The 144,179-nt window shown below is 47.1% G+C and overlaps 1 protein-coding gene, 1 non-coding gene and 1 pseudogene across 3 annotated transcripts; all 3 read left to right on the forward strand.

Annotated features, from left to right (window-relative positions):
• The window catches only part of LOC135537573 (striatin-like), a 20,515-nt pseudogene extending 5,076 nt beyond the window's left edge, over window positions 1-15,439 (forward strand).
• A 19,843-nt stretch (window positions 15,440-35,282) lies between these two features.
• trnah-gug (transfer RNA histidin (anticodon GUG)) lies at window positions 35,283-35,354 on the forward strand. Its single transcript has one exon. It is a non-coding gene; the product is annotated as a tRNA-His (tRNA).
• Window positions 35,355-36,160: 806 nt separating this feature from the next.
• Window positions 36,161-103,903, forward strand: LOC135537572 (protein MEMO1-like). 2 transcript variants are annotated; one of them, XM_064963704.1, is made up of 9 exons: window positions 36,161-36,643; window positions 42,315-42,396; window positions 69,837-69,905; window positions 70,300-70,412; window positions 75,726-75,837; window positions 77,341-77,480; window positions 92,384-92,460; window positions 102,470-102,574; window positions 103,549-103,903. In XM_064963704.1, the coding sequence occupies exons 1-9, from the start codon at window positions 36,583-36,585 to the stop codon at window positions 103,678-103,680; spliced, it is 891 nt and encodes a 296-aa protein (XP_064819776.1). In that variant the 5' UTR covers window positions 36,161-36,582; the 3' UTR covers window positions 103,681-103,903. The 2 variants fall into 2 exon arrangements, with proteins under 2 accessions (XP_064819776.1, XP_064819777.1); XM_064963705.1 differs by lacking the exon at window positions 69,837-69,905.
• Window positions 103,904-144,179: the final 40,276 nt, after the last annotated feature.

Raw genomic sequence — 144,179 nt, forward strand, 5'->3', positions numbered from 1 at the left:
TGTCTTCAACTCTCTTAATTCCATAACTCTGTCTTCAACTCTGTCTTCAACTCCCTTAATTCTGTATCTCTGTCTTCAACTCTCTATATTCTGACTCTTTGTGTAAACATTGTCTGTGTATCTGTTTAGTTATTCCTTCATTTCCTTCCATGCTCCATTCTGTTCTGTCTCTAGTTTAGATATCCATTTGTTCACTGCTAGCTACAGTGTATCATTCCCGATGTATATTACCATTGTCTGTCTTAATGCAGTCTATAGAACCTCTATTGGAGTTAGTCTGCAAGGAATCAAACCCTGACTGAATCATATTGCACTCAACATTCCCATCTTCTAGTAGAGTCGTATAGAAGACAAGGAATCAAACCCTGACTGAATCATATTGCACTCAACATTCCCATCTTCTAGTAGAGTCGTATAGAAGACAAGGAATCAAACCCTGACTGAATCATATTGCACTCAACATTCCCATCTTCTAGTAGAGTCTTATAGAAGACAAGGAATCAAATCCTGACTGAATCATATTGCACTCAACATACCCATCTTCTAGTTCGCACAAACCCTGACTGAATCATACACTCAACATACCCATCTTCTAGTAGAGTCTTATCGAAGACAAGGAATCAAACCCTGATTGAATCATATTGCAAACATTCCCATCTTCTAGTAGAGTCGTATAGAAGACAAGGAATCAAACCCTGACTGAATCATATTGCACTCAACATTTCCATCTTCTAGTAGAGTCGTATAGAAGACAAGGAATCAAACCCTGACTGAATCATATTGCACTCAACATTCCCATCTTCTAGTAGAGTCTTATAGAAGACAAGGAATCAAATCCTGACTGAATCATATTGCACTCAACATACCCATCTTCTAGTAGAGTCGTATAGAAGACAAGGAATCAAACCCTGACTGAATCATATTGCACTCAACATTCCCATCTTCTAGTAGAGTCTTATAGAAGACAAGGAATCAAATCCTGACTGAATCATATTGCACTCAACATACCCATCTTCTAGTAGAGTTGTATAGAAGACAAGGAATCAAACCCTGACTGAATCATATTGCACTCAACATACCCATCTTCTAGTAGAGTCTTATCGAAGACAAGGAATCAAACCCTGATTGAATCATATTGCACTCAACATTCCCATCTTCTAGTAGAGTCTATAGAAGACAAGGAATCAAACCCTGACTGAATCATATTGCACTCAACATTCCCATCTTCTAATAGAGTCGTATAGAAGACAAGGAATCAAACCCTGACTGAATCATATTGCACTCAACATTCCCATCTTCTAGTAGAGTCTTATAGAAGACAAGGAATCAAATCCTGACTGAATCATATTGCACTCAACATACCCATCTTCTAGTAGAGTCGTATAGAAGACAAGGAATCAAACCCTGACTGAATCATATTGCACTCAACATACCCATCTTCTAGTAGAGTCTCATAGAAGTGACAGTTGGGCATAAACAGCACTTAGAATCAACTCTGCAACCTTGAAAGACGAGACTATTTAAGTTGATATCATGATACAAAACAAGACCGATGCTCAGTCCCATTTTCCTACTGAAGTATCAGCCTCTATCCTCTCTCCATTTGACATGATTCTGTTCAGATTCATCCTCTGATCACTACAGCCTGTCGCCGTTCTTTTCTTCCCAAAATCTTTCTTGCACTTTTTTTCGTCATACTATTTTGTTCATTTTTTGATGTTGGGGTGGTGAGTATTCAGGAAGTGTGTTCGGGGGGAGGGGACAGGTAGCTGTACTACCTTTCCAAGCCAAGTTTTCTCTGTTTGCATCCCAAATGGCAGTGCTCTTCTTTTCACCAGGGCACATAGGGCTGCCATTTGGGACACAGCCTCTGATTGTATATGCTGTGCCGACATTATATTGTCCCCTGTCTGCCCTCACTCAGGACCTAACCGGTCTAAGCTCCAGGACATGTTGGCCAACTTGAGGGACCAGGAGGACATGAATCCCAGAGAACCCTGCTCTACTTCCCAGTCCCGCTCCAACGCAGCCAGGCTCAACGACCACCACCAGGACAACAACACTGATGAAGGTACTGACCCCGTCTCTGTCCCTATGTCTGTACTACCATATGTGACCGGCTCACATCAGTCTTATGTAGCAAAATTTGAAATGTTTTTTTACATTGGATAAAAGTAGAGACTCAGAGCTAGAAACTGTTATATCATACACTGTATTTGAGGAGCAATGGGAAAGTCATTCTGCTTTGAAAGTTGATCAACTTGAAACTTCACTTTTGAGAAAATGGCCCTTGAATGTTTTGGTACACCTCCTGGAGAGCTCCTCTTTATCTACACCCATTCAGCATTGTACACACCCTCTTGAGCTTTAGCCCCACTCATCTCTTTAAGGGTTGATCTAAATGTACTAACAGCAGCAGTCAACCACCTAAGCTAACTTGCTCGTTACTTCCAGACATCTAAGAGAGAGAGAACAGCTAACTGAACATTACTCGCCCTAGTAGAGCTGGTTAGGCTGTTATGTTATCCAGAGTGTTGGTGACTGTAACCGTGCTGTCAGATTGTCCATTCCAAGCTCAGAGCGTTTGCGTTGGATGCTCTGGCTGATGAGTTTACTGACGTTTACTGACACCGCCATATTCAACGGGTGTAGAGCGTTTTTAAATTCATCATTTATTCTGCTCTCTTTGGCACACTCAGACGAGAGTGCTCTGAAATGGGAATAGATGGCCAGACTGAATTTACAAACTCACCCATAATTGTTTACTTGCATGGTGGAGTCTTTTGTTACGACATGTAGCTAGCTAGCTAGGTAAACAATGAACCATAATCACAACTCATGATGTTACTACCCTGCAAGAATCTGCAGGTAGCTAACCAACCAGGTTCAATGTCAGCTAGCTAACATCAGGCTATAACTAGCTAAGCAAATGACTCTGCAATACGAATAATAAGGTCATACACGCAATGTTAGCTAGCTAGCTTGCTTGGTAAACAATGAACCATAATCACAGCTCATGATGTTACTGCCCTGCATGAATCTGCAGGTAGCTAACCAACCAGGTTCAATGTCAGCTAGTGTCGTGTCTTTAGTATCATTATCTCTGTTAGTATCATCATCTCAGTAATTATTATGTAATGTATGTAACTAGGAAGTTGGGGCACCAAGGAAAATATTCAGATGACATAGTTATAATTCTCCTAATATAACTTTTCAGATATTTTAATATCTGATCAATTAGTCTTCTATTAATTCATTAATTATTTTTACCTTCTTCAGTCTCATCTGAACGTCAGAAATTGTTGGTTATCTGCACGATCCCAGCCTTTACTATAAATCAGCCATACACCAATTGGCTCAATGATTTATTTCCTAACTAACTTAACAATTATATACAATACATAACATACATAACATTATACAGTAAATACCGTCCCTAGTGGACTCAACAAAAACAGTTGGGTTATAACACGATAGATTCAGAGAGAAGAGAAGGGGGTTTCGGGATGGAAGACTAAGGAACATGGGTCTCTATTGGACCTGGGAAGCTATTCTCACATAAATACATATGCCACTAACGATCGCTCATTCGGAAAAGCAATGCATTGTATTTACCTGAAGCTGGTGATGTGAGGCTCGAGTTTGTCCTGTCCATTGTGGACTGTTCCGGGTGGTCTGAGAGGTTCATCTCACTCTGGGGAGTCGTCTGAGAGGTCCATCTCACTCTGGGGAGTCGTCTGAGAGGTCCATCTCACTCTGGGGAGTCGTCTGAGGGGTCCATCTCACTCTGGGGAGTCGTCTGAGAGGTCCCTCTCACTCTGGGGAGTCGTCTCACTCTGGGGAGTCGTCTGAGAGGTCCATCTCACTCTGGGGAGTCGTCTGAGAGGTTCATCTCACTCTGGGGAGTCGTCTGAGGGGTTCATCTCACTCTGGGGAGTCGTCTGAGGGTTCATCTCACTCTGGGGAGTCGTCTGAGAGGTTCATCTCACTCTGGGGAGTCGTCTGAGAGGTTCATCACTCTGGGGAGTCGTCTGAGTGGTTCATCTCACTCTGGGGAGTCGTCTGAGGGGTTCATCTCACTCTGGGGAGTCGTCTGAGAGGTCCATCTCACTCTGGGGAGTCGTCTGAGAGGTTCATCTCACTCTGGGGAGTCGTCTGAGAGGTTCATCTCACTCTGGGGAGTCGTCTGAGAGGTTCATCTCACTCTGGGGAGTCGTCTGAGAGGTTCATCTCACTCTGGGGAGTCGTCTGAGGGGTCCATCTCACTCTGGGGAGTCGTCTGAGAGGTTCATCTCACTCTGGGGAGTCGTCTGAGAGGTCCATCTCACTCTGGGGAGTCGTCTGAGGGGTCCATCTCACTCTGGGGAGTCGTCTGAGAGGTCCATCTCACTCTGGGGAGTCGTCTGAGAGGTTCATCTCACTCTGGGGAGTCGTCTGAGAGGTTCATCACTCTGGGGAGTCGTCTGAGGGGTTCATCTCACTCTGGGGAGTCATCTGAGAGGTTCATCTCACTCTGGGGAGTCGTCTGAGAGGTTCATCTCACTCTGGGGAGTCGTCTGATAAGGGTCATCTCACTCTGGGGAGTCGTCTGAGAGGTCCATCTCACTCTGGGGAGTCGTCTGAGAGGTTCATCTCACTCTGGGGAGTCGTCTGAGAGGTTCATCTCACTCTGGGGAGTCGTCTGAGGGGTTCATCACTCTGGGGAGTCGTCTGAGAGGTTCATCTCACTCTGGGGAGTCGTCTGATAAGGGTCATCTCACTCTGGGGAGTCGTCTGAGAGGTTCATCTCACTCTGGGGAGTCGTCTGAGAGGTTCATCTCACTCTGGGGAGTCGTCTGAGGGGTTCATCTCACTCTGGGGAGTCGTCTGACGTTCATCTCACTCTGGGGTTTCCTGATTTGGTTCATCTCCAGCTCAGGGGAGTCATCTAGGGGTTCACACTCTGGGGAGTCAGTCTGAGAGGTTCATCTCACTCTGGGGACGTCTGAGATCTTCATCTCACTCTGGGGAGTCGTCTGAGGGGTTCATCTCACTCTGGGGAGTCGTCTGACCCCTTCATCTCACTCTGGGTGTGGTTGTCTTAGAATTAGTTCATCTCACTCTGGGGAGTCGTCTGTAGAGTTCATCTCACTCTGGGGAGTCAGCTCACGGGGTTCATCTCACTCTGGGAGTCGTCTGAGGGGTTCATCTCACTCTGGGGAGTCATTGAATGGTTCATCTCACTCTGGGGAATCGTCTGCAGGGGTTCATCTCACTCTGGGGAGTAAAACTGAGAGGTTCATCTCACTCTGGGGAGTATTGTCTGATGTAGTCCATCTCACTCTGGGGACAAAATGGACCGGGTCATCTCACTCTGGGAGTCGTCTGACACATTCATCTCACTCTGGGAATATTCTTCAGTTCATCTCACTCTGGATGGAGTAGTCTGGGGGGAGAATCTCACTCTGGGGAGTCTTCTGTGAAAATTCATCTCACTCTGGGGAGTCGTCTGAGAGGTTCATCTCACTCTGGGGGTTAGTGTCCCAGGGCTTCATCTCACTCTGGGGAGTCGTCTGGGGGGTTCATCTCACTCTGGGTGTTGTCTGAGGGGTTCATCTCACTCTGGGTGTCTGACCCAGGTCCATCTCACTCTGGGTCGTCTGGACCCAGGGGTTCATCTCACTCTGGGGAGTCGTCTGAGAGGTCCATCTCACTCTGGGTGTCTGGACCCAGGTCCATCTCACTCTGGGGAGTCGTCAGAGAGGTCCATCTCATTCTGGGGAGTCGTCCACGTCCGACAGTGTTGTTTACCAGATTTGCTACCTTTCCAACTGCAGCCTGTTAGGCTGTCATCTAGGACTCACTTCTTCTTGAGTCATCAGTTAGTTCAGAGTTCATAACATTTCACGTGTAGAGCTCTCTCTCTGTCCCGTTCTCTCTCTCGTTACACGGTGCATTCAGAAAGTATTGAGACCCATTGGCTCCCACGTTTCCTGGCCTGTGTGGTTGATATTAGAATTAGCCCTTTTAAACGTGAGCACTGTTGGACCCAGGCTTTTACACTATGTAGAGTGGCTATTCAACTAGGTGTTGGACCCAGCTCACGTCTAAACTTAGTCCGTGAATTGGTTCACCGGGGCTGTACTTTACTCTTTACTCATTAAATGCAAACCAAACAAATTAGATGCAAACCTCATTACTGAGCCACATGTATAAACAGACTTAGGGTATTGTGGCTGTATTGTCTTTCATGTAGTCACAAACATGAAACAAAATGGACCGGGTCATGGCTTCTCCACCGACCGTTTACACATTCTCCAAAATAGGAATATTTTTCAGTTCTCAAATTCTGAGATGGGTGTTGGACCCAGGATCTAGTCTTACTGGTGTTGGAAGGGCTCTCTCCATAGGTGTGGCCCAGGGCTAGTCTCTTTTGGACCCAGGAATTATAACTAGGTGTTGGACCCAGGGCTAGTCTACACTAGGTGTTGGACCCAGGACTAGTCTACACTAGGTGTTGGACCCAGGGCTAGTCTACACTAGGTGTTGGACCCAGGACTAGTCTACACTAGGTGTTGGACCCAGGGCTAGTCTAAACTAGGTGTTGGACCCAGGACTAGTCTAAACTAGGTGTTGGACCCAGGACTAGTCTACACTAGGTGTTGGACCCAGGACTAGTCTAAACTAGGTGTTGGACCCAGGACTAGTCTAAACTAGGTGTTGGACCCAGGGCTAGTCTAAACTAGGTGTTGGACCCAGGACTAGTCTAAACTAGGTGTTGGACCCAGGACTAGTCTACACTAGGTGTTGGACCCAGGGCTAGTCTAAACTAGGTGTTGGACCCAGGACTAGTCTACACTAGGTGTTGGACCCAGGGCTAGTCTACACTAGGTGTTGGACCCAGGACTAGTCTAAACTAGGTGTTGGACCCAGGACTAGTCTAAACTAGGTGTTGGACCCAGGACTAGTCTAAACTAGGTGTTGGACCCAGGACTAGTCTAAACTAGGTGTTGGACCCAGGACTAGTCTAAACTAGGTGTTGGACCCAGGACTAGTCTAAACTAGGTGTTGGACCCAGGACTAGTCTAAACTAGGTGTTGGACCCAGGGCTAGTCTAACTAGGTGTTGGACCCAGGACTAGTCTAAACTAGGTGTTGGACCCAGGACTAGTCTAAACTAGGTGTTGGACCCAGGACTAGTCTAAACTAGGTGTTGGACCCAGGACTAGTCTACACTAGGTGTTGGACCCAGGACTAGTCTACACTAGGTGTTGGACCCAGGACTAGTCTAAACTAGGTGTTGGACCCAGGACTAGTCTAAACTAGGTGTTGGACCCAGGACTAGTCTAAACTAGGTGTTGGACCCAGGACTAGTCTAAACTAGGTGTTGGACCCAGGACTAGTCTAAACTAGGTGTTGGACCCAGGACTAGGGCTGTTGGATGGTACCATGTATTTGCTCAGTGTTAACATCTTGAGTGTCCTGCAGGTTATTGGTTGATTGATTAATTGACTGTCTCCGTTTCTCTTCCAGTGGAGGTGTTGAAGGCCCCTCCTTCCTCTGGGATGGCCTTTATCCTGGGTCCTGATGTGAACATGGAGGCTGAACTGGGCCTGGGAGAGCTGGCTGGTCTTACTGTATCTAATGAGGCCGTTAGTCTGGCCTATAATGTAAGTATCCATATACCTCTATGGGAGGAGGAAGACAGCAGAGGGAGAACTGGCTGGATTCAGCATAGCTAATGAGGCTGTTAGTCTGGCCTACGACATGAGTCGAATATCTTAGGTACCCGGAATACAATCTGCACTCTCCACGAATATGATCTGTGTGCTTTACATGTCTGTCCTCTCAATACCTTCCTCAATTAATATGCTTTCAGGTTAGGGTTAGTATTATAGTGCTCTCACAGTACTGCTGCTGTCCTAGGGGATGTATAGCCCTGCTGCTATCCTGGGGGATGTATAGCCCTGCTGCTATCCTGGGGGATGTATAGCCCTGCTGCTGTCCTAGGGGATGTACAGCCCTGCTGCTGTCCTGGGGGATGTATAGCACTGCTGCTGTCCTGGGGGATGTACAGACATGCTGCTGTCTGGGGGATGTATAGTACTACAGCCCTGTTGCTGTCCTGGGGGATGTACAGCCCTGCTGCTGTCCTGGGGGACGTACAGCCCTGCTGCTGTCCTGGGGGATGTACAGCCCTGTTGCTGTCCTGGGGGATGTACAGCCCTGCTGTTGTCCTGGGGGATGTACAGCCCTGCTGCTGTCCTAGGGGATGTATAGTACTACAGCCCTGTTGCTGTCCTGGGGGATGTACAGCCCTGCTGCTGTCCTGGGGGATGTACAGTACTACAGCCCTGTTGCTGTCCTGGGGGATGTACAGCCCTGCTGCTGTCCTGGGGGATGTACAGCCCTGCTGCTGTCCTGGGGGATGTACAGTACTACAGCCCTGCTGCTGTCCTGGGGGATGTACAGCTCTGCTGCTGTCCTGGGGGATGTACAGACATGCTGCTGTCCTGGGGGATGTACAGCCCTGCTGCTGTCCAGGGGGATGTACAGCCCTGCTGCTGTCCAGGGGGATGTACAGCCCTGTTGCTGTCCTGGGGGATGTACAGCCCTGCTGCTGTCCAGGGGGATGTACAGCCCTGCTGCTGTCCTGGGGGATGTACAGCCCTGCTGCTGTCCTGGGGGATGTATAGTACTACAGCCCTGTTGCTGTCCTGGGGGATGTACAGCCCTGTTGCTGTCCTATGGGATGTACAGCCCTGCTGCTGTCCGGGGGGATGTACAGCCCTGTTGCTGTCCGGGGGGATGTACAGTACTACAGCCCTGCTGCTGTCCTAGGGGATGTACAGCCCTGCTGCTGTCCGGGGGGATGTACAGCCCTGTTGCTGTCCGGGGGGGATGTACAGCCCTGCTGCTGTCCTGGGGGATGTACAGCCCTGCTGCTGTCCTGGGGGATGTACAGCCCTGTTGCTGTCCTGGGGGATGTACGGCCCTGCTGCTGTCCTGGGGGATGTACGGCCCTGCTGCTGTCCTGGGGGATGTACAGCCCTGCTGCTGTCCTGGGGGATGTACAGCCCTGTTGCTGTCCTATGGGATGTACAGCCCTGCTGCTGTCCGGGGGGATGTACAGCCCTGTTGCTGTCCGGGGGGATGTACAGCCCTGCTGCTGTCCTGGGGGATGTACAGCCCTGCTGCTGTCCTGGGGGATGTACAGCCCTGCTGCTGTCCTGGGGGATGTACAGCCCTGCTGCTGTCCTGGGGGATGTACAGCCCTGCTGCTGTCCTGGGGGATGTACAGCCCTGCTGCTGTCCTGGGGGATGTACAGCCCTGCTGCTGTCCTGGGGGATGTACAGCCCTGCTGTTGTCCTGGGGGATGTACAGCCCTGCTGCTGTCCTGGGGGATGTACAGCCCTGTTGCTGTCCTGGGGGATGTACAGCCCTGCTGTTGTCCTGGGGGATGTACAGCCCTGTTGCTGTCCGGGGGGATGTACAGCCCTGCTGCTGTCCTGGGGGATGTACAGCCCTGCTGCTGTCCTGGGGGATGTACAGCCCTGCTGTTGTCCTGGGGGATGTACAGCCCTGTTGCTGTCCGGGGGGATGTACAGTACTACAGCCCTGTTGCTGTCCTGGGGGATGTACAGCCCTGTTGCTGTCCTGGGGGATGTACAGCCCTGCTGCTGTCCTGGGGGATGCAAAGTATTGCAGTTTACTTAGACTTTATCTACCCATAATCCATGATGTTTCCCCTCCTCAGATGTCCAACAACAAGGATGCCCTGAGGAGGACATGGAACCCTAAGTTTACCCTACGGAGCCACTTTGACGGGATCCGAGGTCTGGCGTTCCACCCCGTAGAAGCGGTTCTAGTCACTGCCTCAGAGGACCACACGCTGAAGATGTGGAACCTGCAGAAGACGTCCCCAACCAAGAAGTAAGACAGACCCTGCCTGTCTAATAGTACCATAATGTTAACCTGCCTGTCTAATAGTACCATAATGTTAACCTCCCTGTCTAATAGCACCATAATGTCAACCTCCCTGTCTAATAGTACCATAATGCTAACCCCCCTGTCTAATAGTACTATAATGTTAACCTCCCTGTCTAATAGCACCATAATGTTAACCTCCCTGTCTAATAGCACCATAATGTTAACCTCCCTGTCTAATAGCACCATAATGTTAACCTCCCTGTCTAATAGTACCATAATGTTACCCTCCCTGTCTAATAGTACCATAATGTTAACCTCCCTGTCTAATAGTACTATAATGTTAACCTCCCTGTCTAATAACACCATAATGTTAACCTCCCAGTCTAATAGTACCATAATGTTAACCTCCCTGTCTAATAGGACTATAATGTGAACCTCCCTGTCTAATAGCACCATAATGTTAACCTCCCTGTCTAATAGCACCATAATGTTAACCTCCCTGTCTAATAGTACTATAATGTTACCCTCCCTGTCTAATAGTACCATAATGTTAACCTCCCTGTCTAATAGTACCATAATGTTACCCTCCCTGTCTAATAGTACCATAATGTTAACCTCCCTGTCTAATAGTACTATAATGTTAACCTCCCTGTCTAATAACACCATAATGTTAACCTCCCAGTCTAATAGTACCATAATGTTAACCTCCCTGTCTAATAGGACTATAATGTGAACCTCCCTGTCTAATAGCACCATAATGTTAACCTCCCTGTCTAATAGCACCATAATGTGAACCTCCCTGTCTAATAGTACTATAATGTGAACCTCCAAACATGGTGAGACCAATGTCTCTCACAAGACATCTATGTTACCTTTTATACAGTCCAGATTGTGTAGAAAGTGTTTAAGTCTTTATCTCCAGGAATGCCTCTGTAGATGTGGAACCCATGCACACGTTCAGGGCCCACCAGGGTGCAGTGCTGTGTGTTGTGATGAGCAGTACAGGAGAGCAGTGTTTCAGTGGAGGGCTGGACGGCACCATTCAGAGCTGGAACACACCGAACCCTAACCTAGACCCATACGATTCATATGGTAAGAACAGAGGGCTGGCTGTGTCTGTTCTCTCTCTCTCTGTTATCTCTCTCTCTCTGTTCTCTCTCTCTGTTCTCTCTCTCTGTTCTCTCTCTCTGTTCTCTCTCTCTCTGTTCTCTCTCTCTCTCTGTTCTCTCTCTCTCTCTGTTCTCTCTCTGTTTTCTCTGTTATCTCTCTCTCTCTGTTCTCTCTCTCTGTTCTCTTTCTCTGTTATCTCTCTCTTTCTCTGTTCTCTCTTTCTCTGTTCTCTGTTCTCTCTCTTTTCTCTCTCTCTCTCTCTCTCTGTTCTCTCTCTCTGTTCTCTCTCTGTTTTCTCTGTTCTCTCTCTCTCTCTGTTCTCTCTCTCTGTTCTCTCTCTCTCTGTTCTCTCTCTCTGTTCTCTCTCTCTCTCTCTCTGTTCTCTCTCTCTCGTTCTGTTATCTCTCTCTGTACTCTCTCTCTCTGTTCTCTCTCTGTTTTCTCTCTCTCTCTCTCTCTGTTCTCTCTCTCTTTCTGTTATCTCTCTCTCTGTTCTGTCTCTCTCTCTCTCTGTTCTCTCTCTCTGTTCTGTCTCTCTCTGTTCTCTGTCTCTCTCTCTCTCTGTTCTCTCTCTCTCTCTGTTCTCTGTCTCTCTCTGTTCTCTGTCTCTCTCTGTTCTCTCTCTGTTCTCTCTCTCTCTCTGTTCTCTCTCTCTCTCTGTTCTCTCTCTTTCTGTTATCTCTCTCTCTGTTCTCTCTCTCTGTTCTCTGTCTCTCTCTCTCTCTCTGTTCTCTCTCTCTCTCTGTTCTCTGTCTCTCTCTGTTCTCTGTCTCTCTCTGTTCTCTCTCTCTCTGTTTTCTCTCTGTTCTCTCTCTCTGTTCTCTCTCGCCCTGTGTTCTCTCTCTGTTTTCTGTTCTCTCTCTCTCTCTCTCTGTTCTCTCTCTCTCTTTCTGTTGTCTCTCTCTCTGTTCTCTCTCTCTCTCTCTGTTCTCTCTAGCTGTGCCCTGGCTGTCTGTCTGTCTGTGTCTCTGTCTTTGTGTGTGTGTCTGTCTGTGTCTGTCTGTTCACACTGCCCCCTCTCTCGCTCTCCCTGTTTTTCCATCTGTCTGTCTGTCTGTCTGTCTGTCTGTCTGTCTGTCTGTCTGTCTGTCTGTGTGTGTGTCTGTGTATGTCTGTAACATGTCCTCCTCCCTGTGTGTAATAGAGCCGTCTGTCCTGCGAGGGGCGCTGTGTGGTCATACTGACTCGGTGTGGGGTCTGGTGTACAGTGGTGTTCATCAGAGACTCCTGTCTTGCTCTGGAGACGGCACCGTCAGGCTGTGGGACGCCTCCGATACCAAGCCTGCCCTGGTCACCTTCCACAGTAAAGGTACTCTTCATTCTCATTCATGTCAACAGAATCCTACGCTGATTCATTTGTGTTGTATGTTTATCATATTCAAATTCTGTGGTGAAATCAACAACTATGGTTCGCTGCTTCAGAGTTTGGCGTGCCCTCGTCAGTGGACGTGGTCTGCAGTGACCCCGCCCACATGGTGACATCTTTCACCAGCGGTCAGATCGGCCTGTTCAACATGGAGACACAGCAACTGGTGCTCAGCCTGGAGTCTGCTGCGGAGAAGGGTAGGTCTGGAGGGAGGGAGGGAGGGAGGGAGGGAGGGAGGGAGGGAGTTTGGAAAGCCTCCAGACCTTTTTGTTAAAAAGTAAAGGAAGCTATTTGAAGGCAGTTTTGGAAGCCTTGGTATATTATTAATGTACATGGTCCTTGGAGCCAGATAACAAGCTCTCTCTCCTCTCCTGGTCCTTGGAGCCAGATAACAAGCTCTCTCTCCTCTCCTGGTCCTTGGAGCCAGATAACAAGCTCTCTCTCCTCTCCTGGTCCTTGGAGCCAGATAACAAGCTCTCTCTCCTCTCCTGGTCCTTGGAGCCAGATAACAAGCTCTCTCTCCTCTCCTGGTCCTTGGAGCCAGATAACAAGCTCTCTCTCCTCCCCAGGTAGCCCCTGTCAGATCAACAAGGTGCTGAGTCACCCCACCCTCCCCATCACCATCACCGCTGAGGACGACAAACACATCAAGTTCTACGACAACAACACGGGTAACAGCCATTTTGCTGGTCTACATATAAACTTTTCACTCCAACAGTGTCTTCCTCACAGAACTAAATGTCTTCATGGTCCTCCATCAATCTGAAAGTATGTGGAATCTCGCGGTCCTCCAGGTTTTACCTCAACCTGACCTTTTGGTTTCTCATGGCAGTTTATTTTATAGATGTTTTTAAAAGCGGAATGAATTCACATTTTAATTTCAGCTCTCACAGAAAGCTTAACCTTCACACAGAAAGCTTATAACCTTCACACAGAAAGCTTAACCTTCACACAGAAAGCAGAAACATGAAATTAACTAATGTTGTCTATTTGAACTCTTCAGGGAAGATGGTCCACTCGATGGTGGCCCACCTGGATGCTGTTACCAGTCTAGCTGTCGACCCCAATGGTCTCTATCTGATGTCTGGCAGTAAGTAGCTAACTCTCCATAACAATGATTTCTAACATACTCAGCTAGATATATACCTTGTCATTCTGCATGTGATGATATGACAGACTTTATTAAACAGGAGAGGGCACAAAACTGAGCCCTGGGGGACACCAGAACAGGAGAGGGCCTAGACCTGAGCCCTGGGGGACACCAGAGCTGTATACTTTATATGAACTGCCTTGTCGCCCATCTACTGTTCACTTTCCTCTAACTTCTTCCTGCTCTCCTCCTCTTTGATAATTTTCCCCTCCCTAATCCCTTTCTCCTCTCCTCCCTCAAGTCATGACTGTTCTATTCGTCTGTGGAACCTGGAGACTAAGACGTGTATCCAGGAGTTTACAGCTCACCTTTCTCCTCTCCTCCCTCAGGTCATGACTGTTCTATTCGTCTGTGGAACCTGGAGACTAAGACGTGTATCCAAGGGGTTTACAGCTCACCTTTCTCCTCTCCTCCCTCAGGTCATGACTGTTCTATTCGTCTGTGGAACCTGGAGACTAAGACGTGTATCCAGGAGTTTACAGCTCACAGGAAGAAGAATGATGAGTCCATCCATGACGTGGCCTTCCACCCCTCTAAGGCCTACATCGCCTCCGCCGGGGCAGACGCTCTTGCCAAGGTGTTCGTATGACGAGGACCAATCACAGTCCACTGACACAGCTTCCTAGCTCCAGGGACCAATAGATGTGGGCGTGTGGGGTGCTACGCAGACCTTACCTCACACATATCCCCTCTCACGCTACTGGTTCCCTGTTTTGACTGGTGGATGGTGCAGCCAAATGGCTCTACAAAGCCCTAGACTAGGCCCTCCTCCAGAGGGAGAGGGTCAGGGCTGTGGTTGACTGGGAGGTCTGCTATTGGGCACAAGGCTTCCTCCTCCCTCTATAATCCAGGCAGGCCCCTGGGTGTGACCGGCCACAGAGACCCTCCTCCTGCATCCAATGAAAACCCACAAAGACTGACTATGGTTCAGACTAATCTTATGGTCTGTCTGCAGCTAGCGAGGGGTTGAAGACAGACTGACAGGTGTTTTATAGTGTAGACTCACTGGAGAAGTGGAGCACCATGCCCCCCCCCCTAAACCTACCCCATCCCCATGTCACCAAGCCCATTAACCAGAACCCCGGGCCTCTCCTTTCCCCAGAACCCCGGGCCTCTCCTTTCCCCAGAACCCCGGGCCTCTCCTTTCCCCAGAACCCCGGGCCTCTCCTTTCCCCAGAACCCCGGGCCTCTCATTTAACCAGAACCCCGGGCCTCTCATTTCCCCAGAACCCCGGGCCTCTCCTTTCCCCAGAACCCCGGGCCTCTCCTTTCTCCAGAACCCCGGGCCTCTCATTTCCACAGAACCCCGGGCCTCTCCTTTCCCCAGAACCCCGGGCCTCTCCTTTCCCCAGAACCCCGGGCCTCTCCTTTCTCCAGAACCCCGGGCCTCTCCTTTCCCCAGAACCCCGGGCCTCTCCTTTCTCCAGAACCCCGGGCCTCTCCTTACCCCAGAACCCCGGGCCTCTCCTTTCCCCAGAACCCCGGGCCTCTCCTTTCCCCAGAACCCCGGGCCTCTCCTTACCCCAGAACCCCGGGCCTCTCCTTTCCCCAGAACCCCGGGCCTCTCATTTCCCCAGAACCCCGGGCCTCTCCTTTCCCCAGAACCCCGGGCCTCTCCTTTCCCCAGAACCCCGGGCCTCTCCTTTCCCCAGAACCCCGGGTCTCTCCTTTCTCCAGAACCCCGGGCCTCTCCTTCCCCAGAACCCCGGGCCTCTCCTTTCCCCAGAACCCCGGGCCTCTCCTTTCCCCAGAACCCCGGGCCTCTCCTTACCCCAGAACCCCGGGCCTCTCCTTTCCCCAGAACCCCGGGCCTCTCCTTTCCCCAGAACCCCGGGCCTCTCCTTTCCCCAGAACCCCGGGCCTCTCCTTACCCCAGAACCCCGGGCCTCTCCTTTCCCCAGAACCCCGGGCCTCTCATTTCCCCAGAACCCCGGGCCTCTCCTTTCCCCAGAACCCCGGGCCTCTCCTTTCCCCAGAACCCCGGGCCTCTCATTTCCCCAGAACCCCGGGCCTCTCCTTTCCCCAGAACCCCGGGCCTCTCCTTTCCCCAGAACCCCGGGCCTCTCCTTTCCCCAGAACCCCGGGCCTCTCCTTACCCCAGAACCCCGGGCCTCTCCTTTCCCCAGAACCCCGGGCCTCTCCTTTCCCCAGAACCCCGGGCCTCTCCTTTCCCCAGAACCCCGGGCCTCTCCTTTCCCCAGAACCCCGGGCCTCTCCTTACCCCAGAACCCCGGGCCTCTCATTTCCCCAGAACCCCGGGCCTCTCCTTTCCCCAGAACCCCGGGCCTCTCCTTTCCCCAGAACCCCGGGCCTCTCCTTTCCCCAGAACCCCGGGCCTCTCCTTACCCCAGAACCCCGGGCCTCTCCTTTCCCCAGAACCCCGGGCCTCTCCTTTCCCCAGAACCCCGGGCCTCTCCTTTCCCCAGAACCCCGGGCCTCTCCTTACCCCAGAACCCCGGGCCTCTCCTTTCCCCCAGAACCCCGGGCCTCTCATTTAACCAGAACCCCGGGCCTCTCCTTTCTCCAGAACCCCGGGCCTCTCCTTTCTCCAGAACCCCGGGCCTCTCCTTACCCCAGAACCCCGGGCCTCTCCTTTCTCCAGAACCCCGGGCCTCTCCTTGCCCCAGAACCCCGGGCCTCTCCTTACCCCAGAACCCCGGGCCTCTCCTTTCTCCAGAACCCCGGGCCTCTCCTTTCTCCAGAACCCCAGGCCTCTCCTTACCCCAGAACCCCGGGCCTCTCCCTTTCTCCAGAACCCCGGGCCTCTCCTTTCCCCAGAACCCCGGGCCTCTCCTTTCCCCAGAACCCCGGGCCTCTCATTTCCCCAGAACCCCGGGCCTCTCCTTACCCCAGAACCCCGGGCCTCTCCTTTCCCCAGAACCCCGGGCCTCTCCTTTCCCCAGAACCCCGGGCCTCTCCTTACCCCAGAACCCCGGGCCTCTCCTTTCCCCAGAACCCCGGGCCTCTCCTTTCCCCAGAACCCCGGGCCTCTCCTTTCCCCAGAACCCCGGGCCTCTCCTTACCCCAGAACCCCGGGCCTCTCATTTCCCCAGAACCCCGGGCCTCTCCTTTCCCCAGAACCCCGGGCCTCTCCTTTCCCCAGAACCCCGGGCCTCTCCTTTCCCCAGAACCCCGGGCCTCTCCTTACCCCAGAACCCCGGGCCTCTCCTTTCCCCAGAACCCCGGGCCTCTCCTTTCCCCAGAACCCCGGGCCTCTCCTTTCCCCAGAACCCCGGGCCTCTCCTTACCCCAGAACCCCGGGCCTCTCCTTTCCCCAGAACCCCGGGCCTCTCATTTAACCAGAACCCCGGGCCTCTCCTTTCTCCAGAACCCCGGGCCTCTCCTTTCCCCAGAACCCCGGGCCTCTCCTTTCTCCAGAACCCCGGGCCTCTCCTTACCCCAGAACCCCGGGCCTCTCCTTTCTCCAGAACCCCGGGCCTCTCCTTACCCCCAGAACCCCGGGCCTCTCCTTACCCCAGAACCCCGGGCCTCTCCTTTCTCCAGAACCCCGGGCCTCTCCTTTCTCCAGAACCCCTGGCCTCTCCTTACCCCAGAACCCCGGGCCTCTCCTTTCTCCAGAACCCCGGGCCTCTCCTTTCCCCAGAACCCCGGGCCTCTCCTTTCCCCAGAACCCCGGGCCTCTCATTTCCCCAGAACCCCGGGCCTCTCCTTACCCCAGAACCCCGGGCCTCTCCTTTCCCCAGAACCCCGGGCCTCTCCTTTCCCCAGAACCCCGGGCCTCTCCTTACCCCCAGAACCCCGGGCCTCTCCTTTCTCCAGAACCCCGGGCCTCTCCTTTCCCCAGAACCCCGGGCCTCTCCTTTCCCCAGAACCCCGGGCCTCTCCTTTCCCCAGAACCCCGGGCCTCTCCTTACCCCAGAACCCCGGGCCTCTCCTTTCCCCAGAACCCCGGGCCTCTCCTTACCCCAGAACCCCGGGCCTCTCCTTTCCCCAGAACCCCGGGCCTCTCCTTACCCCAGAACCCCGGGCCTCTCCTTACCCCAGAACCCCGGGCCTCTCCTTTCTCCAGAACCCCGGGCCTCTCCTTTCTCCAGAACCCCAGGCCTCTCCTTACCCCAGAACCCCGGGCCTCTCCTTTCTCCAGAACCCCGGGCCTCTCCTTTCCCCAGAACCCCGGGCCTCTCCTTTCCCCAGAACCCCGGGCCTCTCATTTCCCCAGAACCCCGGGCCTCTCCTTACCCCAGAACCCCGGGCCTCTCCTTTCCCCAGAACCCCGGGCCTCTCCTTTCCCCAGAACCCCGGGCCTCTCCTTACCCCAGAACCCCGGGCCTCTCCTTTCTCCAGAACCCCGGGCCTCTCCTTTCCCCAGAACCCCGGGCCTCTCCTTTCCCCAGAACCCCGGGCCTCTCCTTACCCCAGAACCCCGGGCCTCTCATTTCCCCAGAACCCCGGGCCTCTCCTTTCCCCAGAACCCCGGGCCTCTCCTTTCTCCAGAACACCGGCCCCCCTTTTTCCCCAATCTCTAGGCTCAGGCTTCTCCCATTTAGACCCCTGTCTGCTCCCTGGTCCCTCCTCTCCTTCTCCTCCAAGTCAGGTTCAGAGCTGTGTTGTGATGGAGATGTGGGGTACTTACTGAAGACTGGCTGTGGCATCTATTCTTTTCTGCTTCTACTCTGCCTGCCTCCAGCCAGCCTTTCTCTCTCTCTGCTTTCCTTTTAAGAACACTTATTGACAAATGTGCCTTTGCTTTAAAAATGTCTTGAAACAGAAGTTATTTTACAGAACTGTTTTTTTGAGGGAGGTGGAGTTAATGAGGAAAGGTTTTCACGATGGTGTCCGTTTTTACAAAACATTGGGTGTAAAATTGCAAATACCTATAATAAATATATATTAAGTCTTAACTTACTGTGTTGATGTTTGAGTGTTAATTTTTGATAAATAGCACGAGTGGAAATGAGCCTTGTCCCAGATCTTTGTGCTGTTTTGCTATTGACTATATAGGAGCTGGTAAGGCAGCATAAACAGACCTGGGACCAGGCTAGAGGGAATCACTTCTTCAAAGCCAATCTGGCAGAGTGAAACAGACCAAGTAAATGTTTCCTGTTTGTTCGAAGAATTCCTAGATATAATGGTACACTGCAAAAAATGTACATGACTGTCATGTTTCCAAAGTAAATCCGGTTCTGCAACATGAGGTTCAGTCTACAGTAACAGGTCTGTGTTTACAATACAGCCTCTACAACATGAGGTTCAGTCTGCAGTAACAGGTCTGTGTTTACAATACAGCCTCTACAACATGAGGTTCAGTCTGCAGTAACAGGTCTGTGTTTACAATACAGCCTCTACAACATGAGGTTCAGTCTGCAGTAACAGGTCTGTGTTTACAATACAGCCTCTACAACATGAGGTTCAGTCTGCAGTAACAGGTCTGTGTTTACATTACAGCCTCTACAACATGAGGTTCAGTCTGCAGTAACAGGTCTGTGTTTACAATACAGCCTCTACAACATGAGGTTCAGTCTGCATTAACAGGTCTGTGTTTACAATACAGCCTCTACAACATGAGGTTCAGTCTGCAGTAACAGGTCTGTGTTTACAATACAGCCTCTACAACATGAGGTTCAGTCTGCTGTAACAGGTCTGTGTTTACAATACAGCCTCTACAACATGAGGTTCAGTCTGCTGTAACAGGTCTGTGTTTACAATACAGCCTCTACAACATGAGGTTCAGTCTGCAGTAACAGGTCTGTGTTTACAATACAGCCTCTACAACATGAGGTCCAGTCTGCTGTAACAGGTCTGTGTTTACAATACAGCCTCTACAACATGAGGTCCAGTCTGCTGTAACAGGTCTGTGTTTACAATACAGCCTCTACAACATGAGGTTCAGTCTGCAGTAACAGGTCTGTGTTTACAACATGAGGTTCAGTCTGCTGTAACAGGTCTGTGTTTACAATACAGTCTCTACAACATGAGGTTCAGTCTGCAGTAACAGGTCTGTGTTTACAATACAGCCTCTACAACATGAGGTTCAGTCTGCAGTAACAGGTCTGTGTTTACAATACAGCCTCTACAACATGAGGTTCAGTCTGCAGTAACAGGTCTGTGTTTACAATACAGCCTCTACAACATGAGGTCCAGTCTGCTGTAACAGGTCTGTGTTTACAATACAGCCTCTACAACATGAGGTCCAGTCTGCTGTAACAGGTCTGTGTTTACAATACAGCCTCTACAACATGAGGTTCAGTCTGCAGTAACAGGTCTGTGTTTACAACATGAGGTTCAGTCTGCTGTAACAGGTCTGTGTTTACAATACAGTCTCTACAACATGAGGTTCAGTCTGCAGTAACAGGTCTGTGTTTACAATACAGCCTCTACAACATGAGGTTCAGTCTGCAGTAACAGGTCTGTGTTTACAATACAGCCTCTACAACATGAGGTTCAGTCTGCAGTAACAGGTCTGTGTTTACAATACAGCCTCTACAACATGAGGTTCAGTCTGCAGTAACAGGTCTGTGTTTACAATACAGCCTCTACAACATGAGGTTCAGTCTGCTGTAACAGGTCTGTGTTTACAATACAGCCTCTACAACATGAGGTTCAGTCTGCAGGAACAGGTCTGTGTTTACAATACAGCCTCTACAACATGAGGTTCAGTCTGCAGGAACAGGTCTGTGTTTACAATACAGCCTCTACAACATGAGGTTCAGTCTGCATTAACAGGTCTGTGTTTACAATACAGCCTCTACAACATGAGGTTCAGTCTGCAGTAACAGGTCTGTGTTTACAATACAGCCTCTACAACATGAGGTTCAGTCTGCTGTAACAGGTCTGTGTTTACAATACAGCCTCTACAACATGAGGTTCAGTCTGCTGTAACAGGTCTGTGTTTACAATACAGCCTCTACAACATGAGGTTCAGTCTGCAGTAACAGGTCTGTGTTTACAATACAGCCTCTACAACATGAGGTCCAGTCTGCTGTAACAGGTCTGTGTTTACAATACAGCCTCTACAACATGAGGTCCAGTCTGCTGTAACAGGTCTGTGTTTACAATACAGCCTCTACAACATGAGGTTCAGTCTGCAGTAACAGGTCTGTGTTTACAACATGAGGTTCAGTCTGCTGTAACAGGTCTGTGTTTACAATACAGTCTCTACAACATGAGGTTCAGTCTGCAGTAACAGGTCTGTGTTTACAATACAGCCTCTACAACATGAGGTTCAGTCTGCAGTAACAGGTCTGTGTTTACAATACAGCCTCTACAACATGAGGTTCAGTCTGCAGTAACAGGTCTGTGTTTACAATACAGCCTCTACAACATGAGGTCCAGTCTGCTGTAACAGGTCTGTGTTTACAATACAGCCTCTACAACATGAGGTCCAGTCTGCTGTAACAGGTCTGTGTTTACAATACAGCCTCTACAACATGAGGTTCAGTCTGCAGTAACAGGTCTGTGTTTACAACATGAGGTTCAGTCTGCTGTAACAGGTCTGTGTTTACAATACAGTCTCTACAACATGAGGTTCAGTCTGCAGTAACAGGTCTGTGTTTACAATACAGCCTCTACAACATGAGGTTCAGTCTGCAGTAACAGGTCTGTGTTTACAATACAGTCTCTACAACATGAGGTTCAGTCTGCAGTAACAGGTCTGTGTTTACAATACAGCCTCTACAACATGAGGTTCAGTCTGCAGTAACAGGTCTGTGTTTACAATACAGCCTCTACAACATGAGGTTCAGTCTACAGTAACAGGTCTGTGTTTACAATACAGCCTCTACAACATGAGGTTCAGTCTGCTGTAACAGGTCTGTGTTTACAATACAGCCTCTACAACATGAGGTTCAGTCTGCAGTAACAGGTCTGTGTTTACAATACAGCCTCTACAACATGAGGTTCAGTCTGCAGTAACAGGTCTGTGTTTACAATACAGCCTCTACAACATGAGGTTCAGTCTGCAGTAACAGGTCTGTGTTTACAATACAGCCTCTACAACATGAGGTTCAGTCTGCAGTAACAGGTCTGTGTTTACAATACAGCCTCTACAACATGAGGTTCAGTCTGCAGTAACAGGTCTGTGTTTACAATACAGCCTCTACAACATGAGGTTCAGTCTGCAGTAACAGGTCTGTGTTTACAATACAGCCTCTACAACATGAGGTTCAGTCTGCTGTAACAGGTCTGTGTTTACAATACAGCCTCTACAACATGAGGTTCAGTCTGCAGTAACAGGTCTGTGTTTACAATACAGCCTCTACAACATGAGGTTCAGTCTGCTGTAACAGGTCTGTGTTTACAATACAGCCTCTACAACATGAGGTTCAGTCTGCAGTAACAGACTGTGTATTCATGCAGTGCAGACTGTGTGTGTTCATGCAGTGCAGACTGTGTTCATGCAGTGCAGACTGTGTATTCATGCAGTGCAGACTGTGTGTTCATGCAGTGCAGACTGTGTGTTCATGCAGTGCAGACTGTGTGTTCATGCAGTGCAGACTGTGTGTGTTCATGCAGTGCAGACTGTGTGTGTTCATGCAGTGCAGACTGTGTGTTCATGCAGTGCAGACTGTGTATTCATGCAGTGCAGACTGTGTATTCATGCAGTGCAGACTGTGTGTTCATGCAGTGCAGACTGTGTGTTCATGCAGTGCAGACTGTGTGTTCATGCAGTGCAGACTGTGTGTGTCATGCAGTGCAGACTGTGTGTTCATGCAGTGCAGACTGTGTGTGTTCATGCAGTGCAGACTGTGTATTCATGCAGTGCAGACTGTGTATTCATGCAGTGCAGACTGTGTGTTCATGCAGTGCAGACTGTGTGTTCATGCAGTGCAGACTGTGTGTTCATGTGCAGACTGTGTGTTCATGCAGTGCAGACTGTGTGTGTTCATGCAGTGCAGACTGTGTGTGTTCATGCAGTGCAGACTGTGTGTGTTCATGCAGTGCAGACTGTGTATTCATGCAGTGCAGACTGTGTGTTCATGCAGTGCAGACTGTGTGTTCATGCAGTGCAGACTGTGTGTTCATGCAGTGCAGACTGTGTGTATTCATGCAGTGCAGAATGTGTGTGTATTCATGCAGTGCAGACTGTGTGTGTTCATGCAGTGCAGACTGTGTTCATGCAGTGCAGACTGTGTGTGTGTACATGCAGTGCATACTGTGTGTGTGTTCATGCAGTGCAGACTGTGTGTGTTCATGCAGTGCAGACTGTGTGTGTGTACATGCAGTGCATACTGTGTGTGTATACATGCAGTGCAGACTGTATGTGTTCATGCAGTGCAGACTGTGTGTGTGTACATGCAGTGCAGACTGTGTGTATATTCATGCAGTGCAGACTGTGTGTGTTCATGCAGTGCAGACTGTGTGTGTTCATGCAGTGCAGACTGTGTGTGTTAATGCAGTGCAGACTGTGTGTGTTCATGCAGTGCAGACTGTGTGTGTTCATGCAGTGCAGACTCTGTGTGTGTACATGCAGTGCAGACTGTGTGTGTGTACATGCAGTGCAGACTGTGTGTTCATGCAGTGCAGACTGTGTGTGTGTGTACATGCAGTGCAGACTGTGTGTGTTAATGCAGTGCAGACTGTGTGTGTTAATGCAGTGCAGACTGTGTGTGTGTGTACATGCAGTGCAGACTGTGTGTGTGTACATGCAGTGCATTCGGAAAGTATTCAGAGCCCTTGACGTCTTACGCAGTGGACATAACAGCCTTATTGTTCCCCCAATGGTGGAACAAACTCCCTCACGACGCCAGGACAGCGGAGTCAATCACCACCTTCCGGAGACACCTGAAACCCCACCTCTTTAAGGAATACCTAGGATAGGATAAAGCAATCCTTCTCACCCCCCCCCCCTTAAATGATTTAGATGCACTATTGTAAAGTGGCTGTTCCACTGATGTCAGAAGGTGAATTCACCAATTTGTAAGTCGCTCTGGATAAGAGCGTCTGCTAAATGACTTAAATGTAAATGATGTAAATGTTATTATTAATTAAATCCTCATATATCAACACCATGTCCCTATAAGGCTATGTTTCTATAATAACACCATGTCCCTATAAGGCTATGTTTCTATAATAACACCATGTTCCCATAAGGCTATGTTTCTATAATAACACCATGTTCCCATAAGGCTATGTTTCTATAATAACACCATGTCCCTATAAGGCTGTGTTTCTATAATAACACCATGTCCCTATAAGGCTGTGTTTCTATAATAACACCATGTCCCCATAAGGCTATGTTTCTATAATAACACCATGTCCCCATAATAACACCATGTCCCCATAAGGCTGTGTTTCTATAATAACACCATGTCCCCATAAGGCTATGTTTCTATAATAACACCATGTCCCCATAAGGCTATGTTTCTATAATAACACAATGTCCCTATAAGGCTGTGTTTCTATAATAACACCATGTCCCTATAAGGCTGTGTTTCTATAATATAACCATGTCCCCATAATCCCCCCATAAGGCTATGTTTCTATAATAACACAATGTCCCTATAAGGCTATGTTTCTATAATAACAATGTCATAAGGCTGTCCTCATAAGGCTGTGTTTCTATAATAACACCATGTCCCTCATAAGGCTATGTTTCTATAATAACACCATGTCCCCATATAAGTCCCTATAAGGCTGTGTTTCTATAATAACACCATGTCCCCATAATAACACCATGTCCCTGTAAGGCTGTGTTTCTATAATAACACCATGTCCCCATAAGGCTATGTTTCTATAATAACACCATGTCCCCATAAATAACACCATGTCCTCATAAGGCTTTTTTCTATAATAACACAATGTCCCCATAAGGCTGTGTTTCTATAATAACACCATGTCCCTATAAGGCTGTGTTTCTATAATAACACCATGTCCCCATAATAACACCATGTCCCCATAAGGCTATGTTTCTATAATAACACCATGTCCCTATAAGGCTGTGTTTCTATAATAACACCATGTCCCCATAATAACACCATGTCCCCAAGGCTATGTTTCTATAATAACACAATGTCCCCATAAGGCTGTGTTTCTATAATAACACCATGTTCCCATAAGGCTGTGTTTCTATAATAACACCATGTTCCCATAAGGCTGTGTTTCTATAATAACACCATGTCCCTATAAGGCTGTGTTTCTATAATAACACCATGTCCCCATAAGTCCCCATAAGCTATGTTTCTATAATAACACCATGTCCCTATAAGGCTGTGTTTCTATAATAACACCATGTTCCCATAAGGCTATGTTTCTATAATAACACCATGTCCCTATAAGGCTGTGTTTCTATAATAACACCATGTCCCCATAAGGCTATGTTTCTATAATAACACCATGTCCCTATAAGGCTGTGTTTCTATAATAACACCATGTCCCTATAAGGCTGTGTTTCTATAATAACACCATGTCCCCATAAGGCTATGTTTCTATAATAACACAATGTCCCTATAAGGCTGTGTTTCTATAATAACACCATGTCCCCATAATAACACCATGTCCCTATAAGGCTGTGTTTCTATAATAACACCATGTCCCTATAAGGCTGTGTTTCTATAATAACACCATGTCCCCATAATAACACCATGTCCCCATAAGGCTGTGTTTCTATAATAACACCATGTTCCCATAAGGCTGTGTTTCTATAATAACACCATGTCCCCATAAGGCTGTGTTTCTATAATAACACCATGTCCCTATAAGGCTGTGTTTCTATAATAACACCATGTCCCTATAAGGCTGTGTTTCTATAATAACACCATGTCCCCATTATAACACCATGTCCCCATAAGGCTATGTTTCTATAATAACACCAAGGCTGTGTTTCTATAATAACACCATGTCCCCATAATAACACCATGTTCCCATAAGGCTATGTTTCTATAATAACACCATGTCCCTATAAGGCTATGTTTCTATAATAACACCATGTCCCCATAAGGCTATGTTTCTATAATAACACCATGTCCCCATAATAACACCATGTCCCTATAAGGCTGTGTTTCTATAATAACACCATGTCCCTATAAGGCTGTGTTTCTATAATAACACCATGTCCCCATAATAACACCATGTCCCATAAGGCTATGTTTCTATAATAACACCATGTCCCTATAAGGCTGTGTTTCTATAATAACACCATGTCCCTAATAAGGCCCCATGTGTTTCTATAATAACACCATGTCCCTATAAGGCTGTGTTTCTATAATAACACCATGTCCCCATAATAACACCATGTCCCCATAAGGCTATGTTTCTATAATAACACCATGTCCCTATAAGGCTATGTTTCTATAATAACACCATGTCCCCATAAGGCTATGTTTCTATAATAACACCATGTCCCTATAAGGCTGTGTTTCTATAATAACACCATGTCCCTATAAGGCTGTGTTTCTATAATAACACCATGTCCCCATAATAACACCATGTTCCCATAAGGCTATGTTTCTATAATAACACCATGTCCCTATAAGGCTATGTTTCTATAATAACACCATGTTCCCATAAGGCTGTGTTTCTATAACACCATGTCCCCATAAGGCTATGTTTCTATAATAACACCATGTCCCTATAAGGCTATGTTTCTATAATAACACCATGTTCCCATAAGGCTGTGTTTCTATAATAACACCATGTCCCTATAAGGTGTTTCTATAATAACACCATGTTTCTATAATAACACCATGTTCCCATAAGGCTGTGTTTCTATAATAACACCATGTCCCCATTATAACACCATGTCCTCATAAGCTATGTTTCTATAATAACACCATGTCCCCATAATTCACCTTCTGACATCAGTGGAACAGCCACTTTACAATAGTGCATCTAAATCATTTAAGGGGGTGAGAAGGATTGCTTTATCCTATCCTAGGTATTCCTTGAAGAGGTGGGGTTTCACTCCGGATGTCCCCATAAGGCTATGTTTTTATAATAACACCATGTCCCCATAAGGCTGTGTTTCTAATTATAACACCATGTCCCCATAAGGCTATGTTTCTATAATAACACCATGTCCCCATAAGGCTGTGTTTCTATAATAACACCATGTCCCCATAAGGCTATGTTTCTATAATAACACCATGTCCCCATTATAAGGTCCCCATAAGTATGTTTCTATAATAACACCATGTCCCCATAAGGCGATATAATAACACCATGTCCCCATAAGGCTGTGTTTCTATAATAACACCATGTCCCCATATAACACCATGTCCCCATAAGTATGTTTCTATAATAACACCATATAAGGCGATGTTTCTATAATAACACCATGTCCCCATTATAACACCATGTCCCCATAAGGCTATGTTTCTATAATAACACCATGTCCCCATAAGGCTATGTTTCTATAATAACACCATGTCCCCATAATAACACCATGTCCCCATAAGGCTGTTTCTATAATAACACCATGTTCCCATAAGGCTGTGTTTCTATAATAACACCATGTCCCCATTATAACACCATGTCCTCATAAGGCTATGTTTCTATAATAACACCATTTTACATTTACATTTAAGTCATTTAGCAGACGCTCTTATCCAGAGCGCTTACAAATTGGTGAATTCACCTTCTGACATCAGTGGAACAGCCATTTCAATAGTGCATCTAAATCATTTAAGGGGGGGGGGGTGAGAAGGATTGCTTTATCCTATCCTAGGTATTCCTTGAAGAGGTGGGGTTTCAGGTGTCTCCGGAAGGCATGTCCCCATAAGGCTATGTTTTTAAAATAACACCATGTCCCCATAAGGCGATGTTTCTATAATAACACCATGTCCCCATTATAACACCATGTCCCCATAAGGCTATGTTTCTATAATAACACCATGTCCCCATAAGGCGATGTTTAAATAATAACACCATGTCCCCATAAGGCGATGTTTCTATAATAACACCATGTCCCCATTATAACACCATGTCCCCATAAGGCTATGTTTCTATAATAACACCATGTCCCCATAAGGCGATGTTTCTATAATAACACCATGTCCCCATAAGGCGATGTTTCTATAATAACACCATGTCCCCATTATAACACCATGTCCCCATAAGGCTATGTTTCTATAATAACACCATGTCCCCATAAGGCGATGTTTCTATAATAACACCATGTCCCCATTATAACACCATGTCCCCATAAGGCTATGTTTCTATAATAACTCCATGTCCCCATAAGGCTATGTTTCTATAATAACACCATGTCCCCATAATAACACCATGTCCCCATAAGGCTACGTTTCTATAATAACACCATGTTCCCATAAGGCTGTGTTTCTATAATAACACCATGTCCCCATTATAACACCATGTCCTCATAAGGCTATGTTTCTATAATAACACCATTTTACATTTACATTTAAGTCATTTAGCCGCTATCCAAGGACTTACAAATTGTTTCACCTTCTGACATCAGTGGAACAGCCACTTTCCATCTAAATCATTTAAGGGGGGGTGAGAAGGATTGCTTTATCCTATCCTAGGTATTCCTTGAAGAGGTGGGGTTTCAGGTGTCTCCGGATGTCCCCATAAGGCTATGTTTTTAAAATAACACCATGTCCCCATAAGTGTTTCTATAATAACACCATGTCCCCATTATAACACCATGTCCCCATAAGGCTATGTTTCTATAATAACACCATGTCCCCATAAGGCGATGTTTAAATAATAACACCATGTCCCCATAAGGCGATGTTTCTATAATAATAACACCATGTCCCCATAAGGCTATGTTTCTATAATAACACCATGTCCCCATAAGGCGATGTTTCTATAATAACACCATGTCCCCATAAGGCGATGTTTCTATAATAACACCATGTCCTCATAAGGCTATGTTTCTATAATAACACCATGTCCCTATAAGGCTGTGTTTCTATAATAACACCATGTCCCTATAAGGCTGTGTTTCTATAATAACACCATGTCCCCATAAGGCTATGTTTCTATAATAACACCATGTCCCCATAATAACACCATGTCCCCATAAGGCTATGTTTCTATAATAACACCATGTCCCTATAAGGCTGTGTTTCTATAATAACACCATGTCCCCATAAGGCTGTGTTTCTATAATAACACAATGTCCCTATAAGGCTGTGTTTCTATAATAACACCATGTCCCTATAAGGCTGTGTTTCTATAATAACACCATGTCCCCATAATAACACCATGTTCCCATAAGGCTGTGTTTCTATAATAACACCATGTCCCCATAAGGCTATGTTTCTATAATAACACCATGTTCCCATAAGGCTGTGTTTCTATAGTAACACCATGTCCCCATAAGGCTATGTTTCTATAATAACACCATGTCCCTATAAGGCTGTGTTTCTATAATAACACCATGTTCCCATAAGGCTGTGTTTCTATAATAACACCATGTCCCTATAAGGCTGTGTTTCTATAATAACACCATGTCCCTATAAGGCTGTGTTTCTATAATAACACCATGTTCCCATAAGGCTGTGTTTCTATAATAACACCATGTCCCCATTATAACACCATGTCCTCATAAGGCTATGTTTCTATAATAACACCATTTTACATTTACATTTAAGTCATTTAGCAGACGCTCTTATCCAGAGCGACTTACAAATTGGTGAATTCACCTTCTGACATCAGTGGAACAGCCACTTTACAATAGTGCATCTAAATCATTTAAGGGGGGGGAGAGAAGGATTGCTTTATCCTATCCTAGGTATTCCTTGAAGAGGTGGGGTTTCAGGTGTCTCCGGAAGGCATGTCCCCATAAGGCTATGTTTTTAAAATAACACCATGTCCCCATAAGGCGATGTTTCTATAATAACACCATGTCCCCATTATAACACCATGTCCCCATAAGGCTATGTTTCTATAATAACACCATGTCCCCATAAGGCGATGTTTAAATAATAACACCATGTCCCCATAAGGCGATGTTTCTATAATAACACCATGTCCCCATTATAACACCATGTCCCCATAAGGCTATGTTTCTATAATAACACCATGTCCCCATAAGGCGATGTTTCTATAATAACACCATGTCCCCATAAGGCGATGTTTCTATAATAACACCATGTCCCCATTATAACACCATGTCCCCATAAGGCTATGTTTCTATAATAACACCATGTCCCCATAAGGCGATGTTTCTATAATAACACCATGTCCCCATATAACACCATGTCCCCATAAGGCTATGTTTCTATAATAACTCCATGTCCCCATAAGGCTATGTTTCTATAATAACACCATGTCCCCATAATAACACCATGTCCCCATAAGGCTACGTTTCTATAATAACACTATGTTCCCATAAGGCTGTGTTTCTATAATAACACCATGTCCCCATTATAACACCATGTCCTCATAAGGCTATGTTTCTATAATAACACCATGTCCCTATAAGGCTATGTTTCTATAATAACACAATGTCCCCATAAGGCTGTGTTTCTATAATAACACAATGTCCCTATAAGGCTGTGTTTCTATAATAACACCATGTCCCTATAAGGCTGTGTTTCTATAATAACACCATGTCCCCATAATAACACCATGTTCCCATAAGGCTGTGTTTCTATAATAACACCATGTCCCCATAAGGCTATGTTTCTATAATAACACCATGTTCCCATAAGGCTGTGTTTCTATAGTAACACCATGTCCCCATAAGGCTATGTTTCTATAATAACACCATGTCCCTATAAGGCTGTGTTTCTATAATAACACCATGTTCCCATAAGGCTGTGTTTCTATAATAACACCATGTCCCTATAAGGCTGTGTTTCTATAATAACACCATGTCCCTATAAGGCTGTGTTTCTATAATAACACCATGTTCCCATAAGGCTGTGTTTCTATAATAACACCATGTCCCCATTATAACACCATGTCCTCATAAGGCTATGTTTCTATAATAACACCATTTTACATTTACATTTAAGTCATTTAGCAGACGCTCTTATCCAGAGCGACTTACAAATTGGTGAATTCACCTTCTGACATCAGTGGAACAGCCACTTTACAATAGTGCATCTAAATCATTTAAGGGGGGTGAGAAGGATTGCTTTATCCTATCCTAGGTATTCCTTGAAGAGGTGGGGTTTCAGGTGTCTCCGGAAGGCATGTCCCCATAAGGCTATGTTTTTAAAATAACACCATGTCCCCATAAGGCGATGTTTCTATAATAACACCATGTCCCCATTATAACACCATGTCCCCATAAGGCTATGTTTCTATAATAACACCATGTCCCCATAAGGCGATGTTTAAATAATAACACCATGTCCCCATAAGGCGATGTTTCTATAATAACACCATGTCCCCATTATAACACCATGTCCCCATAAGGCTATGTTTCTATAATAACACCATGTCCCCATAAGGCGATGTTTCTATAATAACACCATGTCCCCATAAGGCGATGTTTCTATAATAACACCATGTCCCCATTATAACACCATGTCCCCATAAGGCTATGTTTCTATAATAACACCATGTCCCCATTATAACACCATGTCCCCATAAGGCTATGTTTCTATAATAACTCCATGTCCCCATAAGGCTATGTTTCTATAATAACACCATGTCCCCATAATAACACCATGTCCCCATAAGGCTACGTTTCTATAATAACACCATGTTCCCATAAGGCTGTGTTTCTATAATAACACCATGTCCCCATTATAACACCATGTCCTCATAAGGCTATATTTCTATAATAACACCATTTTACATTTACATTTAAGTCATTTAGCAGACGCTCTTATCCAGAGCGACTTACAAATTGGTGAATTCACCTTCTGACATCAGTGGAACAGCCACTTTACAATAGTGCATCTAAATCATTTAAGGGGGGGGGGGTGAGAAGGATTGCTTTATCCTATCCTAGGTATTCCTTGAAGAGGTGGGGTTTCAGGTGTCTCCGGAAGGCATGTCCCCATAAGGCTATGTTTTTAAAATAACACCATGTCCCCATAAGGCGATGTTTCTATAATAACACCATGTCCCCATTATAACACCATGTCCCCATAAGGCTATGTTTCTATAATAACACCATGTCCCCATAAGGCGATGTTTAAATAATAACACCATGTCCCCATAAGGCGATGTTTCTATAATAACACCATGTCCCAATTATAACACCATGTCCCCATAAGGCTATGTTTCTATAATAACACCATGTCCCCATAAGGCGATGTTTCTATAATAACACCATGTCCCCATAAGGCGATGTTTCTATAATAACACCATGTCCCCATTATAACACCATGTCCCCATAAGGCTATGTTTCTATAATAACACCATGTCCCCATAAGGCGATGTTTCTATAATAACACCATGTCCCCATTATAACACCATGTCCCCATAAGGCTATGTTTCTATAATAACTCCATGTCCCCATAAGGCTATGTTTCTATAATAACACCATGTCCCCATAATAACACCATGTCCCCATAAGGCTACGTTTCTATAATAACACCATGTCCCCATAAGGCTATGTTTCTATAATAACACCATGTCCCACAATATAAGGCTATGTTTCTATAATAACACAATGTCCCTATAAGGCTATGTTTCTATAATAACACCATGTCCCTATAAGGCTATGTTTCTATAATAACACAATGTCCCTATAAGGCTATGTTTCTATAATAACACCATGTCCCTATAAGGCTGTGTTTCTATAATAACACCATGTCCCCATAATAACACCATGTCCCCATAAGGCTATGTTTCTATAATAACACCATGTCCCCATAAGGCTATGTTTCTATAATAACACCATGTCCCTATAAGGCTATGTTTCTATAATAACACAATGTCCCTATAAGGCTATGTTTCTATAATAACACCATGTCCCTATAAGGCTGTGTTTCTATAATAACACCATGTCCCTATAAGGCTATGTTTCTATAATAACACAATGTCCCTATAAGGCTATGTTTCTATAATAACACCATGTCCCTATAAGGCTGTGTTTCTATAATAACACCATGTCCCTATAAGGCTGTGTTTCTATAATAACACCATGTCCCCATTATAACACCATGTCCCCATAAGGCTATGTTTCTATAATAACACCATGTCCCCATAAGGCTATGTTTCTATAATAACACCATGTCCCCATAATAACACCATGTCCCCATAAGGCTACGTTTCTATAATAACACCATGTCCCCATAAGGCTATGTTTCTATAATAACACCATGTCCCTATAAGGCTATGTTTCTATAATAACACAATGTCCCTATAAGGCTATGTTTCTATAATAACACCATGTCCCTATAAGGCTGTGTTTCTATAATAACACCATGTCCCCATAAGGCTATGTTTCTATAATAACACCATGTCCCTATAAGGCTGTGTTTCTATAATAACACCATGTCCCCATAAGGCTATGTTTCTATAATAACACCATGTCCCCATAAGGCTATGTTTCTATAATAACACCATGTCCCTATAAGGCTATGTTTTTTCTAAGGCACTGCATCTCCGTGCTAGAGGTGTCACAGCAGACCCTGGTTCGATCTTGGGCTTTATCACAACTGGCCGTGATTGGCCCAGCGTCATCTGGGTTAGCGGAGGCTGTAACTTAACAAAATGTGGGAAAAGTCAACAGGTCTGAATACTTTTAAGAATGCCATTATTGCATGAAACTTCGAACCATCTCATATTTCTCAAATTAACAGCAAACCTGGTTTCAAAAAACAGATATAGCAACACCTCAGGGCACAACTCTCCCCTACTTGACCGAGTTAGTTTGTGTGTATTTATTGATATGTAGGCTACGTGTGCCTTTAAAAAACATGTATGTAGTTCTGTTCTTGTCTATTAATGTTCTGTATTATGGTTAATGTTTTGTGTGGACCCCAGGAAGAGTAGCTGCTGCTTTTGCAACAGCTAATGGGGATCCTAATAAAATACCAAATAATACCAACAATGCACTAATCAATAACAATGTAATACTAAAAATAACAGGTTAGAACAAAAACATGAGCTATAAAAACAAGAACTAAGAAGAACACGATAAGGTAAGTAAGAATACTATATTGTGTGTGCGTGTGTGAGAGTGTTTTAGGGAAATATTAGCCTCTGCCACAGGCTTTCACCTCAACGTGAATGAAGCCTTGAGCCGAGGTTGGGGAACTATTCGCCCATATTATAGACATTGATGTTACTGTTATAATAACTACAAGTTACTAACTGTCTACATGATGGTGAACTTGTGGGGCTAGGGGAAATATAGGCTGACGTGCTTCTACATTACTCTTCCCCTCCAGAAGATGGAGGATACCGAGAGGTCCAACGCAGAGCTCTCTAAACAGAAGGTAGATCTTCAGTCTCTCCCAACACGGGCATATCTGGACCAGACTGTGGTGCTCTCTGTGCCAAAGAAAGGTGGGCTACAATATCAATCAAATCTATTTTATAAAGCCCTTTATATCAAAGTACTTTACAGAAACCCAGACAAAAATCCCCAAAGAGCAAGCTATGCAGAAGCACAGTGGCTGGGAAAAACTCCCTAGAAAGGCAGGAGCCTAAGAAGAAACCTAGAGAGGGACCAGGCTCCAATACATTTCCTTTCCCAGTCTCACATCAGCCTGTGTTGTGTTGTGAAGCTGGGCACTGAAATAAAGAATAGTTATTCCCACATTGATGAAATCCCTAATTGTTTTATTGGTCTCTGTGACAAATGTATTTATTTTATTTTACCTGTATTTAACTAGCGAAGTCAGTTCAGAACAAATTCTTATTTTATTTTTTACAAATAAAACAACACATTTCAGTTGTCTCTGTTTAGTGCACCAATAAATATAATTTATGCCATAAACGTTTTATTTGATGACTGATTTGTATTAATCCTAGCTTTTCTTCTTTCCCAGTCTCACATCAGCCTGTGTTGTGTTGTGAAGCTGGGCACTGAAATAAAGAATAGTTATTCCCACATTGATGAAATCCCTAATTGTTTTATTGGTTTTATTTGATGACTGATTTGTATTAATCCTAGCTTTTCTTCTTTTCCAGGACTCCTAATCCCATTGTGTTTCTAGCTGCACATCTCCTCCAAAACAAGTTTCAATATGAGGACCGCATCTAACACCTCTGCAGAAACTACACTGGTGGACGTATAATATACCACTATATATAGTGTAGGTGTACCAGCTGGTGTACTGATTCCCTGTTACTTCATATGATACATTTTTGTTGAAAAAAACATGTTTCTGTAATTGACTACATGTTATGGAGTGTTTCTTCAGCCATATAAACACATTAAACTTGACATGCCTTGTTTAAAAAGTCTGATATTTTGAGCGACATTCTGTATTCTTAAAAAAAAAACACGAATCACAAACATTATAATGAAAACTCCATTAAAGCAACTATCAGCTAAATCTTTGTTAGTGCGACAATACACTCGCATCATGTGCTATGTGATGCCTACGATACACCAAATACATGGTTTTATTTCCATTGTACAGTATTCATATTGTTTTGTTAAGTACGTTGTTGACAGTTGTGTGAATACCTGTCGGGTTCATGTTGTTATTGTTGCTAACTATGGTAACTTTACATAAACAGCCGCTGCAACCATAGTAACAGACTTTACCAGTCCTAAATACACTCTGTGGATTATTCCATGTGGCCTGGTTTCGTTTATTAGTCCAGAAGATTCCCCGTACGGTCTGCATTGGGCAAAATCAGCCCTGTACCATGTGTTAATATCAGCATGAGCAATGTCTTGATATTTGATTAACACTATTCGGGAAATATTGCCCAAGTAAGTTCAAGCCCTGGTAGCTCGCCGTGATCGTATAGTGGTTAGTACTCTGCGTTGTGGCCGCAGCAACCCCGGTTCGAATCCGGGTCACGGCATTGCGATACACAATGTCACGGCAAAAGGGTTATTTTTTGAGAAAATGTGTTCGAAACGTAAAAACAATGCTTTGTAATCATATCTATTCCAGTTTTTCATTGGGGAAATCAGGAAATATAGAATATATGCGTGAACTGAGTCAAACCGAGCATTACCAATAGACATCTATGGCACATCACCCACTCTTTCTACACGCCTACAAAACATTTTAACCAATCGTTTCTCTATATTCTCCTCGAGCAGCCAATCCACGCAGGTTTACGTCATTTTAAGAAATGTTTGCGACCATCGGGAATCAAGGAATCGATTCATAAACGCTTTTCGGAACTAAGAAACTCGGACATTTCCGACAGGCTATCTGGTTGTAACTCAACAAATCAGCAGGTCGAAAATTCCCGAGTTACTTAGTTCCGACTGGCGTGTTCAACGCAGTAGCTTTGACTTGCTCTGACTCTATGCAGAGATTGAAAATGTAATTTATATTTTAAGACAATGAAATACTCTGCCAACAAAAAAGCTGTTATAATTATAAATGTGTGTATGCCTCTTAAGGTCCTTGTTTAATGTGATATTGTACCCAATAGCCCAAATGTAATTAGCATATTATTTATATATACTTGTGTTTCCCATGTACTTTTGCATTGATTTGTTAATAAAAAAAAAATAATAATAGTTTGCTCGATTAATTTACTCGACTGCTCGATTTATACCCTCAATTTAAGATGTAATTCCGTGACAATTATCTCAGCAACCGGGTGACGCAGCATGACAACGTATAACTGCATTTAGTCGACGGTCTGCTTGGTGAGGTGATGCATCTTCTGCCCACTGGGATTAATATCTCTTATCAACTGGATCTCTGCTAAACCAGACATCTTAGTTTTAGTCTATTATGATGTACTGTTGCTACCATCGAGCCGATTTATGACAAACCAATAGTGCTATTTTGGCAAACAACAGACAAACTGCTTTTAGGGTTTTGTTCATCCGTAACTAAAAGCCTCGTTTTAAGATCTTATTTTGAAGTAATTAGCCTGCTATCAAACGCACACTTTTCTCAACATGTCAACTTCGCCATCTGGATAACTATTTTTGTATTCTTTCTTTGTCGAGCCAACTTTTTGTTTTTATTGGTGGTTTCTATTGAGGTAGTTGTTTTTCTCCGAGTTTTTAATTTATGTTTATTTCTACCGGACATTTTCCAAGATAGGCAGTTCGGGAGCTAAGATGTCGAACCGAACTGTTTGCAGAGAAGCAAGTCACGCCGGCAGTTGGTACACCGCCTCAGGTATAGAACTGGACCGGGGAACGGGTCAGAGACCAGGGTACAACGCCTCAGGTATAGAACTGGACCGGGGAACGGGTCAGAGACCAGGGTACACCGCCTCAGGTATAGAACTGGACCGGGGAACGGGTCAGAGACCAGGGTACAACGCCTCAGGTATAGAACTGGACCGGGAACGGGTCAGAGACCAGGGTACACCGCCTCAGGTATAGAACTGGACCGGGAACGGGTCAGAGACCAGGGTACACCGCCTCAGGTATAGAACTGGACTGGGGAACGGGTCAGAGACCAGGGTACACCGCCTCAGGTATAGAACTGGACCGGGAACCAGAGACCAGGGTACACCGCCTCAGGTATAGAACTGGACCGGGAACGGGTCAGAGACCAGGGTACAACGCCTCAGGTATAGAACTGGACTGGGGAACGGGTCAGAGACCAGGGTACACCGTCTCAGGTATAGAACTGGACTGGGGAACGGGTCAGAGACCAGGGTACACCGCCTCAGGTATAGAACTGGACCGGGGAACGGGTCAGAGACCAGGGTACACCGCCTCAGGTATAGAACTGGACCGGGAACGGGTCAGAGACCAGGGTACACCGCCTCAGGTATAGAACTGGACCGGGGAACGGGTCAGAGACCAGGGTACACCGCCTCAGGTATAGAACTGGACCGGGAACGGGTCAGAGACCAGGGTACACCGCCTCAGGTATAGAACTGGACCGGGGAACGGGTCAGAGACCAGGGTACACCGCCTCAGGTATAGAACTGGACCGGGGAACGGGTCAGAGACCAGGGTACACCGCCTCAGGTATAGAACTGGACCGGGGAACGGGTCAGAGACCAGGGTACACCGCCTCAGGTATAGAACTGGACCGGGAACGGGTCAGAGACCAGGGTACACCGCCTCAGGTATAGAACTGGACCGGGGAAAGGGTCAGAGACCAGGGTACACCGCCTCAGGTATAGAACTGGACCGGGAACGGGTCAGAGACCAGGGTACACCGCCTCAGGTATAGAACTGGACCGGGGAACGGGTCAGAGACCAGGGTACACCGCCTCAGGTATAGAACTGGACCGGGGAACGGGTCAGAGAGCAGGATACACCGCCTCAGGTATAGAACTGGACCGGGGAACGGGTCAGAGACCAGGGTACACCGCCTCAGGTATAGAACAAGTTCTCATTTACAGTTGCGACCTGGCCAGGATAAAGCAAAGCAGTTCGACACATACAACGACACAGAGTTACACATGGAGTAAAACAAACATACAGTCAATAATACAGTATAAACAAGTCTATATACGATGTGAGCAAATGAGGTGAGATATGGGAGGTAAAGGCAAAAAAGGCCATGGTGGCAAAGTAAATACAATATAGCAAGTAAAACACTGGAATGGTAGATTTGCAATGGAAGAATGTGCAAAGTAGAAATAAAAATAATGGGGTGCAAAGGAGCAAAATAAATTAATTAATTAAATACAGTAGGGAAAGAGGTAGTTGTTTAGGCTAAATTATAGGTGGGCTATGTACAGGTGCAGTAATCTGTGAGCTGCTCTGACAGTTGGTGCTTAAAGCTTGTGAGGGAGATAAGTGTTTCCAGTTTCAGAGATTTTTGTAGTTCGTTCCAGTCATTGGCAGCAGAGAACTGGAAGGAGAGGCGGCCAAAGAAAGAATTGGGGGTGACTAGAGAGATATGCCTGCTGGAGCGTGTGCTACAGGTGGGAGATGCTATGGTGACCAGTGAGCTGAGATAAGGGGGAACTTTACCTAGCAGGGTCTTGTAGATGACATGGAGCCAGTGGGTTTGGCGACGAGTATGAAGCGAGGGCCAGCCAACGAGAGCGTACAGGTCGCAATGGTGGGTAGTAGATGGGGCTTTGGTGACAAAACGGATTGCACTGTGATAGACTGCATCCAATTTGTTGAGTAGGGTATTGGAGGCTATTTTGTAAATGACATCGCCAAAGTCGAGGATTGGTAGGATGGTCAGTTTTACAAGGGTATGTTTGGCAGCATGAGTGAAGGATGCTTTGTTGCGAAATAGGAAGCCAATTCTAGATTTAACTTTGGATTGGAGATATTTGATATGGGTCTGGAAGGAGAGATTACAGTCTAACCAGACACCTAAGTATTTGTAGTTGTCCACGTATTCTAAGTCAGAGCCGTCCAGAGAGTAGTGATGTTGGACAGGCGGGCAGGTGCGGTAGCGATCGGTTGAAGAGCATGCATTTAGTTTGACTTGTATTTAAGAGCAATTGGAGGCCACGGAAGGATAAATATATAAATCCCTCTCGCCTGGAACAAAAGGACCACCTCCCTGTGTAGGTCTAGGCAGCAAATTGAGTGCTCATATTGGGACCAGCTAGCTAGTTTATCTCTCATCTCACACACCACTTTTCATGTAGTTTATTTAACAAGCTTGCTACTATGTACAATATTAGCCAACTGTAGCGACTAGTCTAGGGTTGTGGCTAGAAGGGATACGGCTTTTGTCAAATGATCATCAAAAGTAGATTTTTTTGTCCGGGGGGGGCATTTAAACTAACCCTAATCCAAGGGGTTTAGTGTATGTCACGTTACCTACATGTTTCTCTCACATTGCAATATACATGTGAAGGAATCTGTGAGTTAGGGTATTACTGTGTTCAAAATATCTTACCGTGAGGATGTAGCTGCTTCTTTCAGCTCAACTAAATGACATTACCCTTACCGGTAAATATCTTACCGTGAGGATGTAGCTGCTTCTTTCAGCTCAACTAAATGACATTACCCTTACCGGTAAATATCTTACCGTGAGGATGTAGCTGCTTCTTTCAGCTCAACTAAATGACATTACCCTTACCGGTAAATATCTTACCGTGAGGATGTAGCTGCTTCTTTCAGCTCAACTAAATGACATTACCCTTAGTGAATTATGGGCTTGATTAGTAACCTCAGCTCTATGCTTGGCAGTTTGCTTTACATACAGTAATAGTGAGGAGGACAAGCATGAGCTCCTGAATTGGGAAAATCTTGCCCAATACACCGACACGTCTTGTATTCAAGATCCTTAATGGCCTGGCTCCCCCTCCACTCAATATTTTTGTTAAACAGAAAACCCAAACATATGGCAGCAGATCCACAAGGTCTGCCATGAGAGGTGACTGTATAGTTCCCTTAAGGAAAAGCACCTTTAGTAAATCCGTTTTCTCTGTGAGAGCTTCCCATGTCTGGAATACACTGCCATCAGACACACATAACTGCACCACATATCACACTTTCACAAAATACATGAAGACATGGCTAAAGGTCAATCAGATTTGTGAACATGGTCCCTAGCTGTGTGTTGCAGCTTTCCATGTTGTCTGTTGTCTGTAGCTTGTGAGGTGTGGAAACACTTTGTTGCTTTTATGAATTTTGTCCTGCTGCTTTTTGTTCTATGTTGCTCTGTCTGTATGCTATGTCTTGCTTGTCCTATGTTGCTCTGTCTGTATGCTACGTCTTGCTTGTCCTATGTTGCTCTATCTGTATGCTACGTCTTGCTTGTCCTATGTTGCTCTGTCTGTATGCTATGTCTTGCTTGTCCTATGTTGCTCTGCGTGTATGCTACATCTTGCTTGTCCTATGTTGCTCTGCGTGTATGCTACATCTTGCTTGTCCTATGTTGCTCTGCGTGTGCTCACTGCTCAATGATTGTCTATATTGTAATTGTTTTTAATAACCTGCCCAGGGACTGCGGTTGAAAATTAGCCGGCTGGCTAAAACCGGCACTTTTACTGAAACGTTGATTCATGTGCACTGTCCCTGTAAAAATAAACTCAAACAAACAAACAGAAGTGTTTGTCTCCAATGGCACCCTATTCTCTGGCCCTATGGTCCCTGGCAATTAGTGCCCTATTCTATGGTCCCTGGCAATTAGTGCCCTATTCTATGGTCCCTGGTAATTAGTGCCCTATTCTATGGTCCCTGGTAATTAGTGCCCTATTCTATGGTCCCTGGTAATTAGTGCCCTATTCTATGGTCCCTGGCAATTAGTGCCCTATTCTATGGTCCCTGGCAATTAGTGCCCTATTCTATGGTCCCTGGCAATTAGTGCCCTATTCTATGGTCCCTGGTAATTAGTGCCCTATTCTATCGTCCCTGGTCAAATTAGTGCCCTATTCTATGGTCCCTGGTCAAATTAGTGCCCTATTCTATGGTCCCTGGTCAAAGTAGTGCCCTATAAAGGGAATGAGGTGCCACTTGGTATGTAAACACATTAAACAGACCTGTATCTCCCTGTTATCTCTCTGCTCCAGGCCAGTCAGTCACACATAACAAGGAAGTAGCTTCTATTAGCCTTGTCCCAGATCTTTCTGTGCTGTCAAACTCCTTACCATGCAGACAATGTTTAGCATCACAAGGACTTGCATTATTTCACATACAGACTCCAACCAAATGTGTTTAGTTGTATTAGTTGTTTGTACAGGACACACACGGTCTACACCATCCAGCCAGATGCTGACTGCAGATTCCTTCTGGAAACGATAAGAAATACTAAAAGATAAGAACACGAACATCAAGTTAATGTCTCAGTAGAATAGAATAAACCTTTCAGTGTATAATAAAGGAATGCACCATTTATAGTCCGTTATTTACACATGTTTTGAGAAGGGGGATTGTGGGACAAGTGTTTAAATTGTGCAGTGGTAGGTGGGAAGGGATTTGGGGAAGGGGGATAGGGGGACAAGTGTTTAAATTGTGCAGTGGTAGGTTTTGGGGAAGGGGGGATAGGGGGACAAGTGTTTAAATTGTGCAGTGGTAGGTTTTGGGGAAGGGGGATAGGGGGACAAGTGTTTAAATTGTGCAGTGGTAGGTTTTGGGGAAGGGGGATAGGGGGACAAGTGTTTAAATTGTGCAGTGGTAGGTTTTGGGGAAGGGGGATAGGGGGACAAGTGTTTAAATTGTGCAGTGGTAGGTTTTTGGGAAGGGGGATAGGGGGACAAGCGTTTAAATTATGCGGTGGTAGGTTTTGGGGAAGGGGGATGTGTGCTAAGGTGAGGTGCACCGATGCTGTCTGCTGGACGGTAAGGCAGTGAACAGCTGGTGTGTGGGGTCCTTCATGATGCTGCAGGCCTTCCTCAGCCACCGTTTTAGAGATGTGCTGGATGGGTGGGAGGACTGTCCTCTTACACATCTACTGGGCTGCCTTCACCACCCGCAGGAGGGCCTTGCGGTCGTGGACAGAGCAATTCCTGCACCAGTCTGTGATGCAACTGGTCACGATGCTCTCAACGGTGAAGCAGTCGTACTGAGAGAGGCCCCGCGGTAGCATGCCGAACCTCAGCCATGTCAAGTCCTCTGTGACGTGGATGCCAAGAAACTTAAAAACCGCTGACTCTCTCTATTGCAGTTAATAATGTCGACCTGAGTATGTTCCCCTGTGTATAAGAGGCATTGGGTTCAGCAGAAGAGTCGTTTATGTTCCCCTGTGTATAAGAGGCATTGGGTTCAGCAGAAGAGTCGTTTATGTTCCCCTGTGTATAAGAGGCATTGGGTTCAGCAGAAGAGTCGTTTATGTTCCCCTGTGTATAAGAGGCATTGGGTTCAGCAGAAGAGTCGTTTATGTTCCCCTGTGTATAAGAGGCATTGGGTTCAGCAGAAGAGTCGTTTATGTTTTGTATGGATTAATGAAGTGTTCTTCTCCCTCTCTGCAGGCTCCCAGCTGAATACACAACTAGAAGGTTGGCTGTCTCAAGCACAATCCACTGTCAGCCCTGCTAGAGCCATCATAGCACCGTAAGCTCCACTGCTAGTTGTTCTGATAAGTCGAGGAAAAGGCCTCATCTTGTCACCAAGTCATTCTGAATATTATTTGATCACAGCATATGAATGACTGAAATGTGAATGTAGTGATTGGGACGGTGGGGGTCATGTCTTCTATTGGTTGTAATGGTGTCTTGTTATGTGTTTTCATTCAGGCAGGTTGTAATGTGTTGTCAGCCAGGCAGGTTGTAATGTGTTGTCAGCCAGGCAGGTTGTAATGTGTTGTCAGGCAGGTTGTAATGTGTTGTCAGCCAGACAGGTTGTAATGTGTTGTCAGGCAGGTTGTAATGTGTTGTCAGGCAGGTTGTAATGTGTTGTCAGGCAGACAGGTTGTAATGTGTTGTCAGCCAGACAGGTTGTAATGTGTTGTCAGGCAGGTTGTAATGTGTTGTCAGCCAGACAGGTTGTAATGTGTTGTCAGCCAGACAGGTTGTAATGTGTTGTCAGGCAGGTTGTAATGTGTTGTCAGGCAGGTTGTAATGTGTTGTCAGGCAGACAGGTTGTAATGTGTTGTCAGGCAGACAGGTTGTAATGTGTTGTCAGCCAGACAGGTTGTAATGTGTTGTCAGGCAGGTTGTAATGTGTTGTCAGCCAGACAGGTTGTAATGTGTTGTCAGCCAGGCAGGTTGTAATGTGTTGCCAGCCAGACAGGTTGTAATGTGTTGTCAGGCAGGTTGTAATGTGTTGTCAGGCAGGTTGTAATGTGTTGTCAGCCAGGCAGGTTGTAATGTGTTTTCATTCAGGCAGGTTGTAATGTGTTGTCAGGCAGGCAGGTTGTAATGTGTTGTCAGGCAGGTTGTAATGTGTTGTCAGCCAGACAGGTTGTCATGTGTTGTCAGGCAGGTTGTAATGTGTTGTCAGCCAGACAGGTTGTAATGTGTTGTCAGCCAGGCAGGTTGTAATGTGTTGCCAGCCAGACAGGTTGTAATGTGTTGTCAGGCAGGTTGTAATGTGTTGTCAGGCAGGTTGTAATGTGTTGTCAGGCAGGCAGGTTGTAATGTGTTGTCAGGCAGGTTGTAATGTGTTGTCAGCCAGGCAGGTTGTAATGTGTTGTCAGCCAGGCAGGTTGTAATGTGTTGCCAGCCAGGCAGGTTGTAATGTGTTGTCAGCCAGGCAGGTTGTAATGTGTTGTCAGCCAGGCAGGTTGTAATGTGTTGTCAGCCAGGCAGGTTGTAATGTGTTGTCAGCCAGGCAGGTTGTAATGTGTTGTCAGCCAGGCAGGTTGTAATGTGTTGTCAGCCAGGCAGGTTGTAATGTGTTGTCAGCCAGGCAGGTTGTAATGTGTTGTCAGGCAGGTTGTAATGTGTTGCCAGCCAGGCAGGTTGTAATGTGTTGCCAGCCAGGCAGGTTGTAATGTGTTGTCAGCCAGGCAGGTTGTAATGTGTTGTCAGCCAGGCAGGTTGTAATGTGTTGTCAGCCAGGCAGGTTGTAATGTGTTGTCAGCCAGGCAGGTTGTAATGTGTTGTCAGCCAGGCAGGTTGTAATGTGTTGTCAGCCAGGCAGGTTGTAATGTGTTGGCAGGCAGGTTGTAATGTGTTGTCAGCCAGACAGGTTGTAATGTGTTGTCAGCCAGACAGGTTGTAATGTGTTGTCAGCCAGGCAGGTTGTAATGTGTTGTCAGGCAGACAGGTTGTAATGTGTTGTCAGGCAGGTTGTAATGTGTTGTCAGCCAGGCAGGTTGTAATGTGTTGTCAGCCAGGCAGGTTGTAATGTGTTGTCAGCCAGGCAGGTTGTAATGTGTTGTCAGGCAGGCAGGTTGTAATGTGTTGTCAGGCAGGCAGGTTGTAATGTGTTGTCAGCCAGGCAGGTTGTAATGTGTTGTCAGCCAGGAAGGTTGTAATGTGTTGTCAGCCTGACAGGTTGTAATGTGTTGTCAGCCAGACAGGTTGTAATGTGTTGTCAGCCAGGCAGGTTGTAATGTGTTGTCAGCCAGGCAGGTTGTAATGTGTTGTCAGGCAGGCAGGTTGTAATGTGTTGTCAGGCAGGCAGGTTGTAATGTGTTGTCAGCCAGGCAGGTTGTAATGTGTTGTCAGGCAGACAGGTTGTAATGTGTTGTCAGCCAGGCAGGTTGTAATGTGTTGTCAGGCAGGCAGGTTGTAATGTGTTGTCAGGCAGGTTGTAATGTGTTGTCAGGCAGACAGGTTGTAATGTGTTGTCAGCCAGGCAGGTTGTAATGTGTTGTCAGCCAGGCAGGTTGTAATGTGTTGTCAGACAGGTTGTAATGTGTTGTCAGGCAGGTTGTAATGTGTTGTCAGCCAGGCAGGTTGTAATGTGTTGTCAGCCAGGCAGGTTGTAATGTGTTGTCAGCCAGGCAGGTTGTAATGTGTTGTCAGCCAGGCAGGTTGTAATGTGTTGTCAGCCAGACAGGTTGTAATGTGTTGTCAGCCAGGCAGGTTGTAATGTGTTGTCAGCCAGACAGGTTGTAATGTGTTGTCAGGCAGGTTGTAATGTTTTGTCAGCCAGACAGGTTGTAATGTGTTGTCAGGCAGACAGGTTGTAATGTGTTTTCAGACAGGCAGGTTGTAATGTGTTGTCAGCCAGGCCGGTTGTAATGTGTTGTCAGCCAGACAGGTTGTAATGTGTTGTCAGCCAGGCAGGTTGTAATGTGTTGTCAGCCAGGCAGGTTGTAATGTGTTGTCAGCCAGGCAGGTTGTAATGTGTTGTCAGCCAGGCAGGTTGTAATGTGTTGTCAGCCAGGCAGGTTGTAATGTGTTGTCAGCCAGGCATGTTGTAATGTGTTGTCAGGCAGGTTGTAATGTGTTGTCAGCCAGGCAGGTTGTAATGTGTTGTCAGGCAGGTTGTAATGTGTTGTCAGCCAGGCAGGTTGTAATGTGTTGTCAGCCAGGCAGGTTGTAATGTGTTGTCAGCCAGACAGGTTGTAATGTGTTGTCAGCCTGGCAGGTTGTAATGTGTTGTCAGCCAGACAGGTTGTAATGTGTTGTCAGGCAGGTTGTAATGTGTTGTCTGCCAGACAGGTTGTAATGTGTTGTCAGCCAGGCAGGTTGTAATGTGTTGTCAGCCAGGCAGGTTGTAATGTGTTGTCAGGCAGGTTGTAATGTGTTGTCAGGCAGGTTGTAATGTGTTGTCAGCCAGGCAGGTTGTAATGTGTTGTCAGGCAGGTTGTAATGTGTTGTCAGCCAGACAGGTTGTAATGTGTTGTCAGCCAGACAGGTTGTAATGTGTTGTCAGCCAGGCAGGTTGTAATGTGTTGTCAGGCAGGCAGGTTGTAATGTGTTGTCAGCCAGACAGGTTGTAATGTGTTGTCAGGCAGGTTGTAATGTGTTGTCAGGCAGGTTGTAATGTGTTGTCAGCCAGGCAGGTTGTAATGTGTTGTCAGGCAGGTTGTAATGTGTTGTCAGGCAGGCAGGTTGTAATGTGTTGTCAGCCAGACAGGTTGTAATGTGTTGTCAGGCAGGTTGTAATGTGTTGTCAGCCAGGCAGGTTGTAATGTGTTGTCAGGCAGGTTGTAATGTGTTGTCAGCCAGGCAGGTTGTAATGTGTTGTCAGCCAGACAGGTTGTAATGTGTTGTCAGGCAGGTTGTAATGTGTTGTCAGCCAGGCAGGTTGTAATGTGTTGCCAGGCAGGTTGTAATGTGTTGCCAGCCAGACAGGTTGTAATGTGTTGTCAGGCAGGTTGTAATGTGTTGCCAGGCAGGTTGTAATGTGTTGTCAGCCAGGCAGGTTGTAATGTGTTTTCATTCAGGCAGGTTGTAATGTGTTGTCAGGCAGGCAGGTTGTAATGTGTTGTCAGGCAGGTTATAATGTGTTGTCAGGCAGACAGGTTGTAATGTGTTGTCAGCCAGACAGGTTGTCATGTGTTGTCAGGCAGGTTGTAATGTGTTGTCAGCCAGACAGGTTGTAATGTGTTGTCAGCCAGGCAGGTTGTAATGTGTTGCCAGCCAGACAGGTTGTAATGTGTTGTCAGGCAGGTTGTAATGTGTTGTCAGGCAGGTTGTAATGTGTTGTCAGGCAGGCAGGTTGTAATGTGTTGTCAGGCAGGTTGTAATGTGTTGTCAGCCAGGCAGGTTGTAATGTGTTGTCAGCCAGGCAGGTTGTAATGTGTTGCCAGCCAGGCAGGTTGTAATGTGTTGTCAGCCAGGCAGGTTGTAATGTGTTGTCAGCCAGGCAGGTTGTAATGTGTTGTCAGCCAGGCAGGTTGTAATGTGTTGTCAGCCAGGCAGGTTGTAATGTGTTGTCAGCCAGGCAGGTTGTAATGTGTTGTCAGCCAGGCAGGTTGTAATGTGTTGTCAGGCAGGTTGTAATGTGTTGCCAGCCAGGCAGGTTGTAATGTGTTGCCAGCCAGGCAGGTTGTAATGTGTTGTCAGCCAGGCAGGTTGTAATGTGTTGTCAGCCAGGCAGGTTGTAATGTGTTGTCAGCCAGGCAGGTTGTAATGTGTTGTCAGCCAGGCAGGTTGTAATGTGTTGTCAGCCAGGCAGGTTGTAATGTGTTGTCAGCCAGGCAGGTTGTAATGTGTTGTCAGCCAGGCAGGTTGTAATGTGTTGGCAGGCAGGTTTTAATGTGTTGTCAGCCAGACAGGTTGTAATGTGTTGTCAGCCAGACAGGTTGTAATGTGTTGTCAGCCAGGCAGGTTGTAATGTGTTGTCAGGCAGACAGGTTGTAATGTGTTGTCAGGCAGGTTGTAATGTGTTGTCAGCCAGGCAGGTTGTAATGTGTTGTCAGCCAGGCAGGTTGTAATGTGTTGTCAGCCAGGCAGGTTGTAATGTGTTGTCAGGCAGGCAGGTTGTAATGTGTTGTCAGGCAGGCAGGTTGTAATGTGTTGTCAGCCAGGCAGGTTGTAATGTGTTGTCAGCCAGGCAGGTTGTAATGTGTTGTCAGCCAGACAGGTTGTAATGTGTTGTCAGGCAGGTTGTAATGTGTTGTCAGCCAGGCAGGTTGTAATGTGTTGCCAGGCAGGTTGTAATGTGTTGCCAGCCAGACAGGTTGTAATGTGTTGTCAGGCAGGTTGTAATGTGTTGCCAGGCAGGTTGTAATGTGTTGTCAGCCAGGCAGGTTGTAATGTGTTTTCATTCAGGCAGGTTGTAATGTGTTGTCAGGCAGGCAGGTTGTAATGTGTTGTCAGGCAGGTTATAATGTGTTGTCAGGCAGACAGGTTGTCATGTGTTGTCAGGCAGGTTGTAATGTGTTGTCAGCCAGACAGGTTGTAATGTGTTGTCAGCCAGGCAGGTTGTAATGTGTTGCCAGCCAGACAGGTTGTAATGTGTTGTCAGGCAGGTTGTAATGTGTTGTCAGGCAGGTTGTAATGTGTTGTCAGGCAGGCAGGTTGTAATGTGTTGTCAGGCAGGTTGTAATGTGTTGTCAGCCAGGCAGGTTGTAATGTTTTGTCAGCCAGACAGGTTGTAATGTGTTTTCAGACAGGCAGGTTGTAATGTGTTGTCAGCCAGGCCGGTTGTAATGTGTTGTCAGCCAGACAGGTTGTAATGTGTTGTCAGCCAGGCAGGTTGTAATGTGTTGTCAGCCAGGCAGGTTGTAATGTGTTGTCAGCCAGGCAGGTTGTAATGTGTTGTCAGCCAGGCAGGTTGTAATGTGTTGTCAGCCAGGCAGGTTGTAATGTGTTGTCAGCCAGGCATGTTGTAATGTGTTGTCAGGCAGGTTGTAATGTGTTGTCAGCCAGGCAGGTTGTAATGTGTTGTCAGGCAGGTTGTAATGTGTTGTCAGCCAGGCAGGTTGTAATGTGTTGTCAGCCAGGCAGGTTGTAATGTGTTGTCAGCCAGACAGGTTGTAATGTGTTGTCAGCCTGGCAGGTTGTAATGTGTTGTCAGCCAGACAGGTTGTAATGTGTTGTCAGGCAGGTTGTAATGTGTTGTCTGCCAGACAGGTTGTAATGTGTTGTCAGCCAGGCAGGTTGTAATGTGTTGTCAGCCAGGCAGGTTGTAATGTGTTGTCAGGCAGGTTGTAATGTGTTGTCAGGCAGGTTGTAATGTGTTGTCAGCCAGGCAGGTTGTAATGTGTTGTCAGGCAGGTTGTAATGTGTTGTCAGCCAGACAGGTTGTAATGTGTTGTCAGCCAGACAGGTTGTAATGTGTTGTCAGCCAGGCAGGTTGTAATGTGTTGTCAGGCAGGCAGGTTGTAATGTGTTGTCAGCCAGACAGGTTGTAATGTGTTGTCAGGCAGGTTGTAATGTGTTGTCAGCCAGGCAGGTTGTAATGTGTTGTCAGGCAGGTTGTAATGTGTTGTCAGGCAGGCAGGTTGTAATGTGTTGTCAGCCAGACAGGTTGTAATGTGTTGTCAGGCAGGTTGTAATGTGTTGTCAGCCAGGCAGGTTGTAATGTGTTGTCAGGCAGGTTGTAATGTGTTGTCAGCCAGGCAGGTTGTAATGTGTTGTCAGCCAGGCAGGTTGTAATGTGTTGTCAGGCAGGTTGTAATGTGTTGTCAGCCAGGCAGGTTGTAATGTGTTGTCAGGCAGGTTGTAATGTGTTGTCAGCCAGGCAGGTTGTAATGTGTTGTCAGGCAGGTTGTAATGTGTTGTCAGCCAGGCAGGTTGTAATGTGTTGTCAGGCAGGTTGTAATGTGTTGTCAGCCAGGCAGGTTGTAATGTGTTGTCAGGCAGGTTGTAATGTGTTGTCAGCCAGGCAGGTTGTAATGTGTTGTCAGGCAGGCAGGTTGTAATGTGTTGTCAGCCAGGCAGGTTGTAATGTGTTGTCAGGCAGGTTGTAATGTGTTGTCAGCCAGGCAGGTTGTAATGTGTTGTCAGGCAGGTTGTAATGTGTTGTCAGCCAGGCAGGTTGTAATGTGTTGTCAGCCAGGCAGGTTGTAATGTGTTGTCAGGCAGGTTGTAATGTGTTGTCAGGCAGGTTGTAATGTGTTGTCAGCCAGACAGGTTGTAATGTGTTGCCAGGCAGGTTGTAATGTGTTGTCAGCCAGACAGGTTGTAATGTGTTGTCAGCCAGGCAGGTTGTAATGTGTTGTCAGCCAGGCAGGTTGTAATGTGTTGTCAGCCAGGCAGGTTGTAATGTGTTGTCAGCCAGGCAGGTTGTAATGTGTTGTCAGCCAGGCAGGTTGTAATGTGTTGTCAGCCAGGCAGGTTGTAATGTGTTGTCAGCCAGGCAGGTTGTAATGTGTTGTCAGCCAGGCAGGTTGTAATGTGTTGTCAGCCAGGCAGGTTGTAATGTGTTGTCAGCCAGGCAGGTTGTAATGTGTTGTCAGCCAGGCAGGTTGTAATGTGTTGTCAGGCAGGTTGTAATGTGTTGTCAGCCAGGCACGTTGTAATGTGTTGTCAGCCAGGCAGGTTGTAATGTGTTGTCAGGCAGGTTGTAATGTGTTGTCAGCCAGGCAGGTTGTAATGTGTTGTCAGCCAGGCAGGTTGTAATGTGTTGTCAGGCAGGCAGGTTGTAATGTGTTGTCAGCCAGGCAGGTTGTAATGTGTTGTCAGGCAGGTTGTAATGTGTTGTCAGCCAGGCAGGTTGTAATGTGTTGTCAGGCAGGTTGTAATGTGTTGTCAGCCAGGCAGGTTGTAATGTGTTGTCAGGCAGGTTGTAATGTGTTGTCAGGCAGGTTGTAATGTGTTGTCAGGCAGGTTGTAATGTGTTGTCAGCCAGGCAGGTTGTAATGTGTTGTCAGGCAGGTTGTAATGTGTTGTCAGGCAGGTTGTAATGTGTTGTCAGGCAGGTTGTAATGTGTTGTCAGGCAGGTTGTAATGTGTTGTCAGGCAGGTTGTAATGTGTTGCCAGACAGGTTGTAATGTGTTGTCAGGCAGGTTGTAATGTGTTGTCAGGCAGGTTGTAATGTGTTGCCAGACAGGTTGTAATGTGTTGTCAGGCAGGCAGGTTGTAATGTGTTGTCAGGCAGGTTGTAATGTGTTGTCAGCCAGGCAGGTTGTAATGTGTTGTCAGGCAGGTTGTAATGTGTTGTCAGGCAGGTTGTAATGTGTTGTCAGGCAGGTTGTAATGTGTTGTCAGCCAGGCAGGTTGTAATGTGTTGTCAGACAGGTTGTAATGTGTTGTCAGGCAGGTTGTAATGTGTTGTCAGCCAGACAGGTTGTAATGTGTTGTCAGCCAGGCAGGTTGTAATGTGTTGTCAGGCAGGTTGTAATGTGTTGTCAGCCAGGCAGGTTGTAATGTGTTGTCAGGCAGGTTGTAATGTGTTGTCAGGCAGGTTGTAATGTGTTGTCAGCCAGGCAGGTTGTAATGTGTTGTCAGGCAGGTTGTAATGTGTTGTCAGGCAGGTTGTAATGTGTTGTCAGGCAGGTTGTAATGTGTTGTCAGGCAGGTTGTAATGTGTTGTCAGGCAGGTTGTAATGTGTTGTCAGCCAGGCAGGTTGTAATGTGTTTTCATTCAGGCAGGTTGTAATGTGTTGTCAGGCAGGCAGGTTGTAATGTGTTGTCAGGCAGGTTGTAATGTGTTGTCAGCCAGACAGGTTGTCATGTGTTGTCAGGCAGGTTGTAATGTGTTGTCAGCCAGACAGGTTGTAATGTGTTGTCAGCCAGGCAGGTTGTAATGTGTTGCCAGCCAGACAGGTTGTAATGTGTTGTCAGGCAGGTTGTAATGTGTTGTCAGGCAGGTTGTAATGTGTTGTCAGGCAGGCAGGTTGTAATGTGTTGTCAGGCAGGTTGTAATGTGTTGTCAGCCAGGCAGGTTGTAATGTGTTGTCAGCCAGGCAGGTTGTAATGTGTTGCCAGCCAGGCAGGTTGTAATGTGTTGTCAGCCAGGCAGGTTGTAATGTGTTGTCAGCCAGGCAGGTTGTAATGTGTTGTCAGCCAGGCAGGTTGTAATGTGTTGTCAGCCAGGCAGGTTGTAATGTGTTGTCAGCCAGGCAGGTTGTAATGTGTTGTCAGCCAGGCAGGTTGTAATGTGTTGTCAGGCAGGTTGTAATGTGTTGCCAGCCAGGCAGGTTGTAATGTGTTGCCAGCCAGGCAGGTTGTAATGTGTTGTCAGCCAGGCAGGTTGTAATGTGTTGTCAGCCAGGCAGGTTGTAATGTGTTGTCAGCCAGGCAGGTTGTAATGTGTTGTCAGCCAGGCAGGTTGTAATGTGTTGTCAGCCAGGCAGGTTGTAATGTGTTGTCAGCCAGGCAGGTTGTAATGTGTTGGCAGGCAGGTTGTAATGTGTTGTCAGCCAGACAGGTTGTAATGTGTTGTCAGCCAGACAGGTTGTAATGTGTTGTCAGCCAGGCAGGTTGTAATGTGTTGTCAGGCAGACAGGTTGTAATGTGTTGTCAGGCAGGTTGTAATGTGTTGTCAGCCAGGCAGGTTGTAATGTGTTGTCAGCCAGGCAGGTTGTAATGTGTTGTCAGCCAGGCAGGTTGTAATGTGTTGTCAGGCAGGCAGGTTGTAATGTGTTGTCAGGCAGGCAGGTTGTAATGTGTTGTCAGCCAGGCAGGTTGTAATGTGTTGTCAGCCAGGAAGGTTGTAATGTGTTGTCAGCCTGACAGGTTGTAATGTGTTGTCAGCCAGACAGGTTGTAATGTGTTGTCAGCCAGGCAGGTTGTAATGTGTTGTCAGCCAGGCAGGTTGTAATGTGTTGTCAGGCAGGCAGGTTGTAATGTGTTGTCAGGCAGGCAGGTTGTAATGTGTTGTCAGCCAGGCAGGTTGTAATGTGTTGTCAGGCAGACAGGTTGTAATGTGTTGTCAGCCAGGCAGGTTGTAATGTGTTGTCAGGCAGGCAGGTTGTAATGTGTTGTCAGGCAGGTTGTAATGTGTTGTCAGGCAGACAGGTTGTAATGTGTTGTCAGCCAGGCAGGTTGTAATGTGTTGTCAGCCAGGCAGGTTGTAATGTGTTGTCAGACAGGTTGTAATGTGTTGTCAGGCAGGTTGTAATGTGTTGTCAGCCAGGCAGGTTGTAATGTGTTGTCAGCCAGGCAGGTTGTAATGTGTTGTCAGCCAGGCAGGTTGTAATGTGTTGTCAGCCAGGCAGGTTGTAATGTGTTGTCAGCCAGACAGGTTGTAATGTGTTGTCAGCCAGGCAGGTTGTAATGTGTTGTCAGCCAGACAGGTTGTAATGTGTTGTCAGGCAGGTTGTAATGTTTTGTCAGCCAGACAGGTTGTAATGTGTTGTCAGGCAGACAGGTTGTAATGTGTTTTCAGACAGGCAGGTTGTAATGTGTTGTCAGCCAGGCAGGTTGTAATGTGTTGTCAGCCAGGCAGGTTGTAATGTGTTGTCAGGCAGGTTGTAATGTGTTGTCAGGCAGGTTGTAATGTGTTGTCAGCCAGGCAGGTTGTAATGTGTTGTCAGGCAGGTTGTAATGTGTTGTCAGCCAGACAGGTTGTAATGTGTTGTCAGCCAGACAGGTTGTAATGTGTTGTCAGCCAGGCAGGTTGTAATGTGTTGTCAGGCAGGCAGGTTGTAATGTGTTGTCAGCCAGACAGGTTGTAATGTGTTGTCAGGCAGGTTGTAATGTGTTGTCAGCCAGGTTGTAATGTGTTGTCAGGCAGGTTGTAATGTGTTGTCAGCCAGGCAGGTTGTAATGTGTTGTCAGACAGGTTGTAATGTGTTGTCAGGCAGGTTGTAATGTGTTGTCAGCCAGACAGGTTGTAATGTGTTGTCAGCCAGGCAGGTTGTAATGTGTTGTCAGGCAGGTTGTAATGTGTTGTCAGCCAGGCAGGTTGTAATGTGTTGTCAGGCAGGTTGTAATGTGTTGTCAGGCAGGTTGTAATGTGTTGTCAGCCAGGCAGGTTGTAATGTGTTGTCAGGCAGGTTGTAATGTGTTGTCAGGCAGGTTGTAATGTGTTGTCAGGCAGGTTGTAATGTGTTGTCAGGCAGGTTGTAATGTGTTGTCAGGCAGGTTGTAATGTGTTGTCAGCCAGGCAGGTTGTAATGTGTTTTCATTCAGGCAGGTTGTAATGTGTTGTCAGGCAGGCAGGTTGTAATGTGTTGTCAGGCAGGTTGTAATGTGTTGTCAGCCAGACAGGTTGTCATGTGTTGTCAGGCAGGTTGTAATGTGTTGTCAGCCAGACAGGTTGTAATGTGTTGTCAGCCAGGCAGGTTGTAATGTGTTGCCAGCCAGACAGGTTGTAATGTGTTGTCAGGCAGGTTGTAATGTGTTGTCAGGCAGGTTGTAATGTGTTGTCAGGCAGGCAGGTTGTAATGTGTTGTCAGGCAGGTTGTAATGTGTTGTCAGCCAGGCAGGTTGTAATGTGTTGTCAGCCAGGCAGGTTGTAATGTGTTGCCAGCCAGGCAGGTTGTAATGTGTTGTCAGCCAGGCAGGTTGTAATGTGTTGTCAGCCAGGCAGGTTGTAATGTGTTGTCAGCCAGGCAGGTTGTAATGTGTTGTCAGCCAGGCAGGTTGTAATGTGTTGTCAGCCAGGCAGGTTGTAATGTGTTGTCAGCCAGGCAGGTTGTAATGTGTTGTCAGGCAGGTTGTAATGTGTTGCCAGCCAGGCAGGTTGTAATGTGTTGCCAGCCAGGCAGGTTGTAATGTGTTGTCAGCCAGGCAGGTTGTAATGTGTTGTCAGCCAGGCAGGTTGTAATGTGTTGTCAGCCAGGCAGGTTGTAATGTGTTGTCAGCCAGGCAGGTTGTAATGTGTTGTCAGCCAGGCAGGTTGTAATGTGTTGTCAGCCAGGCAGGTTGTAATGTGTTGGCAGGCAGGTTGTAATGTGTTGTCAGCCAGACAGGTTGTAATGTGTTGTCAGCCAGACAGGTTGTAATGTGTTGTCAGCCAGGCAGGTTGTAATGTGTTGTCAGGCAGACAGGTTGTAATGTGTTGTCAGGCAGGTTGTAATGTGTTGTCAGCCAGGCAGGTTGTAATGTGTTGTCAGCCAGGCAGGTTGTAATGTGTTGTCAGCCAGGCAGGTTGTAATGTGTTGTCAGGCAGGCAGGTTGTAATGTGTTGTCAGGCAGGTTGTAATGTGTTGTCAGGCAGGTTGTAATGTGTTGTCAGGCAGGTTGTAATGTGTTGTCAGGCAGGTTGTAATGTGTTGTCAGGCAGGTTGTAATGTGTTGTCAGGCAGGTTGTAATGTGTTGCCAGACAGGTTGTAATGTGTTGTCAGGCAGGTTGTAATGTGTTGTCAGGCAGGTTGTAATGTGTTGCCAGACAGGTTGTAATGTGTTGTCAGGCAGGCAGGTTGTAATGTGTTGTCAGGCAGGTTGTAATGTGTTGTCAGCCAGGCAGGTTGTAATGTGTTGTCAGGCAGGTTGTAATGTGTTGTCAGGCAGGTTGTAATGTGTTGTCAGGCAGGTTGTAATGTGTTGTCAGCCAGGCAGGTTGTAATGTGTTGTCAGACAGGTTGTAATGTGTTGTCAGGCAGGTTGTAATGTGTTGTCAGCCAGACAGGTTGTAATGTGTTGTCAGCCAGGCAGGTTGTAATGTGTTGTCAGGCAGGTTGTAATGTGTTGTCAGCCAGGCAGGTTGTAATGTGTTGTCAGGCAGGTTGTAATGTGTTGTCAGGCAGGTTGTAATGTGTTGTCAGGCAGGTTGTAATGTGTTGTCAGGCAGGTTGTAATGTGTTGTCAGGTGTTGTCAGGCAGGTTGTAATGTGTTGTCAGGCAGGTCTTAATGTGTTGTCAGGCAGGTTGTAATGTGTTGTCAGGCAGGTTGTAATGTGTTGTCAGCCAGGCAGGTTGTAATGTGTTTTCAGTCAGGCAGGTTGTAATGTGTTGTCAGGCAGGCAGGTTGTAATGTGTTGTCAGGCAGGTTGTAATGTGTTGTCAGCCAGACAGGTTGTCATGTGTTGTCAGGCAGGTTGTAATGTGTTGTCAGCCAGACAGGTTGTAATGTGTTGTCAGCCAGGCAGGTTGTAATGTGTTGCCAGCCAGACAGGTTGTAATGTGTTGTCAGGCAGGTTGTAATGTGTTGTCAGGCAGGTTGTAATGTGTTGTCAGGCAGGCAGGTTGTAATGTGTTGTCAGGCAGGTTGTAATGTGTTGTCAGCCAGGCAGGTTGTAATGTGTTGTCAGCCAGGCAGGTTGTAATGTGTTGCCAGCCAGGCAGGTTGTAATGTGTTGTCAGCCAGGCAGGTTGTAATGTGTTGTCAGCCAGGCAGGTTGTAATGTGTTGTCAGCCAGGCAGGTTGTAATGTGTTGTCAGCCAGGCAGGTTGTAATGTGTTGTCAGCCAGGCAGGTTGTAATGTGTTGTCAGCCAGGCAGGTTGTAATGTGTTGTCAGGCAGGTTGTAATGTGTTGCCAGCCAGGCAGGTTGTAATGTGTTGTCAGCCAGGCAGGTTGTAATGTGTTGTCAGCCAGGCAGGTTGTAATGTGTTGTCAGCCAGGCAGGTTGTAATGTGTTGTCAGCCAGGCAGGTTGTAATGTGTTGTCAGCCAGGCAGGTTGTAATGTGTTGTCAGCCAGGCAGGTTGTAATGTGTTGTCAGCCAGGCAGGTTGTAATGTGTTGGCAGGCAGGTTGTAATGTGTTGTCAGCCAGACAGGTTGTAATGTGTTGTCAGCCAGACAGGTTGTAATGTGTTGTCAGCCAGGCAGGTTGTAATGTGTTGTCAGCCAGGCAGGTTGTAATGTGTTGTCAGCCAGGCAGGTTGTAATGTGTTGTCAGCCAGGCAGGTTGTAATGTGTTGGCAGGCAGGTTGTAATGTGTTGTCAGCCAGACAGGTTGTAATGTGTTGTCAGCCAGACAGGTTGTAATGTGTTGTCAGCCAGGCAGGTTGTAATGTGTTGTCAGGCAGACAGGTTGTAATGTGTTGTCAGGCAGGTTGTAATGTGTTGTCAGCCAGGCAGGTTGTAATGTGTTGTCAGCCAGGCAGGTTGTAATGTGTTGTCAGCCAGGCAGGTTGTAATGTGTTGTCAGGCAGGCAGGTTGTAATGTGTTGTCAGGCAGGCAGGTTGTAATGTGTTGTCAGCCAGGCAGGTTGTAATGTGTTGTCAGCCAGGAAGGTTGTAATGTGTTGTCAGCCTGACAGGTTGTAATGTGTTGTCAGCCAGACAGGTTGTAATGTGTTGTCAGCCAGGCAGGTTGTAATGTGTTGTCAGCCAGGCAGGTTGTAATGTGTTGTCAGGCAGGCAGGTTGTAATGTGTTGTCAGGCAGGCAGGTTGTAATGTGTTGTCAGCCAGGCAGGTTGTAATGTGTTGTCAGGCAGACAGGTTGTAATGTGTTGTCAGCCAGGCAGGTTGTAATGTGTTGTCAGGCAGGCAGGTTGTAATGTGTTGTCAGGCAGGTTGTAATGTGTTGTCAGGCAGACAGGTTGTAATGTGTTGTCAGCCAGGCAGGTTGTAATGTGTTGTCAGCCAGGCAGGTTGTAATGTGTTGTCAGACAGGTTGTAATGTGTTGTCAGGCAGGTTGTAATGTGTTGTCAGCCAGGCAGGTTGTAATGTGTTGTCAGCCAGGCAGGTTGTAATGTGTTGTCAGCCAGGCAGGTTGTAATGTGTTGTCAGCCAGGCAGGTTGTAATGTGTTGTCAGCCAGACAGGTTGTAATGTGTTGTCAGCCAGGCAGGTTGTAATGTGTTGTCAGCCAGACAGGTTGTAATGTGTTGTCAGGCAGGTTGTAATGTTTTGTCAGCCAGACAGGTTGTAATGTGTTGTCAGGCAGACAGGTTGTATGTGTGTGTTTTCAGACAGGCAGGTTGTAATGTGTTGTCAGCCAGGCAGGTTGTAATGTGTTGTCAGCCAGGCAGGTTGTAATGTGTTGTCAGGCAGGTTGTAATGTGTTGTCAGGCAGGTTGTAATGTGTTGTCAGCCAGGCAGGTTGTAATGTGTTGTCAGGCAGGTTGTAATGTGTTGTCAGCCAGACAGGTTGTAATGTGTTGTCAGCCAGACAGGTTGTAATGTGTTGTCAGCCAGGCAGGTTGTAATGTGTTGTCAGGCAGGCAGGTTGTAATGTGTTGTCAGCCAGACAGGTTGTAATGTGTTGTCAGGCAGGTTGTAATGTGTTGTCAGCCAGGCAGGTTGTAATGTGTTGTCAGGCAGGTTGTAATGTGTTGTCAGGCAGGCAGGTTGTAATGTGTTGTCAGCCAGACAGGTTGTAATGTGTCAGTCAGGCAGGTTGTAATGTGTTGTCAGCCAGGCAGGTTGTAATGTGTTGTCAGGCAGGTTGTAATGTGTTGTCAGCCAGGCAGGTTGTAATGTGTTGTCAGCCAGGCAGGTTGTAATGTGTTGTCAGGCAGGTTGTAATGTGTTGTCAGCCAGGCAGGTTGTAATGTGTTGTCAGGCAGGTTGTAATGTGTTGTCAGCCAGGCAGGTTGTAATGTGTTGTCAGGCAGGTTGTAATGTGTTGTCAGCCAGGCAGGTTGTAATGTGTTGTCAGGCAGGTTGTAATGTGTTGTCAGCCAGGCAGGTTGTAATGTGTTGTCAGGCAGGTTGTAATGTGTTGTCAGCCAGGCAGGTTGTAATGTGTTGTCAGGCAGGCAGGTTGTAATGTGTTGTCAGCCAGGCAGGTTGTAATGTGTTGTCAGGCAGGTTGTAATGTGTTGTCAGCCAGGCAGGTTGTAATGTGTTGTCAGGCAGGTTGTAATGTGTTGTCAGCCAGGCAGGTTGTAATGTGTTGTCAGCCAGGCAGGTTGTAATGTGTTGTCAGGCAGGTTGTAATGTGTTGTCAGGCAGGTTGTAATGTGTTGTCAGCCAGACAGGTTGTAATGTGTTGCCAGGCAGGTTGTAATGTGTTGTCAGCCAGACAGGTTGTAATGTGTTGTCAGCCAGGCAGGTTGTAATGTGTTGTCAGCCAGGCAGGTTGTAATGTGTTGTCAGCCAGGCAGGTTGTAATGTGTTGTCAGCCAGGCAGGTTGTAATGTGTTGTCAGCCAGGCAGGTTGTAATGTGTTGTCAGCCAGGCAGGTTGTAATGTGTTGTCAGCCAGGCAGGTTGTAATGTGTTGTCAGCCAGGCAGGTTGTAATGTGTTGTCAGCCAGGCAGGTTGTAATGTGTTGTCAGCCAGGCAGGTTGTAATGTGTTGTCAGCCAGGCAGGTTGTAATGTGTTGTCAGCCAGGCAGGTTGTAATGTGTTGTCAGGCAGGTTGTAATGTGTTGTCAGCCAGGCACGTTGTAATGTGTTGTCAGCCAGGCAGGTTGTAATGTGTTGTCAGGCAGGTTGTAATGTGTTGTCAGCCAGGCAGGTTGTAATGTGTTGTCAGCCAGGCAGGTTGTAATGTGTTGTCAGGCAGGCAGGTTGTAATGTGTTGTCAGCCAGGCAGGTTGTAATGTGTTGTCAGGCAGGTTGTAATGTGTTGTCAGCCAGGCAGGTTGTAATGTGTTGTCAGGCAGGTTGTAATGTGTTGTCAGCCAGGCAGGTTGTAATGTGTTGTCAGGCAGGTTGTAATGTGTTGTCAGGCAGGTTGTAATGTGTTGTCAGGCAGGTTGTAATGTGTTGTCAGCCAGGCAGGTTGTAATGTGTTGTCAGGCAGGTTGTAATGTGTTGTCAGGCAGGTTGTAATGTGTTGTCAGGCAGGTTGTAATGTGTTGTCAGGCAGGTTGTAATGTGTTGTCAGGCAGGTTGTAATGTGTTGTCAGGCAGGTTGTAATGTGTTGCCAGACAGGTTGTAATGTGTTGTCAGGCAGGTTGTAATGTGTTGTCAGGCAGGTTGTAATGTGTTGCCAGACAGGTTGTAATGTGTTGTCAGGCAGGCAGGTTGTAATGTGTTGTCAGGCAGGTTGTAATGTGTTGTCAGCCAGGCAGGTTGTAATGTGTTGTCAGGCAGGTTGTAATGTGTTGTCAGGCAGGTTGTAATGTGTTGTCAGGCAGGTTGTAATGTGTTGTCAGCCAGGCAGGTTGTAATGTGTTGTCAGACAGGTTGTAATGTGTTGTCAGGCAGGTTGTAATGTGTTGTCAGCCAGACAGGTTGTAATGTGTTGTCAGCCAGGCAGGTTGTAATGTGTTGTCAGGCAGGTTGTAATGTGTTGTCAGCCAGGCAGGTTGTAATGTGTTGTCAGGCAGGTTGTAATGTGTTGTCAGGCAGGTTGTAATGTGTTGTCAGCCAGGCAGGTTGTAATGTGTTGTCAGGCAGGTTGTAATGTGTTGTCAGGCAGGTTGTAATGTGTTGTCAGGCAGGTTGTAATGTGTTGTCAGGCAGGTTGTAATGTGTTGTCAGGCAGGTTGTAATGTGTTGTCAGCCAGGCAGGTTGTAATGTGTTTTCATTCAGGCAGGTTGTAATGTGTTGTCAGGCAGGCAGGTTGTAATGTGTTGTCAGGCAGGTTGTAATGTGTTGTCAGCCAGACAGGTTGTCATGTGTTGTCAGGCAGGTTGTAATGTGTTGTCAGCCAGACAGGTTGTAATGTGTTGTCAGCCAGGCAGGTTGTAATGTGTTGTCAGCCAGACAGGTTGTAATGTGTTGTCAGGCAGGTTGTAATGTGTTGTCAGGCAGGTTGTAATGTGTTGTCAGGCAGGCAGGTTGTAATGTGTTGTCAGGCAGGTTGTAATGTGTTGTCAGCCAGGCAGGTTGTAATGTGTTGTCAGCCAGGCAGGTTGTAATGTGTTGTCAGCCAGGCAGGTTGTAATGTGTTGTCAGCCAGGCAGGTTGTAATGTGTTGTCAGCCAGGCAGGTTGTAATGTGTTGTCAGCCAGGCAGGTTGTAATGTGTTGTCAGCCAGGCAGGTTGTAATGTGTTGTCAGCCAGGCAGGTTGTAATGTGTTGTCAGCCAGGCAGGTTGTAATGTGTTGTCAGGCAGGTTGTAATGTGTTGTCAGCCAGGCAGGTTGTAATGTGTTGTCAGCCAGGCAGGTTGTAATGTGTTGTCAGCCAGGCAGGTTGTAATGTGTTGTCAGCCAGGCAGGTTGTAATGTGTTGTCAGCCAGGCAGGTTGTAATGTGTTGTCAGCCAGGCAGGTTGTAATGTGTTGTCAGCCAGGCAGGTTGTAATGTGTTGTCAGCCAGGCAGGTTGTAATGTGTTGTCAGACAGGCAGGTTGTAATGTGTTGTCAGCCAGACAGGTTGTAATGTGTTGTCAGCCAGACAGGTTGTAATGTGTTGTCAGCCAGGCAGGTTGTAATGTGTTGTCAGGCAGACAGGTTGTAATGTGTTGTCAGGCAGGTTGTAATGTGTTGTCAGCCAGGCAGGTTGTAATGTGTTGTCAGCCAGGCAGGTTGTAATGTGTTGTCAGCCAGGCAGGTTGTAATGTGTTGTCAGGCAGGCAGGTTGTAATGTGTTGTCAGGCAGGCAGGTTGTAATGTGTTGTCAGCCAGGCAGGTTGTAATGTGTTGTCAGCCAGGAAGGTTGTAATGTGTTGTCAGCCTGACAGGTTGTAATGTGTTGTCAGCCAGACAGGTTGTAATGTGTTGTCAGCCAGGCAGGTTGTAATGTGTTGTCAGCCAGGCAGGTTGTAATGTGTTGTCAGGCAGGCAGGTTGTAATGTGTTGTCAGGCAGGCAGGTTGTAATGTGTTGTCAGCCAGGCAGGTTGTAATGTGTTGTCAGGCAGACAGGTTGTAATGTGTTGTCAGCCAGGCAGGTTGTAATGTGTTGTCAGGCAGGCAGGTTGTAATGTGTTGTCAGGCAGGTTGTAATGTGTTGTCAGGCAGACAGGTTGTAATGTGTTGTCAGCCAGGCAGGTTGTAATGTGTTGTCAGCCAGGCAGGTTGTAATGTGTTGTCAGACAGGTTGTAATGTGTTGTCAGGCAGGTTGTAATGTGTTGTCAGCCAGGCAGGTTGTAATGTGTTGTCAGCCAGGCAGGTTGTAATGTGTTGTCAGCCAGGCAGGTTGTAATGTGTTGTCAGCCAGGCAGGTTGTAATGTGTTGTCAGCCAGACAGGTTGTAATGTGTTGTCAGCCAGGCAGGTTGTAATGTGTTGTCAGCCAGACAGGTTGTAATGTGTTGTCAGGCAGGTTGTAATGTTTTGTCAGCCAGACAGGTTGTAATGTGTTGTCAGGCAGACAGGTTGTAATGTGTTTTCAGACAGGCAGGTTGTAATGTGTTGTCAGCCAGGCCGGTTGTAATGTGTTGTCAGCCAGACAGGTTGTAATGTGTTGTCAGCCAGGCAGGTTGTAATGTGTTGTCAGCCAGGCAGGTTGTAATGTGTTGTCAGCCAGGCAGGTTGTAATGTGTTGTCAGCCAGGCAGGTTGTAATGTGTTGTCAGCCAGGCAGGTTGTAATGTGTTGTCAGCCAGGCATGTTGTAATGTGTTGTCAGGCAGGTTGTAATGTGTTGTCAGCCAGGCAGGTTGTAATGTGTTGTCAGGCAGGTTGTAATGTGTTGTCAGCCAGGCAGGTTGTAATGTGTTGTCAGCCAGGCAGGTTGTAATGTGTTGTCAGCCAGACAGGTTGTAATGTGTTGTCAGCCTGGCAGGTTGTAATGTGTTGTCAGCCAGACAGGTTGTAATGTGTTGTCAGGCAGGTTGTAATGTGTTGTCTGCCAGACAGGTTGTAATGTGTTGTCAGCCAGGCAGGTTGTAATGTGTTGTCAGCCAGGCAGGTTGTAATGTGTTGTCAGGCAGGTTGTAATGTGTTGTCAGGCAGGTTGTAATGTGTTGTCAGCCAGGCAGGTTGTAATGTGTTGTCAGGCAGGTTGTAATGTGTTGTCAGCCAGACAGGTTGTAATGTGTTGTCAGCCAGACAGGTTGTAATGTGTTGTCAGCCAGGCAGGTTGTAATGTGTTGTCAGGCAGGCAGGTTGTAATGTGTTGTCAGCCAGACAGGTTGTAATGTGTTGTCAGGCAGGTTGTAATGTGTTGTCAGGCAGGTTGTAATGTGTTGTCAGCCAGGCAGGTTGTAATGTGTTGTCAGGCAGGTTGTAATGTGTTGTCAGGCAGGCAGGTTGTAATGTGTTGTCAGCCAGACAGGTTGTAATGTGTTGTCAGGCAGGTTGTAATGTGTTGTCAGCCAGGCAGGTTGTAATGTGTTGTCAGGCAGGTTGTAATGTGTTGTCAGCCAGGCAGGTTGTAATGTGTTGTCAGCCAGACAGGTTGTAATGTGTTGTCAGGCAGGTTGTAATGTGTTGTCAGCCAGGCAGGTTGTAATGTGTTGCCAGGCAGGTTGTAATGTGTTGCCAGCCAGACAGGTTGTAATGTGTTGTCAGGCAGGTTGTAATGTGTTGCCAGGCAGGTTGTAATGTGTTGTCAGCCAGGCAGGTTGTAATGTGTTTTCATTCAGGCAGGTTGTAATGTGTTGTCAGGCAGGCAGGTTGTAATGTGTTGTCAGGCAGGTTATAATGTGTTGTCAGGCAGACAGGTTGTAATGTGTTGTCAGCCAGACAGGTTGTCATGTGTTGTCAGGCAGGTTGTAATGTGTTGTCAGCCAGACAGGTTGTAATGTGTTGTCAGCCAGGCAGGTTGTAATGTGTTGTCAGCCAGACAGGTTGTAATGTGTTGTCAGGCAGGTTGTAATGTGTTGTCAGGCAGGTTGTAATGTGTTGTCAGGCAGGCAGGTTGTAATGTGTTGTCAGGCAGGTTGTAATGTGTTGTCAGCCAGGCAGGTTGTAATGTGTTGTCAGCCAGGCAGGTTGTAATGTGTTGTCAGCCAGGCAGGTTGTAATGTGTTGTCAGCCAGGCAGGTTGTAATGTGTTGTCAGCCAGGCAGGTTGTAATGTGTTGTCAGCCAGGCAGGTTGTAATGTGTTGTCAGCCAGGCAGGTTGTAATGTGTTGTCAGCCAGGCAGGTTGTAATGTGTTGTCAGCCAGGCAGGTTGTAATGTGTTGTCAGGCAGGTTGTAATGTGTTGTCAGGCAGGCAGGTTGTAATGTGTTGTCAGGCAGGCAGGTTGTAATGTGTTGTCAGCCAGGCAGGTTGTAATGTGTTGTCAGCCAGGCAGGTTGTAATGTGTTGTCAGCCAGGCAGGTTGTAATGTGTTGTCAGCCAGGCAGGTTGTAATGTGTTGTCAGCCAGGCAGGTTGTAATGTGTTGTCAGCCAGGCAGGTTGTAATGTGTTGTCAGCCAGGCAGGTTGTAATGTGTTGTCAGCAGGCAGGTTTTAATGTGTTGTCAGCCAGACAGGTTGTAATGTGTTGTCAGCCAGACAGGTTGTAATGTGTTGTCAGCCAGGCAGGTTGTAATGTGTTGTCAGGCAGACAGGTTGTAATGTGTTGTCAGGCAGGTTGTAATGTGTTGTCAGCCAGGCAGGTTGTAATGTGTTGTCAGCCAGGCAGGTTGTAATGTGTTGTCAGCCAGGCAGGTTGTAATGTGTTGTCAGGCAGGCAGGTTGTAATGTGTTGTCAGGCAGGCAGGTTGTAATGTGTTGTCAGCCAGGCAGGTTGTAATGTGTTGTCAGCCAGGCAGGTTGTAATGTGTTGTCAGCCAGACAGGTTGTAATGTGTTGTCAGGCAGGTTGTAATGTGTTGTCAGCCAGGCAGGTTGTAATGTGTTGTCAGGCAGGTTGTAATGTGTTGTCAGCCAGACAGGTTGTAATGTGTTGTCAGGCAGGTTGTAATGTGTTGTCAGCCAGGCAGGTTGTAATGTGTTGTCAGCCAGGCAGGTTGTAATGTGTTTTCATTCAGGCAGGTTGTAATGTGTTGTCAGGCAGGCAGGTTGTAATGTGTTGTCAGGCAGGTTATAATGTGTTGTCAGGCAGACAGGTTGTAATGTGTTGTCAGCCAGACAGGTTGTCATGTGTTGTCAGGCAGGTTGTAATGTGTTGTCAGCCAGACAGGTTGTAATGTGTTGTCAGCCAGGCAGGTTGTAATGTGTTGTCAGCCAGACAGGTTGTAATGTGTTGTCAGGCAGGTTGTAATGTGTTGTCAGGCAGGTTGTAATGTGTTGTCAGGCAGGCAGGTTGTAATGTGTTGTCAGGCAGGTTGTAATGTGTTGTCAGCCAGGCAGGTTGTAATGTTTTGTCAGCCAGACAGGTTGTAATGTGTTTTCAGACAGGCAGGTTGTAATGTGTTGTCAGCCAGGCAGGTTGTAATGTGTTGTCAGCCAGACAGGTTGTAATGTGTTGTCAGCCAGGCAGGTTGTAATGTGTTGTCAGCCAGGCAGGTTGTAATGTGTTGTCAGCCAGGCAGGTTGTAATGTGTTGTCAGCCAGGCAGGTTGTAATGTGTTGTCAGCCAGGCAGGTTGTAATGTGTTGTCAGCCAGGCAGGTTGTAATGTGTTGTCAGGCAGGTTGTAATGTGTTGTCAGCCAGGCAGGTTGTAATGTGTTGTCAGGCAGGTTGTAATGTGTTGTCAGCCAGGCAGGTTGTAATGTGTTGTCAGCCAGGCAGGTTGTAATGTGTTGTCAGCCAGACAGGTTGTAATGTGTTGTCAGCCTGGCAGGTTGTAATGTGTTGTCAGCCAGACAGGTTGTAATGTGTTGTCAGGCAGGTTGTAATGTGTTGTCTGCCAGACAGGTTGTAATGTGTTGTCAGCCAGGCAGGTTGTAATGTGTTGTCAGCCAGGCAGGTTGTAATGTGTTGTCAGGCAGGTTGTAATGTGTTGTCAGGCAGGTTGTAATGTGTTGTCAGCCAGGCAGGTTGTAATGTGTTGTCAGGCAGGTTGTAATGTGTTGTCAGCCAGACAGGTTGTAATGTGTTGTCAGCCAGACAGGTTGTAATGTGTTGTCAGCCAGGCAGGTTGTAATGTGTTGTCAGGCAGGCAGGTTGTAATGTGTTGTCAGCCAGACAGGTTGTAATGTGTTGTCAGGCAGGTTGTAATGTGTTGTCAGCCAGGCAGGTTGTAATGTGTTGTCAGGCAGGTTGTAATGTGTTGTCAGGCAGGCAGGTTGTAATGTGTTGTCAGCCAGACAGGTTGTAATGTGTTGTCAGGCAGGTTGTAATGTGTTGTCAGCCAGGCAGGTTGTAATGTGTTGTCAGGCAGGTTGTAATGTGTTGTCAGCCAGGCAGGTTGTAATGTGTTGTCAGCCAGGCAGGTTGTAATGTGTTGTCAGGCAGGTTGTAATGTGTTGTCAGCCAGGCAGGTTGTAATGTGTTGTCAGGCAGGTTGTAATGTGTTGTCAGCCAGGCAGGTTGTAATGTGTTGTCAGGCAGGTTGTAATGTGTTGTCAGCCAGGCAGGTTGTAATGTGTTGTCAGGCAGGTTGTAATGTGTTGTCAGCCAGGCAGGTTGTAATGTGTTGTCAGGCAGGTTGTAATGTGTTGTCAGCCAGGCAGGTTGTAATGTGTTGTCAGGCAGGCAGGTTGTAATGTGTTGTCAGCCAGGCAGGTTGTAATGTGTTGTCAGCCAGGCAGGTTGTAATGTGTTGTCAGGCAGGTTGTAATGTGTTGTCAGCCAGGCAGGTTGTAATGTGTTGTCAGGCAGGTTGTAATGTGTTGTCAGCCAGGCAGGTTGTAATGTGTTGTCAGCCAGGCAGGTTGTAATGTGTTATCAGGCAGGTTGTAATGTGTTGTCAGGCAGGTTGTAATGTGTTGTCAGCCAGACAGGTTGTAATGTGTTGCCAGGCAGGTTGTAATGTGTTGTCAGCCAGACAGGTTGTAATGTGTTGTCAGCCAGGCAGGTTGTAATGTGTTGTCAGCCAGGCAGGTTGTAATGTGTTGTCAGCCAGGCAGGTTGTAATGTGTTGTCAGCCAGGCAGGTTGTAATGTGTTGTCAGCCAGGCAGGTTGTAATGTGTTGTCAGCCAGGCAGGTTGTAATGTGTTGTCAGCCAGGCAGGTTGTAATGTGTTGTCAGCCAGGCAGGTTGTAATGTGTTGTCAGCCAGGCAGGTTGTAATGTGTTGTCAGCCAGGCAGGTTGTAATGTGTTGTCAGCCAGGCAGGTTGTAATGTGTTGTCAGCCAGGCAGGTTGTAATGTGTTGTCAGGCAGGTTGTAATGTGTTGTCAGCCAGGCACGTTGTAATGTGTTGTCAGCCAGGCAGGTTGTAATGTGTTGTCAGGCAGGTTGTAATGTGTTGTCAGCCAGGCAGGTTGTAATGTGTTGTCAGCCAGGCAGGTTGTAATGTGTTGTCAGGCAGGCAGGTTGTAATGTGTTGTCAGCCAGGCAGGTTGTAATGTGTTGTCAGGCAGGTTGTAATGTGTTGTCAGCCAGGCAGGTTGTAATGTGTTGTCAGGCAGGTTGTAATGTGTTGTCAGCCAGGCAGGTTGTAATGTGTTGTCAGGCAGGTTGTAATGTGTTGTCAGGCAGGTTGTAATGTGTTGTCAGGCAGGTTGTAATGTGTTGTCAGCCAGGCAGGTTGTAATGTGTTGTCAGGCAGGTTGTAATGTGTTGTCAGGCAGGTTGTAATGTGTTGTCAGGCAGGTTGTAATGTGTTGTCAGGCAGGTTGTAATGTGTTGTCAGGCAGGTTGTAATGTGTTGTCAGGCAGGTTGTAATGTGTTGCCAGACAGGTTGTAATGTGTTGTCAGGCAGGTTGTAATGTGTTGTCAGGCAGGTTGTAATGTGTTGCCAGACAGGTTGTAATGTGTTGTCAGGCAGGCAGGTTGTAATGTGTTGTCAGGCAGGTTGTAATGTGTTGTCAGCCAGGCAGGTTGTAATGTGTTGTCAGGCAGGTTGTAATGTGTTGTCAGGCAGGTTGTAATGTGTTGTCAGGCAGGTTGTAATGTGTTGTCAGCCAGGCAGGTTGTAATGTGTTGTCAGACAGGTTGTAATGTGTTGTCAGGCAGGTTGTAATGTGTTGTCAGCCAGACAGGTTGTAATGTGTTGTCAGCCAGGCAGGTTGTAATGTGTTGTCAGGCAGGTTGTAATGTGTTGTCAGCCAGGCAGGTTGTAATGTGTTGTCAGGCAGGTTGTAATGTGTTGTCAGGCAGGTTGTAATGTGTTGTCAGCCAGGCAGGTTGTAATGTGTTGTCAGGCAGGTTGTAATGTGTTGTCAGGCAGGTTGTAATGTGTTGTCAGGCAGGTTGTAATGTGTTGTCAGGGCAGGTTGTAATGTGTTGTCAGGCAGGTTGTAATGTGTTGTCAGGCAGGTTGTAATGTGTTGCCAGACAGGTTGTAATGTGTTGTCAGTCAGGTTGTAATGTGTTGTCAGGCAGGTTGTAATGTGTTGCCAGACAGGTTGTAATGTGTTGTCAGGCAGGCAGGTTGTAATGTGTTGTCAGGCAGGTTGTAATGTGTTGTCAGCCAGGCAGGTTGTAATGTGTTGTCAGGCAGGTTGTAATGTGTTGTCAGGCAGGTTGTAATGTGTTGTCAGGCAGGTTGTAATGTGTTGTCAGCCAGGCAGGTTGTAATGTGTTGTCAGACAGGTTGTAATGTGTTGTCAGGCAGGTTGTAATGTGTTGTCAGCCAGACAGGTTGTAATGTGTTGTCAGCCAGGTTGTAATGTGTTGTCAGCCAGGCAGGTTGTAATGTGTTGTCAGGCAGGTTGTAATGTGTTGTCAGCCAGACAGGTTGTAATGTGTTGTCAGGCAGGTTGTAATGTGTTGTCAGCCAGACAGGTTGTAATGTGTTGTCAGGCAGGTTGTAATGTGTTGTCAGCCAGACAGGTTGTAATGTGTTGTCAGGCAGGTTGTAATGTGTTGTCAGCCAGACAGGTTGTAATGTGTTGTCAGGCAGGTTGTAATGTGTTGTCAGCCAGACAGGTTGTAATGTGTTGTCAGGCAGGTTGTAATGTGTTGTCAGCCAGACAGGTTGTAATGTGTTGTCAGGCAGGTTGTAATGTGTTGTCAGCCAGACAGGTTGTAATGTGTTGTCAGGCAGGTTGTAATGTGTTGTCAGCCAGACAGGTTGTAATGTGTTGTCAGGCAGGTTGTAATGTGTTGTCAGGCAGGTTGTAATGTGTTGTCAGGCAGGTTGTAATGTGTTGTCAGGCAGGTTGTAATGTGTTGTCAGGCAGGTTGTAATGTGTTGCCAGACAGGTTGTAATGTGTTGTCAGGCAGGTTGTAATGTGTTGTCAGGCAGGTTGTAATGTGTTGCCAGACAGGTTGTAATGTGTTGTCAGGCATGCAGGTTGTAATGTGTTGTCAGGCAGGTTGTAATGTGTTGTCAGCCAGGCAGGTTGTAATGTGTTGTCAGGCAGGTTGTAATGTGTTGTCAGGCAGGTTGTAATGTGTTGTCAGGCAGGTTGTAATGTGTTGTCAGCCAGGCAGGTTGTAATGTGTTGTCAGCCAGGCAGGTTGTAATGTGTTGTCAGGCAGGTTGTAATGTGTTGTCAGCCAGACAGGTTGTAATGTGTTGTCAGCCAGGTTGTAATGTGTTGTCAGCCAGGCAGGTTGTAATGTGTTGTCAGGCAGGTTGTAATGTGTTGTCAGCCAGACAGGTTGTAATGTGTTGTCAGGCAGGTTGTAATGTGTTGTCAGCCAGACAGGTTGTAATGTGTTGTCAGGCAGGTTGTAATGTGTTGTCAGCCAGACAGGTTGTAATGTGTTGTCAGGCAGGTTGTAATGTGTTGTCAGCCAGACAGGTTGTAATGTGTTGTCAGGCAGGTTGTAATGTGTTGTCAGCCAGACAGGTTGTAATGTGTTGTCAGGCAGGTTGTAATGTGTTGTCAGCCAGACAGGTTGTAATGTGTTGTCAGGCAGGTTGTAATGTGTTGTCAGCCAGGCAGGTTGTAATGTGTTGTCAGCCAGACAGGTTGTAATGTGTTGTCAGGCAGGTTGTAATGTGTTGTCAGCCAGACAGGTTGTAATGTGTTGTCAGGCAGGTTGTAATGTGTTGTCAGCCAGACAGGTTGTAATGTGTTGTCAGGCAGGTTGTAATGTGTTGTCAGGCAGGTTGTAATGTGTTGTCAGGCAGGTTGTAATGTGTTGTCAGGCAGGTTGTAATGTGTTGTCAGGCAGGTTGTAATGTGTTGTCAGCAGACAGGTTGTAATGTGTTGTCAGGCAGGTTGTAATGTGTTGTCAGGCAGGTTGTAATGTGTTGCCAGACAGGTTGTAATGTGTTGTCAGGCAGGCAGGTTGTAATGTGTTGTCAGGCAGGTTGTAATGTGTTGTCAGCCAGGCAGGTTGTAATGTGTTGTCAGGCAGGTTGTAATGTGTTGTCAGGCAGGTTGTAATGTGTTGTCAGGCAGGTTGTAATGTGTTGTCAGCCAGGCAGGTTGTAATGTGTTGTCAGACAGGTTGTAATGTGTTGTCAGGCAGGTTGTAATGTGTTGTCAGCCAGACAGGTTGTAATGTGTTGTCAGCCAGGTTGTAATGTGTTGTCAGCCAGGCAGGTTGTAATGTGTTGTCAGGCAGGTTGTAATGTGTTGTCAGCCAGACAGGTTGTAATGTGTTGTCAGGCAGGTTGTAATGTGTTGTCAGCCAGACAGGTTGTAATGTGTTGTCAGGCAGGTTGTAATGTGTTGTCAGCCAGACAGGTTGTAATGTGTTGTCAGGCAGGTTGTAATGTGTTGTCAGCCAGACAGGTTGTAATGTGTTGTCAGGCAGGTTGTAATGTGTTGTCAGCCAGACAGGTTGTAATGTGTTGTCAGGCAGGTTGTAATGTGTTGTCAGCCAGACAGGTTGTAATGTGTTGTCAGGCAGGTTGTAATGTGTTGTCAGCCAGACAGGTTGTAATGTGTTGTCAGGCAGGTTGTAATGTGTTGTCAGCCAGGCAGGTTGTAATGTGTTGTCAGCCAGACAGGTTGTAATGTGTTGTCAGGCAGGTTGTAATGTGTTGTCAGCCAGACAGGTTGTAATGTGTTGTCAGGCAGGTTGTAATGTGTTGTCAGCCAGACAGGTTGTAATGTGTTGTCAGGCAGGCAGGTTGTAATGTGTTGTCAGGCAGGTTGTAATGTGTTGTCAGGCAGGTTGTAATGTGTTGTCAGGCAGGTTGTAATGTGTTGTAATGGTGTCTTGTAATGTGTTTTCAGCCAGGCAGGATATTCCTACTGTGGTGCTTGTGCTGCACACGCCTACAAACAAATAGACCCTTCTGTTACGTAAGTCATTTATCATGTCTATTACTTATGTTCAGTGAGTTTTCTAAATTAAACAATTTTTTTCAGTAACAAAATACATTTTCATCGACATTTTAAGTATCATCAATTGGAAATGAGAGATTTTTTAATTTCTTTTTCCACATTGTCCCTCCTCCAAATCCTTCGCCTGCTCTGTTTCACCATGAAGGACCTATCGGCCTGTAGTTACCTCAGACAGACAGTGGGGAGCAGTATAGCCTCTATCACAGCCTCACCTTGGAACAACTTGAGCGAAGCCTGGTCGACCGACGCATCTGTGGCCTGATGACTGGTCCATGATGACTGGTCCACTGAGCTGCTGAACTGAGTCCTACTGAGGACAGTGTGTTGACTGAGTCCTCTCTTTCCCCTGTAGTCGCAGGGTGTTCATCTTGGGTCCGTCTCACCATGTTCCTCTGGCCCGCTGTGCCCTGTCCTCTGCTGAGGTTTATAAAACACCTCTCTACGACCTCAGGATTGACCAGAATGGTAGGTACACACACACACTGTGCCCTGTCCTCTGCGGAGGTTTATAAATCACCTCAGGATTGACCAGGAGGCTATGGATCATTTATAGTTGTCCCCGCCTCCCTCTAGTTGGCCCCCGCCTCCCTCTAGTTGGTCCCCGCCTCCCTCTAGTTGGTCCCCGCCTCCCTCTAGTTGGTCCCCGCCTCCCTCTAGTTGGTCCCCGCCTCCCTCTAGTTGTCCCCGCCTCCCTCTAGTTGTCCCCGCCTCCCTCTAGTTGTCCCCGCCTCCCTCTAGTTGTCCCCGCCTCCCTGCTATAATAGCGGGCCTCACATCCCTTTCCTCCATTCAGCACCACTCTTCAGTGAGCCCAAACTCTGCTGGTGGTTTGGTCCAACATATGTTCAGGGAACAGTAGTTATATTCATAACTATGGGTGTAACAGTTCACCAAACCCATGTTTCAGAATGTATTAGGGTTTCAGGGTTACGGTACAGAGGAGAAATTAAATTCAGATACTTACTGTAGTCCATTTTTGTTTATTTGGCAAAACAAACCACCCTATTCTAGTCCCCAAGTCCAGTTTCTGTGACATTGTTTACAATATTCCTTGCGTTGTCTGTTGTTGGGCCTCAAGTAGCGGTCTAAGAAGTTGAACCCATTCTGAAATGGACCTGGGGCTTTCCCACCCAAACAAATACGCATAAATACATTTTTCAGTATAGAGACTCTATCCAAACGGACCTGATGATGACCAGTTCCGTGTTGACGTGGTCAGATCCGAGTTAGGGAAGCAGCAGAAAAGTCCATTTGAAAGTAACTTTATTAACCAGAGCTGATGCAGGCAGAGGAGGGGCCTTGAGAGGGGGAGCAGGAGGAGGAGGGGCCTTGAGAGGGGGAGGAGGGGCCTTGAGAGGGGGAGCAGGCAGAGGAGGGGCCTTGAGAGGGGGAGCAGGTGCCTTGAGAGGGGGAGCAGGGGGAGGAGGAGCCTTGAGAGGGGGAGCAGGGGGAGGAGGAGCCTTGAGAGGGGGAGCAGGGGGAGGAGGAGCCTTGAGAGGGGGAGCAGGCCTCTTCATAGCTGGTCTGGGCCAAGGTCTCTTCATAGCTGGTCCAGGCCAAGGTCTCTTCATAGCTGGTCCGGGCCAAGGTCTCTTCATAGCTGGTCTGGGCCAAGGTCTCTTAACAGCTGGTCTGGGCCAAGGTCTCTTCATAGCTGGTCTGGGCCAAGGTCTCTTCATAGCTGGTCTGGGCCAAGGTCTCTTCATAGCTGGTCTGGGCCAAGGTCTCTTCAGCTGGTCTGGGCCAAGGTCTCTTCATAGCTGGTCTGGGCCAAGGCCTCTTCATAGCTGGTCTGGGCCAAGGCCTCTTCATAGCTGGTCTGGGCCAAGCCTCTTCATAGCTGGTCTGGGCCAAGGCCTCTTCATAACTGGTCTGGGCCAAGGTCTCTTCATAGCTGGTCTGGGCCAAGGCCTCTTCATAGCTGGTCTGGGCCAAGGCTCTTCATAGGGTCTGGGCCAAGGCCTCTTCATAGCTGGTCTGGGCCAAGGCCTCTTCATAGCTGGTCTGGGCCAAGGCCTCTTCATAGCTGGTCTGGGCCAAGGCCTCTTCATAGCTGGTCTGGGCCAAGGTCTCTTCATAGCTGGTCTGGGCCAAGGCCTCTTCATAGCTGGTCTGGGCCAAGGCCTCTTCATAGCTGGTCTGGGCCAAGGCCTCTTCATAGCTGGTCTGGGCCAAGGCCTCTTCATAGCTGGTCTGGGCCAAGGCCTCTTCATAACTGGTCTGGGCCAAGGTCTCTTCATAGCTGGTCTGGGCCAAGGCCTCTTCATAGCTGGTCTGGGCCAAGGCCTCTTCATAGCTGGTCTGGGCCAAGGCCTCTTCATAGCTGGTCTGGGCCAAGGCCTCTTCATAGCTGGTCTGGGCCAAGGCCTCTTCATAGCTGGTCTGGGCCAAGGTCTCTTCATAGCTGGTCTGGGCCAAGGCCTCTTCATAGCTGGTCTGGGCCAAGGCCTCTTCATAGCTGGTCTGGGCCAAGGCCTCTTCATAGCTGGTCTGGGCCAAGGCCTCTTCATAGCTGGTCTGGGCCAAGGCCTCTTCATAGCTGGTCTGGGCCAAGGCCTCTTCATAGCTGGTCTGGGCCAAGGCCTCTTCATAGCTGGTCTGGGCCAAGGTCTCTTCATAGCTGGTCTGGGCCAAGGTCTCTTCATAGCTGGTCTGGGCCAAGGTCTCTTCATAGCTGGTCTGGGCCAAGGCCTCTTCATAGCTGGTCTGGGCCAAGGTCTCTTCATAGCTGGTCTGGGCCAAGGCCTCTTCATAGCTGGTCTGGGCCAAGGCCTCTTCATAGCTGGTCTGGGCCAAGGCCTCTTCATAACTGGTCTGGGCCAAGGCCTCTTCATAACTGGTCTGGGCCAAGGCCTCTTCATAACTGGTCTGGGCCAAGGCCTCTTCATAGCTGGTCTGGGCCAAGGCCTCTTCATAGCTGGTCTGGGCCAAGGCCTCTTCATAGCTGGTCTGGGCCAAGGCCTCTTCATAGCTGGTCTGGGCCAAGGCCTCTTCATAGTGTGCCAAGGCCATTCATAGGGTGAGCATTTGCCTCCACTGATGTCGGTCACGACGCCAAAGTGCAGTCAGGCCAAGACTGGTGGGACGACAGGCACTCAAATAAGCTTCCCTGGGACAAGGTTTCTTCACAGTTTGTGCAGAAAATCTTAGTTTGTGCAAACCCAGTTTTATCAGTTGTCCGGGTGGCTGGTCTCAGACGATGCCTCAGGTGAAGAAGCCGACTGTGGAGGTCCTTCATAGCTGGTCTGTGGTAACCTTGGCTGGATATGGGCCAAGGTTGGACATAGCTGGTCTGGGCCAAGGTCTCTTCAAAACAACGTTGGAGGCGGCTTATGGTAGAGAAATTAACAAAATGATCTTGCAACAACTCTGGTGGACATTCCTGCAGTCAGCAGGCCAATTGCACTCTCCTCATCTTGAGACATCTTGGCATTGTGTTGTGACAAAACTGCACATTTTAGTGGCCTTTTATTGTCCCCGGCTCATAGGTGCACCTGTGTAATGATAATGCTGTTTAATCAGCCTCTTGATATGTTTACACCTCTCAGGGGGGCCATGGATTATCTTGGTCTGGGCCAAATTCTCACAAACAGGGATGTAAACAAATGGTTGTGCCAAGGCACATTTGAGCTGAAATCCAAGGCTTTTTGTGCGTATGGAACATATATTTTATTTCAGCTCATAGACCATAGGACCAACACTTTACATGTTGCATTTATTTTGGTTGACCGTCACAGCCTAATCCAGTGTTTATTGTGCCTTTTTTAAAGCTTGACAGAAAATCTTAAAACCTGAGTTGTCCTCAGGGTCCAATCATCTGACTGATACTGGAAAGAAGCGACTCACTGCCAAACACATATCAGTGCTGATACTTGACTCCAGTCAAATGCTAATACGAGCCTCTGTTCCTCCCCAGTAATAATGTGGATGTTGAATCAGCTCACCTCCCTCTATGCTGACCTCCTGTATATTGAACCCTGCACCTCCCTCTATGCTGACCTCCTGTATATTGAACCTCCCTCTCATCCCTCTATGCTGACCTCCTGTATATTGAATCCTCACCTCCCTCTAGTCTATGCTGACCTCCTGTATATTGAACCCTCACCTCCCTCTATGCTGACCTCCTGTATATTGAACCCTCACCTCCCTCTATGCTGACCTCCTGTATATTGAATCCTCACCTCCCTCTAGTCTATGCTGACCTCCTGTATATTGAACCCTCACCTCCCTCTAGTCTATGCTGACCTCCTGTATATTGAACCCTCACCTCCTCTATGCTGACCTCCTGTATATTGAACCCTCACCTCCTCTATGCTGACCTCCTGTATATTGAACCCTCACCTCCCTCTATGCTGACCTCCTGTATATTGAATCCTCACCTCCCTCTATGCTGACCTCCTGTATATTGAACCCTCACCTCCCTCTATGCTGACCTCCTGTATATTGAACCCTCACCTCCCTCTATGCTGACCTCCTGTATATTGAACCCTCACCTCCTCTATGCTGACCTCCTGTATATTGAACCCTCACCTCCCTCTATGCTGAGCTCCTGTATATTGAATCCTCACCTCCGTCTAGTCTATGCTGACCTCCTGTATATTGAATCCTCACCTCCCTCTAGTCTATGCTGACCTCCTGTATATTGAATCCTCACCTCCCTCTAGTCTATGCTGACCTCCTGTATATTGAATCCTCACCTCCCTCTAGTCTATGCTGACCTCCTGTATATTGAACCCTCACCTCCCTCTATGCTGACCTCCTGTATATTGAACCCTCACCTCCCTCTATGCTGAGCTCCTGTATATTGAATCCTCACCTCCCTCTAGTCTATGCTGACCTCCTGTATATTGAATCCTCACCTCCCTCTAGTCTATGCTGACCTCCTGTATATTGAACCCTCACCTCCCTCTATGCTGACCTCCTGTATATTGAACCCTCACCTCCCTCTATGCTGACCTCCTGTATATTGAATCCTCACCTCCCTCTAGTCTATGCTGACCTCCTGTATATTGAATCCTCACCTCCCTCTAGTCTATGCTGACCTCCTGTATATTGAACCCTCACCTCCCTCTATGCTGACCTCCTGTATATTGAATCCTCACCTCCCTTTATGCTGAGCTCCTGTATATTGAATCCTCACCTCCCTCTAGTCTATGCTGACCTCCTGTATATTGAATCCTCTAGTCTATGCTGACCTCCTGTATATTGAATCCTCTTGTCTATGCTGACCTCCTGTATATTGAATCCTCACCTCCCTCTAGTCTATGCTGACCTCCTGTATATTGAATCCTCGTCTCCCTCTAGTCTATGCTGACCTCCTGTATATTGAATCCTAACCTCCGTCTAGTCTATGCTGACCTCCTGTATATTGAATCCTCACCTCCCTCTAGTCTATGCTGACCTCCTGTAATTTGAATCATCATCTCCCTCTAGTCTATGCTGACCTCCTGTATATTGAATCCTCGTCTCCCTCTAGTCTATGCTGACCTCCTGTATATTGAATCCTCATCTCCCTCTAGTTTTATGCTGACCTCCTGTATATTGAATCCTCGTCTCCCTCTAGTCTATGCTGACCTCCTGTATATTGAATCCTCATCTCCCTCTAGTCTATGCTGACCTCCTGTATATTGAATCCTCACCTCCCTCTAGTCTATGCTGACCTCCTGTATATTGAATCCTCGTCTCCCTCTAGTCTATGCTGACCTCCTGTATATTGAATCCTCGTCTCCCTCTAGTCTATGCTGACCTCCTGTATATTGAATCCTCATCTCTCTCTAGTCTATGCTGACCTCTGGAAGACTGGGATGTTTGAGAGGATGAGTCTTCAGACAGACGAGGATGAGCACAGCATTGAAATGCACCTGCCTTACACTGCTAAAGCCATGGAGAGGTAAGACAGTCTACAGTCTGTCAGGACATGTTGTCTGCTTCATTCATCACAAGCCATCCATCAGTGGAGAGTACAGTGATTAAGAGACTAGAGGGCCACGATACAGACCTGACCTGTCTGTCAGGTTGTGGGAGCCAGCAGGGCCTCATGACTAATGGAGGAGAGCTGTGGGTCTAATGACTGGTTTGCCTTGACATTTTGTGGAGTTCTGTCATCCCCAAGCCCCATGATGTTTTGCTTCATTACTATGGTTTATGATTGGTTGTTTTACTAATTATTGGTTTACTAATGATTGGTTGTTTTCCCGACCCCAAGAAGACTGGTCTATGCTAATGGAGAGTCAGTATAAATCGAGAATCTAATCTTAAGTAAAGCCTGCATGCTCAATTAATGAACCCACTCAATAAGCATGCACACCTTTTAATCAGGTTGGGGTAATACCCACACCTTTGAATCAGGTTGGGTTAATACCCACACCTTCCTTTTAATCAGGTTGGGGTAATACCCACACCTTTTAATCAGGTTGGGGTAATACCCACACCTTTTAATCAGGTTGGGGTAATACCCACACCTTTTAATCAGGTTGGGGTAATTCCCACACCTTTTAATCAGGTTGGGGTAATACCCACACCTTCCTTTTAATCAGGTTGGGGGAATACCCACACCTTCCTTTGAATCAGGTTGGGGTAATTCCCACACCTTTTAATCAGGTTGGGGGAATACCCACACCTTTTAATCAGGTTGGGGTAATACCCACACATTTTAATCAGTTTGGGTTAATACCCACACCTTCCTTTGAATCAGGTTGGGTTTATACCAACACCTTCCTTTGAATCAGGTTGGGGTAATTCCCACACCTTCCTTTGAATCAGGTTGGGGGAATACCCACACCTTCCTTTTAATCAGGTTGGGGGAATACCCACACCTTCCTTTTAATCAGGTTGGGGTAATACCCACACCTTCCTTTTAATCAGGTTGGGGGAATACCAACACCTTCCTTTTAATCAGGTTGGGGGAATACCCACACCTTCCTTTTAATCAGGTTGGGGGAATATCCACACCTTCCTTTTAATCAGGTTGGGGGAATACCCACACCTTCCTTTGAATCAGGTTGGGGGAATACCCACACCTTCCTTTGAATCAGGTTGGGGGAATACCCACACCTTCCTTTGAATCAGGTTGGGGGAATACCCACACCTTCCTTTGAATCAGGTTGGGTTAATACCCACACCTTCCTTTGAATCAGGTTGGGGGAATACCCACACCTTCCTTTGAATCAGGTTGGGGGAATACCCACACCTTTTAATCAGGTTGGGGTAATACCCACACCTTTTAATCAGGTTGGGGTAATACCCACACCTTTTAATCAGGTAGGGGTAATAATTTAATCAGGTTGGGGAATACAGTCTCTGTAACAGCTTCTACCATCTCAGTCAGGTAACTGTCCCAGTGCACAACACCCATACAGGCTTGTAATGTGTTGTCTCCATTTCCCCACTGCAGTCATAAAGATGAGCTCAGCATTGTCCCGGTGCTGGTTGGAGCCCTCAGTGAGTCTAAAGAACAGGATTATGGAATACCCAGCAGGTATCTGGCTGATCCCTCCAACTTGTTCATCATCTCCTCGGACTTCTGCCACTGGGGTATACCAGGACTGATAGAGATCAATATATTATATCCTGTTCACACTACTGAGTTGAGCTAGTCTGGTTATACATCCATTCGCTTTTAATGAAAAGCCAGGTCGATGAAAAGGGTTCTATAAGGAAACAGTGGTTCTCTCCTTGGGGTTCTATAAGGAAACAGTGGTTCTGTCTCCTTGGGGTTCTATAAGGAAACAGTGGTTCTGTCTCCTTGGGGTTCTATAAGGAAACAGTTGTTCTGTCTCCTTGGGATTCTATAAGGAAACAGTGGTTCTGTCTCCTTGGGATTCTATAAGGAAACAGTGGTTCTGTCTTGTGGAAAAACCTCTCCTTCATCCTTAACTGTCACTCACCCCAAAAAATATCAAATTGTGTTTTTGAATACTTGTATTTAGCCTCAGTAAAGGCTATACATAATTGTTATTTGTATGACTTAAAATGTGATAGTGCATCGTAAACATCACAACCAGCCGAGTTGCTCAATTTAAGGTAAACTCATTTTGTGTTGGAGCCCCAATGAGTTCCTTCCTGTCAAGGCAGCAGCTACTCTTCCTAGGGTTTATTATGGATCCCCATTAGTTCCTGCCAAGCAGCAGCTACTCTTCCTGGGGTTTATTATGGATCCCTTAGTTCCTAAAGGCAGCAGCCACTCTTCCTGGGTTTATCATCTCCTCCAAGGCAGCAGCTACTGCTCCTGGGGTTTATTATGGATCCCCATTGGTTCCTGCCAAGGCAGCAGCTACTCTCCCTGTTCACAAGGCAGCAGCTACTACCTGGGGTTTATTATGGATTCCTGCCAAGGCAGCAGCTACTCTTCCTGGGGTTTATTATGGATCCCCATTAGTTCCTGCCAAGGAAGCAGCTACCCTTCCTGGGGTTTATTATGGATCCCCATTAGTTCCTGCCAAGGCAGCAGCTACTCTTCCTGGGCTTTATTATGGATCCCCATTAGTCAAGGCAGCAGCTACTCTTCCTGGGGGTTTATTATGATCCCCATTAGTTCCTGCCAAGGCAGCAGCTACTCTTCCTGGGGTTTATTATGGATCCCCATTAGTTCCTGCCGAGGCAGCAGCTACTCTTCCTGGGGTTTATTATGGATCCCCATTAGTTCCTGCCAAGGCAGCAGCTACTCTTCCTGGGGTTTATTATGGATCCCCATTAGTTCCTGCCAAGGCAGCAGCTACTCTTCCTGGGCTTTATTATGGATCCCCATTAGTCAAGGCAGCAGCTACTCTTCCTGGGGTTTATTATGGATCCCCATTAGTTCCTGCCGAGGCAGCAGCTACTCTTCCTGGGGTTTATTATGGATCCCCATTAGTTCCTGCCAAGGCAGCAGCTACTCTTCCTGGGGTTTATTATGGATCCCCATTAGTTCCTGCCAAGGCAGCAGCTACTCTTCCTGGGGTTTATTATGGATCCCCATTAGTTCCTGCAAAGACAGCAGCTACTATTCCTGGGGTTTATTATGGATCCCCATTAGTTCCTGCCAAGGCAGCAGCTACTCTTCCTAGGTTAAATAATACATTATTTACCATTCATTTCTATTGGGCACAAAATAATCTGAAACACAACCAAATCAACCAGCCAAAGCATCCAACGGGTTTGTCGAGTCACAATACTTTTTGGTCCCTTAAAAATGGGGGTGTTATGTACCCATGTACAATAAATGCTATAATTTGTAAATGTATCACCTGATATGGATGAAAATACCCATTAAAGATGACAGTCTGCATTGTAACCTCATGGTCATTGTATCATTTCCAATCTAAAGTGCTGGAGTACAAGGACAAAACAACAATATATTCTGTTTTGGAGCTCCTGAATATGAACATGAATGTTCAGTTTTAAATGCTGAAAGTAAAGTGGTTCTTGTGACCTCCTGTCTCAGACAGTCGATAGTAAAATGGAAATGCTGCAGTAAAGTTCCCATGTCTTAGCTTGGAAAATCATTCCTTCAATGGGCAACTTCCACCTGTCCAAGGCCCTAAAATTATATAACATTAGTAATTTCATGTTTTTGAGGGCATAACCCTGTAATTTAGCCATACACAATTAGTATGAAAATGTGTATTTAACGGTAATTGTTATCCTTTCCCACAGGCCAATATGACTTAAAATGTGATAGGCCATGAAATGTCTACCCCTCTTCCCCTCAACCTGGATATGTTTAATCCAGTTCCCACAACTATGTTGCCTTATTATTATTCCAACGGTTAATTGTGTTGTAATTTGGGTTAATAATCCCCCACATAGGTTAATATGTCTACCCTTCCCCACAGGTCAAGGTTAATGCAGCTACTCTTCCTGGGGTTTATTTTGGATCCGCAACTTTAATATCAGTTCCTGTCAAGGGTTAATATGTTTACAAACGGTTAATATGTTTACTCTTCCTGGGGTTTATTATGGATCCTCCTTCCCACAACGGTTAATATGTTTACCTGTTCCCACAGGCCAACGTACACGTTTACTCTTCCCTCAACGGTTAATGTTTATTTCCCCATTAGTTCCTGCCAAACAGCAATGTTTACCCTTCCTGGGGTTTATTATGGATCCCCAGCAGTTAGTTTACCTCCTTCCCACAGTCCTTGTTAATATGTTTACTCTTCCTGGGGTTTATGTATGGATCCTACAACGGTTAATATGTTCCTGCTTCCCACAACGGTTAATGCTACTCTTCCCACAACGGTTTTGTATGGATCCCCTTCCCACAACGGTTAATATGTTTCCTCCTTCCCACAACAGCTACTCCTTCCTGGGTTAATATGTTTAATTATGGATCCCCATTAATATGTTTACCTCCTTCCCACAGCAGTTAATATGTTTACTCTTCCTGGGGCTTAATATGGATCCCCATTAGTTCCTGCTTCCCAAGCGGCATGCTTACAGCTACTCTTCCTGGGGTTTATTATGAATCCCACAGGCCAACGGTAGTTTACCTGCTTCAAGGCATTATGTTTACTCCTTCCTGGGCTTTATTATGGATCCCCGTAGTCAAGGCAGCTACCTCCTTCCCCAACGGTTAATGTCTACCTCCTTCCCTAACGGTTAATGTTTACCTCCTTCCCACAACGGTTAATGTCTACCTCCTTCCCACAACGGTTCATGTTTACCTCCTTCCCACAGCGGTTAATATGTTTACCTCCTTCCCACAACGGTTGATATGTTTACCTCCTTCCCACAGCGGTTAATATGTTTACCTCCTTCCCACAGCGGTTCATGTATACCTCCTTCCCACAGGCCAACGGTTAATGTTTACCTCCTTCCCACAATGGTTCATGTCTACCTCCTTCCCACAACGGTTAATGTCTACCTCCTTCCCATAGCGGTTCATGTTTACCTCCTTCCCACAACGGTTCATGTTTACCTCCTTCCCACAACGGTTAATATGTTTACCTCCTTCCCACAACGGTTAATATGTTTACCTCCTTCCCTAGCGGTTCATGTTTACCTCCTTCCCACAACGGTTAATATGTTTACCTCCTTCCCACAACGGTTCATGTTTACCTCCTTCCCACAACGGTTAATGTCTACCTCCTTCCCACAACGAGTTAATATGTCTACCTCCTTCCCACAGGCACGGTTAATATGTCTACCTCCTTCCCACAACGGTTAATGTCTACCTCCTTCCCACAGCGTTAATGTCTACCTCCTTCCCACAACGGTTAATATGTTTACCTCCTTCCCACAACGGTTAATGTCTACCTCCTTCCCACAGCGGTTAATATGTTTACCTCCTTCCCACAACGGTTATATGTTTACCTCCTTCCCACAGCGGTTAATGTTTACCTCCTTCCCACAACGGTTAATGTCTACCTCCTTCCCATAGCGGTTAATGTTTACCTCCTTCCCACAACGGTTAATATGTTTACCTCCTTCCCACAGCGGTTAATGTTTACCTCCTTCCCACAACGGTTAATGTCTACCTCCTTCCCACAACGGTTAATGTCTACCTCCTTCCCACAACGGTTAATGTTTACCTCCTTCCCACAGGCCAGCAGTTAATATGTTTACCTCCTTCCCACAGCCAGCAGTTAATATGTTTACCTCCTTCCCACAACGGTTAATGTCTACCTCCTTCCCACAACGGTTAATGTTTACCTCCTTCCCACAACGGTTAATATGTTTACCTCCTTCCCACAGCAGTTAATATGTTTACCTCCTTCCCACAACGGTTAATATGTTTACCTCCTTCCCACAGGCCAACGGTTAATGTTTACCTCCTTCCCACAACGGTTAATGTTTACCTCCTTCCCACAACGGTTCATGTTTACCTCCTTCCCACAACGGTTCATGTTTACCTCCTTCCCACAAGGGTTTACCTCCTTCCCACAATGTTTAATGTTTACCTCCTTCCCACAACGGTTAATGTTTACCTCCTTCCCACAACGGTTCATGTTTACCTCCTTCCCACAACGGTTCATGTTTACCTCCTTCCCACAACGGTTCATGTTTACCTCCTTCCCACAACGGTTAATGTTTACCTCCTTCCCACAACGGTTCATGTTTACCTCCTTCCCACAACGGTTAATGTTTACCTCCTTCCCACAACGGTTAATGTTTACCTCCTTCCCACAACGGTTAATGTTTACCTCCTTCCTACAGGCCAACAGTTAATATGTTTACCTCCTTCCCACCGGCCAACAGTTAATATGTTTACCTCCTTCCCACAACGGTTAATGTCTACCTCCTTCCCACAACGGTTAATGTTTACCTCCTTCCCACAACGGTTAATATGTTTACCTCCTTCCCACAACGGTTGATATGTTTACCTCCTTCCCACAGCGGTTGATATGTCTACCTCCTTCCCACAACGGTTAATATGTTTACCTCCTTCCCACAACGGTTCATGTTTACCTCCTTCCCACAACGGTTAATGTTTACCTCCTTCCCACAACGGTTCATGTTTACCTCCTTCCACAACGGTTCATGTTTACCTCCTTCCCACAACGGTTAATATGTTTACCTCCTTCCCACAACGGTTCATGTTTACCTCCTTCCCACAACGGTTAATGTTTACCTCCTTCCCACAACGGTTCATGTTTACCTCCTTCCCACAACGGTTAATGTTTACCTCCTTCCCACAACGGTTATATGTTTACCTCCTTCCCACAACGGTTCATGTTTACCTCCTTCCCAACGGTTAATGTTTACCTCCTTCCCAACGGTTAATATGTTTACCTCCTTCCCACAACGGTTAATATGTTTACCTCCTTCCCAACGTTAATGTTTACCTCCTTCCAACGGTTAATGTTTACCTCCTTCCCACAACGGTTAATGTTTACCTCCTTCCCACAGGCAGGTTAATGTCTACCTCCTTCCACAACGGTTAATGTTTACCTCCTTCCCACAGCGGTTAATATGTTTACCTCCTTCCCACAACGGTTAATGTCTACCTCCTTCCCACAACGGTTAATGTCTACCTCCTTCCCACAACGGTTAATGTCTACCTCCTTCCCACAACGGTCTAAGCATGTTTACCTCCTTCCCACAACGGTTAGTATGTTTACCTCCTTCCCACAACGGTTAGTATGTTTACCTCCTTCCACAACGGTTAATATGTTTACCTCCTTCCCACAGCGGTTAATGTTTACCTCCTTCCCTAACGGTTAATGTCTACCTCCTTCCCACAACGGTTAATGTTTACCTCCTTCCCACAACGGTTCATGTTTACCTCCTTCCCACAACGGTTCATGTTTACCTCCTTCCCACAACGGTTAGTATGTTTACCTCCTTCCCACAACGGTTAATATGTTTACCTCCTTCCCACAGCGGTTAATATGTTTACCTCCTTCCCACAACGGTTATGTCTAACTCCTTCCCACAACGGTTAATGTCTACCTCCTTCCCACAACGGTTAATGTCTACCTCCTTCCCACAACGGTTAATGCTACCTCCTTCCCAACGGTTAATGTCTACCTCCTTCCCACAACGGTTAATGTTTACCTCCTTCCACAACGGTTAATGTCTACCTCCTTCCCACAACGGTTCATGTTTACCTCCTTCCCACAATGTCCATAGTAGCTTCCCGGTGTAAATATCATTCCTTTATAACGGTTAATGTCTACTCCTTCCACCTGCATATTTTTCAAGGCTTCTAAAATTATAAAATAACATTAGTAATTTCATCATTCCCAAATACTGTTTTTTAGAGGGCAACGTTTGTCAACCTTGTATGTTTACCTCCTTCCCATACACAATTAGTGTTGAAAATGTGTGAATGTCTACCTACCTCCTTCCCACAACGGTTATGTTTACCTCCTTCCCAGCAGTTAATGTCTACCTCCTTCCCACAGCGGTTTACCTCCTTCCCCAATATGTCTTCCTTCCCACAACGGTTAATGTCTACCTCCTTCCCACAGCGGTTAATATGTTTACCTCCTTCCCATAACGGTTAATGTCTACCTCCTTCCCACAGCGGTTAATATGTTTACCTCCTTCCCACAACGGTTAATATGTTTACCTCCTTCCCACAGCGGTTAATATGTTTACCTCCTTCCCACAACGGTTAATATGTTTACCTCCTTCCCACAACGGTTAATGTCTACCGGTTAATATGTTTACCTTCCCACAACGGTTAATGTCTACCTCCTTCCCTAACGGTTAATGTTTTACCTCCTTCCTATGGTTAATGTTTACCTCCTTCCCACAGCAGTTAATATGTTTACCTCCTTCCCACAGCGGTTAATATGTTTACCTCCTTCCCACAACGGTTAATGTTTACCTCCTTCCCACAGCAGTTAATATGTTTACCTCCTTCCCACAGCGGTTAATGTCTACCTCCTTCCCACAACGGTTAATATGTTTACCTCCTTCCCACAACGGTTAATATGTTTACCTCCTTCCCCTACGGTTCATGTTTACCTCCTTCCTAGCAGTTAATGTTTACCTCCTTCCCTAGCGGTTCATGTTTACCTCCTTCCCACAACGGTTCATGTTTACCTCCTTCCCACAACGGTTCATGTTTACCTCCTTCCCACAACGGTTCATGTTTACCTCCTTCCCACAACGGTTCATGTTTACCTCCTTCCCACAACGGTTCATGTTTACCTCCTTCCCACAACGGTTCATGTTTACCTCCTTCCCACAACGGTTAATGTTTACCTCCTTCCCACAACTGTTAATGTTTACCTCCTTCCCACAACGGTTAATGTTTACCTCCTTCCCACAACGGTTAATGTTTACCTCCTTCCCACAGGCCAACAGTTAATATGTTTACCTCCTTCCCACAACGGTTAATGTTTACCTCCTTCCCACAACGGTTAATATGTTTACCTCCTTCCCACAACTGTTAATATGTTTACCTCCTTCCCACAACGGTTAATGTCTACCTCCTTCCCACAACGGTTAATATGTTTTACCTCCTTCCCACAGGCCAACAGTTAATGTCTACCTCCTTCCCACAACAGCTGTTAATGTCTACCTCCTTCCCACAACGGTTAATGTCTACCTCCTTCCCACAACGGTTCATGTTTACCTCCTTCCCACAACGGTTCATGTTTACCTCCTTCCCACAACGGTTAATGTTTACCTCCTTCCCACAACGGTTCATGTTTACCTCCTTCCCACAACTGTTAATGTTTACCTCCTTCCCACAACAGTTAATGTTTACCTCCTTCCCCCACAACGGTTAATGTTTACCTCCTTCCCACAGGCCAACAGTTAATATGTTTACCTCCTTCCCACAACGGTTAATGTTTACCTCCTTCCCACAACGGTTAATATGTTTACCTCCTTCCCACAACTGTTAATATGTTTACCTCCTTCCCACAACGGTTAATGTCTACCTCCTTCCCACAACGGTTAATATGTTTACCTCCTTCCCACAGGCCAACGGTTAATGTCTACCTCCTTCCCACAACGGTTAATGTCTTCCTCCTTCCCCACAACGGTTAATATGTTTACCTCCTTCCCACAACGGTTAATGTTTACCTCCTTCCCACAACGGTTAATGTCTACCTCCTTCCCACAACGGTTAATGTTTACCTCCTTCCCACAGCGGTTAATGTCTACCTCCTTCCCACAACGGTTAATATGTTTACCTCCTTCCCATGTTTACCTCCTTCCCACAACGCGGTTAATATGTTTACCTCCTTCCCAGCGGTTAATGTTTACCTCCTTCCCACAACGGTTAATGTTTACCTCCTTCCCACAATGGTTAATGTTTACCTCCTTCCCACAACGTAAGTTAATGTTTACCTCCTTCCTACAGCGGTTAATGTTTACCTCCTTCCCACAACAGTTAATGTTTACCTCCTTCCCACAACGGTTAATATGTTTACCTCTTAATGTTTACCTCCTTCCCACAACGGTTAATGTCTACCTCCTTCCCACAACGGTTAATATGTTTACCTCCTTCCCACAACGGTTAATGTCTACCTCCTTCCCCTTAACAGCAGTTAATGTCTACCTCCTTCCCACAGCGGTTAATGTTTACCTCCTTCCCACAACGGTTAATGTTTACCTCCTTCCCACAACAGTTAATGTTTACCTCCTTCCTACAGCGGTTCATGTTTACCTCCTTCCCACAACGGTTAATGTCTACCTCCTTCCCACAACGCGGTTAATATGTTTACCTCCTTCCCACAACAGTTGTGCTACCTCCTTTCCCACAACGGTTAATATGTTTACCTCCTTCCCACAACGGTTAATATGTTTACCTCCTTCCCACAACGGTTAATGTTTACCTCCTTCCCACAACGGTTAATATGTTTACCTCCTTCCCACAACGGTTAATGTTTATGTTTACCTCCTTCCCACAACTGGTTAATGTTTACCTCCTTCCCACAACGGTTAATATGTTTACCTCCTTCCCACAACGGTTAATGTTTACCTCCTTCCCACAGCCAACGTTAATATGTTTACCTCCTTCCCACAACGGTTCATGTTTACCTCCTTCCCACAACGGTTAATATGTTTACCTCCTTCCCACAACGGTTAATGTTTACCTCCTTCCCACAACGGTTAATATGTTTACCTCCTTCCCACAACATATGTTTACCTCCTTCCCACAACGGTTCATGTTTACCTCCTTCCCACAACGGTTTAATGTTTACCTCCTTCCCACAACGGTTCATGTTTACCTCCTTCCTACAACTGTTAATGTTTACCTCCTTCCCACAATTAATGTTTACCTCCTTCCCACAACGGTTCATGTTTACCTCCTTCCCACAACGGTTCATGTTTACCTCCTTCCCACAACGGTTAATGTTTACCTCCTTCCCACCGGTTAATATGTTTACCTCCTTCCCACAACGGTTAATGTTTACCTCCTTCCCACAACGGTTCATGTTTACCTCCTTCCCACAACGGTTATGTTTACCTCCTTCCCACAACGGTTCATGTTTACCTCCTTCCCACAACGGTTAATGTTTACCTCCTTCCCACAACGGTTAATGTTTACCTCCTTCCCACAACGGTTAATGTTTACCTCCTTCCCACAACGGTTAATCCTTCCCATGTTTACCTCCTTCCCACAACGGTTAATGTTTACCTCCTTCCCACAACGGTTAATATGTTTACCTCCTTCCCACAGCGGTTAATATGTTTACCTCCTTCCCACAACGTTAATGTCTTACTCCTTCCCACTACCTCCTTCCCACAACGGTTAATATGTTTACCTCCTTCCCACAACGGTTAATGTCTACCTCCTTCCCACAACGGTTAATGTCACCTCCTTCCCACAACGGTTAATATGTTTACCTCCTTCCCACAACGGTTAATGTTTACCTCCTTCCCTGGCGGTTAATGTTTACCTCCTTCCCACAACGGTTAATATGTTTACCTCCTTCCCACAACGGTTAATATGTTTACCTCCTTCCCACAACGGTTAATGTTTACCTCCTTCCCAAGCGTTAATGTTTACCTCCTTCCCAGCAACGGTTAATGTTTACCTCCTTCCCACAATGGTTCATGTTTACCTCCTTCCCACAACGGTTCTACCTCCTTCCCACAACGGTTCATGTTTACCTCCTTCCCACAACGGTTAATGTTTACCTCCTTCCCACAACGTTTACCTCCTTCCCACAACGGTTAATGTTTACCTCCTTCCCACAACGGTTCATGTTTACCTCCTTCCCACAACGGTTAATGTTTACCTCCTTCCCACAACGGTTCATGTTTACCTCCTTCCCACAACGGTTAATGTTTACCTCCTTCCCACAACGGTTAATGTTTACCTCCTTCCCACAACGTTAATGTTTACCTCCTTCCCACAGGCGGTTAATATGTTTACCTCCTTCCCCCAACGGTTAATGTTTACCTCCTTAATGTTTACCTTCCCACAACGGTTAATATGTTTACCTCCTTCCCACAACGGTTAATGTCTACCTCCTTCCCACAACGGTTAATATGTTTACCTCCTTCCCACAACGTTAATATGTTTACCTCCTTCCCACAACGGTTAATGTTTACCTCCTTCCCACAACGGTTCATGTTTACCTCCTTCCCACAACGGTTATGTTTACCTCCTTCCCACAACGGTTAATATGTTTACCTCCTTCCCACAACGGTTAATGTCTACCTCCTTCCCACAACGGTTAATGTCTACCTCCTTCCCACAACGGTTAATGTCTACCTCCTTCCCACAACGGTTCATGTTTACCTCCTTCCCACAACGGTTCATGTTTACCTCCTTCCCACAACGGTTAATGTTTACCTCCTTCCCACAACGGTTAATGTTTACCTCCTTCCTACAACGGTTAATATGTTTACCTCCTTCCCACAACAGTTAATGTTTACCTCCTTCCCACAACGGTTAATGTTTACCTCCTTCCCACAACGGTTAATGTTTACCTCCTTCCCACAACGGTTAATATGTTTACCTCCTTCCCACAACGGTTAATGTTTACCTCCTTCCCACAACGGTTAATATGTTTACCTCCTTCCCACAACGGTTAATGTTTACCTCCTTCCCACAAATGTTTACCTCCTTCCTACAACGGTTAATGTTTACCTCCTTCCCAGGCCAACAGTTAATATGTTTACCTCCTTCCCACAACGGTTAATATGTTTACCTCCTTCCCACAACGGTTAATGTTAACAACGTTAATGTCTACCTCCTTCCCACAACGGTTAATGTTTACCTCCTTCCCACAGGTTAATGTCTACCTCCTTCCCACAACGGTTAATGTCTACCTCCTTCCCACAACGTCATGTTTACCTCCTTCCCACAACGGTTAATGTTTACCTCCTTCCCACAACGGTTAATGTCTACCTCCTTCCCACAACGGTTAATGTTTACCTCCTTCCCACAACGGTTAATGTTTACCTCCTTCCCACAACGGTTAATGTTTACCTCCTTCCCACAGCGGTTAATATGTTTACCTCCTTCCCACCGTTACCAACAGTTAATGTTTACCTCCTTCCCACAACGTTAATGTTTACCTCCTTCCCATGTTAATGTTTACCTCCTTCCCACAACGGTTAATATGTTTACCTCCTTCCCACAACGTTATGTTAATCCTTCCCTAGCAGCGGTTAATGTCTACCTCCTTCCCACAACGGTTAATATGTTTACCTCCTTCCCACAACGGTTCATGTTTACCTCCTTCCTACAACGGTTAATGTTTACCTCCTTCCCACAACGGTTAATGTTTACCTCCTTCCCACAACGGTTCATGTTTACCTCCTTCCCACAACGGTTAATGTTTACCTCCTTCCCACCTCCTTCCCACAACGGTTAATGTTTACCTCCTTCCCCACAACGGTTAATATGTTTACCTCCTTCCCCCCAACGGTTAATGTTTACCTCCTTCCCACAACGGTTATATGTTTACCTCCTTCCCACAACGGTTAATGTTTACCTCCTTCCCCCAACGGTTAATGTTTACCTCCTTCCCCCAACGGTTAATATGTTTACCTCCTTCCCCCAACGGTTAATATGTTTACCTCCTTCCCACAACGGTTGATATGTTTACCTCCTTCCCACAACGGTTAATGTTTACCTCCTTCCCACAACGGTTAATATGTTTACCTCCTTCCCACAACGGTTAATGTTTACCTCCTTCCCACAACGGTTAATATGTTTACCTCCTTCCCACAACGGTTAATGTTTACCTCCTTCCCACAACGGTTAATGTTTACCTCCTTCCCACAACGGTTAATGTTTACCTCCTTCCCACAACGGTTAATATGTTTACCTCCTTCCCACAGACCAACGGTTCATGTTTACCTCCTTCCCACAACGGTTAATGTCTTCCTCCTTCCCACAACGGTTAATATGTTTACCTCCTTCCCACAACGGTTAATGTTTACCTCCTTCCCACAACGGTTAATATGTTTACCTCCTTCCCACAGCAGTTACCTCCTTCCCACAATTTAATGTTTATCCTTCATGTTTACCTCCTTCCCACAGCGGTTAATGTTTACCTCCTTCCCACAACGGTTAATGTTTACCTCCTTCCCACAACGGTTAATGTTTACCTCCTTCCCACAACGGTTAATATGTTTACCTCCTTCCCACAACGGTTAATGTTTACCTCCTTCCCACAACGTTAATGTTTACCTCCTTCCCACAACGGTTAATGTTTACCTCCTTCCCACAACGGTTAATGTTTACCTCCTTCCCACAACGGTTAATGTTTACCTCCTTCCCACAAACGGTTAATGTTTACCTCCTTCCCACAGCGGTTAATGTTTACCTCCTTCCCACAACGGTTAATGTTTACCTCCTTCCCACAACGGTTAATATGTTTACCTCCTTCCCACAACGGTTCATATGTTTACCTCCTTCCCTGGCAGTTAATACAACGGTTAATATGTTTACCTCCTTCCCACAACGGTTAATGTTTACCTCCTTCCCACAACGGTTAATGTTTACCTCCTTCCCACAACGGTTAATGTTTACCTCCTTCCCACAAACGGTTAATGTTTACCTCCTTCCCACAACGGTTAATGTTTACCTCCTTCCCACAGTTTACCAACGTTAATATGTTTACCTCCTTCCCACCGGCCAACGGTTAATATGTTTACCTCCTTCCCACAACGGTTAATGTTTACCTCCTTCCCACAACGGTTAATGTTTACCTCCTTCCCACAATGTTTACGGTTAATATGTTTACCTCCTTCCCACAACGGTTGAATGTCTACCTCCTTCCTTCCCTCCTTCCCACAATATGTTTCGGTTAATGTTTACCTCCTTCCCACAACGGTTCATGTTTACGGTTCCCAATTCATGTTTACCTCCTTCCCACAGGTTAATGTTTACCTCCTTCCCACAACGGTTAATATGTTTACCTCCTTCCCACAACGGTTAATGTTTACCTCCTTCCCACAACGGTTAATGTTTACCTCCTTCCCACAACGGTTAATGTTTACCTCCTTCCCACATGTTTACCTCCTTCCCACAACGGTTCATGTTTACCTCCTTCCCACAACGGTTAATGTCTACCTCCTTCCCTTTAATATGTTTACCTCCTTCCCACAACGGTTAATATGTTTACCTCCTTCCCACAGGTTAATGTTTACCTCCTTCCCACAACGGTTAATGTTTACCTCCTTCCCACAACGGTTAATGTTTACCTCCTTCCCACAACGGTTAATGTTTACCTCCTTCCCACAACGGTTAATATGTTTACCTCCTTCCCACAATTAATGTTTACCTCCTTCCCAGGCAACGGTTAATGTTTACCTCCTTCCCACAACGGTTAATATGTTTACCTCCTTCCCACAACGGTTAATATGTTTACCTCCTTCCCACAGGCCAACGGTTAATGTTTACCTCCTTCCCACAACGGTTAATATGTTTACCTCCTTCCCACAACGGTTAATATGTTTACCTCCTTCCCACAGGCCAACGGTTAATGTTTACCTCCTTCCCACAACGGTTAATGTTTCCTCCTTCCCACAACGGTTAATATGTTTACAACCAGCGGTTAATCCTTTCCCACAACGGTTAATATGTTTACCTCCTTCCCACAACGGTTAATATGTTTACCTCCTTCCCACAGGCCAACGGTTAATGTTTACCTCCTTCCCACAGCGGTTAATGTTTACCTCCTTCCCACAACGGTTAATATGTTTACCTCCTTCCCACAACGGTTAATGTTTACCTCCTTCCCACAGCGGTTAATATGTTTACCTCCTTCCCACAACGGCCAATGTCTTCCTCCTTCCCACAACGTTAATGTTTACCTCCTTCCCACAATGGTTAATGTTTACCTCCTTCCCACAACGGTTCATGTTTACCTCCTTCCCACAGCGGTTAATATGTTTACCTCCTTCCCACAACGTTAATGTTTATCCTTCCCACAACGGTTAATGTCTACCTCCTTCCCACAACGGTTAATGTCTACCTCCTTCCCACAACGGTTAATGTTTACCTCCTTCCCACAACGGTTAATGTCTACTTCCTTCCCCTTAACGGTTAATGTCTACCTCCTTCCCACAACGGTTAATATGTTTACCTCCTTCCCACAGCTGTTAATATGTTTACCTCCTTCCCACAACGGTTAATGTTTACCTCCTTCCCACAACGGTTAATATGTTTTTACCTCCTTCCCACAACGGTTCATGTTTACCTCCTTCCCACAACGGTTAATCCTTCCCTGTTTGTTTACCTCCTTCCCACAGCGGTTAATGTCTACCTCCTTCCCACAACGGTTAATGTTTACCTCCTTCCCACAACGGTTAATATGTTTACCTCCTTCCCACAGCGGTTAATATGTTTACCTCCTTCCCACAGTTAATGTCTACCTCCTTCCCACAACGGTTAATGTCTACCTCCTTCCCACAACGGTTAATATGTTTACCTCCTTCCCACAACGGTTAATATGTTTACCTCCTTCCCACAACGGTTCATATGTTTACCTCCTTCCCACAACGGTTAATGTTTACCTCCTTCCCACAACGGTTAATATGTTTACCTCCTTCCCACAGCAGTTAATATGTTTACCTCCTTCCCACAGGCCAACGGTTCCGCTACACGTACTATGACGAGGCTCAAGGAGAGATCCACAGATCCATTGAACACCTTGATAAAATGGTAAACACAGTCTGATATTCAGGTATTTCTAGTAACATGAAATATGTCTGTACACACCATCATATCTGTGTTTATATATTCAGGACTCTGACATTGCTTGTTCTAATATTTCTATATTTCTTAATTCCGTTCTCTTTATTTTGGGGGATTTGCTTATTTTGTTAAGTATTACAGCACTGTTGAAGCTATGAACGTAAACATTTCGCTACACCTGCAATAACATATGTAAAATGCACTACTTGACCAAAAGTATGTGGACACCTGCTCGTCAAACATCTCATTCCAAAACCATGGGCATTAATATGGAGTTGATCCCCCCGTTTGCTGCGATAACAGCCATCCCTCTTCTGGGAAGGAGTTCCATTAGATGTTGGAACGTTGCTGCAGGAACTTGCTTCCGTTCAGCCACAAGAGTATTAGTGAGGTCGGGCACTGATGTTGGGTGATTAGGCCTGGCTCACAGTCTGTGTTTCAATTCCTCCCAAAGATGTTCGATGGGGTTGAGGTCAGGGCTCTGTGCAGGCCAGTCAAGTTCTTCCACACCGATCTCGACAAACAGTTTCTGTATGGACCTCTCTTTGTGCACCGGGGCATCGTCATGCTGAAGCAGGAAACGGTCTTCCCCAAGTTGGAAGAACAGAATCGTCTGGAATGTCATTGTTTGCTGTAGCATTAAGATTTCCCTTCACTGGAACTATGGGGCCCGAACCATGAAAAACATCCCTTGGCCATTAACCCTCCTCCACAGGTGGTGTTCGCCTGGTATCCAAACCCAGATTAGTCCGTTGGACTGCCAGATGGTGAAGCGTGATTCATCACTCCAGAGAAGATGTTTCCACTCCTCCAGAGTCCAATGGTGGCGAGCTTTATACCGCTTCAGCCGCCGCTTGGCATTGCGCATGGTGATCTTAGGCTTGTGTGCGGCTGGTCGGCCATGGAAACCCATTTCATGAAGCTCCAGACTAACAGTTATTGTGCTTACGTTGCTCTATAGTGAGTGTTGAAACTGAGGATAGACGGTTTTTATGCGCTTCTGCACTTGGCGGCCCTGGTTCTGTGAGCTTCTGTGGCCTAACCACTTTGCGGCTGAGCCATTGTTGCTCCAAGATGTTTCCACTTCATATTTCTGATACTTCAAAATGGCCGCCCTTTGCCATGACAGCTTTGTACACGCTTGGCATTCTCTCAACCAGCTTCAGCTGAAATGCTTTTCCAACAGTCTTGAAGGACTTCCCACATATGCTGAGCACTTGTTGGCTGCTTTTCCTTCCCTCTGCGGTCCAACTCATCCCAAACCATCTCAATTGGGTTGAGGTCGGGTGATTGTGGAGGCCAGGTCATCTGATGCAGCACTCCATCACTCTCCTTCTTGGTCATATAGCCCTTACACAGCCTGGAGGTGTGTTGGGTCATTGTCCTGTTGAAAAACAAATGATAGTCCAAACCAGATGGGATGGCGTATCGCTGCAGAATGTTGTGGTAGCCATGCTGGTTAAGTGTGTCTTGAATTCTAAATAAATCATTGACAGTGTCACCAGCAAAGCACCATCACGCCTCCTCCTCCATGCTTCACGGTGGGAACCACACATGCGGGGATCATCCATTCACCGACTCGGCGTCTCACTATGACACGGTGGTTGGAGCCAAAAATCTCACATTTGGACTCATCAGACCAAAGGACAGATTTCCACCGGTCTAATGTACATTGCTCCTGGTTCTTGGCCCAAGCAAGTCTCTTCTTCTTATTGGTGTCCTTTAGTTGTGGTTTCTTTACAGCAATTTGACCACGAAGGCCTGATTCACGCAGTCTCCTTTGAACAGTTGATGTTGAGATGTGTCTGTTACTTAAACTCTGTGAAGCATTTATTTGGGCTGCAATTTTGAGGCTGGTAACTCTAATGAACTTATCCTCTGCAGCAGAGGTAACTCTGGGTCTTCCTTTCCTGCGGCGGTCCTCATGAGATCCAGTTTCATCAAAGCCCTTGATGGTGTTTGTGAATGCACTTGAAGAAACGAAAGTTCTTGAAGTTTTCCGTTTTGACTGACCTTCATGTCTTAAAATAATGGACTGTCGTTTCTCTTTGCTTATTTGAGCTGTTCTTACAATAATATGGACTTGGTCTTTTACCAAATAGGGCCATATTCTGTATACCAACCCCACCTTGTCACAACACAACAGATTGGCTCAAATGCATTAAGATGGAGAGAAAGGCACACCTGTGAATTGAAATGCATTCCAGGTGACTACCTCATGAAGCTGGTTGAGAGAATGCAAAGAGTATGCAAAGCTGTCATCAAGGCAAAGAAAGGGTGGCAAATTTGAAGAATCTCAAAACATTTTATTTGTTTAACACTTTTTTGGTTACTACATGATTCCATATGTGTTATTTCATAGGTTTGATGTCTTCACTATTTTTCTACAATGTAGACAATAGTAAAAATCAAGAAAACCCCTATAATGAATAGGTGTCAACTTTTGACTGGTACTGTAGCTAACTGTTAGGGGTACTGTTTCTAAACCCTCTCTTTGTCTCTCCAGGGTTATATAGTAAATCATATCAGACTGTTCTAAACCCCTCTCCCTTGTCTCTCCAGGGTTAGGGTTATATAGTTAACTATCAGACTGGGTTCTAAACCCCTCTCTCTGGTCTCTCCAGGGTTATATAGTTAACAGACTGGGTTCTAAACCCCTCTCCCTTGTCTCTCCAGGGTTATTATATAGTTAACCATATCAGACTGGGTTCTAAACCCCTCTCTCTGGTCTCTCCAGGGTTATATAGTTAACCATATCAGACTGGGTTCTAAACCCCTCTCTTGTCTCTCCATGGGTTATATAGTTAACTGTATCAGACTGGGTTCTAAACCCCTCTCTCTGGTCTCTCCAGGGTTATATAGTTATGTATCAGTTAACCCCTCTGTCTCTCCAGGGTTATATAGTTAACATATCAGACTGGGTTCTAAACCCCTCTGTCTGGTCTCTCCAGGGTTAGGGTTATATAGTTAACCATATCAGACTGGGTTCTAAACCCCTCTCTCTTGTCTCTCCAGGGTTAGGGTTATATAGTTAACCATATCAGACTGGGTTCTAAACCCCTCTGTCTCTCCAGGGTTATATAGTTAACCATATCAGACTGGGTTCTAAACCCCTCTGTCTCTCCAGGGTTAGGGTTATATAGTTAACCATATCAGACTGGGTTCTAAACCCCTCTCTCTGGTCTCTCCAGGGTTATATAGTTAACTGTTAGGGGTATCAGACTGGGTTCTAAACCCCTCTCCCTTGTCTCTCCAGGGTTAGGGTTATATAGTTAACCATATCAGACTGGGTCAAACCCCCTGGTCTCTCCAGGGTTATATAGATAACTGTATCAGACTGGGTTCTAAACCCCTCTCTCTGGTCTCTCCAGGGTTAGGGTTATATAGTTAACCATATCAGACTGGGTTCTAAACCCCTCTGTCTCTCCAGGGTTATATAGTTAACCATATCAGACTGGGTTCTAAACCCCTCTGTCTCTCCAGGGTTAGGGTTATATAGTTAACTGTATCAGACTGGGTTCTAAACCCCTCTCTCTGGTCTCTCCAGGGTTATATAGTTAACTGTATCAGACTGGGTTCTAAACCCCTCTCTCTGGTCTCTCCAGGGTTATATAGTTAACCATATCAGACTGGGTTCTAAACCCCTCTCTCTGGTCTCTCCAGGGTTAGGGTTATATAGTTAACCATATCAGACTGGGTTCTAAACCCCCTCTCTGGTCTCTCCAGGGTTAGGGTTATATAGTTAACCATATCAGACTGGGTCTCCCCAGGGTCTCTCCAGGGTTATATAGTTAACTGTATCAGACTGGGTTCTAAACCCCTCTGTCTCTCCAGGGTTAGGGTTATATAGTTAACCATATCAGACTGGGTTCTAAACCCCTCTCTCTGGTCTCTCCAGGGTTAGGGTTATATAGTTAACCATATAACTGTATCTCTCTGGTCTCTCCAGGGTTATATAGTTAACCATATCAGACTGGGTTCTAAACCCCTCTGTCTCTCCAGGGTTAGGGTTATATAGTTAACCATATCAGACTGGGTTCTAAACCCCTCTCTCTGGTCTCTCCAGGGTTAGGGTTATATAGTTAACCATATCAGACTGGGTTCTAAACCCCTCTCTCTGGTCTCTCCAGGGTTAGGGTTATATAGTTAACCATATCAGACTGGGTTCTAAACCCCTCTCTCTGGTCTCTCCAGGGTTAGGGTTATATAGTTAACTGTATCAGACTGGGTTCTAAACCCCTCTCTCTTGTCTCTCCAGGGTTATATAGTTAACCATATCAGACTGGGTTCTAAACCCCTCTCTCTGGTCTCTCCAGGGTTAGGGTTATATAGTTAACCATATCAGACTGGGTTCTAAACCCCTCTCCCTTGTCTCTCCAGGGTTAGGGTTATATAGTTAACTGTATCAGACTGGGTTCTAAACCCCTCTCCCTGGTCTCTCCAGGGTTATATAGTAAATCATATCAGACTGGGTTCTAAACCCCTCTCCCTTGTCTCTCCAGGGTTAGGGTTATATAGTTAACCATATCAGACTGGGTTCTAAACCCCTCTCTCTGGTCTCTCCAGGGTTATATAGTTAACTGTATCAGACTGGGTTCTAAACCCCTCTCTCTGGTCTCTCCAGGGTTATATAGTTTACTGTATCAGACTGGGTTCTAAACCCCTCTCCCTTGTCTCTCCAGGGTTATATAGTTAACTGTATCAGACTGGGTTCTAAAACCCCTCTCTCTGGTCTCTCCAGGGTTATATAGTTTACTGTATCAGACTGGGTTCTAAACCCCTCTCCCTTGTCTCTCCAGGGTTATATAGTTAACTGTATCAGACTGGGTTCTAAACCCCTCTCCCTTGTCTCTCCAGGGTTATATAGTAAATCATATCAGACTGGGTTCTAAACCCCTCTCCCTTGTCTCTCCAGGGTTATATAGTAAATCATATCAGACTGGGTTCTAAACCCCTCTCTCTGGTCTCTCCAGGGTTAGGGTTATATAGTTAACTGTATCAGACTGGGTTCTAAACCCCTCTCTCTAGTCTCTCCAGGGTTAGGGTTATATAGTTAACTGTATCAGACTGGGTTCTAAACCCATCTCTCTGGTCTCTCCAGGGTTATATAGTTAACCATATCAGACTGGGTTCTAAACCCCTCTCTCTTGTCTCTCCAGGGTTATATAGTTAACTGTTAGGGGTATCAGACTGGGTTCTAAACCCCTCTCCCTTGTCTCTCCAGGGTTATATAGTTAACTGTTAGGGGTATCAGACTGGGTTCTAAACCCCTCTCTCTTGTCTCTCCATGGTTATATAGATAACTGTATCAGACTGGGTTCTAAACCCCTCTCTCTTGTCTCTCCATGGTTATATAGATAACCATATCAGACTGGGTTCTAAACCCCACTCTCTGGTCTCTCCAGGGTTATATAGTTAACTGTTAGGGGTATCAGACTGGGTTCTAAACCCCTCTCCCTTGTCTCTCCAGGGTTATATAGTTAACTGTTATATCAGACTGGGTAAACCCCTGTCTCTCCATGGTTATATAGATAACTGTATCAGACTGGGTTCTAAACCCCTCTCCCTTGTCTCTCCAAAGTTATATAGTTAACCATATCAGACTGGGGGTCTCTCCAGGGTTATATAGTTAACCATATCAGACTGGGTTCTAAACCCCTCTCTCTGGTCTCTCCAGGGTTATATAGATAACTGTATCAGACTGGGTTCTAAACCCCTCTCTCTGGTCTCTCCAGGGTTGGGGTTATATAGTTAACCATATCAGACTGGGTTCTAAACCCCTCTCTCTTGTCTCTCCAGGGTTATATAGTTAACTGTTAGGGGTATCAGACTGGGTTCTAAACCCCTCTCTCTTGTCTCTCCAGGGTTATATAGTTAACCATATCAGACTGGGTTCTAAACCCCTCTCTCTGGTCTCTCCAGGGTTAGGGTTATATAGTTAACTGTATCAGACTGGGTTGTAAACCCCTCTGTCTCTCCAGGGTTAGGGTTATATAGTTAACTGTATCAGACTGGGTTGTAAACCCCTCTGTCTCTCCAGGGTTATATAGTTAACTGTATCAGACTGGGTTCTAAACCCCTCTCCCTTGTCTCTCCAGGGTTAGGGTTATATAGTTAACCATATCAGACTGGGTTCTAAACCCCTCTCTCTTGTCTCTCCAGGGTTATATAGATAACTGTATCAGACTGGGTTCTAAACCCCTCTCTCTGGTCTCTCCAGGGTTAGGGTTATATAGTTAACCATATCAGACTGGGTTCTAAACCCCCCTCTCTTGTCTCTCCAGGGTTATATAGTTAACCATATCAGACTGGGTTCTAAACCCCTCTCTCTGGTCTCTCCAGGGTTATATAGTTAACCATATCAGACTGGGTTCTAAACCCCTCTCTCTGGTCTCTCCAGGGTTAGGGTTATATAGTTAACTGTATCAGACTGGGTTCTAAACCCCTCTCTCTGGTCTCTCCAGGGTTAGGGTTATATAGTTAACCATATCAGACTGGGTCTCTCCAATATAGTTAACTGTATCAGACTGGGTTGTAAACCCCTCTGTCTCTCCAGGGTTAGGGTTATATAGTTAACTGTATCAGACTGGGTTGTAAACCCCTCTGTCTCTCCAGGGTTAGGGTTATATAGTTAACCATATCAGACTGGGTTCTAAACCCCTCTCTCTTGTCTCTCCAGGGTTATATAGATAACTGTATCAGACTGGGTTCTAAACCCCTCTCTCTGGTCTCTCCAGGGTTAGGGTTATATAGTTAACCATATCAGACTGGGTTCTAAACCCCCCTCTCTTGTCTCTCCAGGGTTAGGGTTATATAGTTAACTGTATCAGACTGGGTTCTAAACCCCTCTGTCTCTCCAGGGTTATATAGTTAACCATTTCAGACTGGGTTCTAAACCCCTCTGTCTCTCCAGGGTTAGGGTTATATAGTTAACTGTATCAGACTGGGTTCTAAACCCCTCTCTCTGGTCTCTCCAGGGTTATATAGTTAACTGTATCAGACTTAACCCCTCTCTCTGGTCTCTCCATCAGACTGGGTTCTAAACCCCTCTGGTCTCTCCAGGGTTATATAGTTAACCATATCAGACTGGGTTCTAAACCCCTCTCTCTGGTCTCTCCAGGGTTATATAGATAACTGTATCAGACTGGGTTCCTAAACCCCTCTCTCTGGTCTCTCCAGGGTTGGGGTTATATAGTTAACCATATCAGACTGGGTTCTAAACCCCTCTCTGTCTCTCCAGGGTTATATAGTTAACTGTTAGGGGTATCAGTTAACCCCTCTCTCTTGTCTCTCCAGGGTCCATATCAGACTGGGTTCTAAACCCCTCTCTCTGGTCTCTCCAGGGTTAGGGTTATATAGTTAACTGTATCAGACTGGGTTCTAAACCCCTCTGTCTCTCCAGGGTTAGGGTTATATAGTTAACTGTATCAGACTGGGTTCTAAACCCCTCTGTCTCTCCAGGGTTAGGGTTATATAGTTAACCATATCAGACTGGGTAAACCCTCTCTTGTCTCTCCAGGGTTATATAGATAACTGTATCAGACTGTTCTAAACCCCTCTGGTCTCTCCAGGGTTAGGGTTATATAGTTAACTGTATCAGACTGGGTTCTAAACCCCTCTCTCTGTCTCTCCAGGGTTATATAGTTAGGGTTATATAGTTAACTGTATCAGACTGGGTTCTAAACCCCTCTCTCTGGTCTCTCCAGGGTTAGGGTTATATAGTTAACTGTATCAGACTGGGTTCTAAACCCCTCTGTCTCTCCAGGGTTAGGGTTATATAGTTAACCATATCAGACTGGGTTCTAAACCCCTCTCTCTGGTCTCTCCAGGGTTAGGGTTATATAGTTAACTGTATCAGACTGGGTTGTAAACCCCTCTGTCTCTCCAGGGTTAGGGTTATATAGTTAACTGTATCAGACTGGGTTGTAAACCCCTCTGTCTCTCCAGGGTTAGGGTTATATAGTTAACCATATCAGACTGGGTTCTAAACCCCTCTCTCTTGTCTCTCCAGGGTTATATAGATAACTGTATCAGACTGGGTTCTAAACCCCTCTCTCTGGTCTCTCAGGGTTAGGGTTATATAGTTAACTGTATCAGACTGGGTTCTAAACCCCTCTGTCTCTCTGTTAACTCAGACTCCAGGGTTAGGGTTATATAGTTAACTGTATCAGACTGGGTTCTAAACCCCTCTGTCTCTCCAGGGTTAGGGTTATATAGTTAACCATATCAGACTGGGTTCTAAACCCCTCTCTGTCTCTCCAGGGTTATATAGATAACTGTATCAGACTGGGTTCTAAACCCCTCTGGTCTCTCCAGGGTTAGGGTTATATAGTTAACCATATCAGACTGGGTTCTAAACCCCCTCTCTTGTCTCTCCAGGGTTAGGGTTATATAGTTAACTGTATCAGACTGGGTTCTAAACCCCTCTGTCTCTCCAGGGTTATATAGTTAACCATATCAGACTGGGTTCTAAACCCCTCTGTCTCTCCAGGGTTAGGGTTATATAGTTAACCATATCAGACTGGGTTCTAAACCCCTCTCTCTGGTCTCTCCAGGGTTATATAGATTGTAGACTGGGTTAAACCCCTAGGGTTGGGGTTATATAGTTAACCATATCAGACTGGGTTCTAAACCCCTCTGTCTCTCCAGGGTTATATAGTTAACTGTTAGGGGTATATAAACCCCTAGGGTTAACTGTATCAGACTGGGTTCTAAACCCCTCTCTGGTCTCTCCAGGGTTAGGGTTATATAGTTAACTGTATCAGACTGGGTTCTAAACCCCTCTGTCTCTCCAGGGTTAGGGTTATATAGTTAACTGTATCAGACTGGGTTCTAAACCCCTCTGTCTCTCCAGGGTTAGGGTTATATAGTTAACCATATCAGACTGGGTTCTAAACCCCTCTCTCTTGTCTCTCCAGGGTTATATAGATAACTGTATCAGACTGGGTTCTAAACCCCTCTCTCTGGTCTCTCCAGGGTTAGGGTTATATAGTTAACCATATCAGACTGGGTTCTAATATAGTTAACCAGACTGGGTTGTAAACCCCTCTGTCTCTCCAGGGTTAGGGTTATATAGTTAACTGTATCAGACTGGGTTGTAAACCCCTCTGTCTCTTAGGGTTATATAGTTAACCATATCAGACTGGTTCTAAACCCCTCTCTCTTGTCTCTCCAGGGTTATATAGTTAACTGTATCAGACTGGGTTCTAAACCCCTCTCTCTGGTCTCTCCAGGGTTAGGGTTATATAGTTAACCATATCAGACTGGGTTCTAAACCCCCCTCTCTTGTCTCTCCAGGGTTAGGGTTATATAGTTAACTGTATCAGACTGGGTTCTAAACCCCTCTGTCTCTCCAGGGTTATATAGTTAACCATATCAGACTGGGTTCTAAACCCCTCTGTCTCTCCAGGGTTAGGGTTATATAGTTAACTGTATCAGACTGGGTTCTAAACCCCTCTCTCTGGTCTCTCCAGGGTTATATAGTTAACTAAACCCCTCTCTCTGGTCTCTCCAGGGTTATATAGTTAACTGTATCAGACTGGGTTCTAAACCCCTCTGGTCTCTCCCATATCAGACTGGGTTCTAAACCCCTCTCTCTGGTCTCTCCAGGGTTAGGGTTATATAGTTAACCATATCAGACTGGGTTCTAAACCCCTCTCTGGTCTCTCCAGGGTTATATAGTTAACTGTATCAGACTGGGTTCTAAACCCCTCTCTCTTGTCTCTCCAGGGTTAGGGTTATATAGTTAACCATATCAGACTGGGTTCTAAACCCCTCTCTCTGGTCTCTCCAGGGTTATATAGTTAACTGTATCAGACTGGGTTCTAAACCCCTCTCTCTTGTCTCTCCAGGGTTAGGGTTATATAGTTAACCATATCAGACTGGGTTCTAAACCCCTCTGTCTCTCCAGGGTTAGGGTTATATAGTTAACCATATCAGACTGGGTTCTAAACCCCTCTGTCTCTCGTCTCTCCAGGGTATGGGCATTATAGAAACACTGGACCCCATGTCCTTCACCAACTACTTGAAGAAATACCACAACACCATCTGTGGCCGTCATCCTATTGGAGTGCTGCTAAACGTGAGTCATAACAAGTACAACAACAACCATGTTATAATCTGACATCTACAGTGCACCTTTGTTAGTTATACATCACATGACACACCCCTGTGTGCCAGAAGATCTGTGTATCTGACTGTTCCTGTGTCATGTGATGTACACTACAAACATTTGGGGTCACTTAAAAATGTCCTTGTAATGTCCTTTTTGTCCATTTAAAATAACATCAAATTGATCAAAAATACATTGTAGACATTGTTAATGTTGTAAATGAATATTGTAGCTGGAAACGGATGGAATATCTACATAGGAGTAGAGAGGCCCATTATCAGCAACCATCACTCCTGTGTTCCAGCGGCACGTTGTGTTAGCTAATCCAAGTTTATACTTTTAAAAGGCTAATTGAGCAATAGAAAACCCTTTTGCAGTTATGTTAGCACAGCTGAAAACTGTTCTAATTTAAAGAAGCAATAGCACTGGCCTTCAGACTAATTGAGTATCTGGAGCGTCAGCATTTGTGGTTTTGATTACAGGCTGAAAATGGCCAGAAACAAAGACCTTTCTTCTGAAACTCGTCAGTCTATTCTTGTTCTGAGAAATGAAGGCTATTCCATGTAAGAAATTGTCAAGAAACTGAAGATCTCATACAACGCTGTGTACTACTCCTTCCACAGAACAGGGCAAACTGGCCCGAACCAGAATAGAAAGAGGAGTGGGAGGCCCCGGTGCACAACTGAGCAAGAGGACAAGTACATTAGTGTCTCTGGACGCCTATGTAGATATTCCATAAAAAATCTGCCATTTCCAGCTAGAATAGTCATTTGCAACATTAACAATGTCGACACTGTATTTCTGATCAATTTGATGTTATTTTAATGGACAAAAAAATATATTTTCTTTCAAAAACAAGGACAAAGTGACACTAAACCTTTGAACGGTAGTGTACATCTGACTGTTTCTTGCTTTCTTCCCACTTGATTGATTGTGTTTTCCAGGCCGTGTCTGAGCTGAGGAAGAGTGGATCAGAGATGAACTTCTCCTTCCTGAACTATGCCCAGTTGTCCCAGTGCAGGGACTGGCAGGACAGCTCTGTTAGCTACGCAGCCGGGGCCCTCCTTGTACATTGATGTGGTTCACCTCGGACATTCCCAAATGGCACCCTCTTCCCCATATAGTACTTTTTGACCAGTGCCGATAGTAGCCTTGTCCAAGCCAGAAAGGCTCCCCTCTCCTCACCCTCCTCCTCACCCTCCTCCTCTCCTCACCATCCTCCTCTCCTCACCATCCTCCTCTCCTCACCATCCTCCTCACCACCCTCCTCCTCTCCTCACCCTCCTCCTCTCCTCACCCTCCCCCCCTCATCCCTCCCCCTCTCCTCACCCTCCTCCTCTCCTCACCCTCCCCTCCCCTCACCCTCCTCCCCCTCCCCTCTCCTCCCTCACCATCCCCTCCTCACCCTCCTCCTCTCCTCACCATCCTCCTCTCCTCACCTCCTCTCCTCACCATCCTCCTCTCCCTCACCATCCTCCTCTCCCCCCTCCTCCCCCCCTCACCCTCCTCTCCTCACCATCCTCCTCTCCTCACCATCCTCCTCTCCTCACCATCCCCCTCTCACCTCCCCTCTCTCCTCACCCTCCTCCCTCCTCACCCTCCTCCTCTCCTCACCATCCCCCTCTCCTCACCATCCCCCTCTCCTCACCCTCCCCCTCTCCTCACCCTCCCCCTCCCCTCCCCCTATCCTCTCCTCACCCTCTCCTCTCCTCACCCTCCCCCTACTCCTCACCCTCCCTCCCCTCTCACCCTCCTCCTCTCCCCTCACCCTCCCCCTCTCCTCCCTCCCCCTCTCCTCACCCTCCTCCCTCACCCTCCTCCTCTCCTCACCCTCCTCTCCCCCATCCTCCTCTCCTCACCCCTCCCCTCTCCTCACCCTCCTCCTCCCTCCCATCCTCCCTCTCCTCACCCTCCCCTCTCCTCTCCTCCTCCCCTCACCCTCCTCCTCCTCACCCTCCCCCTCCCCCCCCTCCCTCTCCTCACCCTCCTCCTCCTCACCCCCCCTCCTCCCCTCTCCTCACCCCCTCCTCTCCTCACCCTCACCCTACTCCTCGCCTCCCCCTCTGCTCACCCTCCTCCTCCTCTCCCCTATCCTTTCCTCACCCCCCTCCCCCCCTACTCTCCCTCACCCTCCCCCTACTCCTCACCCTCATCCTCCCCTCTCCCTCACCCTCACCCTCCTCCCCTACTCCCTCCTCCTCCTCCCTCACCCTCCCCTCTCCTCCTCTCCCCCTCCTCCTCCCTCCCTCACCTCCTCCTCACCCCCTCCTCTCCTCACCCTCCCCTCTCCTCACCCCCCCCTCTGCTCACCCTCCTCCTCCCTCACCTCCCCCCCTCCTCACCCTCCTCACCCTATTCCTCGCCTCCCCCTCTGCTCACCCTCCTCCTCCTCTCCTCCTTCTCTCCTCACCCTCCTCCACTTGAAGTGTGGTTGCATTGTTATTTATTTTTTAGATTTTTTTGGATTGGAAGGGAAGGGGTGTTTTTGGTTATTTTCATCTGGGATGGAGGACAGTAATGGGGTTGTATTTGGGGTTCGTTTAGGGACTCGACTTGTTCCTTATGACCCTGTTGTTTTCCTGAACAAGACTTTTAAAATGAATATTAAAACTTTCAAATAAGGTATAAGCATTAAGTCATCTTTACATGTGCACTCTTTGCAGACCTCATGTGATCTCACTAAAGGAATAATAAAAACTGCAGGTGTAAATGGAATGCATATTTTACTGAAATGATGACAATGAAATGACTTTTGACTGACTGCTTTACAAGCTTGGATAATGTCCTGGTAGTAAAACCCTGGCCCAAATGGCACTACTTTGGACCCGAGCCTGTAGGGTGCCTTTTGGGCCTCTGAGAATAGAATCCTAGGTAGCTACTAGCTAACACCGTTAACGTCTTAAAGCCACTGAGAATAGCATCCTAGGTAGCTACTAGCTAACACCGTAACATCTTAAAGCCACTGAGAATAGCATCCTAGGTAGCTACTAGCTAACACTGTCTTAAAGCCACTTAGCATCCTAGGTAGCTACTAGCTCTTTCTTAAAGCCACTGAGAATAGCATCCTAGGTAGCTACTAGCTAACACCGTTAAATGTCTTAAAGCCACTGAGAATAGCATCCTAGGTAGCTACTAGCTAACACTGTTAACGTCTTAAAGCCACTGAGAAATAGCATCCTAGGTAGCTACTACTAGCTAACACCTTTGTTAACTTCATGGAGCCTACTGTTGTAGTTGCTAACAAAGCCTGCATCCTAAATTGCACCTTATTCCCTATATAGTGCACTATCCTATTAGCCTTGTTCAACAGTCCTGATGTTTAACATGACATTAGAGGTGTTTAACATGGATGTTTACCATGACATTATAGAGGTGCAGGATGTTTACCATGACATTATAGGTGCAGAATGTTTACCATGTCATTAGAGGTGCAGGATGTTTACCATGACATTATAGGTGCAGAATGTTTAACGTGACATTAGAGGTGCAGGATGTTTACCATGACATGACATTAGAGGTGCAGGATGTTTAACATGACATTAGAGGTGCAGGATGTTTACCATGACATTAGAGGTGCAGGATGTTTACCATGACATTAGAGGTGCAGGATGTTTAACATGACATTAGAGGTGCAGGATGTTTAACATGACATTAGAGGTGCAGGATGTTTAATGACATGACATTAGAGGTGCAGGATGTTTACCATGACATTAGAGGTGCAGGATGTTTACCGTGACATTAGAGGTGCAGGATGTTTACCATGACATTAGAGGTGCAGGATGTTTACCATGACATGACATTAGACATTAGAGGTGCAGGATGTTTACCATGACATGACATGTTTAACATGACATTAGGGTGCAGGATGTTTACCATGACATTAGAGGTGCAGGATGTTTAACATGACATTAGAGGTGCAGGATGTTTACCATGACATTAGAGGTGCAGGATGTTTAACGTGACATTAGAGACATTAGAGGTGCAGGATGTTTACCATGACATTAGAGGTGCAGGATGTTTACCATGACATTAGAGGTGCAGGATGTTTACCATGACATTAGAGGTGCAGGATGTTTACCATGACATTAGAGGTGCAGGATGTTTAACATGACATTAGAGGTGCAGGATGTTTACCATGACATTAGAGGTGCAGGATGTTTAACGTGACATTAGAGGTGCAGGATGTTTACCATGACATTAGAGGTGCAGGATGTTTACCATGACATTAGAGGTGCAGGATGTTTACCATGACATTAGAGGTGCAGGATGTTTACATTAGAGGTGACATTAGAGGTGCATTAGAGGTGCAGGATGTTTACCATGACATTAGAGGTGCAGGATGTTTAACATGACATTAGAGGTGCAGGATGTTTACCATGACATTAGAGGTGCAGGATGTTTACCATGACATTAGAGGTGCAGGATGTTTACCATGACATTAGAGGTGCAGGATGTTTACCATGACATTAGAGGTGCAGGATGTTTACCATGACATTAGAGGTGCAGGATGTTTACCATGACATTAGAGGTGCAGGATGTTTAACATGACATTAGAGGTGCAGGATGTTTACCATGACATTAGAGGTGCAGGATGTTTACCATGACATTAGAGGTGCAGGATGTTTACCATGACATTAGAGGTGCAGGATGTTTACCATGACATTAGAGGTGCAGGATGTTTAACATGACATTAGAGGTGCAGGATGTTTAACATGACATTAGAGGTGCAGGATGTTTAACATGACATTAGAGGTGCAGGATGTTTAACATGACATTAGAGGTGCAGGATGTTTAACATGACATTAGAGGTGCAGGATGTTTACCATGACATTAGAGGTGCAGGATGTTTACCATGACATTAGAGGTGCAGGATGTTTAACGTGACATTAGAGGTGCAGGATGTTAGAGTGGAGTTACAGATTACAGGGAAGGTTGGACTGCTAACCTGGACACTTATAAGAAATCCTGCAATGCCCTCCAATGAACCATCAAACAGGCAAAGTATCAATGCAGGACTAAGATTGAATCGTACTCCGACGCTGGTCTGATGTGGCAGGGCTAACAAACTGTTAGACTACAAAGGGAAGCACAGCCGAGAGTTGCCCATTGGCACGAGCCTACCAGAAGTGCTAATTTACTTCTATGCTCGCATCGAGGCAAGTAACACTAAAACATGCATGAGAGCATCAGGTGTTCCGGATTACTCTAATCACGCTCTCCGTAGCCAATGTTAGTAAGACCTGTAAACAGGTCAACATTCACAAGGCCGCAGGGCCAGACGGATTTCCAGGATTTGTACTCCGAGCATGCGCTCACTAACTGGCAAGTGTCTTCACGAACATTTTCAACCTCTACCTGTCCAAGTCTGTGGACAACATGTTTCAAGCAGACCACCATAGTCCCTGTGCCCAAGAACATAAAGCCCACCAGCCTAAATGACTACCGACCCGTAGCACTCATGTCTGTAGCCATGAAGTGCTTTGAAAGGCTGTTCATGGCTCACATCAACACCATTATCCCAGAAACGGTAGACCCACTCTAATTTGCATACCGTCCTAACAGATCCAAATATGATGCAATCTCTATTGCACTCCACACTGCCCTTTCACACCTGGACAAAAGGAGCACTTGTGTTGAGAATGCTTTTCATTTACCACAGCTCAGCGTTCAACACCATAGTGCCCTCAAAGCTCATCACTAAGCTAAGGACCCTGGGACTAAACACCTCCCTCTGCAACTGGATCCTGGACTTCCTGACTGGCTGTCCCCAGGTGGTAAGGGTAGGTAACAACTCACCTGCCATGCTGATCCTCAATACGGGGGCCCCTCAGGGTGCGTGCTTGGTCCCCTCCTGTACTCCCTGTTCACTCATGACTGCACGGCCAGGCACAACTCCAACACCATCATGAAGTTTGCCAATGACACAACAGTGGTAGGCCTGATCACCAACAATGACGAGCCTATAGGGAGCAGGTCACAGACCTGGCCGTGTGGTGCCATGACAACAACCTTTTCCTCAACGTGATCAAGACAAAGGAGATGATTGTGGACTACAGGAAAAGGAGGACCGAGAATGCCCATTCTCATCGACGGGCTGTAGTGCAGCAGGTTGAGAGCTTCAACTTCCTTGGCGTCCATATCACCAACAAACTAACATGGTCCAAACACACCAGGTCAGTCGTGAAGAGGGCACGACAAAACCTATTCCCCCTGTCATGAGAATTATGTTCTCAAGGTTCATAACCCAATTTAATTATACTACTCAGTCTGCAACCTAGAATTTGTGAGATACTGGTTGAATGAAACAGACGGAGGCCCAGCTAAAATAGTCAAAAAAGTTCATTCATGAGAGCGCTGGTCTGTTGTACAAAACCATTCATTTAATACTGGCTTCTTACGCACACACTTCCACACACAAACATTAGGTATCCTACGCACACACTGTCCTGCTACCCAGCCGACAAAGATTAGGGGAGTCCATGAGAATCACTCCCCTCAAGACAGGGAGACCCTGGGAAGTACTCTACCCCTGCCTGTTCGGGCGGCGGTCGTCGTCGCCGATCTACTAGCCACCACTGATCCCCTTTTCTGTTTGTTTGGTCTTATTGGTTGCACCTGTCTCTTATTTTGGTTTTTGATTCATGTCTATTTAAGTATGTTAGGCCCGCCTATTTTTATGCGGGATTGTTTTTCTGTTAGTCAGGTTGTGCGTGCTGTGTTCCTGTCCGGTTGTGCGTGCTGTGTTCCTGTCCGGTTGTGCGTGCTGTGTTCCTGTCCGGTTGTGCGTGCTGTGTTCCTGTCCGGTTGTGCCCTGTGTTGGGTTGGACTATTTTCTGTCGATTTTCGCCTGTTGTTTTGGGTGTTGGTTTTGGGAATCCTAATAAAGTCGGTTTCCTCTGCTCTCTGCATCTGATTCTGCTCCCACCACTCCAGGCGTTTGTGACAGAATCCTGCTCCTCTGAACCCCTCAATGGAGTCAGCAGGAGCAGCTGCACCTTCTCTCCCATCCATGGAGGAGCGAGTCCTCCATCATATGGCCATTCTCCACTGTACCGGGTTGGCAATGGACCAGATGATGGAGAGGATGGACCGATGGGAGAGGAGTGGCCTCCCTACCTCAACCCCAGCTCCTCTTCCACCAGCACCACCTACCCATCCTACAGCATCCGGATCCAGTGCTCTGCGTCTGGCGCTCCCCAGGGAGTACGATGGAACGGCGGCTGGGGGCCAGGGGTTCTTACTACCGCTGGAGCTGTACCTGGCTACCGTTCGTCCGACTCCCTCGGGGGAGGAGAGCGTGAGTGTCCTCGTCTCCTGTCTAGCAGGTCAAGCCCTGGAGTGGGCCAACGCAGTGTGGGATGGCCCAGACTCGGCAAGGGATCAATACCCCAAGTTGTACGGCTGTTTCACCTGCGACAGGAGATGAGGAGCGCGCAGGACTTTGCGCTGGAGTTCCGGACCTTGGCCGCTGTGGCGGGGTGGAACAACAGGGCCCTGATGGACCACTATCGCCGTAGCCTCCGGGAGTACGGATGCTGTCAGGACGCCACCCTCTCCCTCGATGAACTCATTGACATGTCAATCTGACTAGACAACCTGCTGGCTGCCCCCGGGCGTCCAGAATGGGCCCTGTTGGTTCCACCTCCAGGCACTCCCGCTCCAATCCCCAGGGAGTTAGGGGGGGGGGGGCTGCATCGAGGGGGACCGGGGGAGGAGGCTCCTCCTCACACTGCCGATCGGTGCTGGAGGAGCTCGTCTGGGAGTCGGGATGGCAGGCAGAGCACTCCTCGTTCACCCCAGGTGAGTCAGCACCAGACTCACCCAGAGCTCCCTGTTGGTCATATGTTCTTACTAGTTTCTGTCTCTGAGTTTTTCTCCCTCTCTACAGCATAAGGCGCTAGTCGATTCAGGCTCAGCTGGGAACTTTATGGATCGTGGGCTCGCGTTAAGGTTTGGATTAGTTACCCACTACCTCTCATCGCCACGGCGGTGGAATCATTTCACGGGGCGGGTTTTTTCACAAAACTGGACCTTAGGAGTGCTTTAGAAGGCAGGGTAGAGGTGGCTGCTCCCTGTTGTACTTTAGAAGACAGGGTAGAGGTGGCTGCTCCCTGTTGTACTTTAGAAGACAGGGTAGAGGTGGCTGCTCCCTGTTGTGCTTTAGAAGGCAGGGTAGAGGTGGCTGCTCCCTGATATACTTTAGAAGACAGGGTAGAGGTGGCTGCTCCCTGTTGTGCTTTAGAAGGCAGGGTAGAGGTGGCTGCTCCCTGTTGTACTTTAGAAGGCAGGGTAGAGGTGGCTGCTCCCTGTTGTACTTTAGAAGGCAGGGTAGAGGTGGCTGCTCCCTGATATACTTTAGAAAACAGGGTAGAGGTGGCTGCTCCCTGATATACTTTAGAAGACAGACTAGAGGTGGCTGCTCCCTGTTGTGCTTTAGAAGGCAGGGTAGAGGTGGCTGCTCCCTGTTGTGCTTTAGAAAACAGGGTAGAGGTGGCTGCTCCCTGATATACTTTAGAAAACAGGGTAGAGGTGGCTGCTCCCTGATATACTTTAGAAGGCAGGGTAGAGGTGGCTGCTCCCTGTTGTACTTTAGAAGACAGGGTAGAGGTGGCTGCTCCCTGTTGTACTTTAGAAGGCAGGGTAGAGGTGGCTGCTCCCTGATATACTTTAGAAAACAGGGTAGAGGTGGCTGCTCCCTGATATACTTTAGAAGGCAGGGTAGAGGTGGCTGCTCCCTGATATACTTTAGAAAACAGGGTAGAGGTGGCTGCTCCCTGATATACTTTAGAAGACAGACTAGAGGTGGCTGCTCCCTGTTGTGCTTTAGAAGGCAGGGTAGAGGTGGCTGCTCCCTGTTGTGCTTTAGAAAACAGGGTAGAGGTGGCTGCTCCCTGATATACTTTAGAAGGCAGGGTAGAGGTGGCTGCTCCCTGTTGTGCTTTAGAAGGCAGGGTAGAGGTGGCTGCTCCCTGTTGTACTTTAGAAGACAGGGTAGAGGTGGCTGCTCCCTGTTGTACTTTAGAAGACAGGGTAGAGGTGGCTGCTCCCTGTTGTGCTTTAGAAGGCAGGGTAGAGGTGGCTGCTCCCTGATATACTTTAGAAGACAGGGTAGAGGTGGCTGCTCCCTGTTGTACTTTAGAAGACAGGGTAGAGGTGGCTGCTCCCTGTTGTACTTTAGAAGACAGACTAGAGGTGGCTGCTCCCTGTTGTACTTTAGAAGACAGACTAGAGGTGGCTGCTCCCTGTTGTACTTTAGAAGGCAGGCTAGAGGTGGCTGCTTCCTGTTGTACCTTAGAAGGCAGGCTAGAGGTGGCTGCTCCCTGTTGTACCTTAGAAGGCAGGCTAGAGGTGGCTGCTCCCTGTTGTACTTTAGAAGACAGACTAGAGGTGGCTGCTCCTGTTGTACTTTAGAAGACAGACTAGAGGTGGCTGCTCCCTGTTGTACTTTAGAAGACAGGGTAGAGGTGGCTGCTCCCTGTTGTACTTTAGAAGACAGGGTAGAGGTGGCTGCTCCCTGTTGTGCTTTAGAAGGCAGGGTAGAGGTGGCTGCTCCCTGATATACTTTAGAAGACAGGGTAGAGGTGGCTGCTCCCTGTTGTACTTTAGAAGACAGGGTAGAGGTGGCTGCTCCCTGTTGTACTTTAGAAGACAGACTAGAGGTGGCTGCTCCCTGTTGTACTTTAGAAGACAGACTAGAGGTGGCTGCTCCCTGTTGTACTTTAGAAGGCAGGCTAGAGGTGGCTGCTTCCTGTTGTACCTTAGAAGGCAGGCTAGAGGTGGCTGCTCCCTGTTGTACCTTAGAAGGCAGGCTAGAGGTGGCTGCTCCCTGTTGTACTTTAGAAGACAGACTAGAGGTGGCTGCTCCCTGTTGTACTTTAGAAGACAGACTAGAGGTGGCTGCTCCCTGTTGTACTTTAGAAGACAGGGTAGAGGTGGCTGCTCCCTGTTGTACTTTAGAAGACAGGGTAGAGGTGGCTGCTCCCTGTTGTACTTTAGAAGACAGGGTAGAGGTGGCTGCTCCCTGTTGTACTTTAGAAGACAGACTAGAGGTGGCTGCTCCCTGTTGTACTTTAGAAGACAGACTAGAGGTGGCTGCTCCCTGTTGTACTTTAGAAGACAGGGTAGAGGTGGCTGCTCCCTGTTGTACTTTAGGTCTTGTTTTGTTCTGCAAACTATAAAGAGGATAGATGCATGATGATCAAATCACAGTAATTGTATAATCAATCCTAATGTTGTCTATTGGAAGCCAACGTATGTGTTAATCCAATCTGTGAGATGATGATGTACTGCGTAGTTTTGGTGGCTGTCAGTCTTGTAGGATACCTGCTTTGCATTTGCCAGGTTGTGTGATTTTGACAGCTTCTTTTCCAGGAGCTGTGTTCTCTTAAAAAAAAATGAAACATCTGTATGAGATTATCTTTGTGATATTTTTGTTTCAATATGTTTGCAATCAATCACAGGTGTGTTATTATTATACTATAGACCTCCTTCTCTTGGTTGATGGACTCCTGCATGACATGGTCAGTCCTGTATAGTCTCATAACATGGTTATAACTATAATGTTGATGAGACTATACAGGAAGACCATCCATGATATCAACATTATAGTTATAACCATGTTATGAGACTATACAGGACTGACCATCCATCAACATTATAGTTATAACCATGTTATGAGGGTATACAGGACTGACCATCCATGATATCAACATTATAGTTATAACCATGTTATGAGACTATACAGGACTGACCCTCCATGATATCAACATTATAGTTATAACCATGTTATGAGGGTATACAGGACTGACCATCCATCAACATTATAGTTATAACCATGTTATGACTATACAGGACTGACCATCCATGATATCAACATTATAGTTATAACCATGTTATGAGACTATACAGGACTGACCATCCATCAACATTATAGTTATAACCATGTTATGAGGCTATACAGGACTGACCATTCATCAACATTATAGTTATAACCATGTTATGAGGCTACACAGGACTGACCATCCATGATATCAACATTATAGTTATAACCATGTTATGAGGCTATACAGGACTGACCATCCATCAACATTATAGTTATAACCATGTTATGAGACTATACAGGACTGACCATCCATCAACATTATAGTTATAACCATGTTATGAGACTATACAGGACTGACCATCCATGATATCAACATTATAGTTATAACCATGTTATGAGACTATACAGGACTGACCATTCATCAACATTATAGTTATAACCATGTTATGAGACTATACAGGACTGACCATCCATGATATCAACATTATAGTTATAACCATGTTATGAGGCTACACAGGACTGACCCTCCATGATATCAACATTATAGTTATAACCATGTTATGAGGCTATACAGGACTGACCATCCATGATATCAACATTATAGTTATAACCATGTTATGAGGCTATACAGGACTGACCATCCATGATATCAACATTATAGTTATAACCATGTTATGAGGCTATACAGGACTGACCATCCATCAACATTATAGTTATAACCATGTTATGAGGCTACACAGGACTGACCCTCCATGATATCAACATTATAGTTATAACCATGTTATGAGGCTATACAGGACTGACCATCCATGATATCAACATTATAGTTATAACCATGTTATGAGGCTATACAGGACTGACCATCCATGATATCAACATTATAGTTATAACCATGTTATGAGGCTATACAGGACTGACCATCCATGATATCAACATTATAGTTATAACCATGTTATGAGACTATACAGGACTGACCATCCATGATACCAACATTATAGTTATAACCATGTTATGAGGGTATACAGTGTTTGTTTACATTTACAATGTTTACAAACATGTAGTAAAACAAGTTGATATTTTGGTTTCTGATGGAGTGTAACAGTTGAACTAAACTCATGAGGCATTTATAAGTTCTATTCTTCAACAATCAATGGCGATATACTACCGGTCAATAGTTTGGACAACCTTCTCATTCCAGGGTTTTGCTGTATTTTGACTATTTTCTACATTGTAGAATAATAGTGAAGACATCAAACTATGAAATAACACATATGGAATCATATAGTAACCAAAAAAGTGTTAAACAAAATCATCAAACCATATGTGTTAGATGATTCAAATAGCCTTGATGACAGCTTTGCCTGGAATGCATTTCAATTAACAGCTGTGCCTTGTTAAAAGTGAACAGCACTCTATTCACCAGTGCACACGTCTGACCAGGGCCTAGAGGCTCTGTCCCCGTTCAGCTCTTGCTCTGTGCTTTACGGGGCTGAGACTGGGGCTGAGTCTGAGACTGAGACTGGGACTGGGGCTGAGTCTGAGACTGAGACTGGGACTGGGGCTGAGACTGGGACTGGGGCTGAGACTGAGACTGAGACTGGGGCTGAGGCTGAGACTGGGGCTGAGACTGGGGCTGAGACTGGGACTGAGACTGAGACTGAGACTGAGACTGGGACTGGGGCTGAGGCTGGGACTGAGGCTGGGACTGAGACTGGGACTGGGGCTGAGACTGAGACTGGGACTGGGGCTGAGACTGAGACTGGGGCTGAGACTGGGGCTGAGGCTGGGGCTGAGACTGGGGCTGAGGCTGGGGCTGAGACTGGGGCTGAGGCTGGGACTGAGGCTGGGACTGAGACTGGGACTGGGGCTGAGACTGAGACTGGGACTGGGGCTGAGACTGAGACTGAGACTGGGGCTGAGACTGGGGCTGAGACTGGGGCTGAGACTGGGGCTGAGACTGGGGCTGAGACTGAGACTGAGACTGGGGCTGAGACTGGGGCTGAGACTGGGGCTGAGACTGAGGCTGAGACTGAGACTGGGGCTGAGACTGAGACTGAGACTGGGGCTGAGACTGAGACTGAGACTGGGGCTGAGACTGGGGCTGAGACTGGGGCTGAGACTGGGGCTGAGACTGGGGCTGAGGCTGGGACTGAGGCTGGGACTGAGACTGGGGCTGAGGCTGGGGCTGAGACTGGGACTGGGGCTGAGACTGAGACTGAGACTGGGGCTGAGACTGAGGCTGAGACTGGGGCTGAGACTGGGACTGAGGCTGGGACTGAGACTGGGGCTGAGACTGGGGCTGAGTCTGGGGCTGAGACTGGGGCTGAGACTGAGGCTGAGACTGGGGCTGAGACTGGGACTGAGGCTGGGACTGAGACTGAGGCTGGGACTGGGGCTGAGACTGGGGCTGAGACTGGGGCTGAGACTGGGGCTGAGACTGGGGCTGAGACTGAGACTGGGGCTGAGACTGGGACTGAGTCTGGGACTGAGACTGGGACTGAGACTGGGACTGGGGCTGAGACTGAGACTGGGGCTGAGACTGGGGCTGAGACTGGGGCTGAGACTGGGGCTGAGACTGGGGCTGAGACTGGGGCTGAGACTGGGGCTGAGACTTTGACTGAGACTGGGGCTGAGGCTGGGACTGAGGCTGGGACTGAGATTGGGGCTGAGACTGGGGCTGAGACTGGGGCTGAGACTGGGGCTGAGACTGGGGCTGAGACTGGGGCTGAGACTGGGACTGAGTCTGGGGCTGAGACTGGGGCTGAGACTGAGGCTGAGACTGGGGCTGAGACTGGGACTGAGGCTGGGGCTGAGACTGGGGCTGAGACTGAGACTGGGGCTGAGACTGGGACTGAGTCTGGGACTGAGACTGGGACTGAGACTGGGACTGGGGCTGAGACTGAGACTGGGGCTGAGACTGGGGCTGAGACTGGGGCTGAGACTGGGGCTGAGACTGGGGCTGAGGCTGGGACTGAGGCTGGGACTGAGATTGGGGCTGAGACTGGGGCTGAGGCTGGGGCTGAGACTGGGGCTGAGGCTGAGACTGGGACTGGGGCTGAGACTGGGACTGAGACTGAGACTGGGGCTGAGGCTGGGACTGGGGCTGAGTCTGGGGCTGAGGCTGGGACTGAGGCTGAGACTGAGACTGGGGCTGAGACTGGGACTGAGACTGAGACTGGGGCTGAGGCTGGGACTGGGGCTGAGTCTGGGGCTGAGGCTGGGACTGAGGCTGAGACTGAGGCTGGGGCTGAGACTGAGACTGAGACTGGGGCTGAGGCTGGGACTGGGGCTGAGACTGGGGCTGAGGCTGAGACTGGGACTGGGGCTGAGGCTGAGACTGGGACTGGGGCTGAGACTGGGACTGAGACTGGGGCTGAGGCTGGGACTGGGGCTGAGTCTGGGGCTGAGTCTGGGGCTGAGACTGGGGCTGAGACTGGGACTGAGACTGGGGCTGAGGCTGGGACTGAGACTGGGGCTGAGGCTGAGGCTGAGACTGGGGCTGAGACTGGGGCTGAGGCTGAGGCTGAGACTGAGACTGAGACTGGGGCTGAGGCTGGGACTGGGGCTGAGACTGGGGCTGAGGCTGAGACTGGGACTGGGGCTGAGGCTGAGACTGAGACTGGGGCTGAGGCTGGGACTGGGGCTGAGACTGGGGCTGAGACTGGGGCTGAGACTGAGACTGAGACTGGGGCTGAGGCTGGGACTGGGGCTGAGACTGGGGCTGAGGCTGAGACTGGGACTGGGGCTGAGGCTGAGACTGGGACTGGGGCTGAGACTGGGACTGAGACTGGGGCTGAGGCTGGGACTGGGGCTGAGTCTGGGGCTGAGTCTGGGGCTGAGACTGAGGCTGAGACTGGGGCTGAGACTGGGACTGAGACTGGGGCTGAGGCTGGGACTGGGGCTGAGTCTGGGGCTGAGTCTGGGGCTGAGTCTGGGGCTGAGACTGGGGCTGAGACTGGGGCTGAGACTGGGGCTGAGACTGGGGCTGAGACTGGGGCTGAGTCTGGGACTGAGACTGGGGCTGAGTCTGGGGCTGAGACTGGGGCTGAGACTGGGGCTGAGACTGGGGCTGAGACTGGGGCTGAGACTGGGGCTGAGACTGGGGCTGAGGCTGGGGCTGAGGCTGAGACTGAGACTGGGGCTGAGGCTGGGACTGGGGCTGAGACTGGGGCTGAGGCTGGGACTGAGACTGGGGCTGAGACTGGGGCTGAGACTGGGGCTGAGACTGGGGCTGAGACTGAGACTGGGGCTGGGACTGGGGCTGAGACTGGGGCTGAGACTGGGGCTGAGGCTGGGACTGAGACTGGGGCTGAGGCTGAGACTGGGACTGGGGCTGAGACTGGGACTGAGACTGGGGCTGAGGCTGGGACTGGGGCTGAGTCTGGGGCTGAGTCTGGGGCTGAGACTGGGGCTGAGACTGGGGCTGAGACTGGGGCTGAGGCTGGGGCTGAGGCTGGGACTGAGACTGGGGCTGAGGCTGAGGCTGAGACTGGGGCTGAGACTGGGGCTGAGACTGGGGCTGAGGCTGGGGCTGAGACTGGGGCTGAGACTGAGACTGAGACTGGGGCTGAGGCTGGGACTGGGGCTGAGACTGGGGCTGAGGCTGAGACTGGGACTGGGGCTGAGGCTGAGACTGGGACTGGGGCTGAGACTGGGACTGAGACTGGGGCTGAGGCTGGGACTGAGACTGGGGCTGAGACTGGGGCTGAGACTGGGGCTGAGACTGGGGCTGAGGCTGGGACTGGGGCTGAGGCTGGGACTGAGGCTGGGACTGGGGCTGAGACTGAGACTGAGACTGGGGCTGAGACTGGGACTGGGGCTGGGGCTGAGGCTGGGGCTGAGACTGGGGCTGAGACTGGGGCTGAGACTGGGGCTGAGTCTGGGGCTGAGTCTGGGGCTGAGACTGGGGCTGAGACTGGGGCTGAGACTGGGGCTGAGACTGGGGCTGAGACTGGGGCTGAGACTGAGACTGAGACTGGGGCTGAGACTGGGGCTGAGACTGGGGCTGAGACTTTGACTGGGACTGGGGCTGAGACTGGGACTGAGACTGGGGCTGAGACTGGGGCTGAGACTGGGGCTGAGACTTTGACTGAGACTGGGGCTGAGACTGGGACTGAGACTGGGGCTGAGACTGGGGCTGAGACTGGGGCTGAGACTTTGACTGGGACTGGGGCTGAGACTGGGGCTGAGACTGGGGCTGAGACTTTGACTGAGACTGGGGCTGAGACTGGGACTGAGACTGGGGCTGAGACTGAGACTGGGACTTTGACTGGGACTGGGGCTGAGTCTGGGGCTGAGACTGGGACTGGGACTGGGGCTGAGACTGGGACTGAGACTGGGGCTGAGACTGGGGCTGAGACTGGGACTGAGACTGGGGCTGAGACTGGGGCTGAGACTGGGGCTGAGACTGAGACTGGGACTGAGTCTGGGACTGGGGCTGAGACTGGGGCTGAGACTGGGACTGAGACTGGGGCTGAGACTGAGACTGGGACTGAGTCTGGGACTGGGGCTGAGACTGGGGCTGAGACTGGGGCTGAGACTGGGGCTGAGACTGGGGCTGAGACTGGGGCTGAGACTGGGGCTGGGACTGGGGCTGAGACTGGGGCTGAGACTGGGGCTGGGGCTGAGACTGGGACTGGGACTTTGACTGGGACTGGGGCTGAGTCTGGGGCTGAGACTGGGGCTGAGACTGGGGCTGGGACTGGGGCTGAGACTGGGACTGAGTCTGGGGCTGGGACTGAGTCTGGGGCTGAGACTGGGGCTGAGACTGGGGCTGGGACTGAGACTGGGGCTGAGACTGGGGCTGGGGCTGAGGCTGGGGCTGAGACTGGGGCTGAGACTGGGGCTGGGGCTGAGACTGGGACTGGGGCTGAGACTGGGACTGGGACTTTGACTGGGACTGGGGCTGAGTCTGGGGCTGAGACTGGGACTGGGGCTGAGTCTGGGGCTGAGACTGGGGCTGAGACTGGGGCTGAGACTGAGACTGAGACTGGGGCTGAGACTGAGACTGAGACTGGGACTGAGTCTGGGACTGGGGCTGAGTCTGGGGCTGAGACTGGGGCTGAGACTGGGGCTGAGACTGGGGCTGAGACTGGGGCTGAGACTGGGGCTGAGACTGGGGCTGGGGCTGAGTCTGGGGCTGAGACTGGGGCTGAGACTGGGGCTGAGACTGGGGCTGAGACTGGGGCTGAGACTGAGACTGAGACTGGGACTGAGACTGGGGCTGAGACTGGGACTGAGACTGGGGCTGAGACTGAGACTGAGACTGGGGCTGAGACTGGGGCTGAGACTGGGGCTGAGACTGGGGCTGAGACTGGGGCTGAGACTGGGGCTGGGACTGAGTCTGGGGCTGAGACTGGGGCTGAGACTGGGGCTGAGTCTGAGGCTGGGACTGGGGCTGAGTCTGGGGCTGAGTCTGGGGCTGAGTCTGGGGCTGAGACTGGGGCTGAGACTGAGACTGGGGCTGAGACTTTGACTGAGACTGGGGCTGAGACTGGGACTGAGACTGGGGCTGAGACTGAGACTGGGACTGAGTCTGGGACTGGGGCTGAGACTGGGGCTGAGACTGGGGCTGAGACTGGGGCTGAGACTGGGGCTGGGACTGGGGCTGAGACTGGGGCTGAGACTGGGGCTGGGGCTGAGACTGGGACTGGGACTTTGACTGGGACTGGGGCTGAGTCTGGGGCTGAGACTGGGGCTGAGACTGGGGCTGGGACTGGGGCTGAGACTGGGACTGAGTCTGGGGCTGGGACTGAGTCTGGGGCTGAGACTGGGGCTGAGACTGGGGCTGGGGCTGAGACTGGGACTGGGGCTGAGACTGGGACTGGGACTTTGACTGGGACTGGGGCTGAGTCTGGGGCTGAGACTGGGGCTGAGACTGGGGCTGGGGCTGAGGCTGGGGCTGAGACTGGGGCTGAGACTGGGGCTGGGGCTGAGACTGGGACTGGGGCTGAGACTGGGACTGGGACTTTGACTGGGACTGGGGCTGAGTCTGGGGCTGAGACTGGGGCTGAGACTGGGGCTGAGACTGAGACTGAGACTGGGGCTGAGACTGAGACTGAGACTGGGACTGAGTCTGGGACTGGGGCTGAGTCTGGGGCTGAGACTGGGGCTGAGACTGGGGCTGAGACTGGGGCTGAGACTGGGGCTGAGACTGGGGCTGAGACTGGGGCTGAGACTGGGGCTGGGACTGGGGCTGAGACTGGGGCTGAGACTGGGGCTGGGGCTGAGACTGGGACTGGGACTTTGACTGGGACTGGGGCTGAGTCTGGGGCTGAGACTGGGGCTGGGACTGGGGCTGGGACTGGGGCTGAGACTGGGACTGGGGCTGAGTCTGGGGCTGAGACTGGGACTGAGTCTGGGGCTGGGACTGAGTCTGGGGCTGAGACTGGGGCTGGGGCTGAGGCTGGGGCTGAGACTGGGGCTGAGACTGGGGCTGGGGCTGAGACTGGGACTGGGGCTGAGACTGGGACTGGGACTTTGACTGGGACTGGGGCTGAGTCTGGGGCTGAGACTGGGGCTGAGACTGGGGCTGAGACTGAGACTGAGACTGGGGCTGAGACTGAGACTGAGACTGGGACTGAGTCTGGGACTGGGGCTGAGTCTGGGGCTGAGACTGGGGCTGAGACTGGGGCTGAGACTGGGGCTGAGACTGGGGCTGAGACTGGGGCTGAGACTGGGGCTGGGGCTGAGTCTGGGGCTGAGACTGGGGCTGAGACTGGGGCTGAGACTGGGGCTGAGACTGGGGCTGAGACTGGGGCTGAGGCTGGGACTGAGGCTGGGACTGGGGCTGAGACTGAGACTGAGACTGGGGCTGAGACTGGGACTGGGGCTGGGGCTGAGGCTGGGGCTGAGACTGGGGCTGAGACTGGGGCTGAGACTGGGGCTGAGTCTGGGGCTGAGACTGGGGCTGAGACTGAGACTGAGACTGGGGCTGAGACTGGGGCTGAGACTGAGGCTGGGACTGGGGCTGAGACTGAGGCTGGGGCTGAGACTGGGGCTGAGTCTGGGGCTGAGTCTGGGGCTGAGTCTGGGGCTGAGACTGGGGCTGAGACTGGGGCTGAGACTGAGACTGGGGCTGAGACTGGGACTGAGACTGGGGCTGAGACTGGGGCTGAGACTGAGGCTGGGGCTGAGACTGGGGCTGAGACTGGGGCTGAGACTGAGGCTGAGACTGGGGCTGAGACTGGGGCTGAGACTGGGGCTGGGGCTGAGACTGGGGCTGGGGCTGAGACTGGGGCTGAGACTGAGGCTGGGGCTGAGACTGGGGCTGGGGCTGAGACTGGGGCTGAGACTGGGGCTGAGACTGAGGCTGAGACTGGGGCTGAGACTGGGGCTGAGACTGGGGCTGAGACTGGGGCTGAGACTGGGGCTGAGACTGGGGCTGAGACTGAGGCTGAGACTGGGACTGCACAGTGTACCTGGGAACCTGTCCCTGGTCTTGCTCTGTCCAATGCCCTCTCCCTTGGCTATTAATGATCATTCATTTGTGGAGCCTGGGAACATGCCTCTTTCTCATTTACATTCAAAGGGCTTTATTGGCATGGCAAACATGTGTTAACATTGACAAAGAAAGTGAAATAGATAATACATTAAATGGAAATAAACAATAAAAAGGAACAGTAAACATTACACTCACGAAAGTTCCAAAAGAATAAAGACATTACAAATGTCAAATTATGTCTATATACAGTGTTGTAACGATGTGCAAATCATTAATGTACAAAAGGGACAATAAATAAACGTTAACATTGGTGTATTTACAATGGTCTCTTCCTTCTCTCCAGCGTGTCTGTTGCCTCATGGCAGAGCCAAGATGTTTGGTGTGAAAAGTTTCTTTTGTCCAGCCTTCTCAATAACAGAGATGAATCCCATGGATATGAGGCTATGAGCTAATGGTGAATTCTCAAGTAGTTTGATGGAGGAAAAAGAGACTAGAAAGGAGGAGGAACTGGAAAATGGGCCCTGCAGCTGAGAAAGAAGCTGAGATCCTGAGATCTGGAATGTTCCATAGGGCTCTGGTCTAAAGTAGTGTACTATATAGGGCTCTGGTCTAAAGTAGTGTACTATATAGGGCTCTGGTCTAAAGTAGTGTACTATATAGGGCTCTGGTCTAAAGTAGTGTACTATATAGGGCTCTGGTCTAAAGTAGTGTACTATATAGGGCTCTGGTCTAAAGTAGTGTACTATATAGGGCTCTTGTCTAAAGTAGTGTACTATATAGGCCTCTGGTCTAAATTAGTGCACTATATAGGGCTCTGGTCTAATGTAGTGTACTATATAGGGCTCTGGTCTAAATTAGTGCACTATATAGGGCTCTGGTCTAAAGTAGTGTACTATATAGGGCACTGGTCTAAATTAGTGCACTATATAGGGCTCTGGTCTAAATTAGTGCACTATACAGGGCTCTGGTCTAAAGTAGTGCACTATATAGGGCTCTGGTCTAATGTAGTGCACTATATAGGGCTCTGGTCTAATGTAGTGCACTATATAGGGCTCTGGTCTAATGTAGTGCACTATATAGGGCTCTGGTCTAATGTAGTGCACTACATAGGGAACAGGGTACCATAGGGGAAGCACCCATGGTTGGTGTTTATGTTGGCAAAAGACATCGCCCTGTCTGACACGTTCACTGGGTGCTAGACACACACACACACACACACACACACACACACACACACACACACACACACACACACACACACACACACACACACACACACACACACACACACACACACACACACACACACACACACACACACACACACACAGGCGGGTCTGGGGAAAGTTTGAAGCTGTTGATGGCTCATTTGACGTGCCAACAGCTGAGGGTGTTATGCTGTTCCTACCCCGGCCAGCTAGTGGAAGGCTCTGTTGTTCCACACTGGCATTAGTGTCGGTCTGAAGCTTGGCACCAGCAGAAACACCGCCAGGTCTGCCTGCCTACAAACTACCCTTGATAGCCTATAGCGGCAGCACCAGGCCCGGACTGAGACTTCTCCCCCATATAACCACGCTCAATCCCACCACTCTACTATTCCCAGACACTATGCTACCACTCTACTATTCCCAGACACTATGTTACCACTCTACTATTCCTGGCCTAGACACTATGTTACCACTCTACTATTCCTGGCCCACCCAGACACTATGTTACCACTCTACTATTCCCAGACACTATGCTACCACTCTACTATTCCTGGCCCACCCAGACACTATGCTACCACTCTACTATTCCCAGACACTATGCTACCACTCTACTATTCCTGGCGAACCCAGACACTATGTTACCACTCTACTATTCCTGGCCCAGACACTATGCCACCACTCTACTATTCCTGGCCCACCCAGACACTATGTTACCACTCTACTATTCCCAGACACTATGCTACCACTCTACTATTCCTGGCCCACCCAGACACTATGTTACCACTCTACTATTCCCAGACACTATGCTACCACTCTACTATTCCTGGCCCACCCAGACACTATGTTACCACTCTACTATTCCCAGACACTATGCTACCACTCTACTATTCCTGGCCCACCCAGACACTATGCTACCACTCTACTATTCCTGGCCCACACAAACACTATGCTACCACTCTACTATTCCTGGCCCAGACACTGTGCTACCACTCTACTATTCCTGGCCCAGACACTATGCTACCACTCTACTATTCCTGGCCCAGACACTATGTTACCACTCTACTATTCCCAGACACTATGCTACCATTCTACTATTCCTGGCCCAGACACTATGTTACCTCTCTACTATTCCTGACCCACCCAGACACTATGTTACCACTTACTATTCCTGGCCCAGACACTATGCCACCACTCTACTATTCCTGGCCCACCCAGACACTATGTTACCACTCTACTATTCCCAGACACTATGCTACCACTCTACTATTCCTGGCCCACCCAGACACTATGTTACCACTCTACTATTCCCAGACACTATGCTACCACTCTACTATTCCTGGCCCACCCAGACACTATGTTACCACTCTACTATTCCCAGACACTATGCTACCACTCTACTATTCCTGGCCCACCCAGACACTATGCTACCACTCTACTATTCCCAGACACTATGCTACCACTCTACTATTCCTGGCCCACCCAGACACTATGCTACCACTCTACTATTCCTGGCCCACACAAACACTATACTACCACTCTACTATTCCTGGCCCAGACACTGTGCTACCACTCTACTATTCCTGGCCCAGACACTATGCTACCACTCTACTATTCCTGGCCCAGACACTATGTTACCACTCTACTATTCCCAGACACTATGCTACCATTCTACTATTCCTGGCCCAGACACTATGTTACCTCTCTACTATTCCTGACCCACCCAGACACTATGTTACCACTCTACTATTCCCAGACACTATGCTACCACTCTACTATTCCTGGCCCAGACACTATGCCACCACTCTACTATTCCTGGCCCACCCAGACACTATGTTACCACTCTACTATTCCCAGACACTATGCTACCACTCTACTATTCCCAGACACTATGCTACCACTCTACTATTCCTGGCGAACCCAGACACTATGCTACCACTCTACTATTCCCAGACACTATGTTTACCACTCTACTATGCCTGACCCAGACACTATGTTTCCACTCCACTATTCCCAGACACTATGCTACCACTCTACTATTCCTGGCCCACCCAGACACTATGTTACCACTCTACTTTTCCCAGACACTATGCTACCACTCTACTATTCCTGGCCCACCCAGACACTATGCTACCACTCTACTATTCCTGGCCCACACAAACACTATGCTACCACTCTACTATTCCTGGCCCAGACACTATGCTACCACTCTACTATTCCTGGCCCAGACACTGTGCTACCACTCTACTATTCCTGGCCCAGACACTATGCTACCACTCTACTATTCCTGGCCCAGACACTATGTTACCACTCTACTATTCCCAGACACTATGCTACCATTCTACTATTCCTGGCCCAGACACTATGTTACCTCTCTACTATTCCTGACCCAGACACTATGTTACCACTTACTATTCCTGGCCCAGACACTATGCCACCACTCTACTATTCCTGGCCCACCCAGACACTATGTTACCACTCTACTATTCCCAGACACTATGCTACCACTCTACTATTCCTGGCCCACCCAGACACTATGTTACCACTCTACTATTCCCAGACACTATGCTACCACTCTACTATTCCTGGCCCACCCAGACACTATGTTACCACTCTACTATTCCCAGACACTATGTTACCACTTTACTATTCCTGGCCCACCCAGACACTATGTTACCACTCTACTATTCCCAGACACTATGTTTACAACTCTACTATTCCTGGCCCACCCAGACACTATGCTACCACTCTACTATTCCTGGCCCACACAAACACTATGCTACCACTCTACTATTCCTGGCCCAGACACTATGCTACCACTCTACTATTCCTGGCCCAGACACTATGCTACCACTCTACTATTCCCAGACACTATAATACCATTCTACTATTCCTGGCCCACCCAGACACTATGTTACCACTCTACTATTCCCAGACACTATGTTTACCACTCTACTATGCCTGACCCAGACACTATGTTACCACTCTACTATTCCCAGACACTATGCTACCACTCTACTATTCCTGGCCCAGACACTATGCTGCCACTCTACTATTCCCAGACACTATGCTACCACTCTACTATTCCTGGCCCACCCAGACACTATGCTACCACTCTACTATTCCTGGCCCACACAAACACTATGCTACCACTCTACTATTCCTGGCCCAGACACTATGCTACCACTCTACTATTCCTGGCCCAGACACTATGCTAACACTCTACTAATCCTGGCCCAGACACTATGTTACCACTCTACTATTCCTGGCCCAGACACTATGTTACCACTCTACTATTCCCAGACACTATGCTACCATTCTACTATTCCTGGCCCAGACACTATGTTACCTCTCTACTATTCCTGACCCAGACACTATGTTACCACTCTACTATTCCTGACCCAGACACTATGTTACCACTCTACTATTCTTGACCCAGACACTATGTTACCACTCTACTATTCCTGTCCCAGACACTATGCTACCACTCTATTATTCCTGACCCAGACACTATGCCACCACTCTACTATTCCCAGACACTATGTTACCACTCTACTATTCCTGACCCAGACACTATGTTACCACTCTACTATTCCTGACCCAGACACTATGTTACCACTCTACTATTCCCAGACACTATGTTACCACTCTACTATTCCTGACCCAGCCAATATGTTACCACTCTACTATTCCTGGCCCAGACACTATGCTACCACTCTACTATTCCTGATCCAGGCACTATGTTACCACTCTACTATTCCCGATCCAGACACTATGTTACCACTCTACTATTCCTGGCCCAGACACTATGTTACCACTCTACTATTCCCAGGCACTATGTTACCACTCTACTATTCCCGATCCAGACACTATGTTACCATTCTACTATTCCCAGACACTATGTTACCACTCTACTATTCCCAGACACTATGTTACCACTCTACAATTCCCAGACACTATGCTACCACTCCACTATTCCTGACCCAGACACTATGTTACCACTCTACTATTCCTGACCCAGACACTATGTTTCAACTCTACTATTCCTCACCCAGACACTGTTACCACTCTACTATTCCTGACTCAGACACTGTTACCACTCTACTTTTCCTGACCCAGACACTATGTTACCACTCTACTATTCCTGACCCAGACACTGTGTTACCACTCTACTATTCCCAGACACTATGTTACCACTCTACTATTCCTGACCCAGACACTGTGTTACCACTCTACTATTCCCAGACACTATGTTACCACTCTACTATTCCTGACCCAGACACTATGTTACCACTCTACTATTCCCAGACACTATGCTACCACTCTATTATTCCTGACCCAGACACTATGCCACCACTCTACTATTCCCAGACACTATGTTACCACTCTACTATTCCTGACCCAGACACTATGTTACCACTCTACTATTCCCAGACACTATGCTACCACTCTACTATTCCTGACCCAGACACTATGTTACCACTCTACTATTCCTGACCCAGACACTATGTTTCAACTCTTCTATTCCTCACCCAGACACTGTTACCACTCAACTATTCCTGACCCAGACACTGTTACCACTCTACTATTCCTGACCCAGACACTATGTTACCACTCTACTATTCCTGACCCAGACACTATGTTTCAACTCTTCTATTCCTCACCCAGACACTATGTTACCACTCTACTATTCCTGACCCAGACACTATGTTACCACTCTACTATTCCCAGACACTATGTTACCACTCTACTATTCCTGACCCAGCCAATATGTTACCACTCTACTCTTCCTGGCCCAGACACTATGCTACCACTCTACTATTCCTGACCCAGACACTATGCCACCACTCTACTATTCCCAGACACTATGTTACCACTCTACTATTCCTGACCCAGACACTATGTTACCACTCTACTATTCCTGGCCCAGACACTATGCTACCACTCTACTATTCCTGACCCAGCCAATATGTTACCACTCTACTATTCCTGGCCCAGACACTATGCTACCACTCTACTATTCCTGACCCAGACACTATGTTACCACTCTATTATTCCTGACCCAGACACTATGTTACCACTCTACTATTCCCAGACACTATGTTACCACTCTACTATTCCCAGACACTATGTTACCACTCTACTATTCCTGACCCAGCCAATATGTTACCACTCTACTATTCCTGGCCCAGACACTATGTTTCAACTCTACTATTCCTCACCCAGACACTGTTACCACTCTACTATTCCTGACTCAGACACTGTTACCACTCTACTATTCCTGACCCAGACACTATGTTACCACTCTACTATTCCTGACCCAGACACTATGTTTCAACTCTTCTATTCCTCACCCAGACACTGTTACCACTCAACTATTCCTGACCCAGACACTGTTACCACTCTACTATTTCTGACCCAGACACTATGTTACCACTCTACTATTCCTGACCCAGACACTGTGTTACCACTCTACTATTCCCAGACACTATGTTACCACTCTACTATTCCTGACCCAGACACAAAGCTACCACTCTACTATTCCTGACTCAGACACTATGTTACCACTCTACTATTCCTGTCCCAGACACTATGCTACCACTCTACTATTCCTGACCCAGACACTGTGTTACCACTCTACTATTCCCAGACACTATGTTACCACTCTACTATTCCTGACTCAGACACTATGTTACCACTCTACTATTCCTGTCCCAGACACTATGCTACCACTCTACTATTCCTGACCCAGACACCCTGTTACCACTCTACTATTCCTGACCCAGACACTATGTTACCACTCTACTATTCCCAGACAATATGTTACCACTCTACTATTCCCAGACACTATGTTACCACTCTACTATTCCTGACCCAGCCAATATGTTACCACTCTACTATTCCTGGCCCAGACACTATGCTACCACTCTACTATTCCTGGCCCAGACACTATGTTACCACTCTACTATTCCTGATCCAGGCACTATTTTACCACTCTACTATTCCCGATCCAGACACTATGTTACCACTCTACTATTCCTGGCCCAGACACTATGTTACCACTCTACTATTCCCAGGCACTATGTTACCACTCTACTATTCCCGATCCAGACACTATGTTACCACTCTACTATTCCCAGACACTATGTTACTACTCTACTATTCCCAGACACTATGTTACCACTCTACAATTCCCAGACACTATGCTACCACTCCACTATTCCTGACCCAGACACTATGTTACCACTCTACTATTCCTGACCCAGACACTATGTTTCAACTCTACTATTCCTCACCCAGACACTGTTACCACTCTACTATTCCTGACCCAGACACTGTTACCACTCTACTATTCCTGACCCAGACACTATGTTACCACTCTACTATTCCTGACCCAGACGCTGTGTTACCACTCTACTATTCCCAGACACTATGTTACCACTCTACTATTCCTGACCCAGACACTGTGTTACCACTCTACTATTCCCAGACACTATGTTACCACTCTACTATTCCTGACCCAGACAATATGTTACCACTCTACTATTCCTGACCCAGACGCTGTGTTACCACTCTACTATTCCCAGACACTATGTTACCACTCTACTATTCCTGACCCAGACACTATGCCACCACTCTACTATTCCCAGACACTATGTTACCACTCTACTATTCCTGACCCAGACACTATGTTACCACTCTACTATTCCTGACCCAGACACTATGTTACCACTCTACTATTCCTGATCCAGGCACTATGTTACCACTCTACTATTCCCGATCCAGACACTATGTTACCACTCTACTATTCCTTGCCCAGACACTATGTTACCACTCTACTATTCCCAGGCACTATGTTACCACTCTACTATTCCCGATCCAGACACTATGTTACCACTCTACTATTCCCAGACACTATGTTACCACTCTACTATTTCCAGACACTATGTTACCACTCTACAATTCCCAGACACTATGCTACCACTCCACTATTCCTGACCCAGACACTATGTTACCACTCTACTATTCCTGACCCAGACACTATGTTACCACTCTACTATTCCTGACCCAGACACTATGTTTCAACTCTTCTATTCCTCACCCAGACACTATGTTACCACTCTACTATTCCTGACCCAGACACTGTTACCACTCTACTATTCCCAGACACTATGTTACCACTTTACTATTCCTGGCCCACCCAGACACTATGTTACCACTCTACTATTCCCAGACACTATGTTTACAACTCTACTATTCCTGGCCCACCCAGACACTATGCTACCACTCTACTATTCCTGGCCCACACAAACACTATGCTACCACTCTACTATTCCTGGCCCAGACACTATGCTACCACTCTACTATTCCTGGCCCAGACACTATGCTACCACTCTACTATTCCCAGACACTATAATACCATTCTACTATTCCTGGCCCACCCAGACACTATGTTACCACTCTACTATTCCCAGACACTATGTTTACCACTCTACTATGCCTGACCCAGACACTATGTTACCACTCTACTATTCCCAGACACTATGCTACCACTCTACTATTCCTGGCCCAGACACTATGCTGCCACTCTACTATTCCCAGACACTATGCTACCACTCTACTATTCCTGGCCCACCCAGACACTATGCTACCACTCTACTATTCCTGGCCCACACAAACACTATGCTACCACTCTACTATTCCTGGCCCAGACACTATGCTACCACTCTACTATTCCTGGCCCAGACACTATGCTACCACTCTACTATTCCTGGCCCAGACACTATGTTACCACTCTACTATTCCTGGCCCAGACACTATGTTACCACTCTACTATTCCCAGACACTATGCTACCATTCTACTATTCCTGGCCCAGACACTATGTTACCTCTCTACTATTCCTGACCCAGACACTATGTTACCACTCTACTATTCCTGACCCAGACACTATGTTACCACTCTACTATTCTTGACCCAGACACTATGTTACCACTCTACTATTCCTGTCCCAGACACTATGCTACCACTCTATTATTCCTGACCCAGACACTATGCCACCACTCTACTATTCCCAGACACTATGTTACCACTCTACTATTCCTGACCCAGACACTATGTTACCACTCTACTATTCCTGACCCAGACACTATGTTACCACTCTACTATTCCCAGACACTATGTTACCACTCTACTATTCCTGACCCAGCCAATATGTTACCACTCTACTATTCCTGGCCCAGACACTATGCTACCACTCTACTATTCCTGATCCAGGCACTATGTTACCACTCTACTATTCCCGATCCAGACACTATGTTACCACTCTACTATTCCTGGCCCAGACACTATGTTACCACTCTACTATTCCCAGGCACTATGTTACCACTCTACTATTCCCGATCCAGACACTATGTTACCATTCTACTATTCCCAGACACTATGTTACCACTCTACTATTCCCAGACACTATGTTACCACTCTACAATTCCCAGACACTATGCTACCACTCCACTATTCCTGACCCAGACACTATGTTACCACTCTACTATTCCTGACCCAGACACTATGTTTCAACTCTACTATTCCTCACCCAGACACTGTTACCACTCTACTATTCCTGACTCAGACACTGTTACCACTCTACTTTTCCTGACCCAGACACTATGTTACCACTCTACTATTCCTGACCCAGACACTGTGTTACCACTCTACTATTCCCAGACACTATGTTACCACTCTACTATTCCTGACCCAGACACTGTGTTACCACTCTACTATTCCCAGACACTATGTTACCACTCTACTATTCCTGACCCAGACACTATGTTACCACTCTACTATTCCCAGACACTATGCTACCACTCTATTATTCCTGACCCAGACACTATGCCACCACTCTACTATTCCCAGACACTATGTTACCACTCTACTATTCCTGACCCAGACACTATGTTACCACTCTACTATTCCCAGACACTATGCTACCACTCTACTATTCCTGACCCAGACACTATGTTACCACTCTACTATTCCTGACCCAGACACTATGTTTCAACTCTTCTATTCCTCACCCAGACACTGTTACCACTCAACTATTCCTGACCCAGACACTGTTACCACTCTACTATTCCTGACCCAGACACTATGTTACCACTCTACTATTCCTGACCCAGACACTATGTTTCAACTCTTCTATTCCTCACCCAGACACTATGTTACCACTCTACTATTCCTGACCCAGACACTATGTTACCACTCTACTATTCCCAGACACTATGTTACCACTCTACTATTCCTGACCCAGCCAATATGTTACCACTCTACTCTTCCTGGCCCAGACACTATGCTACCACTCTACTATTCCTGACCCAGACACTATGCCACCACTCTACTATTCCCAGACACTATGTTACCACTCTACTATTCCTGACCCAGACACTATGTTACCACTCTACTATTCCTGGCCCAGACACTATGCTACCACTCTACTATTCCTGACCCAGCCAATATGTTACCACTCTACTATTCCTGGCCCAGACACTATGCTACCACTCTACTATTCCTGACCCAGACACTATGTTACCACTCTATTATTCCTGACCCAGACACTATGTTACCACTCTACTATTCCCAGACACTATGTTACCACTCTACTATTCCCAGACACTATGTTACCACTCTACTATTCCTGACCCAGCCAATATGTTACCACTCTACTATTCCTGGCCCAGACACTATGTTTCAACTCTACTATTCCTCACCCAGACACTGTTACCACTCTACTATTCCTGACTCAGACACTGTTACCACTCTACTATTCCTGACCCAGACACTATGTTACCACTCTACTATTCCTGACCCAGACACTATGTTTCAACTCTTCTATTCCTCACCCAGACACTGTTACCACTCAACTATTCCTGACCCAGACACTGTTACCACTCTACTATTTCTGACCCAGACACTATGTTACCACTCTACTATTCCTGACCCAGACACTGTGTTACCACTCTACTATTCCCAGACACTATGTTACCACTCTACTATTCCTGACCCAGACACAAAGCTACCACTCTACTATTCCTGACTCAGACACTATGTTACCACTCTACTATTCCTGTCCCAGACACTATGCTACCACTCTACTATTCCTGACCCAGACACTGTGTTACCACTCTACTATTCCCAGACACTATGTTACCACTCTACTATTCCTGACTCAGACACTATGTTACCACTCTACTATTCCTGTCCCAGACACTATGCTACCACTCTACTATTCCTGACCCAGACACCCTGTTACCACTCTACTATTCCTGACCCAGACACTATGTTACCACTCTACTATTCCCAGACAATATGTTACCACTCTACTATTCCCAGACACTATGTTACCACTCTACTATTCCTGACCCAGCCAATATGTTACCACTCTACTATTCCTGGCCCAGACACTATGCTACCACTCTACTATTCCTGGCCCAGACACTATGTTACCACTCTACTATTCCTGATCCAGGCACTATTTTACCACTCTACTATTCCCGATCCAGACACTATGTTACCACTCTACTATTCCTGGCCCAGACACTATGTTACCACTCTACTATTCCCAGGCACTATGTTACCACTCTACTATTCCCGATCCAGACACTATGTTACCACTCTACTATTCCCAGACACTATGTTACTACTCTACTATTCCCAGACACTATGTTACCACTCTACAATTCCCAGACACTATGCTACCACTCCACTATTCCTGACCCAGACACTATGTTACCACTCTACTATTCCTGACCCAGACACTATGTTTCAACTCTACTATTCCTCACCCAGACACTGTTACCACTCTACTATTCCTGACCCAGACACTGTTACCACTCTACTATTCCTGACCCAGACACTATGTTACCACTCTACTATTCCTGACCCAGACGCTGTGTTACCACTCTACTATTCCCAGACACTATGTTACCACTCTACTATTCCTGACCCAGACACTGTGTTACCACTCTACTATTCCCAGACACTATGTTACCACTCTACTATTCCTGACCCAGACAATATGTTACCACTCTACTATTCCTGACCCAGACGCTGTGTTACCACTCTACTATTCCCAGACACTATGTTACCACTCTACTATTCCTGACCCAGACACTATGCCACCACTCTACTATTCCCAGACACTATGTTACCACTCTACTATTCCTGACCCAGACACTATGTTACCACTCTACTATTCCTGACCCAGACACTATGTTACCACTCTACTATTCCTGATCCAGGCACTATGTTACCACTCTACTATTCCCGATCCAGACACTATGTTACCACTCTACTATTCCTTGCCCAGACACTATGTTACCACTCTACTATTCCCAGGCACTATGTTACCACTCTACTATTCCCGATCCAGACACTATGTTACCACTCTACTATTCCCAGACACTATGTTACCACTCTACTATTTCCAGACACTATGTTACCACTCTACAATTCCCAGACACTATGCTACCACTCCACTATTCCTGACCCAGACACTATGTTACCACTCTACTATTCCTGACCCAGACACTATGTTACCACTCTACTATTCCTGACCCAGACACTATGTTTCAACTCTTCTATTCCTCACCCAGACACTATGTTACCACTCTACTATTCCTGACCCAGACACTGTTACCACTCTACTATTCCCGACCCAGACACTATGTTACCACTCTACTATTCCTGACCCAGACACTGTGTTACCACTCTACTATTCCCAGACACTATGTTACCACTCTACTATTCCTGACCCAGACACAATGCTACCACTCTACTATTCCTGACTCAGACACTATGTTACCACTCTACTATTCCTGTCCCAGACACTATGCTACCACTCTACTATTCCTGACCCAGACACTATGTTACCACTCTACTATTCCTGACCCAGACACTATGTTACCACTCTACTATTCCCAGACACTATGTTACCACTCTACTATTCCTGACCCAGCCAATATGTTACCACTCTACTCTTCCTGACCCAGACACTGTGTTACCACTCTACTATTCCCAGACACTATGTTACCACTCTACTATTCCTGACCCAGACACAATTCTACCACTCTACTATTCCTGACTCAGACACTATGTTACCACTCTACTATTCCTGGCCCAGACACTATGTTACCACTCTACTATTCCTGATCCAGGCACTATTTTACCACTCTACTATTCCCGATCCAGACACTATGTTACCACTCTACTATTCCTGGCCCAGACACTATGTTACCACTCTACTATTCCCAGGCACTATGTTACCACTCTACTATTCCCGATCCAGACACTATGTTACCACTCTACTATTCCCAGACACTATGTTACTACTCTACTATTCCCAGACACTATGTTACCACTCTACAATTCCCAGACACTATGCTACCACTCCACTATTCCTGACCCAGACACTATGTTACCACTCTACTATTCCTGACCCAGACACTATGTTTCAACTCTACTATTCCTCACCCAGACACTGTTACCACTCTACTATTCCTGACCCAGACACTGTTACCACTCTACTATTCCTGACCCAGACACTATGTTACCACTCTACTATTCCTGACCCAGACGCTGTGTTACCACTCTACTATTCCCAGACACTATGTTACCACTCTACTATTCCTGACCCAGACACTGTGTTACCACTCTACTATTCCCAGACACTATGTTACCACTCTACTATTCCTGACCCAGACAATATGTTACCACTCTACTATTCCTGACCCAGACACTGTGTTACCACTCTACTATTCCCAGACACTATGTTACCACTCTACTATTCCTGACCCAGACACTATGTTACCACTCTACTATTCCTGACCCAGACACTATGTTACCACTCTACTATTCCTGATCCAGGCACTATGTTACCACTCTACTATTCCCGATCCAGACACTATGTTACCACTCTACTATTCCTTGCCCAGACACTATGTTACCACTCTACTATTCCCAGGCACTATGTTACCACTCTACTATTCCCGATCCAGACACTATGTTACCACTCTACTATTCCCAGACACTATGTTACCACTCTACTATTTCCAGACACTATGTTACCACTCTACAATTCCCAGACACTATGCTACCACTCCACTATTCCTGACCCAGACACTATGTTACCACTCTACTATTCCTGACCCAGACACTATGTTACCACTCTACTATTCCTGACCCAGACACTATGTTTCAACTCTTCTATTCCTCACCCAGACACTATGTTACCACTCTACTATTCCTGACCCAGACACTGTTACCACTCTACTATTCCTGACCCAGACACTATGTTACCACTCTACTATTCCTGACCCAGACACTGTGTTACCACTCTACTATTCCCAGACACTATGTTACCACTCTACTATTCCTGACCCAGACACAATGCTACCACTCTACTATTCCTGACTCAGACACTATGTTACCACTCTACTATTCCTGTCCCAGACACTATGCTACCACTCTACTATTCCTGACCCAGACACTATGTTACCACTCTACTATTCCTGACCCAGACACTATGTTACCACTCTACTATTCCCAGACACTATGTTACCACTCTACTATTCCTGACCCAGCCAATATGTTACCACTCTACTCTTCCTGACCCAGACACTGTGTTACCACTCTACTATTCCCAGACACTATGTTACCACTCTACTATTCCTGACCCAGACACAATGCTACCACTCTACTATTCCTGACTCAGACACTATGTTACCACTCTACTATTCCTGTCCCAGACACTATGCTACCACTCTACTATTCCTGACTCAGACACTATGTTACCACTCTACTATTCCTGACCCAGACACTATGTTACCACTCTACTATTCCCAGACACTATGTTACCACTCTACTATTCCTGACCCAGCCAATATGTTACCACTCTACTATTCCTGGCCCAGACACTATGCTACCACTCTACTATTCCTGACCCAGACACTATGCCACCACTCTACTATTCCCAGACACTATGTTACCACTCTACTATTCCTGACCCAGACACTATGTTACCACTCTACTATTCCTGGCCCAGACACTATGCTACCACTCTACTATTCCTGACCCAGCCAATATGTTACCACTCTACTATTCCTGGCCCAGACACTATGCTACCACTCTACTATTCCTGACCCAGACACTATGTTACCACTCTACTATTCCTGACCCAGACACTATGTTACCACTCTACTATTCCCAGACACTATGTTACCACTCTACTATTCCCAGACACTATGTTACCACTCTACTATTCCTGACCCAGCCAATATGTTACCACTCTACTATTCCTGGCCCAGACACTATGCTACCACTCTACTATTCCTGGCCCAGACACTATGTTACCACTCTACTATTCCTGATCCAGGCACTATGTTACCACTCTACTATTCCCGATCCAGACACTATGTTACCACTCTACTATTCCTTGCCCATACTTTATGTTACCACTCTACTATTCCCAGGCACTATGTTACCACTCTACTATTCCCGATCCAGACACTATGTTACCACTCTACTATTCCCAGACACTATGTTACCACTCTACTATTCCCAGACACTATGCTACCACTCCACTATTCCTGACCCAGACACTATGTTACCACTCTACTATTCCTGACCCAGACACTATGTTTCAACTCTACTATTCCTCACCCAGACACTGTTACCACTCTACTATTCCTGACCCAGACACTGTTACCACTCTACTATTCCTGACCCAGACACTGTGTTACCACTCTACTATTCCCAGACACTATGTTACCACTCTACTATTCCTGACCCAGACACTGTTACCACTCTACTATTCCTGACTCAGACACTATGTTACCACTCTACTATTCCTGATCCAGATACTATGTTACCACTCTACTATTCCCAGACACTATGTTACCACTCTACTATTCCTGACCCAGACACAATGCTACCACTCTACTATTCCTGACTCAGACACTATGTTACCACTCTACTATTCCTGTCCCAGACACTATGCTACCACTCTACTATTCCTGACCCAGACACTATGTTACCACTCTACTATTCCTGACCCAGACACTATGTTACCACTCTACTATTCCCAGACACTATGTTACCACTCTACTATTCCTGACCCAGCCAATATGTTACCACTCTACTATTCCTGGCCCAGACACTATGCTACCACTCTACTATTCCTGACCCAGACACTATGCCACCACTCTACTATTCCCAGACACTATGTTACCACTCTACTATTCCTGACCCAGACACTATGTTACCACTCTACTATTCCTGGCCCAGACACTATGCTACCACTCTACTATTCCTGACCCAGCCAATATGTTACCACTCTACTATTCCTGGCCCAGACACTATGCTACCACTCTACTATTCCTGACCCAGACACTATGTTACCACTCTACTATTCCTGACCCAGACACTATGTTACCACTCTACTATTCCCAGACACTATGTTACCACTCTACTATTCCCAGACACTATGTTACCACTCTACTATTCCTGACCCAGCCAATATGTTACCACTCTACTATTCCTGGCCCAGACACTATGCTACCACTCTACTATTCCTGGCCCAGACACTATGTTACCACTCTACTATTCCTGATCCAGGCACTATGTTACCACTCTACTATTCCTGATCCAGGCACTATGTTACCACTCTACTATTCCCGATCCAGACACTATGTTACCACTCTACTATTCCTGGCCCAGACACTATGTTACTACTCTACTATTCCCAGACACTATGTTACCACTCTACAATTCCCAGACACTATGCTACCACTCCACTATTCCTGACCCAGACACTATGTTACCACTCTACTATTCCTGACCCAGACACTATGTTTCAACTCTACTATTCCTCACCCAGACACTGTTACCACTCTACTATTCCTGACCCAGACACTGTTACCACTCTACTATTCCTGACCCAGACACTATGTTACCACTCTACTATTCCTGACCCAGACGCTGTGTTACCACTCTACTATTCCCAGACACTATGTTACCACTCTACTATTCCTGACCCAGACACTGTGTTACCACTCTACTATTCCCAGACACTATGTTACCACTCTACTATTCCTGACCCAGACAATATGTTACCACTCTACTATTCCTGACCCAGACGCTGTGTTACCACTCTACTATTCCCAGACACTATGTTACCACTCTACTATTCCTGACCCAGACACTATGCCACCACTCTACTATTCCCAGACACTATGTTACCACTCTACTATTCCTGACCCAGACACTATGTTACCACTCTACTATTCCTGACCCAGACACTATGTTACCACTCTACTATTCCTGATCCAGGCACTATGTTACCACTCTACTATTCCCGATCCAGACACTATGTTACCACTCTACTATTCCTTGCCCAGACACTATGTTACCACTCTACTATTCCCAGGCACTATGTTACCACTCTACTATTCCCGATCCAGACACTATGTTACCACTCTACTATTCCCAGACACTATGTTACCACTCTACTATTTCCAGACACTATGTTACCACTCTACAATTCCCAGACACTATGCTACCACTCCACTATTCCTGACCCAGACACTATGTTACCACTCTACTATTCCTGACCCAGACACTATGTTACCACTCTACTATTCCTGACCCAGACACTATGTTTCAACTCTTCTATTCCTCACCCAGACACTGTTACCACTCTACTATTCCTGACCCAGACACTGTTACCACTCTACTATTCCCGACCCAGACACTATGTTACCACTCTACTATTCCTGACCCAGACACTGTGTTACCACTCTACTATTCCCAGACACTATGTTACCACTCTACTATTCCTGACCCAGACACAATGCTACCACTCTACTATTCCTGACTCAGACACTATGTTACCACTCTACTATTCCTGTCCCAGACACTATGCTACCACTCTACTATTCCTGACCCAGACACTATGTTACCACTCTACTATTCCTGACCCAGACACTATGTTACCACTCTACTATTCCCAGACACTATGTTACCACTCTACTATTCCTGACCCAGCCAATATGTTACCACTCTACTCTTCCTGACCCAGACACTGTGTTACCACTCTACTATTCCCAGACACTATGTTACCACTCTACTATTCCTGACCCAGACACAATGCTACCACTCTACTATTCCTGACTCAGACACTATGTTACCACTCTACTATTCCTGTCCCAGACACTATGCTACCACTCTACTATTCCTGACTCAGACACTATGTTACCACTCTACTATTCCTGACCCAGACACTATGTTACCACTCTACTATTCCCAGACACTATGTTACCACTCTACTATTCCTGACCCAGCCAATATGTTACCACTCTACTATTCCTGGCCCAGACACTATGCTACCACTCTACTATTCCTGACCCAGACACTATGCCACCACTCTACTATTCCCAGACACTATGTTACCACTCTACTATTCCTGACCCAGACACTATGTTACCACTCTACTATTCCTGGCCCAGACACTATGCTACCACTCTACTATTCCTGACCCAGCCAATATGTTACCACTCTACTATTCCTGGCCCAGACACTATGCTACCACTCTACTATTCCTGACCCAGACACTATGTTACCACTCTACTATTCCTGACCCAGACACTATGTTACCACTCTACTATTCCCAGACACTATGTTACCACTCTACTATTCCCAGACACTATGTTACCACTCTACTATTCCTGACCCAGCCAATATGTTACCACTCTACTATTCCTGGCCCAGACACTATGCTACCACTCTACTATTCCTGGCCCAGACACTATGTTACCACTCTACTATTCCTGATCCAGGCACTATGTTACCACTCTACTATTCCCGATCCAGACACTATGCTACCACTCTACTATTCCTTGCCCAGACACTATGTTACCACTCTACTATTCCCAGGCACTATGTTACCACTCTACTATTCCCGATCCAGACACTATGTTACCACTCTACTATTCCCAGACACTATGTTACCACTCTACTATTCCCAGACACTATGTTACCACTCCACTATTCCCAGACACTATGTTTCAACTCTACTATTCCTCACCCAGACACTGTTACCACTCTACTATTCCTGACCCAGACACTGTTACCACTCTACTATTCCTGACCCAGACACTGTGTTACCACTCTACTATTCCCAGACACTATGTTACCACTCTACTATTCCTGACCCAGACACTGTTACCAATCTACTATTCCTGACTCAGACACTATGTTACCACTCTACTATTCCTGATCCAGATACTATGTTACCACTCTACTATTCCCAGACACTATGTTACCACTCTACTATTCCTGACCCAGACACAATGCTACCACTCTACTATTCCTGACTCAGACACTATGTTACCACTCTACTATTCCTGATCCAGATACTATGTTACCACTCTACTATTCCCAGACACTATGTTACCACTCTACTATTCCCGATCCAGACACTATGTTACCACTCTACTATTCCTTGCCCAGACACTATGTTACCACTCTACTATTCCCAGGCACTATGTTACCACTCTACTATTCCCGATCCAGACACTATGTTACCACTCTACTATTCCCAGACACTATGTTACCACTCTACTATTTCCAGACACTATGTTACCACTCTACAATTCCCAGACACTATGCTACCACTCCACTATTCCTGACCCAGACACTATGTTACCACTCTACTATTCCTGACCCAGACACTATGTTACCACTCTACTATTCCTGACCCAGACACTATGTTTCAACTCTTCTATTCCTCACCCAGACACTGTTACCACTCTACTATTCCTGACCCAGACACTGTTACCACTCTACTATTCCCGACCCAGACACTATGTTACCACTCTACTATTCCTGACCCAGACACTGTGTTACCACTCTACTATTCCCAGACACTATGTTACCACTCTACTATTCCTGACCCAGACACAATGCTACCACTCTACTATTCCTGACTCAGACACTATGTTACCACTCTACTATTCCTGTCCCAGACACTATGCTACCACTCTACTATTCCTGACCCAGACACTATGTTACCACTCTACTATTCCTGACCCAGACACTATGTTACCACTCTACTATTCCCAGACACTATGTTACCACTCTACTATTCCTGACCCAGCCAATATGTTACCACTCTACTCTTCCTGACCCAGACACTGTGTTACCACTCTACTATTCCCAGACACTATGTTACCACTCTACTATTCCTGACCCAGACACAATGCTACCACTCTACTATTCCTGACTCAGACACTATGTTACCACTCTACTATTCCTGTCCCAGACACTATGCTACCACTCTACTATTCCTGACTCAGACACTATGTTACCACTCTACTATTCCTGACCCAGACACTATGTTACCACTCTACTATTCCCAGACACTATGTTACCACTCTACTATTCCTGACCCAGCCAATATGTTACCACTCTACTATTCCTGGCCCAGACACTATGCTACCACTCTACTATTCCTGACCCAGACACTATGCCACCACTCTACTATTCCCAGACACTATGTTACCACTCTACTATTCCTGACCCAGACACTATGTTACCACTCTACTATTCCTGGCCCAGACACTATGCTACCACTCTACTATTCCTGACCCAGCCAATATGTTACCACTCTACTATTCCTGGCCCAGACACTATGCTACCACTCTACTATTCCTGACCCAGACACTATGTTACCACTCTACTATTCCTGACCCAGACACTATGTTACCACTCTACTATTCCCAGACACTATGTTACCACTCTACTATTCCCAGACACTATGTTACCACTCTACTATTCCTGACCCAGCCAATATGTTACCACTCTACTATTCCTGGCCCAGACACTATGCTACCACTCTACTATTCCTGGCCCAGACACTATGTTACCACTCTACTATTCCTGATCCAGGCACTATGTTACCACTCTACTATTCCCGATCCAGACACTATGCTACCACTCTACTATTCCTTGCCCAGACACTATGTTACCACTCTACTATTCCCAGGCACTATGTTACCACTCTACTATTCCCGATCCAGACACTATGTTACCACTCTACTATTCCCAGACACTATGTTACCACTCTACTATTCCCAGACACTATGCTACCACTCCACTATTCCTGACCCAGACACTATGTTACCACTCTACTATTCCTGACCCAGACACTATGTTTCAACTCTACTATTCCTCACCCAGACACTGTTACCACTCTACTATTCCTGACCCAGACACTGTTACCACTCTACTATTCCTGACCCAGACACTGTGTTACCACTCTACTATTCCCAGACACTATGTTACCACTCTACTATTCCTGACCCAGACACTGTTACCAATCTACTATTCCTGACTCAGACACTATGTTACCACTCTACTATTCCTGATCCAGATACTATGTTACCACTCTACTATTCCCAGACACTATGTTACCACTCTACTATTCCTGACCCAGACACAATGCTACCACTCTACTATTCCTGACTCAGACACTATGTTACCACTCTACTATTCCTGTCCCAGACACTATGCTACCACTCTACTATTCCTGACCCAGACACTATGTTACCACTCTACTATTCCTGACCCAGACACTATGTTACCACTCTACTATTCCCAGACACTATGTTACCACTCTACTATTCCTGACCCAGCCAATATGTTACCACTCTACTATTCCTGGCCCAGACACTATGCTACCACTCTACTATTCCTGACCCAGACACTATGCCACCACTCTACTATTCCCAGACACTATGTTACCACTCTACTATTCCTGACCCAGACACTATGTTACCACTCTACTATTCCTGGCCCAGACACTATGCTACCACTCTACTATTCCTGACCCAGCCAATATGTTACCACTCTACTATTCCTGGCCCAGACACTATGCTACCACTCTACTATTCCTGACCCAGACACTATGTTACCACTCTATTATTCCTGACCCAGACACTATGTTACCACTCTACTATTCCCAGACACTATGTTACCACTCTACTATTCCCAGACACTAT

This window comes from Oncorhynchus masou, unplaced genomic scaffold (genome assembly GCF_036934945.1).
Source record: "Oncorhynchus masou masou isolate Uvic2021 unplaced genomic scaffold, UVic_Omas_1.1 unplaced_scaffold_819, whole genome shotgun sequence".
NCBI classification, from domain to species: Eukaryota; Metazoa; Chordata; class Actinopteri; order Salmoniformes; family Salmonidae; genus Oncorhynchus; species Oncorhynchus masou.

Bases quoted from the DNA above. Each gene is read 5' to 3' on its own strand.
- LOC135537572 (XM_064963704.1), top strand. From the start codon at position 36,583: ATGTCGAACCGAACTGTTTGCAGAGAAGCAAGTCACGCCGGCAGTTGG. The intron at 69,906-70,299 runs GTAAGTCATTTA...TTTCCCCTGTAG, and splicing joins CAAATAGACCCTTCTGTTAC to TCGCAGGGTGTTCATCTTGG. The intron at 77,481-92,383 runs GTATACCAGGAC...TCCTTCCCACAG, and splicing joins CTCGGACTTCTGCCACTGGG to GCCAACGGTTCCGCTACACG.